Source organism: Puccinia triticina, chromosome 11A (genome assembly GCF_026914185.1).
Source record: "Puccinia triticina chromosome 11A, complete sequence".
NCBI classification, from domain to species: Eukaryota; Fungi; Basidiomycota; class Pucciniomycetes; order Pucciniales; family Pucciniaceae; genus Puccinia; species Puccinia triticina.
This window is the reverse complement of record NC_070568.1, coordinates 5,198,040-5,311,978: the sequence shown is the minus strand read 5'-3', so window position 1 is coordinate 5,311,978 and position 113,939 is coordinate 5,198,040. Positions and strand designations below refer to the sequence as shown.

Here is a 113,939-nt window from a genome sequence, read left to right as displayed (position 1 = left end):
GTGTTTTTTCAGTTGTTCTAACACATTGTTATTCACTGTGGACTTCTCTCTGGCACTTTCTCCTATGTTGTTCAGGATTTGATCAAGCAAAAAGGGGATGAATTCATTTTTAAATAGATCAAGAATGGAATGATTCAGGACATCTTTAAAATTGCTGACACAAGATTCAAGAAGGGTACCAGGAATGGTTTCAACTGTACCAGATAATTCAGAGAGAAATTTTGAGAACAAGACTTGTAATTTTTCTTCTAGAAACAAAGGACCATTTCTAGACATTTCAGAGTTAAGATTATTGAGAAAAAATTCTCTATTTGAAGGATCAGAGAGATTATCAATGTCTAAACTGAGGCCTAGTGGTGAATCACTACTTAAGGAACTTTTAGGTAAAGATTCATCTAATAAGGGCCTCTCCCTCTGGCTCTCCCTCGTCCATAGCCTCTCCTCACTCCTCGTGTGGCTCTCATCAGGTATTCTCCTATTTCTAGAACTCTCTGAGTGTCGTCCTGAGGGCGTCTCCAGTTCCTCCCTGATCCTCTCCAGTTGTTTTGAGGAGGAGGGGGGTTGTGGCCTGCGAATTCTTGCGGCATTTGCGGATAATGGGGTGGATTGTAGCCGCCAGTTTGAAGATGCGGGCTGGGGCGGAATAATTGAACTACCTCTCGCGGTATAGAAGCTGGTGGCGGCCTCACTTGGAGCGTCTGCGGCGGTGGCGGCGGCGGCAAGGGAGTTCCTTGATAGTGTTGGCTCTCTAGGCGCGGCTGGGATTGAGGCTGCTGTTGAAACTGAGCCTGGTTGGAGGGGATAGGACCCTGGAACTCCTGCGCTATAGCTCGTAGCTGAGAACCCGTGGGTTCCGGCGTTGGCGTCGCTAGAATGGGTTGCTGGCTGGCGTGTGGCACTAAAGCTAGCTGCGAATGAGGCCGGGATACTTGCGCCGTGGAGTTCTGCGGACCTAGGCCGTTGTTCTGGTTCATTAGAGAAACTTCCAGGTTGTGTAGCTCGTCTCTGGGTATCCATTCTTGACAGAGACGGATACCGTCTTTCCTCCCAACCAATTCTATTATCATTTCCTGCGTCATAGATGCTTGGGAGAGGAGGCGCCTCATGGTTAACGTGTTCTGCGCCTCCCTGGCGCGGACAAATAGGTCGAACTGTTCGTTGAACATGCTGATGAGGCTGGAGAGCTCTTCCTCTTCCGGGATAAGGTCCATGGGACCGGAGGACTCCTCCCGTTGAGGGCTCTGAGTGTACGGAAGGAGGGCTAGATTGGGCGGCGCCGTGGATCTCATGCCCTCTGGGTTGATAGGCTGGGAGGGCGGTTGACTCGTCGGAGGAAGGTTCACCGTCAAGTCTATCTGTTCCCTGTCGATAGGCCGCGGAACCGGCGTGGATCTGCTCGACGCTAGGGCTATGGAAGTTTCCCTCGGCTGGTATAGGGCCGGAGGGATCCCGGTATCTGGGGGGAGCGGCTCCTCTTCCGGGAGCTTGAGGAAATCCTCCTGTAGAGGCGGCAAGGCTGCTTCTAGCCCTTCGAAGCCGTTCTTCGGCGGCTGGGCTAAGGCGGTACTGGTGGCGGAGCTCTTCGGAGAGGTCTCGGCCATTTCTTGGGACTTAGGTTTAGAAGATAACCTTTTACTTTTACGCGTCGTAGTAGAGGTTTTTTTCTTAGTTTCCTTTGCGCTGGGTTTCGCGGCGGATTTTGAGGTCCAATCAGAGATATTAACAGCGGCGGTGACCTTGCGGCGACGGACTTTTGGGTATTTAGTCGTAGCAATAGGGGTCCAAGAGGAACTATTGATCCAGTTTCCTTCTTTCGGATCAGTTACGCGGTTGTCGTCGTAGTTCTCGTCTTCTGCGCTAGTCTGCGCCGTTACGAATTTTTTTACGGTCAATTGCGGCAATTATAGTTAAGAAGCAGGAGAATCTTTTGAGCGTACTCCGTTTTTCGCTATCTCTTCTTGATCCGAAGATATGGAGGGTTCTGGGGAGGATAAGTCCGACGAAGGGATAAATAGCGGCGCGGAGGAGTCGCAGTTCTGCACTTTCACGAGTACACAGGACGTAAAAAAAAATTTTCAAGGGTTCAGTTAGGAAATTTATCAATGTAAAAGCAATTTTGGATGATTTTAGAAGAATTTTAGCGTTAGTAGGATATGTAGAAAAATTTTTTAAGGTGATTTTTTCGAATTTTAAGAGTTTTTTGTTTGAGTTAGTCAGGAGGATCAGTCCTTTGGCTTTATAGCAGTCTAGAATTATGAAAAGGTGAGTATTTTTCCCGATGAGGCCCCCAATTGTGAGCCTGGGTCTCTATAGTGACCTCAGGACACAAGAAATGGGGGGGCAATGGTTGGATTTCTTGGGATAAAGAAACTACAACTATAAGAGAAAAAGAGAAAGAGAAAGGGAAACCAAGCAGGATAAGGAAGAAGAGAAGTACTAGGTTATTCTAGTGGGAATGCACATCCACTGGCAATGCTACTCTTCTGAAGAGTGCTGCTTATCTGTGCTAGAAGTGCTACAGCTTCCTCTCAGGAGGGTATCTGGATTAGATAAGTTTAAACCAGCCACAGTTTTTTAGACTTCTCTCTGGACAGTCAAGGTTCTTAATGGGAAACCTGAGGGACAGCCCTGAAACCTAGATTTGTGGCAAAGGCCAAGTGATAATAAGGGACAGCCCTGTGATCAAGATAGAGGCAAAGGCCTGTAGATTTGGAGGGACAGCCCTGTGATCAAGAAGGAGGCAAAACCAGAAGAAAGAGCAGATCAAGCAAGACACAGAGTTGTACCTCTGAGATAAACAAGGTTCAGTGAAAGAGGTTACTTACTGTCAATATCCTAGGCGCCTGTGACGGTAGGTATACTGGGAGTATAGTAGGCTCTTTGGTGGTGATCCTGGAGTTATCTGGGTGGTGGTTCTGGTGTGCTGAAGTCTGTAGATCCGCCTCAGGCAAGGGGGATCCTGACTACGAAAATTTTCACAGTTTGCTTATGTAATTTACATATGTACATGTGGTTTGGCGCGCCTGGTAGCGCTGACACGTCACAACTGCGCAAGGGCGCCATAACTCAGTAACTCAGGGAAGGAGTATAGTTACAAGGAATTTATAAGTTGTAACTAGGGTTAAAATTGCATGAGGAAACAGAATATGAAGTCAAAACAAGGTTATCTCTTAAGATGAAAAAGATATAAAGTAATTTATATGTAACAAAGGTAGAACAGGCAGCTTTTAGGTCAGCTGTGATGACTCTAAGGCTGACAATCTGGAACAGACCAGACCTATCACTTAAATAAAACTTTCCAAGCAGAGCTTGGTGGGTCTTGTTGACTGATAACAGACACCAGGGGAGATATGTTCCCACTCCCCAGGGAGTGCCAGAACTGAATTTGATGTGAGTTTTGGTCGGATGTGAGCCTGATGTGCATCAGTAACTCATCCCTAAATGATCTGAAGTGGATGCAGAAGTGAGTCAAAAGTCAGTCAGAATTGATTTGGGAGTCAACACAATGTTGTGTAGCATTCTTTTGTTTTCTAGATACAACTAGAGGAAAAAATATGATGAAATGATATTTCACCCAAGTCCAACTCATCAATTTCCCCTGTTTGATGATGTCAAAGGATAGGAAAGCAAAATTGCCATTCTTGAATGTAATTCCTGTAAAAAAAATTAGTTTCTTGTAATTCACATTATATGCCCTCATGTACAAAATTAAAGTAAAAGTCAACTTGGTATTATTGGTTTTAGAATTTCAGAATGTGGTAATGTTGCAGTAAAATTAGTGAAACCCATTTTCTTGGAAATGCTGTAATTAATTTGAATTTGGCTAAAAAAAATGGTGATAAACTATTGTATTGGGGTGAAAGTCTGAGGTAAGTCAACGTTGGATTGCAGTGCCACCCCAGTTTGGCCACATATCCTGGCCTCTTCACAAAAATGATTGTGTGATTTTTTGTCTTTTTTGCTTTTCAAAATCCACATGTGCACATGCAAGTGAACTTTTTTGCACTTTGCTGATAGTCACCCTAATGTATGCGCGTACATTGAGGTGGAAATATCACAGGATGGGCCTTTCACAGCCACATGAAAAGTAAAAACTTTGTGTTGAGACACCAATTGTCCCCCTGATGTACGCGAGTACATGAGGGGGACAATATGACATACTTCGCCTTTCACATCCCCACAAAAAGGACACACTGGTCATGGAGCCAAGAAAGGCCTATATTTTGGATGAGTTCTGGATGAATTCCAGATGAGTTCTGGATTATTCCTTGGCAAGTTATGGTTTATTTCAGGATGATTTCCAACTGATTTCAAGCTGACTTCCAGTCTTGTTCATACATATTCAATATTTTGTTACCAAAGGCCTCCAGCACAGTTATGGAAAAAAGTTACGGTAAGGCACTCCCTGGGGAGTGGGAACATATCTCCCCTGGTGAGAAGGGCAGAGCTTGCAACTCCATCATACCCTTCAAAATTTAGCAAAAGGTTTCATTACCTCTTTTGAGTCTTACACAGTCAGCCTACTGAGGCTTCCCCTCTGGACTTAAGAAGTGCTTGAGAATGTGCTTCTTCTGATACAATTTAGGTCTTGTAGCTGACAATATAAGGCCTGATCCTTGCGTTTGAAGTTTTCAAACACTGAGAAAAGCAACCCATATTTAGAGAGAAAGTTTTCATAAATACATATGGCTTTATATCAAAGACTGTTTCAATCTATTGAAAGGCAGTGTAATAATTCATTCTTCCTTACATCAGCTGACCTGCATATTAAAAAGCAACCTTTTTCTAACCACTCTTCAGGCCATGAACCAAGAGCTATCCAGATTTGACTGCCACCATTTTGAAGAGGTGAAGCGCACCTTTCAACTGTTGCGGGGGCGGGATACATTTACTGCAGGAAGTGAGTTATTTAGCAAATTGGGGGCACAAAGTTGGCCACCCACAAAAAATTCAAACTGTATGTGGGGCTCTCATGCCAAAAGACAGGTATTGCATGCAAGTCCCTCCCATCAGGGAGGTCACACTTTGCACCGGGTGCCCTGGAAGGTGAGGAATTTTTGCTAAGTTTGCCCACTAGGGGACTTGTGTTAAGGTAGATTCTCACCTGTGCTTGCGGCTGCTGTGGAGGGTGTAGACTCAAGGCAAACGGTGGCTTTCTTTGAGAGTTCAGCTTAACCTTTGGTGCCAGATGTGAGCCCCACCTTTGGGGTTCTCACAAGAGTTTCACATAGGCTTTCCCAAGATTACATAATCATATTGTACAGTCTCAGTTCATCTCTTCCCTAGTCCAGTAGAGATGGCACTTGGGTACCCAGCACCTGCCAGCAGGTACCTGGAACACCCGCCAGCGGGTGCTGGGTCCGGGTGCGGGTGCGGGTGTCAAGAATTTGCAAAATTTCAGGCGGGTACCTGCACCCATGTGCAAGAGGCCATCTCTATAGTCCAGTAGAGAACTTGGGTACCTTCTCTCTACTGGCTAAGCAAGCCTTTTCCATTCTTCTCTTTCATTGCTCTAGTTGTACTTACAGAGAACTTGGATCCCTTCTCTCTACTGGCTAGTCCCCTGCAATCCAGTATATGTTGGCACTAGAATTGCTCCAAGGCCCTTCAGCCTATCCCTTGTGCCACCCTTTGGCCATTCAGTGAAGACCCCTACTTCGGAGTCTTACACCAGAAGTCTCAAGGGACTTTGTGGAGTTGGCCTTGGGCCTTGTGACAAGAGGCTGTTAACTTGGTTGAGCCATTTGCCAGACGAGTTCCTGATGAAGGAGCTCCCTTTTTTTCAATCCACATTATGGAGCTCTTACAGTGTCAGACCGTAGGCAGTGAGATGAGGGGAATTGGTATGAAGCTGCCGTCCATGAGAAATCAAGCAGAACAGGATCAAAAACTATGATAGTTGGTTGGGGGTGGATTTGTTTGAGAGACAGAGGGAATGGATACCCTTGGTGGAGGTGTAGGTATGAGATTAGAGGAATAGGTCCAAAAAACAGTGTCGGGGAGGCAGAGGAGAGATACACAAAGTTCAAAACTATGAAGATTGCGGAGTTGGAGGTCAGGGATGCGGAAAAGAATCAGGGAACAGGCTCAAAGGCTCGGCAGAACCAACAAAAGGGTAGTTATGTTATGTTGTTTTACCCACACATTTTGGGTAACATAACTACCCTCATTAAACATAGCTCCCCATTATGTTATTTGTAACTGGGCCTTTTCAGGCCTTGCACGTAGCATAACAAACTATTCTTTTGAGGCCATTACTGCGCATTATCCACTGGATAACATGCTGACGGGCGAAAATAGGCTGGAAACAGCCTACAATGACGCGGTTATCTGGCGCTCTGCATGCACCAAAGACATAACAGAAGGCAACATCGGGCTCATCAATTGGTGTGTTACTGTAATGCGCAGCCGTTACAAGTAACAGTAACAATAATGGCTCAAAAACCGTTATGTTACTGTTATCCGTAATGTAACTAACCATCATTTGCAGAACTCAGAAAGATTCAGGATCAGTGATGATATCCTCCTTGGATCAGGATAGAAATTGGATGGGGGATTTGTCCAACCTCAGGCAGAGCTTGAACTATAGTCTAGGATGAGTGGTGTGCACCTGACCCTTGTGCCCAACACACATCCACCACTAAGACAACAACAACCGTTGGAAAACCACCAGAACAACCAACACAACAAGTGTGCAACAGTCCGCAACCAAAAATCAACCAGAGAACGGAACTCCCAAAGCGGAGGTAGTCCGCAAGACAGTGAAATGAAAAACAACAAGCAGAGTGAGAGCAAGGAAAAGGAAACATAACCGGAGAAGAAAACCAAAAAGGAAACATAGCCAAAAGGGTGTAATGAAACTGAACCTAAGTTGGCGGAGGCGGAGTCCAAACCTTGAATATCTTGGCGGAGGCAGAGGCAGAAATTGAGATCCCAATCCTAAAACATCTTGAGTGTGGGTCTGCTAGTCCTGCGCCAAATCTGGTGTTCTGCTGTATGCACCGGTCTGAACACCACAAAATACATATGTAATTAGTCTTGATATAGGCAAATACCAATCATTGTACAAAACCAGGGATTCTAGGAGTGATAGAAGGTTGGTAAAAGTTAGTTCTAATCAGAGGGAAATTTCATTGTTGAAGATACCCCTTATTATTATTTTAATATGCTTGCCATCTTATCACATCCGGAAGCAATGGATGTATGGAAGAGAGTGTATATACAGTGCCCCCCAAAACTTCTTGACTACCCACCAGGGGAGATTTTGACACACTCTCTAGAGAGTGCCATACTGTACCCTTTTTCCACAACTGTGCTGGATGCCTTTGATGAAAGTAGTGCAAGAATTAATGAAAAATTCTGGAACTAATCCACAAATGATTTGAAACTGATCCTGTATTCAGGCATAAACCATCCAGAATTCATGAAGAAGTCAACTGGAAAAAAACTGGAATACGGTTGAAACCAACAAGACACAATGGCCACAATCAAAGCATAATTCCATTTGAAGTGTTTGGTAATTAAGATGAATGATTGGTTTTCAATTCATATTATTTATATGTGCATGAAGGTGGTAATTGTTTTCACTTTTCTAATCTAACTGTAATGTGCGCGTGTGCAAGTTTGTTACAAATTGCAGGTTGGGCCTCCTGCAGATCAACAACATGTACATCCCTGTTAGAATGATGTGAAAGGCCCATCTGAATTGGCATATTTTGCTAAAGAAGGCCAGTATCATCTGGAATTCAGCCAAAAAATGATGAAAGTAGGGTGAAAATATGAGTCAAGTCAAGCTTGGAGGTGTGTGGTCACAGATTTCAGATAGACATCCTGCCTTCTTAACATATATAAGCTTGTGAGTTGTTTTTGTGTTTGTTTGTTTTCCAATGTCTCCATGCACATGCATGTGAGTTTTTTTCCACTTTGCCAATGTCACCTTCGTGTACACGCGTACATCAGGGTGACAGATCACTGGAGGCGCCTTTCACAGCTCCATTACAAGTAAAAACTGGTCAGAAAGCCATTAAAGCCCCCGCAGGTAACATTTACGTTGTTTGGAACCCCTTTGACATAGAGAAATTGATCAGCAGAAATTCACCATAAATGAGTAATAGTTGGGCATTGATTAACTATGATTTCATGACAGATTGTAATTAAGTTATACTTAGAAAATTAAGTGGTTCTATACAACATTGAATAAGGTCCTGTGATAATTTGGCATCACTTCCGACACACTTCCCATTGACTTCTGAAGAATTTATCAATCATTTCCTAATCCACATCAGACTCACATCAGACCCAGAACAACATAAAATTAGACTCTGGCACTCTCTGGAGAGTGCGTCAAATTCTCCCCTGGTGACCCCTCCCCCTCAAAAAACATGGAACTTTGAATGATGTGTTCAAAGTCACCAGACATGTATCATATGTAAACTACATATTTTTGAGCCCTACAGAATTAGGAGAGCTCAAAAATATATACTTGAGGTCTGTACAATGCCTCAAAACAAAGGAAGCTTTTTTGTAGCCCTCTTGTGGAATAACCATCTTTCCAACTTGTTCTCGGTGGCCAACTTTGTCTCATTGCAGCCTTTGATTCCTTAGATGTTTCCTCACTGCGCTTCAGTCTGGATTATGTGGAGTAAATGGTGTTCTCATCTGCTGGGACCGTCACTCAAGCTACAATTTGAAGATAGTTTTATCATGTGACTGACTTCAAAAATGTAAAGTTCAACTAAACCCTTGGTTGCAATCACCCAAATGATCAACAATTATGATGTTTTTCTGAATTTACGGAGAGTTGCAATGGAGAGATGTCTGAATTGCCTCAGATTGATCGGCGGCAGCGGCACGGTTCCATAAGATGGAGTATGTTGAAAACAGATGTAGACGGTTCACAATTATAAGTGGAATGATAGAAATGGATTTAGTCCATGAGTCTTGAGAGAAATAATGTGTGGTGGATACGATCAGATGAGTCACTCGTCTGTTGAAACTGGCTTTCCATCACACGTCCACGATGACTGGATTCCAGGACGTAGATCAATTCATCTTCTTTTCAACTGAGGAGGCAAAACTGTGGCTTACGTCTCTGGCAGAGGGTTTTCCAACCCATTGATAAAGATCTGCCATATTGGTTCCTGTTCCCAAGCATTCGGACACATGCACCAGCTTATATCCAGCTTTTTGCAACAGGGGTACTGCATATGGGGTCACTCTTTTGGCAGTAGTTTGGTAAGTCTCGTGGTTGAGAGTGATCTGAGAGGCCGGAAATATCTTGGCTAGCTGCTTGTAAGATTCCATCGATTGCTCGGGGGTCGCACCCACAGCATCTTCAGAGTCAAACGACCAGTTGGCCACGATATACCCCCGTTTTCTCAGTATTTCCAGGCTCTGATCGTTGTATGCACCTGATTGTGTTAGGACATAGCTTCAGCAAGAAATCCAAACATAGAGAACACAGAACTGCTATGAGGTTGTGAAACTTACCATAAGGAGGTCGGAAGAATTTGGGCTTGACTCCCAGAATCTCTGAATGGCGAAGCAGAATTAAAAGACACTAAGCATATTTTTCGATAGAAGGAAAAGTATGTCAAAATTCGAATATTACGGACTCATTAATGCTAACTCAGTGAAATCAAGCTGTTGATTCAATTGTTCGGCCGATAAGGTACTGATATCTGCATGTGACCATGCTAACGAAAACAATTGGACAACCGGGTAACATTAAAAGAGTGTCAAAAGGCAGAATTTGTTCGCAAGCCTTTCGCGAAAACCACAGTTGATTGGGACTAACTATGCGATCCAATCAAGTGGCCCTGAGAGAAAGCTTAAAACCCACAAAGTTCATGGTAAGTAGCTGATGATGAGAAAATTTGCTAACAGGAGATATTAATAAATATCTTACTCCGCTTCAAGTGCTTCACTATCGCATCATCGTAGATGCAGCCGTAGTTATTGCCGTTAACATAGAAGGTGCTTTTAATTTGACGGGCATGGAGGTAGTCGGAGATTTCATTTTCGTAATCAAAAGGCCCATCATCGTAAGTCATCGCGACAAGCCCGGCTCGCGAGCAGGTAGTTGCGGGAATATCATTTCTAACTTGAGTTGCCCTGGCAAACGAGCTGGATTGGACAAACGACTGTGAGAGGATTACCAGTAGAACACTGAGATGAAGAATGGGGTTCATGATAAAATTCAATTCGGGGATATCCTGCCTGTCAGATAGATGAGTGAATTAGGAGGATCTGGTCACGGAGGCTATTGAAAAACTCAAGCTAATATGTAGAGAGAGTATGGTAACATAGTTACAGAGAAGGAAGGTGTGACTCAGCGCTGGACGGAGGAAATGAGGAGCAGAGACCTGACTTTGCGTATAACCAATACAATGTTTACTGCCTCCTTGAGGTCAGCTTAAATAGTTAAGGTCCTGTTATGCGTGCAAACAAAGCATGTAAATCATGACTTGAATTTTAACCTCATTTGAAGTTAGTAATAGCAGCTGCAAGTGACTTTCTTGATAAAGAAAATGCGTCGGTGCGGAGGGTCCGAAGCTTTATGGATTGGCCGAGCATCCCTCGACCATTTGTTCTGAAGGGGGAACTGGTCTGAGTGGTACGACTACGACTGGGTGTCTTTGATTTACAGGGGGATCATACATTTTTAGGCATTTTGTCCTAATCTTTTCAACCTGGCGTGCCAGGCGTAAATTCTCGTAAATTTGATAAGCACACAGGCTCCGAGGACTCCAAGAAGCTCCAAGCTTCAGGTATGCAGACATGCATGGCTGATGGAGGACAGTTTATGTATGTATGAATTTCTTGAATGGAACTCTGAAGGCTTAATCTACATGTGTTGCCTGTTGGACTTGTCTCTGGACGGTTGGGTGTCACCGTTGGGTAGTGTGCTAACTTGACACAAGTCCCGCCAGCGCCTGGTGGGACTTGTGTCAAGTTAGCCAGCGCCTGGTGGGAGTCGCTGTGGCTTAGTTAAGCTAGGGTAGACTCTAATACATGCCATAGAAATTAGAATCGAAAAAGTTGAGCCCCAAACTTAAAAGAAAACTTCTTCCTCTTTATTGCTTAGTTGTTCTTGACCTAGACCATCTCAATCTAAGAGGAAGGAAGTTTGTACCGGTGCGCGTACAGGACTCAGGATAAATGCCTAGGAAATCGAGTTGATTTCTGGATGACTGAGGAAAAAGGGAAAAAAAAGGGGACAAAGTCACTACAAGAGGGGCTGCTTTATAAAGGAGCCACGAAAACAAACAAGCACGTCATAAGAGTGTACAACTATGCACTAAAGAAACGTGCTACATCTGCTACATGACTAAGAATGAAAGAAACCTCTTCGACTGAGAAGAGCAAGAACAACTGAATAGCTCGGCACGCTAAACCCGGGCCTAGTCCCGGCCGGGATGAATAGGCTATTGAGTACCCTGTATAGTACAGGGCTCAACAGCCGCTCCTCATCCTAGCGTGACATCTGAAATAGGGCTACTACGTAGCCCGTCACATGTAGCCCGGCTACAAGTTCCACTCGACGGGTATCGCTCGAGGCTAGTACTTTTGTCTTCTACATATTGTGTTTTGAATAATTCTTGGACATTTGGGTAATCCCCCCCTCCATCACAAAAACACCAACTTCACTTGATGTATGCCAAAAATGGGGTTCACTCACAGATTCTACTGGTATCCAGCCACCAGTGCCTCCCAGACCCCAAAAGTGTAGCTTTTAAACTTTCCAGTGCAGAACTAATTTTGGAAAAGTGTCCAAGCTTTTTTCAAAACACAATATGTGATGCGTTCCAGGAAGACATGGGATTACGTTACTCAATTTATCTTCAAATGCGCGGTTTGCGAAGCAATTGACTCTTACTTATGTATGCCACTTGCTATCGAAGAAAACGACGGCCGTAGACGCAGTGTCAGGAAGGCTGGAAGCACACCCGGGCAGTTAGCGAGATTGCCCAAATGGATTTTAGGTGCTCCAAGGCTTTTGAAGCTTCTTGGTCAAGCTTTGCGCAGTTTAGAACATTGCGGGTGCATCTACAACGAGCTTTTTGTGCATCACGAAGCCACCTCATGTCGTGTGGATTTTTGTGCTTCTTTCAATGCGGCTCCAAGGTAAAGCGGCTCCACGTTAAATCTATTTAGCGAAGGTGAGTGGAGGACTTCCCGTCAATCTGGGAACCCAGATTTTTCCAGATTTTGCGGGGAAATCTGGGCTCGATCTTCCCAAATCCTAGATCTGCCTAGTTTTCCCTGCGAAATCTGGGAAAATCTGGGTTTCCAGATCGGCGGGAAGTCCTCAGTGGAGGACTTCCCAGTGTTTGTGTTTACATATTTATGTGTATGAAGGGTACTGCCAAGTGAGCCGAGTAACTCGGCAATCCCCTGATTTACTGCAACTCCTTTTACGTATATGAATGAGTTTGTGGTGAGCACAAAATACAGATCTTATTTTCCGATGACAAATGTGAAGAAGATCTGGACAAAATCATTCTCGTGCGAGACGGCGTCCTCCCGCCTTTTCGCTGAGGAAAAAAGTTAAGCTTTACACGCATAGTGAATTTTGAGCTCAGGAAGTTAAACTTTTAACAAGCGTTGCAAAGGCTCGCGCAACATCGTCACAAATGACTCTCGACTATTGGTGGACTTCAGTTGATTTTGAAACATGTCAAAAATCTATCTCATTTTCACAAATGTGGTGACAAGATCTGGATTTGGATATTGGATACATATCAGGCTTTATATTCAATACCGGTATCAAAATCGCGGCCGAAGTGCTCCCACCTACATGGCAGAGCTATGCCCGTATTTCAACTGGCAAGGAGTGCCAAGGTTGAACAGTTCTTGAAGCTGCTTTTTACATGTGCATTGAAGGATGATACTCAAATCTTGGCGTGTGAACATATCTTTGTACAATCCAACGCGTGCTCAAATGAACACGAGGCACTTGCCCATATTGCTTTCAACCGTTTAAATCTCGGGGTGATTTTGCAAAATTTGGAGCAGCATAATGTTTTGTTGGAACCCACATTCCAGTGGCAGTGGCACTAGTTCGATACTGTACTCGGTGATCCAATCATTTAGGTTAACAAGGATGGACATGAGCAGAGAGATAACGTGATGGGTGATGTTTCATAAACCAACGGGGTAATCGACATGAAGGATTCCGGGACATCAATACGTGCTATTTAGTGCTTAGCCTAATCTTGCGGAGTTTTTCTAGCTTGCATGCTTGGTGCCAATCTTCCAAGTCGACTTCATTTTTGCCCAGTCGAAGACCCAGCAATCTAGCCAATTGTAGGCGCTGGCTCAGATCATCTTGACTCATGGCTTTGTCGGCATCTGTGAGGGTGGTGGCTGATTTCCGTATCGAAACAAACGCCTCTTGAATTTCCTGCATTTCCATAAAGGTGTGGCGTTAGTTGATGCTGTGGAGCTTTCTCATTGCGGTTTGTAAAAATAAAACTCACGGAAGATACCGATTCAGGGATAATAATCTGGCGCTTCCTCATATCCTGAATGAGTCCTCTCCACGCATTAAGTTCCTCTACCGTCGGCTCTGTACAGAGAGAGGCATCATGAGATTTCGAGTGATGAATAGGTAACGGCCAAAAGCCTTCTAAAAATGTTTTGCAGCCTTCGCTAAGAGTAATCATTCCGATCTCGACGTCGAAATCAAATGTGCTATAAGGGAAGCTATACATCAGTTTGCCGTCGTTCACCACTTTCTTGAGAGCTTCCAGATTTTTTATTCCCATGGAGTTAAGTTGGCCCTCGGACATAGTTCGTGAGTCAATCAATAGAGTTGTGTCAGGTGATAGTTGCAAGGGTCCAGAATGCAGAGAGCTTTCATTTGAGACCGGGAAAAGCGGCGCTTGGTTCAAAGAAGGGACAGTGAGAGGGATCGTGAGAAATTTGGGGAGAATTGCCGATAGGACAGTTGATAGACAAGAGGCGGAATGTGGGTCATCCTTGTAGATCAAGTTCAAGGGTAAAGCTCCAATAGTGAATCCATTTAGACGAGTGTGGCTATGAAATCATTGGCAGTTTAAAAACAGTTAGTATTACTTCTAGCTTAAAATATACAGGCGGCATGGCGAATCACCGAAAAAGAAATACAAACATTTTGGCTGCCAAAGAAGAAAGCAAGTACTGAGCTGCCAGGTCATCTGCTTTGAAAACCTTATTTGAGAGGTAATTTAAGAGTCGATCAACGACAATGCTGCGCTCAGCTTTCTGACTTGAAATTTCTAGCAGAGGGAGGGGCGGTGTACGGCAAAAGACCACGTGGACGCATGGGATAGACGATGTAACTGAAAGAGTATCATCATTCGCTTTGCCAGCGACTAGAGCTTCGTGATGGTTTTCGGAAAGAAACCTGTGATTAGCAAGGTAAATCGAAGTTTGAGCATCAAATTTCCGACACAGCTAGGAAGACTCGGCCTTCTATGCAGGCTTACTTACGGTGTCCAATCCAGAACGCCGATCACTTCAATTACATCGGATGTTTTGATCAGCTGGTTATCGGATGGGTCATAAAGCTTTAGGAGAGCTCCAACATGCTTCTGGCCACGGATAGGATACTTGTTGCGAGTTCCTTCTAGCTTAGACACGTCAGCCTTGTGAAAAGCACCACTTTCCATCTCGTTGTCCACCATATCTAATTTGTTGAGTGAATACTCTAAACCACGTTCTGGAGACCCATCTAAAGCAGATTGAACCCATGAAGCTTCCCCCGGAATCTCTACGCCATAGTATAATTCACGTTCAGACAGCACTCCATGATGATAGGTGTCTACTGGATTGACGTTAGTGCACGATTTCGATTCTCGATACATCATGCATCCGCCAGCCGAGTCTTGAGAGGAATAAAGCTCAGGTCCCAATCCGGTATCTTGAATCATACATCGAAAGCGAACAAGGGATTCCCTGGGAAGCGATTCCGGTGGGGTAAGAGGATGCGTTATCGAGGGAATCTGTTTCGAAAGGCGGAAAATATCAGAAAAATTGTTGATAAACGCAAAGGACCGAATAGGTAGGAACGGACCTGATAAATTGAGTCATCGTTGCTGAGCAAAGATCGGAAGGATCGGGAAATTGATTCTTCAAACTTGACCGATCCATCTTGAGACGATTCCGCTCGAGTTGCATCATGATGGAGGAGATCAATAAACCGCAACGGGTTGGAGATAGCCTGAGTGGTATCCATTTTCAATCGTAATGTCAGTGGGAGTGGTTGCAATCGCTTTTTGACCCGCGACGCGACCTGTAGATAATCTGTGCGAGAGGCTGATGACGTAATCAGTTAGAGTTCTAAAGTCCCTCCCGAGCGAGGCCGAGAGGGGCTTCGCGCCCATCCCTTCGGGACTTTTAGTTCAATGGCCTCGAGCTTTACGCAGTCCCTCCCATTCTATGGATGTTGGTGTTTTTTTCACATACGAATAAGCCTAGTTGGATTTTGGATTCCAGAAGACTCCTGACGGAGCGACTTGCACAGTTGACGAGCTTAACTAAGCCTCTCCGAGGAGGCGCGAAGCGCCTCCCGCAAGCGGGAGGGTGCTCGCGCCCCGCGAGCACAAGGAGGGACTTGTGTTAAGTTCGCACAGCTGAGAGAATCGGTGGACATGTGACTGCGAGAATGATTGCGAAAATGGGCCGGTTTCTTCGATGGCTACCCATACTGTTGTAATCATAAGCATGTGGATTGCAACAAAAACATCTTACAAGTTATACTGAATAATAAAATCATCTGATGTAACATATAGTAAATCTCCTCCCGTACTGAACAGAAAACTATTCCGGTATTCCGGTCCGGACCCAAGTGCAATTAAAATGTTCGTAAAGGATGCGAGACAAAGGAATTGAATAAGTAATGAAGCACGAAACGAGAAAGGGTTTTTTTATTTGTTTTTCAAACAAACTCATTATGGTGTAGAAGATTAACTATTCTTGATTCTATCGAGGATCGCCGTGATAATTTTCTGACATAGCCGAACAATATAAAAAGCACAGAAAGGATAGGATGACCGGATGGTCAATCTGGAGTCCAGACCAATGAAATTAGTATCCTCCATCTGGAGCCATGGGTGGTCATAGGGAGATTCCTGGGTGGATGGGTGTATGTTTGGTCCGAACGAGGGCCAAGGATTTTGTTATGAAGTCAACCGTTTCTTGTGGGCGACTGATAAAAGGTAAATGACCTGAGGCAATTCGTTCCACGAGCAAGAAATCTGCCTGCTTGTCTGCCAGCATTTCCTCTTGGGCCGCCAATGGAATCGCGTTGTCTTCGGTGCAGATGAGGTAAGAGGAGGGTATAAATCGATAGGCTTCGTGATCAAGAGGGCTAGTAAACGCTCTAAAACCAAAAAGACAGGATAAGTGTTTTTACGTCAGTCTCTTCCCAACCTCCGGCTTATCTATTTTAAGAAAGTTGACACAGACCCAGCTGAATGAGGCTGCAGCAAGCGAGACAGTTCGACGGCGAAACCGCTGGGCAAGTCGTTGTAGAATAAATCTTCAGGCCGAGCTGGCCAAATCAATCCCTCCTGTTAGAAAGTCGAATCAATTTGCGAAAGGGGTCAGAAATCTAGCAGATAAAGTGCACAAGAATGCTGTGGTCGCCTGAGGAAGGCAGTCAGATAATATAAACACCACCTTGTAATGAAATTCCCCTTGCTGGTGCTTGTCATTCAGTTCATTTACACTCGTCCCGCTCCAGAGAACAAACGCAGCCACAAAAATCAAGCTGCAAACTCCGCCCGCTTGTTGGTTCTGTTTGCGTTCGCCGATTCCTAAGCCCTTGACAGCATCACATGTCGGCACCCCCGCATACGAGTGGCATACGATCGCTACATCCCCACCACTGTCGATTTCTTTTAAAATCTGACACCGAATATACTCCGCATCATCCCTTTCACCTTGCGGTAACCCGTGCCGTGCACCCGTCGATGGTAATTCGATGATAGACGTCGTGTATCCGGCTTCTGTTAATGTGATATTAACGGAATCAAACATCCAGCGTCCATGCCACGCTCCAGCAATCAGAAACAACACTGGAAGCTTGGTATCCGACATTACTTGGGAAAGAACTGAACAACTGCTGCAATCCTATTTCGTCCTGCTAAATGCACGGCTTACCTCTTCTTATCGAATGCGAAGAGTATGTATGAAAAATGAACTTGATCGTGGTGTCTTTTGGGGAAGCTGTTTGAATTTTTGTTAGAGTTTCGGAGTTTGGTGAGGATTTTATCTACCAGGCTGCAAGCACATAAAAAAGGTAAAAAAAGGCTACAACTCTACCAACATACAGCCCAACGATAAGCCAACGTAGAACACTCGTGATATTACCACTTGGTTTGCCCAGACACCGCTTGATTAGCAGTCGGAGGGTTGTTGAGCGGCTCCAAAGTCAACAAATATGCAGAGGAAAAGTCAGGTCAGAGATGCCAAGATCTTTGATGTCCTCCCACATGCACCGGTGTCCATATGGTTTCGGAGCTAAACGATCCCCGCTGCAAGCATTCGCCCCGTGGCATCTTTCAATTCAGCATCTCTGTAGGCATGCAGGTGCAATGCATTCGATAGTGACGTTCCCAAACGCCGGTCTCAGCCGGTCTCGCCAAAACCGTTGGCTGGAACTTTTGCGATGCTTCCGCGGGATTCCAATCGAGCACATTGTTTCTTTCGTTCAATTTTGGCGCACACTGACACCAAAGTGACGTTTCCAGGTTGTAGTGCCGAGCAATGTCGACATTTGATCACATGGACCTTGGTCCTCAAGCCACGTTCAGAGTACAGCGTGCGTATTGCTGCGTATTGCAGCTGCAAAGTGAGGTGCCCAATCAACTGATCGTGAGCGGTGGGCTATTCCCATCCATGGATTGTGAAAAGGATGGCACCGAGCCAAATTTCCCATCGCGGTGGACAAGAAAAGATGAGGTGTTATGTAATAAGCAAGACGCGACTTGAGTCACAAGTCTTTTGTGTGTACTTTTTGCGCTTTGATTTGTACTCCGCTCGGAGTGACTGCCAACTGGTGTGGACCCGAGCAATAAGTACATCAGTTTCTTGAACTTATCAGACGTCCTGGTTTGAGATTTCAGAAGACCTGGGGGTATTGGAGGACTTTCCATTGAGATCCGCACATGGACCCTGCAGAATCAGATTTGCAGAAATATTTGCATGGACCCCCTAAACTTGGATTTCGTGGCACTGGCAGACTCTGGTCAACTAACTTAACAAAGTCCCTCCTCTGCGGGGCTGAGTGGGGAGCAGAGTGCCGCCGACCGCAGGGAGGGACTTGGACCCAAAGCGGGGGTGCTCGCCTGAGAACATCAGGCAAAATCCTGGTTCAACTTTGAGAGCCTGTAGCTCGCTCGTTATGCGAGCTACATATGAGGTCCCGAGCATCGACAGATGCACTTGCACCTCATCTTCCTTCCTGTCAGCTCAGATTTTCAAAGGAAAAAGTATAGCAGACAAGCAAAGCCGAAATAAGAGAAACAAAAACTTGACCCGCACAGGCCTGCGGGGCCAGGCACCGCCTGTGAAGACCGCTGTCTTGAGTCTGGGTGGGCTTTACAAAAATTTATCGAAAAAAACTTGGAAAATGTGATGTTGATGTGATGAGCTCAAAAAATCAACAAAGTATAAAGCAGCTTAAGTTCCGATAATGGGGGGGGCAGCGTTGAAGCTGCAGGCTACAAAATTCAAAGAGTGATTTTCCATCACTTTTTGGTGGGTGGTCTTCCACCCAAACAGTTGCTTTAGCCGCTAGCTTAACTAAGCCTCTCAAACGGAGGGTCCGGGGGACCCCGCCCGGAGGGCTCTCCGTAGGAGAGGCTTATGAATAATGTCTGCAGGCTGGCAGACAAAGAAAGGATTTTCAATCCTAAAAACACAAAAACACAATTTAAAATTCACCAATATGTGTACAAGAAAAACTGAACAGCCAGTTTTCTTGGCAGTACTGATGGGCATCCTCCCCCAAGTTTTTGAGGCATAAACTCCAAAACTGATTGAAGGAATCCGTTTTGGAGGTCAAAGGAATCCTGGAGGATATTCCATTGCACTGAAGATCCAATTTTGGATTTTCTGATAATATGCACAATTGAATATCCTATCTGCAACAATTGGGTGGCTACAGGTGTAGGATCTGCAGATATCTGCAGGCTTGTGAATCCAATATCCACAAGGCATGAGGGTTGTAATTCCTTGGTTTACATTTCTTTGTGTTTTTTTATTTTTAAAACATTAGTACAGAAAAAATGATAAGGATTGAGGAGATGAGACCAGCGCCATTTGAAAGCTGAGATTGAGAAGTGTAATTTGGCTCTGGGGCAGGTCCACAGGAGCTGAGGGGGAGGCTGGGTGATGCTAAGTATTTTTCCTCCAGCCATTGGTGATTTCTTTCTCAGCCAAGATTTTGACTTTGTGCACAAGTCCCTCCCTGCGGGAGGGGCCGCTTCGCGGCCAGCCACAGCGAGCCGGGGGGACTTGTGTCAAGTTAGCTTTAGCCGTAAGTCCCTCCCTGCGGGAGGGGTGGCTTCGCCACCAGCCAAACTTAAGCTCCACCCAAATGAGTCACCCCCCAGACCACCACCCAAACTCCAAACTCCAACCTTTCACATGGGGAGGGACTTTGATAAGTTAGTCTGGTCAAGGGGCTGCAAATATGGGTCTGAAGGGGCTGCAGCACTGCCGGGAATACCTTTCATTCAACATGAGGCCCCTGAAAATATTGAAATGGAAATTTTTGAGGAATCAGGATTCCTGAAAAATTAGGTTGCAATCTTCTTTAGAGGTTGGGGAGATTGATACGTTTAGCACTTGCTACATCTCATCAATTTCCCGGTGTACCAAGCCCATGCTGCCCATGTCATCACCTCTTTTTGAACACAAAATCAAAGCAAGAAATCATCCAGTGAAATAGTTGAAGGACTTCCAAGTCAGATGTGAGCCAACAGATTTCAGATTTTGGGGCAATCTAGGTCCCCGAAGATCCCCAAAGTAATCCAGAGTTCCAGATTTCAGATTTTGCAGGAGATTTATTCCAATTTAATGGGAAGTCCTCCACTTGCCAGGCTATGAAACATTCCTTGGGAGGATATGCAAGAGATTGCATCTGATTGCATACAAGGGAAGCTGATAGTAATATCTAAATTACATGACCAGTTTATGCAATCAGCTCTCTTCATGTCCCCTGCGCTAATATTGACTATGTACACCAGAACAGCTATATTACACACTTAATATTCCTAATTTCTTTCGAAAAGTAACAAAGAAAAACATCTCAAGTAATGAAGATACTATGGGTAAGATGTGTGAACAAAATGATATTCATTTTTTTATCAAATTGAAATCTGACAGCGGTACAGTACATTTTTTTTTTTTTTTTTTAAAAAAAAAGAGCCTTGATGATCTCAAGCGTCATCTGGAAAAATCAATTGGATGTCCTGTTGGTGGCCATAACTCAAAAAAGTGGGGCAAAAGTTTATCAAACATGGTTTCTCTAGAGACTGGATTCTCAATAACTCATCCAATCTTCACGACGAATGAATTCAGCTGAACTTGTCATCGTCGCAGCTTCTCTTGTGTGAGGAAACGCTTTAGGATAAACAAACTATTTTCAAGCCATCATAAAGAATCAACAGGACGTTTTTGTCAGTGATGACCGACCCGAGATAACAACGCGCGACGCAATCAGCGCAGCAAAAAAGAAAACGCACTTTGGTGTTGTACTCATGCATGACTTCGGCTTGAATGATCTCTTTGTCCTTCACGAGTTGAGAAAAATGATTGATCACGAAATAATTCTTTTGCAATATAAAATACGGTTAGCTCACTTGGTATTCAATCAATCCCAAGACGGTTACAAGAGATATGTGGAACCGAGGAAGGGTCTTACTTGGTAGATCAAGACCGTCATAAGCAATATCCAATGCAAGCAACTTTCGGAGAAATTGGCGAAATGTATCAGGAAAGCTTGAGGTGGAGGATAAACACTGAGCGGCATCCATAGACGAACGATAACACATGTTAGGATATGTAAGACATGGTTTTGTTCGGAATAACAGTCTACGTACATGAAGACCTTAAGTCTGACCGGATCGATCTGTGACATATTTAGTTGATACACTTGGGTAGGTTTAGGTAGTTGATTTATTTCCGAATTCGGCCATCCAATGCAAGACGATAAAAACCGTTTCAGTAGGCTGAACGTCACCTCTCGCCAGCTTGGTGGTTCCTCCTGTGGTGCAGTAGGTGATTGAACTAAGGTTACGTTTGGAGAGTTGACCATATCCTATTGTAAATTTATTGAGAGATCAGAATTTCTGTGGTAAAAAAACTTAATGAAAACATGAATCAAACGTTAGACTAACTTCGCGGTGATGTAATTGATATGCTCTACGAGCTGTGAAGAACGCGTAGCTATTATAGCATGAATATATACACATAAAAAACGAACACATCGTCATCTAAGAACAAGCAAAAGATCGATTAGAAACAATCTAGAGAGATAATATAGATTTAGGTGGACTGACCGCTTCAACAAAGCCAAATGAAAACCAGGATTTGTTTATTTGTTTATCGCCCATGTGGCTTCGTCTCATGCTTTCTAGGCCGGAGAAAAATCGAAGAAGGAGATGGGCACCATTTAGGCCGATCCCGAAGGTGAAGCCCAGCTCGTCCCAATCCATCAGCTCAAAATATTCCTGGATTTCCATCCATTTGTCGGCCGGCCAATCCAAATAACTCGAGAGATCCAACTTCTGATGGATCTTGGTTGTAATTCTCTCGATTCTTGTTTTAGGTTTCTCGGGAGTAGCTGCTGGAGGGACTAGTGAGCGTCCGCGTCCATAAAGGCCAGTGGTACGTGATGCGGGGAACCTTTGTTGTTGAGAGGGCGCTTTCGAGACGTATGAGGCTGAGATGGATCGTTTGGAGATTTGGTTGGCGGGATGAAATGAATTCCGGGTGATGTGGGCATGGGATCGGGAGGATGGAAGATGAGGCTGCCGAGTGATACCTCGATCGGTTTGTGTGGCATAGGATGAGACGGCTACGGAATGACGCGCCCTTCCTGGATCTCGGCGAGCCGGCTCATTTTGTTGGAAGTGCTGGTTGGAAGCTGACGTGCCATCTTCCTCGGCTGATGCTTTGAATCCGAAAAGTCGTTTCATGATTGCCTTTCGTTGTTGGAATACGGAGTTCGTAGTGAATGTATAGCCGCTCGGAGTGTTGTGGGGGGTATTACGTGTTACATAAGGCTTCCCACGCTTCACGGGGGGTCACTCGGGAAAACTGATCAACACCCGAGCAGGCCCGGGTACAACAGAATTGAAGTGCGTACCGATACAAAGGCTTTTTGCGGTGAAGTTGTTTGAAGACTCACACAAAGAAGCTGCTTGATCTTATAGATCCTCTTGTGGCTCTCGAGTGCCCAGAAGTTCATATGTGTACCTCATGTAGAAGACTTCTCATGTTAACTGTTGCTAAACTGCTTAAAGCCAACGAATTCTTTTAAAAAATGTACAGAGATGGATTGGTTTATATTGCGCTACTTGATAGGAGCAAACAATCATATATGCACAAAATTTACCAGCCTGTATTATTCTGAAATGACAAGTGAAGCACAAGGACAAGTTATTGAGCCGTAATAAATAAGGGGGCCAGCTCAAGGTTCAGGATTATCCTTTAGAGGAGCATCTTTATGCACATCGACTGTAGGTTGACCTTTCAGCGCCTTGTTGTTTCCTCCATTGGTACCCCCGTCCCCGCTGTTGACCATGTTCTTCAGGAACGACCTCACGCCTCCCTTCTTTGCCTCTTCCTTTTTTTGTTGGTCCAGTGATAGGTTCAGTGGGCTGGTTGTCCTTGCGCTTTGTCTGCTGGTGCTCCGTGGATGGCTTCTTGTCAACTTCGTTGGGGTGAGGACCGGAAGCCGGATGTTGTCGTTCCCAAACGACATTGTCAATTGAGCTTTCTCTTTGCTTGCGGATTGTTGGTGGCTTGGAATTGCCAGTAACTGCGCCGTTGGAAGAGATGATGTCTCCAGTGTTGGCAAGAACGCGAGTGATGGGCTTGCCTGTGATCTTCTTGGGTATCGCCTCGCTTTCTGCTTCACTTGAAGATCCTGATTGTTTGCGTAGCGGCAGCTTGAATCCGTCAATAGCGCTATCAAGTGCCTTGATTCTTGGCGGGGAATCACTCGTTGATGGCTTATTCCTTCGTAGTAACGAAATTCTGGAACTTCTCCGACCCAAAGTAACAGGTGGCTTGGGTTTCTTCAAAGAACCGAGAGATCCTCTGCCAATGCAAGTTGAAAACAAGGGATCAGCAAAACAGTAAACTTCCTGGTTGTTTGAGTTGCACCACCGCGATTTCCGCGTTGGGCTCGCCCACTCAGTCTTTGGGTTGTCCGGCGAGTATCTTATTTTCTTTCAATTCAACGTTACGGGGCTTGCCGGATGATGAACCGTCCAAGGGAGCTGTATTTGTACTGGTAAGACTAAGCACAAAGGAACAGAAGGAGAAATTTAGGTTCAGAGGAACATAATACCGTGATTATGGATTGGAATCACTCAAAAGTTAAAGGCACTTACTCGTTGGGCTTGTTCATTCCAATGGTTCCAGTTGTGATGGTCTCAGCATGGATGTTTATGCAGGTGGATGCAAATACAGCAATTGAGATAAGTTGGGCGAGTTTGACAGAAACCATGATGGGGATTTGATTTTTTTTGAAGTAGAGGAACTACTGGGTGTTTGGGTTGAAGTGAGGCTTAAAAATAGCTTATTGACAAAAGTAGATTGAAGAAGAAAGAGGTGTTTGGATTGTTATTTAAAGCTCAGCTTTATAAACAGAATGGGAAAATAACAGACAATGAAGAATTGGGTACTCGGATTTGTTACTGGTATATAAACAGTGGATAAACAGTAGATAAGCAGTGGAAGGAGTAATATATGTGCAATGTGGTGGGGGAGGAAAATGGTTGGTGGGTATGTCGACAGTGCCTTAAATAGAATAAGTTACCACCAGAGGTCTCCTAGTCCGCCGCAGAACCCAGACCAAATGAACTCCTTCATCAGTCTTCAACCCAATGCTGATGGCAAACATGGGTCTTGGAGTTAAGCCCAGTGGTCATGTTGCAAGTACCAAGGCAGCAATTTGGGGGCACAATTTGAACTGAGCATCCTTGTCACCAGTCGCTTGATTGTCAACCCTTGAGACATTTAGAATGTCCAAAAGGGTTAAAAAAGATAATAATTATTGTTAATAATCTACAAGAAGCGCAAGCGCTAAGATTAAACTGTTTTAATTAAATGATAGCGCGGAGCGCAGAGCTAAATAAAAGTGAAATGATACATTATGTGAGAAAGTAACGCCACAGAAATTATAAAGAGTGCAAGGACAGCGCGCAAGACAAAATGATAATGCATATATGCTTAAATGAGGAAAACCACAAGCAGTAGAGATAATTAAGGTGTTCAAAGTTGAAATCATAAAATTTTCATTACATAAAATCATAAAATCATAAGGCCCCGTTTGGAGCCAATATAATCCAGGCAATATATGATTTTTTTTGCATGACATCCTATGTGACATCTGATCAGGTCCGCCAAAACTTGATCAGATGTCACAAGTTTCCAGATTATATCGCGCAATTATATTGGCTCCAAACGGGGCCTAAAACTTTCAAATGATGATTTTATATGTACCATTTTAGAAATGGAGGACTTCCCGTCAAGTCTGGGAGCCTCCCAGCTCTCATTTTACACACCCATACTCTTAATTTTTGGTAGAAGGGAAAATGTTTTCCTAACCCTACAGCTCATGACTTTCATGTGCAGTGATTGTTGATTTAGTAGATGTCTTAATTTAGGAGCTATAGGGGCATCTAGAGCTCTCTAAATGCCAACAGGAAGTCCTCCAATATTGCTCTATTTTAGTGTTTGGGTGCACATATTTTTTTCAGCTCAGAATTTTATGATTTTATGGTGCTATGATTTTATGCAAGTCAACTTTGAACACCCTTAATAATCAAGAAAATAGTGAACAAAGAAACAAATAGTAAGAAAAACTTTAACATGCAGGATGATATGATCATAACCAAAGGCAAGGGAGAGAGAAGAGTTTTTCTATCAAAAGGAGGAAGAGGGATTCCCTTCTTCCACTCAGAGAACACTAGATTGAATTATTACTTGACTTCTTATTGGAAATTGTGAAAAGGTAAAATACTACTCAAGCGGACTCTTTTCTCTTAACTAAATATTAATATTTACTTAAGTAAATGACTCCCTTGACTAGCATAAGCTCCAAGTCACCATTCTCCTTAAGAAAAGAATAATTAACCTAGATCTCTCAAATCGTTATCACAGATATTCCTAGACTCACTACTCCTTGTACTTGTTAGAGAAATTGTAACTAGGCACTTATTCCGCCCAACCGCGCTAGAACAGCCGGAAAGAAACCAAAAAGATCTTACAAATATCTTTGATCTAACCTTTGGTAGACTTCTACCAGAAAGGCTAGCTTTAGCAGCTTATACAGTCTACTAAGACTAGATATAAAAGAAAGCGCTATATATGGTGTTTCACATTATGGTGTTCAAAGTTGGTTTGCATAATTTTATGCATGCATAAATCATAAAATCATAAAATCTTTTTTGCAGGGGATATGACTGTCTGATTATGTAATACAAAATTTCCTCACCAAAATATTTTTATGATTTTATGATTTATGCAGGCATAAAATTATGCAAACCAACTTTGAACACCATGACGCTAACCTATAAACAATTATATTTCCATTCTTATTTCCTTCTCTCTCCGTTACTTTTGTATCTAGACTATTTTAGTAATTATACATATATAATTACTAACCTCTTGTCCAGCTAGTTCTCCACGCGAGAACACCAGCTGACATTGATACTAGCTGGTTATCGTGTCACCCTCTGGCTGTTGGGCTTTGCTGGTTAAGAGTTGAGCAGTCTCCACCTGGTTAATCAACCATAGACAGACCCATTTTAGGGGGGTTCACAATTGGATTTCACCAGCAACATTTTATCACCTCACCAGTAAAGATGCGCACGCTGTGCAATTAAATTTTTAACCTCACACCAGGAGGATTTTATGCTGGCTGAGCAACGGAAACATACTGGTGCCCATCATCAAGACTGGCCATCATGTATGTATTTATCATACACCTCCGATGAAAGGCCAATCATCGGGTCAGCCAACACCCATATGTACATGCACTCCACTCGATGACCAACCCGGTCATCGGGTGGATACATACCCCGGTCATCGAGTGGATCACCACTACCGGTCATCGAGGATAACTACTCCACTCGATGGCCGGACCGGGTCAACGAGTGGCTACACCCTCCCCTCGATGACCCGATCGGGTCATCCGTACCGACTCGATGGCCGGACCAATTCATCGAGTGGACACATACACTCCACTCGATGATCTGATCCGGCCATCGAGTGGATTACTCCACCGATGACCGGATCGGCCATCGAGTGGATTACTCCACCGATGACCGGATCGGCCATCGAGTGGATTACTCCACCGATGACCGGATCGGCCATCGAGTGGATTACTCCACCGATGACTGGTAATCGAGTGGAGTAGTTATCCACTCGATGGCCGGATCGATGGCCGGATCGGGTCATCGAGTGGAGTAGTTATCCACTCGATGACCGGACCGGGTCATCGAGTGGAGTGTATGTGTCCACTTAATGACCGATCCGGCCATCGGTGGAGTAGTTATCCACTCGATGACCGGGTTGGTCATTGAGTGGAGGTGTATCCACTCGATGACCCGGTCCGGCCATCGAGTGGAGTGTATGTGTCCACTCGATGAGCCGGTCCGGCCATCGAGTCGGTACGGATGACCCGATTGGGTCATCGAGTGGAGTGTGTACACTGTACCCACTCGATGACCCGGTCCGGCCATCGAGTGGAGTGTGTGTGCACGTGATGACCGGGTAATTGGTCATCGAGTGGAGTGTGTATCCAGGACCCAGGAAAGCCCCTATGGAACACAGTAACCTGAATTCCCATATTTTTGAAAAATTCATACATTTTTGGAGCTCATTCATACACGTTTTGTGTGTAGGTTCAGAGCTTGGTCTAAAAATTCATACAAATTTTGTGCCTACGTTTTATTGGGCAGCATTGATGCTGCTGCCAAGGGGGGGGGGGGGGCAAGAAAAGAAAAAAACTGGGAACCAGACTGCTTTAACTGTTGAGGGGGGGGGAATGGGGTCACTTGGGCAGGGTTAATAACAACGGTGGGCCACTACGCTACATTTAGTCCATAGTTCAGCGCAGCGTAGCAGATCTAAACTACAAATGACAGGGTTTTCCGTTAGCGGGCAGTGATTGCCCGCTACCGCTAACAGGCACCCCTTGAAACTACAGGGCCTCTATCGCCGCTATCAGCGCTAGCAGTGCTATTCAACCGCTAAAAAAGCTGATAGCGCTGTTAGCGCCCGTTAGCGTAGCGTAGCGGCCCGTAGCGGGCGCTACAACTAACGGCAATGTGTCAGGAACTACGCAACGCTAAACTAGCAGATAGCGCACGCTACGGATAGTTTAGCGTAGCGGCCCACCGTTGTTAATAAGAAGGACAGAAAGTGGGATGCAACCTGTGGATTGATTGGGTGGCACAGGGGGAGGTGGATTGATATACTTTGTATATACTTGTGGTGGTGGTACTGGAGCCACAGCCGGAGGGTAGGTGAGTGTGGTACCGCTCCAGCCTAGAACTGTAGACTTGATTCAGACTGAAAAATCATTACAGACAAGGATTTCAACCTTAGCTTGAGCCCCTGATTCTCATACATTTTTGGTTACTACCCCCCTTGCCCTCAGAAAAAATTCATACAATTGAGGTGAGTACCTTTACCAGCCAAAATGACCATTCATACATCTGGGGTGCGTAGGTTTTTTGTTTTTTTGACAAAAAAATCATACATTTTGGTTACTGTGTTCCATAGGGGCTTTCCTGGGTCCTGTGTATCCACTCGATGACCGGGTTGGTCATCGAGTGGGGTGTGTGCCTGTGTCCAATCACCGGTGTTGGGGAAGAGTTGACACGGATGCGGATGCTCTGAGTGTGTACTTGACCCGATGACCCGTGTTGATCACCGGCCATCGGATGGAGGTATGCATTCCAGGTGATGACTGGTATTGAAGGGGTGCCGGTCTGTTCACTCGTGAGTCTAAAATTTTGCTGGTCCCTGTTGGATGACCAGCAAAGTTTTACCATTTCTGGTGGTAATTTTATGGCCCAACTTGGGCACCAGCAAGCAACATTTTATGGGGCCACCAGCAACCAAAAATCCAATCGTGAACCCCCCTATTGGCACATGGCCTTGGGGACGCCGCGTCAGCGCGCCAACTGAAAGTCATCCCTAACTACCAGTCCCCGCTTAATCTTCCTGAGGGCTTCAGATAAGCTAAGACATGACTAATTCTGGTTGCGGGCCAGCCAACAACTTGAGCGGACACAATCAGGGATACCAGTGGAGCTGAGGTGGAAACTTGGCGAATGCAGACTGAGACACTGGCAAGGCATGTGGTGTATTTGAGTATTGCGCTGCAAAAACACATCCATGCAGACCCTTTGTTCAGATTTGTTATGGCCTGGTGTATACCTCTCCGGGGGAGAGTTGATGCCCGCTACGATCGTGTAGTCGGGTGGTACCTTTTCTTCCTTCCCCGGGGTTTTTACAGGTTATGAGCCCAGCGTTATCTCTGTTGCGTGTTCAATTCCCATTGCCTGCATCTCGCACATGTCACATCTCCCCAGCTTGTAACCCTCACATAACATGACATAACTGTGTTAGCTACTCCTAGTCTTACATATAAGCATATTATTGATTATTGGTTTAGGAGTGTGGTTGCCTTAAAATAGTTCCACGGTTCATGGGTGCCAAAAGTCCCATTTTAAGATAAATCATAGTATAGTCTTTAAAAAATAGCATTAGTATAGTAGCCAGTATGCGTGAAAGTTGACAGTTAACAAGTCTGTCGGGGAGTAACACTTAGATTTGTATGTAGTTTCACACCAGTCCATTTGGTGTCCAATCCAATATCACCTCTGTTATCAGTGATATTGGCTTGCGGGGGAGTGTTATGGCCTGGTGTATACCTCTCCGGGGGAGAGTTGATGCCCGCTACGATCGTGTAGTCGGGTGGTACCTTTTCTTCCTTCCCCGGGGTTTTTACAAGATTCACGCAGTTTGTCAGCCCCCGTAAGTTCACTGCCAACATAAGCATCGGATGTGCACATCCCAGTTAATCTCGAGCTTAACTAAGCCTCTCTGAGGAGCCGCGAAGCGTCTCCGAATGGTTGTGAGCCGAATCAACCTCGGGCACCAGCCACCGATGAATCAATGCTCGGCTGCGAGTTCAAACGAGCATCCTGATGTTCGGATGCTGCCAACCGATGAAATCCAGCTCGGTTTGCTACCCACCGAGGCAAATGAACCTCGGGATGTCACAAATCGATGAAATCGAAATATCGATTATGTGCCTCACCGAGGTAATCAAAAATTCAGTTCTCCACGGAGAACTCATTGAAGGACTCACTGGAGAGCTCACTGGAGAACTCATCGGAGAACTTCTCCGGGGAGAACTCATGTGAGAACTTCTCCGTGTGAGAATTTCTCCGGGGAGAGCTCATCGGTGAACTTCTCCGGGGAGCACTCACCGGAGATAACAATACTCTTTTTGCGGAACTACTTGATGATGAGACGCGGTGGGAAGTAACTCATTGGATGTTGTGCAAAGGAATTGGATTGGATCTGTAGGGTAACTTTTCCGCACACCGAAAACTGCTGGTTTTAGAACTTGTTTTGAACTTTTCGAAACAAGAATCCGCCAGAAACTGGTCTCTCAACGTGTCTGTGGACCTGGTTTTACGATCCATCCGCCCGGTGTTCAGACAAATCTTCAGGTTTCGAAGCTGTTCAGTTTCAAAATAGGTAGTATCCACATGTTTGTGAGCATGATTGAGCTTCCTTTGGAGCTTGCCAGTGTCGCCGTGCCCGTGACCGGACACCGGCTCCAAGATTCACCCGACCCTCGCCCTCCCAATGGGCTTGGGCCTTCCCTCGTTTCAGGATTTTTCGCCCTTCCGGCGGGCTCCGACGCTTCCAGCCATACCCTTGCCCTCGCCCGGGCTTGGCTATCCTCGCGACTGCCTCAAGACGACGAGGGTGCCTTCCATGCTTCCTTTCCATGTTTCGATGCATCCCGTGTTTGGGCCTTAGGCCCGTTTCTATTCTTGTATCCCGGCTTGTTCCCTTAGATACCTCGCTGGTTACCCCTTCATCTCCTTGTTACGCCTCGAGCCCCTCAGGGCTCTCCCTGAGGGAACGCCCTCTTTTCGGTTCTTGCCGCAGGGTATAAATAGACCCTGCAGGCCAGTCGATCCTCTTGTCCTCACTCATCTACATAGTACGAATCACACCCGTACCCATTTGAGCTTTCACTGTCCTTTCGTGCCATTACCCTGCTATACCAGTTGACTAAAAATACGTGACTATTTCCCACCCATCCACACTCATCAGTAACCATCACTTGTCCCTCGTTACTCCACCATCTTTCTTTTAACCGACATTCATTTTTTGAATTAAATACATCTAACCAATCCTAAAATGGTATCCAAGCTCCTAGTAACCTTCGTGCTTTGCATTTGTAAGTTTCAAACATCTTTATTTCGCAACGAATTCAGTGATCATGAACTTCCTTGATCGAATCCTCACGTTATCTGGATTTCTACTGACGTCATTCGATCATACTCCTAGGTTTGCCTGCTGCGATCATCGGTTCCCCACAAGACGTTGCGAAAATTATAAGCACGGCCCAGGAACGTGTCCGTCTAACTAAACGCCCGATTTTGGTGGTCAGCGATTATAATGTAAGGTTTCATTCACACTCGACAAGAGAACAAAATTTCTCGAAACTTAATGAGGTCACAAGTTGACGGAAATCTTAACCTTCTAACCAAAAAAACTCTGACATCCGTCCAGGGAGTTCTGGTCAAAAAAGTCAAGAACGAAGAAACTCCTCAAAAAGACATGGAATTTCTCCGGAACGAAGTCTTATCACCCCTTACGGGGGCCGGACATACGGTTTACGTTGCATCTTCAAAGCCAGCACCTAAACTTCAAGAACTCTTGGGAGGGGTTCCTCAATTGGGACTATCCGCCGAGCATAATATGATGGTTAAATACCCAGGTTCAGGTCGATTTCACCCCACGACAATTGAATCAAGAACATGGGAAACAAAACTTTCACAAATAAAAATACCCGATGGGGATGGCTGGAAGAAAAAGGGGGAGCATCAGTTTTCAACAATTATAGAATTTCGTAAGTCTCTCACGACGGAAATGCTAATCCAACCATCCACTAATTGTTGGTTTTTCCACAGCCCCCAGCTATGGTGGTGACCGAGCTCAGGCCTATCTCAAAAATGAGCTCCGCAAAGTGGGCGCTACAGATTACGAAGCGGTTCTTGACAAAAGCAAACCCCAGGTCATGCTGGCCCACACGAAACGGGGAAAGGGCGATGTGGTTATACAAGAGCTCACGAATCATGAATTTGCGCATGGAGTCTCTTTTGGTGATAAAGTAGCCGACGAGGGCATGCACAAGGCCATGCGTGCCGCGGGCTTTCATGGAGTCGTTGTTGGCGGATCGCCGAAAGAGGCACAGGACAATGGATTTCTTCATCTTAGTGGTCCCGAAGAGGTACATGAGGTGCTGCGAGGATTGGCTCAGATCCGAGTTGAAAGTCAATGAAATATAACTGACTACATACCATTCCAAATCATTCCAAACACCGAAAAATGCAGCAACCAATGAGTCATACAGGAACTCAAAGTAAAAACATGATTAGAAGGAAAATTGGGCACCTAAGTAAAATGTGAGAGTGCGATACAAACTCTTTCGGGCCGTTGCGAGTTCCTGGGAGAGCCCCGACTCGAGGCCGTGTCCCCCTCCCGTAGATCAATCAATGCGCGTGAGTGAGACACATCTCGAGACGGCCCAGCACCCGTTACCCTCTCGCCTGCAGATGAGTTTGACTTGGAGGGACTGGGTTGAGCTTCATCGTCGGCCCGGGACTGGAACATCGATGCGCACGCTGTTCCCATTCTGGCAACACACCAGCTTCCAGATCGATCGCATTCGCGTATCCTGTGGGCAGACGCGCGGTTTCAAGGGAGTCCCGAGCCGCGAGCCGGGCGGCTTCCTTGGATGGTGTCTTAGCCAGTTTCGAGCTCGGAACAGAGACATGGATCGTGTGCGAACTTAACTAAGTCCCTCTCTTGCCTGAGGCTTTGCCGGCAAAGCCTCAGGCGAGAGAGGGACTTAGTTAAGTTCGGATCGTGTGAGGCGGCGAGATCGCAGCACGGAGGGGTTCTTCAGAGTCCCCCTGGGAGGAATCTCCGAGTAGCCCAGTTCCAGTGTATTCGCCACTGGGTCGGAACGGTCGGGATGGAATCTTGAGGGAGCCCGCGAAACCATCCAAGGGCACTTTGCGCAAGTCGGCAATCCTGTCACATCCAGGATCAGTCGCTTCAGGAGGCTGGCTAGCGGCCGTAGAGCCCCGACGAGATCGGGCCTATGCTGGGGTGCTGATTGTTTGGCGCTTGTGATTGCCACTCGTATCTCTGAGGAGCGCTTGATGCAAGTCAACTGAGCAGAAGTCCCTCCCCTAGCGGGGGGCGCGGCGAGACAGAGACCCTGCGGGGCTGCCCCTTCGGGACTCTCACAGTGAGGCTTTGTTAAGCTCGTGACTTGATGTAAGAGGATCTTAGAACCACGCCCGACTCGCCTGCGGTTGTGAGACTGGCTATAGTTTGCTTTGGAGGTTCCGTGTTCGTGCGACTCCTGCTCATTGCTTGCCTATGGAGATTTCAGAGTCGAGCGAGACGCCGGACTTGGACATTTGAGGATAATAAAGGGTGGTCGAGACCGGATTTGTATGAGGGCTGACGTACTGGCTATCGGCAAAACTTCCGTAGCCTCTGGCAAATAGCCTGTCCGAGACAGGCTGGACTGCAAGTGGCAGTGAGACCTCCTCAACACATGTGAATCAGCCCTGATGTATGGACACGAGATGCCAGAAAAGTGCAACGTTTGACGGGTGGGCATTCTCACGACCAATCATCTATCTAATCTCAACCCACAAATAAGTATGATAAGCATCACTGAAGAATCTACTTATCGCAAGGCCGACCAAAAAGAGAGAGAGAGAGAACAAAACGAAGACTCTAACACAAAAGACTGGACGAAATAGAGATGACGGAAGAATACAGGAGAGTTTTACTCGAGGAACTGGCGGGCCAAGCGGAGCCATTGGAGCTCGGGAAGACGATCATCAGGAACAGACTGGATCTCATCGAAGACCTCGTCGAGATAAGAGCGAAAGACACGAAGGGGCTCCCTGTGGCGATTATCTTGGCGATATTCCTGGACCCATCTGGCGTATTCGGGGGCCGTCCAAGCGTTGCGTTGGTGGATGAGCAGCACCTGAGGATGGGCTTTGTCGGAGGCGGAGGGGAAGTCGGACTGGTGTTTGACGAGCAAGATGTGGACGACCAGCAGAACGTCGAGCGTCGATTGACGGAGTAGAAGTGATAGTTCGGAGGCCGTGTCGGCGAAGAGGACTTGCCGGAAGATCTTCAGGTCGTCCAGCAGTCGGGCCACCTCCATCCTTCTCTCCTCCCGCGCCTCCCCATCATCATCATCATCCTCATTATCGTTGTTGTTTTTGCTGTCGTGTGGCTGCTTGTCGATGCCGGGAGGGCGGAGGGAGGGGCCCATGCGGGCCTGGTCGTGGACCAGGAACTGGGTGACCTCGAACTCCAGCTCGGCCACCTCGCCCGCCAGGCGCAGCTTCAGCGTCTCTGTCAACGGCGTCATCAGACTGGCATGGAACAGGAAGCTGCCCAGGACCTCCGCAGTCAGCTCGAGCAAGAGGGGCTCGAGATGGGCGGGCTCCAGTCGGGCCAGGAGTTCGTGCCGGACCAGCGCCAGCTTGGCACGCAGCTCCTGCATGTACATCCCATTGCTCGACGCGTTCGTCGGCCGGAATTGGACGTGCATCTTGGAGATAATCATGTTCAGCTCCCGCGTGATCGAGGCTACGATCGGCCGGATGATCCCTTCCCGCATCTTGCCCGCCAGCTCTATCGTACCCTCCATCAGCTTCTTGATCTCCTCCGGATAGTCGTGCAGCGCCCGGACCAGCTGCCGGGACAGCTCTGAAAGGTTGTTGAAGATATCGATGTTCGTGATTTGAGAAGGTGTGGCACTCGGTCCTGCCAATGAGGTTGCCTGATAATCCGTCACAATCTAATCAAGAAACATCTTCAGCGGAATGATTCTCTTTATGTTGGGTTCTTTGGGTGGAACTCAACTCTATTCTCGACTCGTTTGAGGTAATTGTCGACGACTTCTTTCGCTTTTCTACAGACCGAGCGGACCAACAAGGGGTCGAACCTAGCCGCATCGAGCTCGTTCGCGAGCACCGTGGTGAGCTTCTCCGCCCGTCCATTGCCCGCATCCGTCATCTTCGTCATCACCCGATTCAGGTATATGTTTTCCAGCGGCAAGACCGCCCGCAAGGTCAGGATCGTCTCCGGCGATTGGCTGCTCGAGTTGTATATCGTGTGCGTGTGCAAGGAGATCCGCGAGAAAAACTCCTGGAATAGTCGCAGGAGATGCGGATAATTGGCCGTCAGGGTTTGTGCAATGAAGTTCGATGCTAATGCACACACATTAGTCTAATATCTCTCTCTCAAAAAAAATCAAGCCGCACAACAATGGCTAACTTCTTAGCGTTTCGCGAGTCTCCTTGCTCAAAGCGCTACTGAGCGTGGTCCAGAACACGGTGCTAGGACGTTCTTCGAGCATTGATCCAGAGCTAGTGACGACCTCGAGGAACGGGACGCCAGAGACCGGATCCTTCTTCCATTCCAGGACTTTCTCGAGGGTGTAGACTTTGACACAGCTCGTGCTCAGGTCGTCGATCAAGCCTTCGAGCCGGGCCCATAATGTACTCGTCCATTGGGGCAGAGTTGCCGCTGTGGGCTCGGTTCTGGCGCGGGATTTGTAGCCGAAACTGGACGTTGGTTGGGGGTCTGTGAGAGGGAAAAGGGAGTGTTAGCGAGGGGTTGGATAAAAGGGAGGGAGGGAAGGGAGGGAGAGAGACCATTTGCGCCGGCTTCTCTGGCCAAGGAATTGAGATCGAAGGCGAGCTTGATCTTCTTGCCGATGAGCTCGGTGAGTTCGAAGATCATCGAGCCTACGGAGCGGTCGAGGATGGAGAGGTTGTAGGCGGTTTGGAAGGAGGAGGAGAGCATGGCCCGGTCGAGCTGGACGAGGCCCTGGTTGAGGATCCTGGACATCTGCTCCTCGACCTTCTTCCGGGCCGAGACGATCGTCTGGACGTGTGGCTGGATGGCCGTGAGGGAGCGGATGGAGGCCAGCGTTTGTGGACTCGGCTCTTCTCCTGCTGGAGCGCTCCCCTCGATCGATGCTGTCTCGAGCTCAGAATCCAGGAGCCTCTCTAGCTCGGATAGGGTCAGGGCGCTTTCGGCCAAGAAGAGTTCGTGCTGATCGCGGGAAATGGAAGGGTTCTTTGAGGTGTCTTTTTGGAGGAGGAGGTTGGGCGGGCTAAGATCCAGTTCGGCCATCTGGGCTTCGAGGCGCTTGGCCAGGGTGACAAACCGGCTGGTTTTCCGCGAGAGCTCGGCGGCCGCCTGGTAGCGGTCCAATCTAGCGAGAGCGTCTTCGAGAGTCGCATGGCGGTTCCCGATTTTCTTGTGCAGTCTTTCGACGTTGGCGTCGAGTTGATGGAGCGCATCTTTGACCGCTTGGAGGGGCCGTTCGAGCGATGCTACCGCGCTTGCCTTGGTGAGCAGCTTCAGATGGTGGGTGCTCACCTGGGATCGGATCTGCTTCGTGATATCCTCGATGCCCAGGTTCAGCTTCGAGAGCACCGCACTCACGTCGCCCGATGCGAATTGGGAAATGTCGGTGGCATGGTAGGGCTCGTTGTTGAGCACCGAATTGGCGAATTCCTGGGGATCGAAATCTGGATCGAGATAGACTTGGTATTCTGATGTGAAAGGGGATGTTTTGTTATCAGCGTGTTATATAGCTTAATCTAATGAATGTAAAAACATGAACCTGGTCAACATGTGGAGAACGAAGGACGGCGGATGATGGCTGGATGAAATGGGTGTACCTGGTGGGATCTGATATGGATCTGATCCATCGGTCGTCGGCTGTTTGCTGTCCATCGGGAGGAGGCTCGGTTGACGTTCGTCTTGATGTAGAAGTTGCGAACAGATATGTAGCTTGCCTCCTCACCTGCCGGCAGTGGGCACCCAACGGCCCCGGTAAGAGGCATATCCGATCCGGCGGGTGCACCGGAGCTCGCGTCGGGGAGACATGGCCATGACGCACTGCCCTGCACCAAACAGCTGAACCAGCTAACGACTTGCCCGGTCTCTTCGCATACGGATGATATGGACACCGCGTACCGAAAGATAGACATCGATGCTTATGACGATGACGCAGTGACTGAAGAAGGTCAGAGGATCTTTGCTTTTGTGGTGTTAATCCAGTTGCATCTTAGATTCACTTCCCCCTTTGTTTCGGAAGAGCAACGCACTGATCCAGATTTGATTCCACTTCTTCTCGTCACCCTCATCCAGAGTTATACACTCACGACCCTAGGTCAGCGGAAGAAGTCTTGGCTGAGGCACAATCTAAGACCACTCAAGCTCGATCATTTCTGACTCGGTTAGTCTTGGCTGGTCTTCTTCAAGAGCTTTGGTTGTCCTCCACTGTCCTCCAGGAAGTCGTGATCTTCCGTACGGCTTTGATCTGAAAACTGACACCCTACCCTCCAGCGGCGATGTGGCATCAGCTTTAAAGCTACTATTAACTTCGCCACCCTACGGCCCCTCCTCATCGGCCCTTGACACCGCAAAGTCCCTGACGCTTTCCTCAGTCATCGAGACATTGTCGTCAACTCGCACTTCTGAGATTGCATCGATCGTCCAATCTTTTGACCAATCCGAACAGGATTGGCTCATGAAATATCTGTACAAGGGCATGAGCTCGATCGGAGATAGCAATTCGGCCGTCTTACTCAATTGGCATGAAAAGGTTAGTTTTAACCTGCATGATTTCTTAAAAAAAAGTGCACTAAAGGCTGACTCTCCCCCACCTGCTGCCATTTTCCCATTCTTCCTGCCACCCGGTTCATCATCACTAGCTAACGGAAGTTGCCGGAACGGGCTGTATTGTTAGGGTTATGACTGATCGCAGAAGAGTGTAAGAATTCCGGTAATCTTATCCCAATCAGAGTAAAACTACGAGACAGATCAAAACTACAAGTACGAAGCCAACTCGAAAAGTGTTTATGAAAATTTGCATGAAAACATCTGTTCTGTCTCAACCAACTTCCGATCCTCATCTCCTAGAGTCCAGGGCATGAAGGACTCGAGGCTAATGAGAAGGCAGGCTGAGAAGGCAGGCGCCTTGGCTCAAGACGCGGTGCTAGAGTGTAGAGAGCAGGAGAACGCGGCTCACTCCATCTGGTTCAGCCATAAGTGTCGACTTGAGCGGATGATCCTGAAAAAGCGGATTCGCTGGCTAGAAAGCAGAATTAACCCGGACTATTTTACTTCAATTCTAGACGGCCCAAAGGCTCTAAACGAGGTATCCAGCTTCGCCTGGGCCACGACGAGCCTCCTGAATATCAGGCAGTACCTGCCTCCCTCCAAAGACAACGCATCATATAGATTGGACCATTAACCTTGTCATCCATAAACTAGTTTCTTTTCTATCTAGCTCATCCCGTACAACGACATGGTCCCTTTTTCCCTTGCTTCTAGATTCTTTTCATTTTTATCACTCCCTAGCATCCAAACAACGCCTTTCTTTGATTTCACCTGTCGTTCCCACCCTATTTCTGGCTTTTAATGTTGTTACAGGCTGAGGCTTAGGACTGCCAATACCGAATCCCGAAGACCCATCGGCATCAGGACCCAGGCCATGGGGAGATCATCATAGGACGGCCCGCGGGTTGGTAGGCCTACCGGCGCCCTTCTTACTTCCGACTCTAGCCGGTGACACCAATACAGCCCTCCAACGGCAGCTACCAGCCGGAGACTCATGTGGCACCAACCATGCCACTCAGCCAGGCAAACCCACACATTAGCGGTGGGATGGGGCTAGGAGCGGGTATTGGGGAATTCCAAAGCTTATCCTGCCATCGATTACTGCGGCTGTTCCTCGTTATAACAACTTTACATAGTTGTTTTATTTTCCTGTTTTCTTAATTTCCTTTTCCTTTTTCGTGGTTCCCCACCTCTCTAAATTCTTCCTACGTGTTTGGCTTCGTACTCGCTACTAGTCCGATGACGATGCGGGGTGGTTTTGGGACTTTGAAACAGCCTTCAATGTACATTAATTCTACAAGTCGATAGCTTGGCTGCTTGCGGCATGCCTGAATTAATAAGACCCGAGTATAGGTACCCAAGTCCCGGGTGAGCCAAGTTCATAATGCACAATTGAAAGTTCCACAGTCCACAAAAACGGAAGGGATTCCTGGCTATTCCTGGATAGCCCCGTCCAAAAGTGAGCGCATTGAAGGGTGAGTTTCATTATCAACAGGCCTAACGCTGCCTCACTCTGCCCTCGGCCGTAGCCCTATAGCCTAAGCCGTATTGAGGTGTTTGAGAGGTGAGCTGAGTTGTTTCCAAGTTTCCAAACTTCAAGTCGGATCAGGTCGGATCGTGGTAAGGGGGCGCGGAATCACCATTACGGCAGTGAGTAGCCGTAGCACGTGCAAGCTACGAGTAATGTTTACTCTATAAACCTAAATGAACATTCGTAGTGTGCAATGCCGTATGCCAACTCCACTCAAAAAAAGGGGGGGGGGGCGAAGTTTGCAGGGTTCGCAAACAAGTGTAAGATTTAAAGCACGCCCCTGATGTCCCCCTGTCAGGTGACTCCACTACAAAACAACGCGTGTGATCTTGGCTTAAGGTGCCACAACTTGTTTCACTCTGAATCCACGACTATGGCAAGTTCTATTACATACCAACATGGGGTACCCTTCGCCGGCCCTCGGAAACAATATTTTGTATGGATATTCCGGATTCCGTTTTCTCAGACAATTTCTCTTGCCAAAAATCGATATCCATCGGGTCCTGATTCCTTCTACTTGCAAAATGGTTGCTCTCAGTCTCCTGCTCCCCTTAGGATGGTGCACTTCATCAATACTTGCAACACAGACGCTCGTGGAAAACAACTGGTGGGATGCCTTCCCATCGGAGCGTTGGCCAACAGCTGCCGATACCATCGACGGCTTCTCGCAGCAATCTCCTATCAGAGAAACTCGACACGATATGCGTTCCCTGTTACAACCTATGATGGCAGGGTCTTCAGCCCTACCCGACCGTTTCGCCGCTGGCTCCTCGTCTTTCTTGCCACTGAATCCACTAGCAGAGACCAAACATACTGAAGAGCAGACCGAAATCTCCGCAGGCCCTTTTACAAATCTGCCGTACTTCTCAAACACTCCAGCTGATGACGTCTCTAATTTCAGTGAGTTAGGGCTACCCTATTTTGTCACTTGCAAATCAGCTTACTCGAAAAACCTTCAGATTTGATCGAATCACTTTTCCCACATCATGACGGGTTTATGACGCCAGTCCTATCCAATAGTCAAAGTCATCAAGGTTAGTCTTCTGGATGCTTCCTGTAGTCTGAGAAAGAGTTAACTAACACAGTTGATCTTGATGTGGTGGGGCGACTTCCCAGCGGAGCTTTGGCCAACAGACGCTGATATATTGGCCTGGTCGCCAAAACATCTTAGCGGAAAAACTCCACTCGAGCTACACTGGCAGCGGGCTGGGGAGGCCTCCCCAGATCGACTTCTTTCCCTGTTACAACCTATGGTGGAAGGGTCTTCAGCGTTATCCGATCGTTTCGCCGCTGGCTCCTCGCCCCCGCAAGAAGTTCCACTGAATCCACTCACAGGGACCAGATACAGTCAAGAGCAGACCGGAATTTCCGAAGGCTCTCATAAAAATTCACCGCACTTCTTTAATACTCCAGCTGATGAAGGCTCAAATTTCAGTGAGTTGGTGCCATCCTAATGTGTCACTTCTCAATCGGCTTACTCGAAAGACTTTCAGATTTGGTAGATTTGCTTCTCCAACACTATCATGGTTCGATGTCGCCAGCCCTGCCCAATAGTCAAAGCGATCAAGGTTCGTCTTCTCGTCGCTTGCTGTGGTCTGAGAAAGAGTTAGCTGAAGAGTCGATCGTACTCGTTTGAATTTGATCACTTTGCAGCAATCGTTCAACCTTCCCTGGGCAGTGACTCAAACCCGTCTAGTCCGTCGGGTAGCGCTACCAGTGGTTCATCTTCGGTCCCTTTGGAGCCGGTGCTAGTTGGATCACATCAACTGGATAATCAGCCACTGCATGACCCATCAAACCAGTTCCGTCGGTCCAAGTCTTTCGAGGCATCAACCCTTCTGAATAAGAATTACGAAAGTGTTTGTCGTGACGTCAATAAAAAGGAATTCCATTGCTCCCGAAAACCTCGACGTTACCCTCGCGGCACAAAGCTGTCACCTATACACCCAGATCTACCCCTTGGAATGATGGAACCTGCGATACGGTTACCCTATCCAAGTCCCGCCCGTAAGATAGTAAGGGTTTTAGCGGCTAAGACACTTCTTGTTCAGGAACATAGGAAGATTCAAAAGCTGTACAAGACGTTGCTCTTAGAAATACACCAGCGTCATCAGTTCGCGATGCAGTTATATGACAAAACAGAATTTATGAATGAGTCTCAAGCAATTTGGTTGGACTGGCTGAAGAATGAAATCTTTGATCCTAAAGATAGCTTACCGATTTTCGGGAGCATCGAAGTTACATCCCCATACCCAACTTGGAAATTAGGAGATAATCAAAAAGAATTGATAAGATACTTCTCCCAAAAGTTCATCGAAAATCCAACAGTGGAACACACGGCAACCTACCTACTAAGGAAGTACCTCAGAGCTCATGGTCAGCGTGAGTAGACACAACACTTCATCACTAAGAAAAGTGCGCATTTCTGACCCTCTGGTTCGGTTTTTGACAATGGCTAGATTGGGGCATTGAAATTTGACCAACTTTCTTCCGGTTCGTCATCGCAATCGATGTGCTTATATTTTTCAGCGTGACTCTTGCCGTCCGTTAGAAGACTCGAAATATTTTCATTTGGGGTTCTTCCACTCGTAGCATTTAATAGCCGGGAGCTTTAATCCAGCACCATGTGGGATAATATTTAAAAACATATACATTTACCAACATCAGTTGCATAACATCACCCAGAATTTATAACCGAATATGATTTCATTGCCCAGATTCTGAACAGCATGTGAGGCTAAGAACTGAGAAACCATGTTCGCATGTATCAATTCCTTGAACTGTGGTATTGGTAATTGTGGTATTGGTAGTTGTGGTATTGGTAATTGTGGTGTTGGTAATTGTGGTATTGGTGACGTTCATCGCACGTTATCACTGACCTGATATTGAACTTTTCCTAGCTGTCAGATGCTGTGACAAAGGCCAATGAGTGTTAAGGAGAGCAGTAGCCTGCCAGATACACGCTCAAGTCGGTTGAACCATAATTCTGCCGGAAACATTTTCTCGACATACCTTTACAAGCCTAAAATACTCTTAGGTGCAGGGATTCAATCCTTTAGGTGCTGAATATAACCCAGTCGGGATAGCAAATACAGGCATCGGTATAATTGGGGTAATACTATAAAAGAAAGCCCATCATGTAAAATCCGATCTCCAAATCAGCCGGACCGGTATTTAGGCCGATCGAGTTCGCACAAGTTAAGCTCATGGCAAAGTCGCCAACCTCCTCCTGTCTGAAATCAAAAGTAGCTTTGATCCTTCTTTCCGCTTCGAGAATATTCGGTAACGGAAAAGAACATGAGGAAAAAATCAATTGACTAAGAACAACTTGTGTGAATACTGCGCCTGAAGTTCAATACCTACCTTCACTGGCAGAGATTCGTGAGGTGTAGAACCCACGGATGTATGTTGGATGGTGTCGAGGCAACTGCATACGAATGACTGGATCTGAGAATAAGATGTACTCATCAGTCACTAAAGCAGGTTGGATTTATTTATGCTATCAACAGAAGAGGGAAATCATGCGAAAGACCTTTTGTAGCTGTGCCAATGACCGTAAGGGCCTGGGAGGGTTTGGAATGGCATCCATGAAATGCGGGTTGGCTACCAGAAATGTACTCGAGGCCGCTAGATGTATGTTCATCCTCATCTTGATCACCTTGGCTCTGATGTATTCCTGCTACAAGCTGCCATTCAACCAGTGCATCCTTAGGCAACTCCGATACCTCGAGGAACAAGACTGGAATGTCTTTGTCGTAGAGTGAGTTGGTATGTTGCCAGACCATCCTAGCCTGCTCAAGATGGGAAATGTCTACCATGTAACAGATAATGCTCTCGATCGATTGTGGGCCCTGGAAAGTGGCCAGAATACGTCGAGCGTGTTGAAGCGACAGAGTAGCTTCTTCCAAGAATGATGATGGCGAAGGGAAAGTTAAAGTTGCCGGTATTAGACCAATTTGGCCCGAGACAAAGATCTTGGATCCCACCTGTTTGTGAACGGCATGGTCCGCATTAGTGCTATTCCGCCGAAGTCAAATCGCAACAAGTCATTGTAAGCTAACCATTACTGCCTGTGAATACGGACCTATGTTTGCTGGAGCCCAATATGACCGACTCTGTACATGCAAGGCCACTCTGGCTTGGTGGTTAGGATTATTGGCTGGCCGCCGTGCAACAGCGTCGAGCATAACCCGGGCGTTCCCAGGAAGAATATTTGCAACACAAGCCCTTGTGGGGGGTGATGTCCCGAATTTTGTAGTATAAACACGATTGACCTCGGAGAAATACGTCATGGAACTTAAGTGAAGGTTGATGTGAGCAATGTCCACGAAGGTGAGAGACGATTTGGCAAGAAGTACTAGATAATGATGGTCAATTGTGCGAGGGGGTTAGCGGCACATCGAATTTGGTTATGAATGATGTGCTTTACCTTCGAGATGATTAAAAACCTCCTTGACTTCATTTTCTAAGGTCTGTTCAATTTGATTGAATGGCAGTGACGAAATCGCACCGAATATTGAAGCTATGACCACCCAGTCACCGCACATGGAGACACTCGATTGTCTGCTTGTAGTCTCGCGGAGGCTTGTATGGATGGACTCAAGCGACTGGACCTAAAGGTACCCGTAACAATGGGCTGGAGACCAGGAGCTTTCAGTAGAACACCAGAAAAGGTGTTACTTACTTGGTGTGATCCAACCTCATGCATTATCTCGAGTGACTCCGAGTCAAATAATGGAGGTACGGTCACCGCATCCAAATTGGGTGCGCTGTTTGTTTTCGGAGACAGTTTGGCCGATAGTAAGCGCAAATATGCCACCGGCGCGATATTTGAACTTTCATCATGATGAGCGAGGAACGTTTTCTCCCTTATAGCGCGTGCATAAGCTCCTCTGGAATGAGCCTCGTGAGTTGTGCGAAGGGGGAAAGGTATCGAGCTCACAGTGAGATCCTGCTGTAAAACAGCGGACAATCAAGCGTGTAGGTTTCGTACTCCCCTCCTTCCCCACACACGTGCACCCCGTACTTGCTATTCTGCCCGACCAACGAAAAGAGCGTCAACGGTTCGGAGGATGAGAAAACTCAAAGCCTTCAGATTGAGGAAAGATATACCTACCAAGCTGGTCAAGATGGGCTCCATTTCGGCAAGACTCTTGCCTAAATGGCTAGGCATCAGGCCAGCACCGGCAACCTTGATCAGCACCGATTCGACAGGTGCTCCAACCATCTCACGCAATAGCTCTGCCTGATCCCTCTGCCATAGGAAGGCAAGCACTGTCAAACCGAGACGTTGGCATCTGGATCGTGTGATGATGAGCTCAGATGGCGGTACTTGTGAGCCAAAAAGAAGAAGAAAAAGAAGAAAAAAAACCTTAACCACCCACACATACTCCACTCGAACGCGTTGATAGCTGGACAGTATTGCACCAACGGAGACAGCAGTGATCTCCGGGTAGATGGACTGTATAATAGCGATGTCACACAAAGGATGGGCAAGGTGTAGTGGTTGTTAGAACAATATGATAAAATTTCATCGGATTCGGAATAGCGAGACTACAACAACTAGGAATCCGCAATATGAGCCACACCTTGACCCGATTCAATAAATTGTACATGTCTTCGGTCTCATCACCCTCTACGCCCTTCATCAATCCCTTGTGGGACCGGGATCCATACTCAGATCCGAGTTCCAGCGCAGTGCCTTTGATTGTTTGGCGATGTAATGGGAGCCGGAGGGCTTCGGCCACAAGGTGGATTCCATCTTGCCCCACGGTTTGATAGAGATACGAATCAAGTTCATCTAGGACAAGATACGTGGTCGTCAATCTACAAGCACCATGGTATACGTAACAAGAGGGAAGGAAGGAACTGCACCTGTTCCTGCCTCCGGACCCAGAGTCGCTAGTGCGACAATGTCATGTCCATTCTTGACACAGTGACACAAGTTATAACAGCTATCTTTTCCGCCGCTGAGGAGTCCAACGACCTTCATTAAAGTGTTTTTTACCTAGAAAATCAACAGATGTATCTCGTCAACTATGGTATATGATCATCTTTCAAGGTTTTTCAACCCAATCACATAGACCTCAAACAGAGAGAAAAGTATATATAGCAACTGTCCTCTGGACTGGAGAGTATCCAACCCAAGAGGTTCGTGAATACGGAGTCTCATGTGGAGCCAAAGACCATCGCGAGCTGCTCTTTGGAATAGACCCGTACCGAAGAAGTTGCATAGAAATGGGGGAGGCAGAGACACTTACTGGAGAGAGTCCTCGAAAGCCTTTGGTTGACTGTTGACGCCAATGCTGGCCGGGGATGACAAAATTTTCGGACAGTAGCAGGAAGGAATGGGTGCGGCGGGGCTCACGGTGGGTGGGCAAGTGTGAAAGCTGTGAAAGGTATGCTGAAATGCGCGTGAAAGCTGATGTACATGGCTGTATGCATGAAAAGAGTGAAGAAAAAGGGAACACGACGAGCAAGGCAGGGTCTTTGGCTATAAAAGTACCCTGCCGCTACATCCAGACGATAAGGAAAAACTGGGGAAAACTCAACATCAACCACCAAAAACCGACCACCCTTCAAAACATCCAAACATCAAAAATCCTAAAAATAAAAATAAAGTATCACCAAAAGTATCATCATCTTATCTCCCTGTTCATCGTTATTGGTTCCTTCCTCTTAACTTTACCTCTTTCCCCATCCTCCCCTTCTTACATCCGAAACTTTAAAGATTGAGTTCTCCGACCCTCCCAAAAAAAGCACAAGGTTTTTACCTTATTCGGCTCGTGTAGCCAACAACATGCCTCCCAGGAACCTTAATGGTCCTCGGGCCGATCAGGATGGCTGGTCGAAAACTATAGAGATGGAGGATGTTATGTCCTCTGGTTCGTCTCTTGACCAGTCCGCTCTTGACCGTTCTCAAACCCCGACCCAGTCGGATTTCTCTAGTAACCCTCCCCTCACTGAGTCCCGTCATAATCCCCAGAACCCTGAGCCTGGTTTTTTGGCTGCGATCGCGGAGATCTTTGCCCATCCCAACACAGATGGTAGTATTTTCATAAATGCTGAGAAGGTTAAAACCTTATCCCCTCTCTTAGCGATTGAGAAGATCGCTTGCGTTCAAACTCTCTCCATGGTGGAGAAGATCACACAGAGATTAGACTCTATGGAGAAGTCGATTAGCTCTGTGGTCCGTTCAGAACCTAAAAATGGCCCGTCCTGGGCTTCAACCACGAAAAAGAACACTCCGATAGTCCCTCACTCGGTTGCTGTTCGTTCTCCCCCTTCGAATAGGGTTTTGAATGAATTTAAACCTGCTTTTTTTATCATTCGCAAGTCGATCCCGGACTCTCGTCCATTTTTCCAGATGTCTCCTTTGGAGATCACTAATAAAGTAAATGAAGTTCTTAAAGACATTGAAGCTGTTACAGCGGATGGTTCAACCATCAAAGTCAAAGGAGCAGCCCGATAATTACCGTCGGGTGACTTCAAATTTTTCACTCAGACACGGTTTGCAGCTAATTGGCTGCTAGAGCACAAGCATGAGTGGACACACTTGTGTGACCCTACTCTTGTTACTCCTGCCTCGACATTTCCGGTTATTCTTCATTCGGTCCCAATCTCTTTCACCCCATCCAACAAGGCTACTCTCGCTGAGTTATGCAGAGAGAACAACATTCACCCAGACCACATCCAGAGTGCTCGATGGCTTGGCAATCCACAAGCTAACAAAAAATCTCATGGATCTTTAATTGTCAATTTCTTTGACAAAGATCTTGCTCGTAAGATTGAAAAAGGTAGTCTTTTTTTTAATTACTTACCATTAACCGGTGCCCACTATAAGAAATCTCCACTTCAATGTTTCCAATGCTTAGAAATCGGACATACCGCTCAAATTTGTAAGAACACTCCTCTTTGTAAACATTGTGGTGACCCCCACAATTCGAAAGACTGTCAGTCTGATGTAGGTAGTGAGAAATGTGTGAAATGTATTCAGTATGAAAAGAAATTGTACCCCTCATCTGAATTTGACGATGATAATGTTCGGTTTTACCACTCCCCCTTGAGTCTTAAGTGTCCTCTTAAAACAAAGAATTTTCGTCGTAATATCATTAATCAATGATTAGTCACAACCCTTTGTATCCTCACCAACAACCCCCTCTCGGTAACAATTCGGCTCCTTCAGTATCTTCGTCTTCCGAGTCGTTTTCACCTATTTTCAAAATCCTCCAGTTAAACTGTCACAACTCTTTCGAAGTCACCTCGAATGCGCTCAACTCAGACTCAAACTTCTCAATCCTAGTTCTTCAAGAGCCGTGGATTAATCCACACACGTTGAAACTTCCACATTATAGCAACTGGACATGCGTGCTCGATGCCAATCATTCCCCGGCTGACTACAATAATAAACATCGTACATGTTTTTTCTTTGACAAATCCTTCTCTTCGGCCGAGATTCAGCTTCTTGGAGGCGGTTCTCGACTTTTATCAGCTATTGATCTATCAATTAACCATGAAAAAATTAAAAAAATCCGTCTTATCAATCTCTATAATCCCCCGAGAACTTTTGAAGGCATCAATCAACTTACCGAATGGTTGAATCTCCATAATAATCGACATATCCCTTCCTTCATCTTCATGGATTCTAATCTCCATCATTGATCGTGGAATCCTTCCAATTACAAACACACACATCAACAGTCGAAAGATTTGATCAAAACATGTGGTCGGAACGGTTTCAAGATCGTTTCTGAAAAAGGCGTTCCTACCTTCAAAAATAGAAGAACCAGCGCTACGGTGATCGATCTTACCTGGAGCAACTTTAACGCTATTAAATTCATCCAATCTTGCTGTACTTCTTCGGTTAATTTTGGTTCAGATCATCAATCAATTGTTCTTCAACTTAATTTTAATCCCCATCCTATCCCAGTTACTCGGTTATCTGTTGATCTCAAGCGCCTGAATATTGAAAAATTTTGTAATGATTTGTCGACAAATGTACATGAGCTGACTGATAGTCCGTTGTTAAATAATGCCGATGTTGATGTATTTGTTAAAAAGCTAACGTTTTCTATTCAAAATTCGGTCGACAAACAAAAAAAATTAGTCAAGATTAACAGTGTCAAGTTCAAAGCGTGGTGGAACAATGACATCCTCGCACCAATCGCTAATAAAAGGAATCAAGCTCGCAAATGGATGCTGATCGCCCATTCGGTTCAAGCAAGCGATTGCTACCAGTATTGGCAAGCAGTTTTCAAAAACAAGGTACTCGAGCTAAAAAGAAACCACTGGCGTAAATTCCTGGCGGAAAGTAAAGATCATCAGATTTTTCAGGCTTATAAATTCACTAAACCCAGTAGCAACGGTAACATCGCTCCGCTATTAAATGAAAATGATGAACTTACTTCTATTAAAGAGGAACAGGCTCACCTTTTGTTTAAAGGGACTTCGGAAGTCCCTATTGACTGTGACATCAGTGATATTCAGCCACCCGACTTCGCTAACTATTTTTTTCCCCCCGCTATCTCTATCCCTGAAGTCAATAATATCATATCTAAGCTTCCAAAAAAAAAAGCATGCGGTCATGACGATATCGCCAACGAAGTTCTAATCTGGAGTAATAAAATCATTACCCCTTTACTGATTAAACTCTTTTCGGCTTGTCTTCATCTGGGCTATTTCCCTAAATATTGGAGGCATGCCATTACGGTTATCATCCGAAAAGCTGACAAGGATTCATATGCTCTCCCTGGGTCCTACAGACCAATAGCACTACTATCGTGTTTGGGGAAAGTATTCGAAAGCTTACTTACTAGAAGAATTACCTTCTGGGCGGAAAACAGTAACATCTTAGCGTACGGCCATTTTGGTGGAAGATCCAATCGATGCACAGACGATACCAATATTTTCCTTTCATCCTGGATTCGACAGAAATGGAGAGAAAATAAGATCGTTTCAGCGCTGTTTCTGGATGTCAAATCTGCTTACCCTTCGGTCATTAAAGATCGTCTTATTGATACTCTTACCAAATATAATATCCCGACATACCTGGCAGCCATCATTCATTCTATCCTTTCTGATCGCACAACCTCGCTTCGGATGGATGATTATCTTTCCCCTTCCTTTGATCTAAAGTGTGGTCTTCCTCAGGGATCACCGCTTTCACCCATTCTTTATATAATCTATAACTCTGGCCTTCTTATTAGTAACTCACTTGATCTTTACCAGGATAAGATATCCCTGGGCTTTATTGACGATGTTACCCATTTTGTTGCCGAGAATCGACTCGAAAATGCGACTTCTGTTCTCGAAAGTGAAGGTCAACGGTCGTTAGACTGGGGCAAAAAACATAATGCAATATTCGATAAGAAGAAAGCAAATTTCATGATTTTCACTCACCGATCGATTCAATCTCGTCCATTTCGTCTTGGTGAGATTGAAATGAATCGTTTGGATACGGTCAAATACCTCGTTGTCATTCTTGACTCTCGCCTCTCTTTCAAACTCCACCTGGATAAAGTCAAAAAGTGCGGTGTCAACACAATCAGTCAACTCAACAGAATATCTCGTTGTTCTTTTGGATTAGGTTTGCAACAAACCCGTAATTTGATCATTAGTGTTCTTTGCTCTCGAGTTCTTTATGGAAGTCCGGTTTGGGCCTCTAAAAGGAACGAATCATCAGTCAAAAACATCATCGGTAAAATAAATAATCAGGCTAACAGAGTTATTTTGGGGGTTTTCAAAACCACTCCGTGCAAATTCCTCGATAGAGACTCACCGCTAATTCCTTTCTTTGAGATTTTAAAAAGAAAGAATCATTTATATCTTTGTAAAAAATTATCAGCCACAGTCGATCATCCCATTAAACGCCTTATTCAAAATGAAATCAATAACACACCACGAAGTCACCGATCGTCTATCCATAATGTTCTCGACAAACATTTCATCTCGGAATACGATTTTCAATCGCTCGAGACCATCCAACAACACATTATTCCACCATGGTCAAATTTCAAAATTGACATCGACAATCTAAATATTAATAAAGATAAAGCAAAAGGAGTTGTCACTAATCAAATTTCTGAGAAAAAGAATAAAAATGAGATCTTATTATTTACAGATGGGTCGAATATTCCAGATCAAGGAGCAGCTTCGGCGGCCCTTCTCAATAATCAATTTTCATTTTCCTGTCGGATAAACGATTCCGATAAAGTTTCTGCTTTTGAGGCGGAAGTTCAAGCGGTTAATATCGGTCTTGATATGATCAAAAATGAATTCATCAAAAATAATCTACCTTTTTCGAATCAAATCAGCATTTATTGCGACAATCAGGCCACCCTTCAAGTCATCGGTCTTCCACCTCAATCAAAATCTAATCAATCAGTTTTTATTCAGATATTTGAAAAACTCGAATTTCTAATTTCAATACTTCAATTCTCGATCTCGCTTTGTTGGTGTCCGGCGCATGTCGATATCCTGGAAAACGAGAAGGTGGATAGGCTTGCTAAAACCGCCACAGAAGGAAATTTACTATTTGATCTCGATCCACAACCTAGGACGCTTTCAAACATTCAGCAGTTAATCCGGTCGAAGTTCAAATTCAAAAAGAATAAACGGTCGATCATCCGTAATCAAATTTCACTCACGAATTCTCCAATCAAAATTTTTAATGCGTTAAATCATCTCGAGAGAGGTTTAAGCTCGACTATTTACCAACTTCGGTCGGGTCACTCTCCTCTTAACGACTTCTTATTTCATATCGACAAACTCGATTCACCTAATTGCGACTTTTGTCATTCACCGGAAACCGTCAAACACTATCTTATCGACTGCAGAAAGTATCGAATCCAAAGAAGAAGATTCAGATCAACATTAATAGCAAATAAAATCAAGATTAATCCAAATTCAATAAAAGACTTACTCGATAACACTTCGACCTTCGAATCACTCTCAAAATTTATTATCGATACCAAACGATTTAAAAACATCAAAACCTATATCGAGGAAGAAAATTAAATAATTATCAGCTTCTCTCAATTTCATTCTCTTTTTATTTTTTCTGTTTCGTTATCAATTTACTTACCGCTTTTTAGTTGTGTTTCGTTTAGCATGTACTCGGTGGGAGAGATCGGGCTGGTTCCTAGCGGGGGTCGGGTTCGGTCTACTTCCTGCCAGTTTACATCACCAGGGTATGTGGTTTGGGCAACCACATAACACGCTGTTTGGGACGCAGTTGTGACGGAAGTTGGCTGGATTCGGCTTTCGCGAAGTTTCAGACTCGATTAAAAGAGATGGATTTTCTAGTTATCATTTTCTTTGGCCGCGTCTTTTTCTTTCTTTCCTTTTTTTCCAAAAACCACTCGGATCGAAACCAGTCACATTCAACGCTACAAATAACCATTAGTTATTCAATCATGTACTTTTTCATAAACATCATCGCATGTATCTACATAATCCAGTATTCACCTAGTGCGCAATGTCAAAACAATAAGCACTAAGAAAAAAAAAAAAAAAAAAAAAAAAAAAAAAAAGGAAAAACTGGGCGGCTCCCTTACGGCCGGAGTGAGACACGGGCGGAAGAACGTTGAAGCGCCTGAGACGCGTGGAGAAAGATAAGCCAAGCCGGTGGATTCACGTCAAGACTGCCCGCCGGTACAAGGCAACCGGAAGGAGCTAAGCCTCAAACAAAAGAGACAACAAGAGTAAAGGGAAGAAGTACATGTGCAGAGCCCTCGGAGCACATGGGAGTATCGGGATGATTAGATACCGGCACCCAAACTCGATCAAAGTGATCGGGTGAACTTCAGCCGGTGTTGGCAGCCTTGCAGCGGCAGAACCATTCGCTACAAGCATATGTCTGATGTGTGAGTATGCTTCTACGCAGTCCAGTCCGGGGCCTCCGGGGGCTAGGTAGCCTCACCTCCAAAGAGGCTGCCCAACATCCAGTGTCCCGGTGAAAACCATGGAAAGCCAACAGCCCCGCTCAAAACGAACGCGAACCGAGTCAGCTTCCTCGGGATCAGGTCTGAAAGAGAACCACCCTGCCAAGGCCGCCAAGACCGAGACTCGGCCGGCCGACGCCGCTCAGTCTCTTGAACGAGCCGAGGATGCAGAGCTCTCCGGCCCATCCGGCGGGGAGGGCCCCCAGAACGAGGAAGAAACTGGATCACAAGAAAGCCCATCGGATGGTCCTCCCAGTTGCTCGAACGACACTCCGGGAGCAGCTGGATCGAAAGGCCTTGAAGAACACCCGGACGCTCCACAACCCACGGACCAGGAGCCAACTAAGGCGTCTGCTGACGAGCCCCAACCCAAGCCAGATGGCTCGAACGCAGTTGTGTACTCGAACGGCGACTGGGAAGCCGTATACCACCCTGAGTATGTGAAGTTTGCACACTGCGGGCATGATGATGGATGGATATGGCTGAGTGTTCCGTCGGGGGTGAATCGACTGGCTCGCAGAACGAATGCGTACTACTTTGTGAATGCGAAGACGGGGGAGACGACGTGGACGAATCCGCTGGTCGGACCGGAGCCTCTGGCGGGCACGAGCAAGCCGACGGCGGATCTTCTGGGCGGGATCGACCCGGAACTGGCCTACCTCGACCCCCAGATGGCCCGGCTCGTCTCGGGCCATGGGGCCCAGACCGAGCCGAGGATCGCGGCGCGCTTCAACGCCAGGACGGGCCGGTTCGAGGGCGACCCGACGCGCGATCCTTCGCGCGTCTCCGAATTCGCCCGGGCGCGCACCCAGGCGGAAGCCTTCTTCGACGTGTCCGGATGGGAGAAAACGTACATGCGCCCTTCTTCTTCTCTCTCTCTCTCTCTCTCCCTCCGCACCTCTCCCAATATCCGCAATCGACCGAGATGCTGACGCGCTTTTGGATGGGTCGCGTCAAGCCTCGAGAAACATAACGGAAGGGTGCCCGGAACGGCCAAGGAGAGCCGCGCGGCGGCCTTGGAGCAAGGCAAGAAGCTGTCCAAGGCCCAGTTGAACCAGTTCAAGCAGCAGAAGATGGAAAAGAAAGCTCGCAATCAGCGCGCTTGGCTCACATAGCCCCCCTAGTCCATCCCGCCTCCTCCCCGCTCCACGGAGCTTGTCTCCCCCCCTCAATTCTGGCAACCTCGTTTCCGAAATCTGTTCTGATTAGCTCTCCCCTTTGTATTGTTTACCGACTTTGTTGTTCCTTTTACTCGTTTCGCTCGAGCCCATGCTCAAGCTATATGCATCCAACAGCATCATGCGTCAGGACCCTGGCAACCCCCTATAAATGGGCGGCACCAAAAATCTGGAAATTTGCAAAAATTCATACATCTGCAGAGCCCATTCATACGCGTTTCGTGCGTACCCTCAGAGGATTCCCAAAATTTTCATACATTTTTCATGCCTACCATTACTTTTGCGGACGGGGGCGCAAAGCCTGTTTTTTTTTTTTGCAGCTAGCCATTTCTCATAGCTTCAGGAATCCTGGGTAAACTACCTAAACTGGTACAAAAATGTTAACCTGGGTGTTCACCGCTGCTGAGGGGGGGGGGGGGGGTGGAGAGAGAGCAGTTGTGTTCCCCTCATGAATTCATACATTTCTGGTTACTACCCTCCCTTCTCTGAGGAAAATTTTATACATTTGAGGTGCCTACCCTTAATGGCAAAAAAGGCCATTCATACATTTTCCGTGCGTACCATTTTGCAATTTGGCCAGGAAATTCATACATTTTGGTGCCGCCCATTTATAGGGGGTTGCCAGGGTCCTCATGCGTCTTCTGCGCTTGTCAAGTGTCTTGTATGAACATAAATACTTGAACAGTCGCTGTGTGTGTTGATATCAGGGCCTTTTGGTCTATACCCCGCACGGTGCCGCGAATAAACCCAAAGTAATTCCCAAATCGGAGCACCCCTATAGCTACCGGAACTAAGAAAAAAACAAGTTTTACATACTAAACCGCAAAGCTTAATTAAAGGGGATCTCCTGTTTGGAGGTGTTACGATGAGCATCACAACCACATCACCCAGCCGCGCATATCCGCCCGCGCTGCCAAGCTCGTAAAGTGTGAAGTCAAGTCTCCCCATGGAGGGCCACAAAAGTGAGAGCCCCATATAAGGGACGGCATCCTCAACGGATCCTTCCCCCACCAGATACTCACATTGCTCTTGGCCCGGTGCCATCCTAATTTTTTCCTAATTCTTGGTATTCATATTTGGCCTCACTTATAAACAACAAATTGCATTTCAAGCTCGAAGCCTCACATATTTAGTTTTGTTATCTTTGCATCAGGTCATCAACATTCACCAAATCTTGTTGAATTTGCACCAATCACAGTTTTCCCTTCAACCCTTGCAGGCCAAAACTTACCTTGAGATAAACACCTAGTGATTTGGTCACAGCATCGACTGCACCCACTTCCAACCTTCTACATATCTTCATTGAACCCCCCCTCTGCCGCCTGGCCTCTCTATTCTCAACTTACTCGAGACTGCGACTTAACAAGCCTGCTCATCTTAATCCATTCAACCTCATCCACAAGATCCCGGTCCGCCCACCCAATAAGACCAGTAAGCCCAACCCCCATCCCATCCCCAAATTTTACCAGTCCGCGTGCTTAGTAACACCACTAACTCTTTGCTTCTCTCTCAAATTCATCTGATCCCCAAACTTTTATCAGCCCGTGCATGAGTCAGATCACAAACTCATTGATGAGACAATCCAACATACAAAGCCAGACAATGGTCCCCAGGTCCGCAAAACCGTTGGACAATGCCTATCCCATGATCCCCGACATTGAAGATGTTGTCCCCGAGCCAACTACACAAGAAGTTATTGTCCCCCATGGCATCAAATTGCCACCCTGCACCCTTCGAATGGTCCGATGGCTCGGCGGTGCCCCCCCGGCATTTGATACACATCCGTACTGCTTTACAATACCCGGCCGCACCATGGTGGACGCTTTTGCCTTCGCTGTTGCCATGCAGGCCACTGTCCGATGGACATTGGAGAATTGCATACCCCCAAAAGTCCCAGGAGAAAAGAAGTCAAACGCAGGTCGACCCCCGACGTATAAGTGGAAACTTTTCTATATTTGCCCCCGAAAAGGTCACCACGTAGCTCCACTCAATTCTTGCAAAGCCGAATCCGGACGGAAATGCGGCTGCGAGGCAAAGTTCAACATCTCGCTGCACCTTGCCACTGATACGCTACGGGTTGAGTGGTTCTGGAGGCACTCTCATCAGCTCAACACCGCTGACGATATGAAGCACACTCGGATCTCAAAGGCTGTCTACGACTGGGCTTGCGACCGAGTCGACTCAGGACTTGGGTGGGATAAGATTCAAGACTTACTTTTGTCGCAAGACCTGGATGATGTAAGTGCCTATTGTCATCATTATGCAAGGTATATGCCCATCCTGATCAGTGGTACCTGACCCAAAAAACTAGCTCTGCGAGACCGGTGCGGCTGTCCCAGAGGCCAATGGTGTCACCGCTGACCTTGTCCGCCACCTGATCAAAACACGTAGGCCTAACGATGCTCGGAAGGATCATGATGTTTTCAAATCACTGTCCCTCTGGGAAGTTCACCTGAAAAGTCTCGGGTGGCATACCTTTGCTCCGGTTATCGCCGATTCGGAGGCATTCTTGTTTTGCATCCAATCACCCTGGCAACGGAAGATGATGCTGGCGCACGGTACAACAATGCTCTTGGTTGACGCAACACACAACACTGTCAACAATTGCTTCCTGTTGCAAGGCCGGAAGGCAAGCTTGTACACAGTAATGATCCAAAACGCGGTGACGGGCATGGGTCTTCCTGTATGCTGGGCCTTTACAGGCTCCCTTGCGATGTAAGCCACTTTCTCAGCCAATCACTTGTACGCTCTGAATATGTATCTGACTCGCCATTTGACCTGTCAGCGAGCCAATTGAACAGATTCTCACCTGGCTGCATCGGTCCTCTGGGCTGATCCCCCAATCTATCATGAGTGACTGCGCTCAGGCAATCAAGACTGCAGTCTCGTTATCGTTTGAGTACCTGATGGATCAAGCACCGCTACATTTCTGGTGCGTCTTCCACGTCATCAAGGCCGTCAAGGCCAAAGCGCTGGTCTACTTGGGAAGGCGATTGCTTGAGGCTGTGGAGGATTTCCAACAAGTACTGTATTCTAGCACATATCCAGATAGCCGAATGATGATCTTCCTCAGTAAGTGGAGGCAAGTACGGCCGGCATTCGCAGATTATGTCGACTCGCAATGGTACACGCACATCCAGCATTGGTCCAAGTTTTACCAAACAGTAAGTACCTCAAGTCTCTCCACCTGAAACAACTTTCCATACTCACATCTTTGTTTTGCCGGAAAGACCGCATACCAAGGTATCGACACCAATAATTATGTCAAAGCATGGCATAACGTCCTCAAGTCCCGATACCTCAAGCCATCTACACGACTTCGAATCGACAAAGTGATACAGATATTCTGTGAGGTTGTGGAGCCCAAATACAGTCGAAAAACATGCCAGGTGAACACCGGATTTGTCAAGCAAACTACTAACCGATTTCAACAGAAGGCGAAGCGCCGCGCAGACGCTATTGCCAAAGGCTACTTGGAGCTAATTGGAGCTAAGGTGTGCAGGTTCGCAAACCATGTGAGTATTTATTTTCTATGGCCTTATCTGCGTATCAACTAGTTAACATGATTTGGCAGTTCACAATTGGTAGTTTCTCGACCCCGTCTTTACATGTATACCGGGTCGGTTTTGAGCAGCCAACTGGTGTTGCCGAGGGGCGGCTGATTCGCTGCGACTGTCCCCACTTCACTCGCCACGGTAGTGCGTGTAAACACATGTACTACCTGGCGCGGGAGTACAAGTTACTGGTTGTGGAGAAGGCCCCGATTACCCAACAGCGCCACCCTCCTATCTCCGTCGACAGTGACTCAGAGGTAGAGGTCCTTAGCAGCTCGACCTTGTCCAAAGCCGCCGCCCCCAAACGATCCAACGACGAGGCGTTCTCGCCCCGCAACACTGGCTTTCCCAAGAGAGTCTGCGTAGACCGGATGCCTTGTGCTGAGTTTGCCACCGCCCACCCGGGACTACTCTCGGATGCTTCCAAAACCCCATACATCGAGCCTAGCAGAATCCCAGACAATCAACCCAGCTCATCTATTGCCACATCAGTATTGCTCATCGAACCGCTGACCCGCGATGGCAGAATCAAGAACTCACTCAAGTCCGCCACCGTTGCCTTCGACCGGGTGAAAGAAGTCCTCAAGAAAAAAATGGACCGCAAGGAGATGGCCAAACGATCCTCGACGTCACGGATGCATGAGTTTCAGCTCGTGTGCTACTCCCTTTTGCGAATGGTTGAAGAACGTGTCCCAGGAATCTGTCACACAATGGCATCCTCGTTCCCAGGCGTTGCGGACACTTCTGGACTCAATGGTGCGGAGATGGCTGTGTTGGTTTGTGAGCTCGCAGAGGTTGGCTGGGCGGCGCTGAAGCGGATCGATGGGCTGCTGAAAGCCAAGGCGCACTCAAAAGCGTTCATCGGTAATTCGGACGAGCTATCTATGATTCTATTTGAAGAACGTCTTTTCGAGCTCGTGGGGATGCTCGAGAATGCCAATATGCTGGCTCCGAGGAAGCAAATCAGGTAATGGATGATACATTACAGCGTGCAGGGAGAGAGTTGGTGGAATGGTTACACGGCAGCGATTGGAGGGCGAGGCGAAAGTAAGATGGAACCGATTGTAGGGCGAGTCGTAGGAAGGCAGGGCTGGTTATATGGTGGCGCGGTTCAAGGAGCGATTCGACAAGGACGATCCGACTGTCCTTCCATCTAGGACAAGATCTGCCCGTCCTTCGGCCTTCATACTTGTAATTGTTTGGGTTACTCCCTGTGTCATTCGTCTCTGTTGTCACTCCGTTTGATCATTGCATTTTACAATTGTGTCTTCACTGCTAATCACGTATCCTAGTTACATGCACTGCTAATCAGTTATCTTAATCAAGATGTGTGGGATTATTACATACTTTCTCTGCTTTTTTTTTGTCGTTCTTTTTTTCCATCTGGTTGTCAAAGTTACAATGAATTTAATTCCGAATTTCTTTGGCTACATTCGCGCAAGCCCCCGCACGCCCAGGATCGACCATGCTGAGTCCGGTGGCATCCCCAAGAGTAAGCGCGCGGTGTCCAAGTGTTATGTATCTTGGCCACAGAATGGATGTGATTCTTCGCCGGATGGAACGTACATAAAACGCAGCCAAGGCCGGAGAGGGAGAAGTGTTTGAAGGCTGTCGGTGGTTGGTTGGCAGGCTGCCGCTGACGTCACCTGCCGACCAGCAACTCAGCAACTCCGCCCCCATCCCCACTGGCCGCTCCATCCGCAACCGCCCCCTCACCCCGGCACACACACACACACAATGGCTCGTCAGTCTTCTCCAGCACCCTTCCAAGCGACGCCCATGCTGACACCCCTCTTCCCCGCTGCGTCTAGCTCCCAAACCCGCCCTGCGCATCGACGGCGAATCCACCCCGCTCATCCAGGACCTCGAGGCCACCCAGGTCGCCTCCGGCCAAGCCCTGTTCGCCCACCACGTCAGTAGCACTCCCACCACCTCATACCAACAAAGACTGTGTTGACTATACATCACGCTCGCTCCTGCCTCTCATCCTACCCCCGCTTTTTTCATACATACTTTTTCCATCGGTTTCATTTCCTTGGTTTTCTTCTATCTATGTACTGCGCCGCCCTAACAAGCTGATGCCCACTATCCTTGGTTCGAACGACTGGCAATTCCACCTGTACATTGGCTGCGCATCCGATCACCATATGGCCTCCAGATCCCTAACAACTTCCATCCCCCCTCACCCTCTGGTGCCTCCTCGCCGTTCTTTGGCGTGAGCCTCGCTATCATGCCCCCTCTCTCTTCACCATCAGCAGTCTCCTCTCAGGCTTTTCTCTCTCAATTTTTTTCTCGGCCATCAACCATCTGATCTCCATATTGATCCATCGGAGGAGGATCACAATGGCTGAGATCAAACATATCAATCAGCCCGCAGCATGCCCACACCCTCGGTTCCAATCCCTGCCATCGTTGCTATTTTTCACACAGATTTTGAAAAAAGAGAAAAACTAACCATCCATTCTTTCTTTCTCTCCATGTATTTTGCCTGGATGCGATAGCCCGACTCGCCGTCGGACGTGCAATCGCTGAAGAACTTCATCTGCAGCTCCTATGTGAACGTCCTTCTAGTCGCCGTCCCGCTCTCCTTTCTCTCCCACTTCCTCCACTGGGGCTCGATGGCCGACTTCATCATCTCCTTCGTCGCCATCATCCCGCTGGCCGGCCTCCTGGGCGACGCCACCGAACAGGTAGCTCTCAAGGTCGGATCCACGCTGGGCGGGCTGTTGAATGCCACCTTTGGGAACGCAGTCGAAGCCATCGTGAGTCTCTGAGGGACTGGACGACACTTTCCCGAGCAAGTGTACTTACACACCCTTTGCCCCCCTCTCTCTCTCTCTCTCTTTCTCTGCCTCACAACAAGGTTGGAATCGTAGCGCTCTCGCAGAACCAACTCCGGATCGTACAGACCTCGATGCTGGGCTCGATCCTGTCCAACATTCTTCTCGTCCTAGGCTGTTCGTTCATAGCAGCGGGCTTCAAGTTCAAAGAGTCGCGCTTCCAAGCCACTGCTGCACAAGCCTCGGCCTCGCTGATGCTGCTCGCCTGCATTGCCCTCGTCATCCCTGCGGCGTACTTCTCGAGCTTCCTCGACAAGATCAACTCTGGTCGCGCACAACACCCTGGTGCTATCCCTTCTGCCCAGGACCTTGCTAACGGCCTTGCTCTGGGACTCTCCTCGACCCACGATCTGCCTGGGAAGGAGGTCGCCCAACATGGCTTGCTGGTCATCTCTCGCGGAACCTCAGTTGTAAGATCAGCTGTTTACCGATCAACTGGAACAACTGTCGCCCAAACTGAAAGTTTATTTTGGTCCATATGCAGCTGATGTTGGCGATGTATATCCTATACCTGTACTTCCAACTGAGCACGCATTCATACCTATATGAGGACACCTCGTCAGAGACGGAGGAAGAGGAAGCGCGGATGAATTTCCGGACGGCGACGGGGGCCTTGGTCGGGGTGACGGTGGTGACGGCGTTCTGTGCGGAGTATCTGGTGGACTCGATCGACGAGTTTGCCCAGCAGGCCGGGATCCCGAAAGCGTTCATCGGCCTGATCCTCCTGCCGATCGTCGGTAACGCCGCCGAACACGTCACGGCTGTCTTTATGGCCATGAAGGGGAAGATGGAACTCGCTATCGGCGTCGCCGTCGGTAGCAGTATCGTGCGTCTCGCGTCTCCCTCATACACCATCGTTTCGTTCTTTGCTCAACCTTGCTCCCCTTCTTTTGCATCAGCAAATCGCCGTCGGCGTGATCCCCATTATGGTACGCTAGAACACTACACTTTCACAGGACATGCCCACAGTCTGCTGAACTCTAACTTGCAACTTCTTACAGGTCATTATTGGTTGGGCGACAGGGAAAGAGTTGACCGTAAGCGAGCTTCTTCTTCCCTCTGAAAAAGAAAAAGCCCACGAAGTTGACGCGAAGAACATGCCCGCCCAACAGTTATTTTTTGAGAACTTCGAGACGATCTGTCTTGTCTTTTCGGTGCTCTTGACGACCCTGCTGATCCAAGATGGGAAAAGTAACTACATGGAAGGGGCGATGTTAGTGTCGCTCTATGTGATCATCGGGCTCGCTTTTTGGGTCTCCTAAGCGCCATCCTCCGTCAGTCTTGCTTCCCCTCCTACAAAGCTTCTCGCGCCTTCGATCAGTTACTCACAACACTTGCATACTCGGTGCCCATGCTTGACAGGCAACACAAAATGGACCTTGTTTCTTGTCGGCATCAAACCTCGCATTCTTCGCTATTCCCCTCGTCTCTTTGGGTACCCTCTTCCTATCCTCTAGTCTCACTCTTTTTTTTCCCCATTTCGAACCCGTTTGTTTACTCTCCCCCTTTCTGTATCTCTCCTTTTCCATTGTATGCGTATACTCTTGTTTTGACATTGTCTTTTTCTTCCTCTTTTCCCTGTAAACGTTGTCGAGAACCACGCTGAATCAATCAAAAAGAAGACGTCCAGAAGAGGAAGAGGGCGCAGATAATCAGGCTTGTTGGCCAGGATGACTGGCAGTGACATCCGTCATGCAACCCAGTCAAGCTGCGAGCTTGTACAGCCTCTCCGTCGAACGCACGAAGTGCGGGAGAGGCTTGTGACTAAAACACGCATGCTTGCGTGTCACGGTTGGGCTTCTGAGGTCCTTTTTTTCTGCAAAAATCAGGTAAAATACACACAACCACCCAGTCAATAAAAATGTTGGGCAGGGTCTGCCCAAGATGGGAGGGAGTCTTCATCCCCATCCACAAGGATTTTGAATTCTTCAAAAATTGTATGTGTAGGTTTTTTTGCAGGCCAATTTTAGTCCAGCATGACTTTGATTTTTTTTCTTCAAACCAAACCATTCCTTATGTAATCAGTACAGGACAAAAAGGCCATCCCAGGATACAGCCATTCCCGCAAAGCTTGCGGTCGGGTAGGCCCGAATTTTGGACTGCTATTTTCAGCCTCAATGCCTGTATAGCCCCTGTATGACAGGCTGCATACAGTAATGTGATTAAAAGAAAATCACTACTTTCTTTGTTTTTAACTGTGGGGCCTCAAGGGTTGCACCATTGGAATCCTGGAGCAATTTTACACCAATCGGACCCTTTGCCACATGCCCCTCCCACCAGGGAGGAAAGTGTTGCACTGTCTAGAGAGTGCCAGGCCGTAATTTCTGTCTAGAAGTCTGCCAGATATGAACCATTTCCCCATGTGTAAATGAGTTGTGTGTTACTCAACTCATACTGATCTTATCTGTATCACATCTTGTTGGATTTGGTGAATTAAACTCAAATAATGGCTTTCTCCACTTGACAGGAAGTACACACACAGATCCTCCAATGACAGCTGACCTGGCCATGAATCCAAGACAACCTCCAATTGATTACTGGGTTACATGGCCATCAAGTGGAGAAACCCTCCATGTGATGACTGTTTTAGATGGCCATCAGGTGGGGGGTTTCTCCACTCCATGATCCTGTGTATTGGCCATGAAGTGCATACATCCTCCAATTGATGACCATTTATACCAGCATTTGAGTGGAGAAATCCTCAACTCAATGGCTGTTGTGTGTGGCCATTGAGTTAAGGGATTCTCATATCAATAACTGGTGTATACTGGCCATTGATTGGAGATGGTATCCACTTGATTAAGGGTTACTGGGCTGTGAGCCGCCAAGCTAAATGAAAATCACATGATGTTCATCAAGGAGGGCTTTTATGATCTTGAAAAACCAGTAATTACTATCAATTGTGCTGGGGAACTCCCAGATCAATACACAGTAGATTCTGGCCATCCTGCTGGGCTTTTGTGAGCTGGATGGCCAGTATATGCTGCCTTGAGAGCTTGGGAAGGCTGCCTCAATGACCAGTATGGGCTGGTCCTTGGGATAGGGCATTCATGCGATGACAAGTAGGTACTGGTCATCGGATTTGGCTTTGGGGAGGCAGTGGATTGATTTCCACACTTGTCCACCCTATCGTACGGCCAAACAATAGGGTGGACAAAATAAAGGGGTCCCCGAGTTGGGGGAGCCCTCTCGAGATGACCAGGACATACTGGTCATTGCTCTGGCCTCTCCAAGCTTGTGAGTCAGTATAAGCTGTCCAAAGAGCTCAGAAAAGCCCATATGGATGGCCCGCTTGTGGTGGCCAATGAGAAGCAGGGCATAGCACATCGAATCGAATCAATTCGAGTATTCGTATTCGATTTCGAATCGGGTCAAATAATGGCCCGGCAAATTTCACCTCGAATATTCGAATAAGTTCGAATATCTAGTGAAAGTGCGACTTGGGGCCTTTTGGGCCCCGGAGGAGTTTGTGTAGGCCCTGTAGGCCCTTTACCAGCCCCGGGTCAGCCCTATGCACCCCCGGGGCTGCTGATATCACAGCACCCCCGGGGCTGCTGATATCACATATCCTATACCACACTGACCAGTGACGAGTCGACGACCACCACCGACTAAGACCCAGACAATCAGCGACTCCTGAGTGGCCAGCGACTAGAGGACCAGGTAAGTTCTTCTTTTCCTTTAATCTCTACTAAAGCAAGATCGAATCGGATATTGGCTAATTGGAATCCCCACACTGACCAGTGACGACTCACGAGTCGACGGCCACCACCGACTAAGAGCCAGACAATCAGCGACTCCTGAGTGGCCAGCGACTAGAGGTAAGTTCTTATTTTCCTTTAATCTCTACCAAAGCAAGATCAAATCGGAACGGTAGTGGCTAATTGGAATCCTTATCACATTTCTGTTGTTGTTTTTTTTTCAGGTAGAGCCTAGAATCATGGCTGCCACCGATGGAGATGATCCCCCGCCAAAAAGCAAATCTACTTATCCGTCATCATCGCCAGGAGTTCTTCTCACTGCCCAGCGACGTAAATCGACCGGTGTTAACCAATCAGAGACAGCGATCTCTTTCTTCGGGGCTCCTGATTCAAAAGGAAAACGAATCTGCTTGATCGATCAATGCGGCAAAGCGCTCGTGGCAAATAAGACGACAAAGACGAACTTTGTGAACCACATTGCTCGTAAGCATCCTGGCGAATGGAAACTCGCCCTCGAAGTTGCCGAGAATACCAAAGAAGGCATTGAACCTCCTCAAAGCTCTGGTACCCCGTCCGCTGGGACCGCTGCCCAGCCCTCGTCGTTGATGCCTAAATCTAAAGCCACAGGTCCTCTTCAAAAGATCATGCTCCAGTCTCGCCAGTCCAATTTCAACACTCATCTGCTCGACTGGATCATTGAAGACCAGCTGTCTTACTCAAAAGTAAGAAGTCCGAAATTCCTCAAATTGATTCATGGACTTGACCCGGGGATCACAGTCTTTAGCGAACATACTGTTTCTCGGCGAATCAAGGCACTTTATGCCGATAGTAAGCCTACAGTATTGAGATTCCTGCGAAATGCATCCGATCGCTTCTCTTTCACGACCGACATCTGGTCCTCAGCTGGCGGAACCCCTTATATCTCACTCACATGCCATTTCATCTCCAAAGAATGGAATCCAATTTCAGCAACCATTGGATTCAAACCCTTCCGAGAAAAGCACACCGGTGCCAACATCCACGACAAAATCCTCCAGATCTTGGAGGAGTTTTTTTGCCATTCCGAACTCAGCTCAACTTCAAACAAAAGAAAATCAATCCACATTGCTGATACTTCTGACGACACGGACAAATCCGACTCATCCAATGCCTCTGATAACAATTCAAATAGCCAAACAGGATCTCCTGTGGATGATGATGCTCAATCAAGTGAAGACATCGATCTCTCATATCTCGGGAAGCGAATTATATCCATCACTTTGGACAATGCCTCAAACAACGACAAGTTTATTGAGACTGCCCTCACTACAAAACTCTTGGATTCTCCTGAAGCTCACATCCGATGTTTCGCGCACATCCTCAACCTCGCGGCAAATGAAGTTCTCAAAGTTGTTGAGACTTCCTTGACTAAACTCCGAACAGTTATTTTACATATCCGACAGTCTGATCAAGTCTTTGGCATCTTTCAAGGTCTCTGCAAGGATAACGAAGTCAAACAATCAAAACCAATCATCAACAACGCCACCCGCTGGAATTCAACGTTTGATATGCTCGATCTAGCTCTTGTTCAAAGACCAGCAATCGACGACCTTATTTCTTCATACAAGAAAAACCACCGAGCTAGTCAAAAGGATCCAAAAAAGAAGTCGAAATCTAAGAAGAAGAAGGCAAAAACGAGCTCCGGCAAACATCAAGTTATCGATGCGGTGCGGGAGACTAACAATAAGAAAGCTCGAGAGATGGTCAGTATTCATTTTAGCCTTTCAGTTAGACCTTGATTGCTAATGTCATGTATTATGTTCTATATAATAGGATCCAATAAATGACGATGATTGGAACCTGTTCGAGTGGATTCATGAATTTTTGGAGAAGTTTCAGCAGGCATTGGTCGACACCCAAGGCGAATCCTACGCAACTCTGACGATTGTCATCCCATGGTACAAGGCCCTGATGGACCACTGCAACGAAACATTGAAGAAATTCACTAAATCCCAACGTCCATCAAGATTGATCATGGTTGAAGCTGCAGATGTTGCTCTTGAGAAGCTTCAGGGATACTATTCCGTCCACTCCCACCACTCTATCCTTGCCGTCGTTTTGGATCCACGCTTCAAGTTTGCTCTTTTTGAACAACGAGGATTCAACACTGACAATGATGATGTTGATGCAAATGCCGAGACCCAGATTCAGTTTAAAGACGAGGCAATGAAGGTTTTACGAGAAGCTTTACAAGAATACTCTTCAAAAATTCCAGTCAAGAAGGCCAAAGGAAGCTCTTCGGCGACAGAATCCGAATCAGTTTCCAATCAGAAAAAAGGGAAGTATCAATTCCACCCGTTACAAAGCTATAAGAAGATTTCAAAGCCATCTGCAACCGACAAAATCTTGACCTATCTGCAAATGCCCGAACCGCCATTTGAGAAAGACATTATCACTTGGTGGAAGGAGAATCAGCATCTACTTCCAACTCTTTCAGCGATTGCAAAGGACTACCTTGCAATTCCGGCCAGTTCAGCAGCAAGCGAGCGTGTCTTCTCTCAGTCCGGTAATTTAGTTACAGTAAAACGTGTTTCTCTCTCAGGTGACTCTGTTGAATCAAACATGTGTATGAGGTCTTGGCTCCGTGGCAATCTGGTTGATATTGCTTCCAGTTCTCTCAAAATTTATGAGTAGTTTCCACTTCTACTATGCTTTTTTCTTTCATTTTTTTTTCTCATCAAATGAATATATGTGTCTGATTGGGCTGGAAATCATACATGAAGTATAAGAAACTTTAAATAGCTATGAACAAAAATGAAATGAAGTATGAGACACTTGAAATAGCATTATAGCTATGAATAAAAATGAAATACATGACCATGAAGTAGAGATGCAATGAGTAGACCCGGGTACCACCTGGTTTTTTTTCGCCCAAAAAAGACACCCATACCCAGACCAGGACACACCAATTCAAAAGTACCCAAAATAAGTCAAAAACACCAAAAATGTCATTTTTTGGTGGTTTTAGTGCATTTTGGAAGTTTGTCCGTCGAATATCTGCGAATACTCGAATATTTGACGAATCAGTATTCGAGGGGCCCAAAAAAGGCGTCGAATACCACCGCGCTATGCCCTGATGAGAAGGTACCTCCCAGCGCAATGAACAAAAACCACTGTTCATCAAGTCCGGGGAAAAGTGTGATATTTTAACCATGTCCACCCCAATGTTTGCCCAAATATAAGGGTGGACATTACATAAGAAAATCAACCCTCCCCGGGGAAACAGGGGGATGTTAGGCCAATCTGTGTTTCCCCACGCGTCCATAGTTCACTTGTGACAACCTTCAAACCCCCAGACACAATTTTTTTAACACTTTTCCTCACATATTTGTGTCACTGCTGCTGGCCCATGGCCAACGATTTCAAGTGGTCTGGATCCAGAAAGGACACCGTGCAGAAGTCTTTAGGCCCCGTTTGGCCGCGCGAGGTGATGTGATAAATCGGGCAATTTATAACGGGGGTTGCCCGGGGTATAACAGCCACTTATTTGGTGTTTGTGGCAGCCAGTAATATCATAAAAGACATGACCTCGCATGACTGAAAATTTATCATCCCCAACATTTTGGAAATAGAGGTCTGGACCTGTATTTTTGGGTGATAAATCCACTCGTTGGGTCTCCAAGCTACACCTCTCAATGACTAATCATTTGGTCATCAAGAAGGACACAACACCTCAATGACTGGTCTACCTGTCATCAAAGAGGACACAACCTTTGGATGACCGGTTTGACCGGCCATCCAGAGGACTTCACCTCTTGATGACCGCTTCAACCAGTCATTGAAGAGGACAAACCCTCTTGGTCATCCTCTTGATGACCGGTCAACCGGTCATTTAAGAGGACAGACCCACTCGATGACCGGCCAACCGGTCATCAAAGAGGACATAACCTCTGGAGTCTGGATGACCGGTCATCGAGAGGTTGTGTCCTCTTCGATGGCCAGTCAACCACTTCACCTCTCGATGGCCAGTCAACAGGTCATCAAGAGGTTGTGTCCTCCGATGACCGGTTGACCGGTCACCGAGAGGAGTTGATCAGCTCTTGATGACCGATCAACCGGTCATCAAGAGCTGAAGCCCTCTGGATAACCGGTTCAACCGGCTATCCAGAGGATCCCCTTGGATGACCAGTTCGACGAGGATCCTCTTTGATGACCGATCAACCGGTCATCAAGAGCTGAAGCCCTCTGGATGACCGGTTTGACTGGCCATCCAGAGGAGTTCAGCTCTTGATGACCGGTTGATCAGTCATCAAGAGGTGAAGAAGTCCTCTTCGATGACCGATCAACCGGTCATCGAGATCTGAACGGATGACCAGTTCAACCTGCCATCCGGAGGAGTTCAGCTCTTGATGACCGGTTGCAAGGTCAAGAAGTCCTCTTTGATGACCGGTTGATTGGACATCAAGAGGTGAAGAAGTCCTCTTCAATGACCGATCAACCGGTCATCGAGAGCAGAACGCTCTTCATGGACCTTTCATCGAAGAGGAGTTCAGCTCTCGATGACCGGGAGTTCAGCTCTCGATAACCAATCAATTGGTCATCACGAGCTGAACTCCATAATCATTTTCTTGCATCTGATTTTTCGTTGCTTGTGGGTTTGTTGTAGAGATTATTGATTGTTTGATGGAGCCATGTATGGTAGCTAGTTGGGAATGATGAGTGCAGTAATAACTGGACTTGCAAGAAAAATTTATGTGGCTGCACCAAACACACATGTTATGAGTGTTGTCTTGGTTTTATTGTTTCTATGACAACTTCAACCTGGCTACATGTGTCATGTAAAGTGATACACAATTTATCATATAACATCGCGCGGCCAAACGGGGCCTCAAATAACAGCCAGTGATAATTTAGCACCATTTTATGAGAGAAATACACACCATTTTGTTGCACCATACACATGGAAACAAAGGGACCTGTGATGAACAAATTCTACACATAAAAGAAAATTAATGGAAAATGGTGGGGGAAAAGATGTAAGATGATCAGTCTACAAGAAAAATGGTGCTACCCATACTGTGATTTGCGTTGGGATTTAAGAATTGTGTGCAATAAAGCTCACTTCTGCAATTGTAATCATGATGAAACAAACGCAAAACTTCAGCAGAGAGATGTTTGTGTGCTGGAATTGAGTTACACATCATTTCACAAAGACTTGAACTCCAGTTACAATTGTGTTGGGAAGAAATTGAACCTAGAGGTAAATTTAACATTGAACTCACATCAGACAACACAACATACAAAATTAAGGCCAGGCACTCTCTAGAGAGTGCAACACTTTCCCCCCTGGTGTCCCCTTCCCTGTGGTCAGCGCAGCACCCTTGTCAAGCCAAACAGCCACACAAAGGGGTTTTGACTGCCTGTACAGTGAAGCTGTGCAGGCCTGTGGCTGAAATAAAAAAAAAACCTTTTTTGGCCTTGAGCCCGCAAGCTTTTCAAGAATGGCTGTAAAATAGAAAAATCTTGGAGGAATTTTGTGAAGGAGGGATCCTGATTGAGAAGCCAAGAATCAACTTCAGTTCAATCTTGAAGAGTCAGATTTTCAGATGTTTGTGATCTTGCCAAAATTCCTGCTGGTCCAATTTTCAATATTTTCTTTTCAAAAATGGATCAGGAGGTCCGCACCATCCTCCTCTATCTCCAACCCAACTTTTCACCTCCGGTGAGATGGATGTACAGGAGGTGAAGCTGTCCAAAAGCTGGCTACACCAAAACTGGCCAACCGTGATGTGGTTGTAAGTTGGTTTTAGACTCAAGTCCCTCCTTTGGAGGGGGCGCTCCACAACCAGGGCTGCCCCCCCCCCCCCCCCCTGCAGAAGAGGGACTTCCACAAGTTTGGTCAAGCTGCTGGTTGCTTGTAAGGATATGCTCAGTAAACAAGCACCAGCCTTGGATATCACCCTTGTCCAACCGTGAATCCATTATGAGAACCCAGCACTAACTTAACTCAGTTCCTTGGGGCTATTGGCCAATGGCTTGGCGGAGGGGCTTGAATTCTCTGGCCTGAGGCTGAGCCTTGAGCACTTTCCTGGTGGTTTTGCTATTCTTTCTTGAGGCTTGGAAAAACGACTCCCACACATTGGCCAATGACTCCCAAAAGCTTGCAGAGGTATTGGCAACAACTCCCAAAATGGCTGCAGTGGTGGGACATCAGGGAGCCAGGTGACTGGTAGTTCCAGAGCCGCCAACTTGACACTCTATGCTACAACATTCAGTCTGGATAGTGGGCCTGCTGCCTTGCTTCTGACCACACAGTAAAAACAGCGAAATCATGGATTCTTGTTGCGTGGATAGATATCTGCAGGGTCAAAATCCTGTCACCGACATTGCGGACACAGTACAACGCTCAAACAAAACATGAGGGAGATGACAAGCATCTGAGGATGTTATTTACAGATAAATACAACTCTTGGTTACATACTTAGGTGAGAAAAGAGGATAGATGGGATTGAAGAACGACACGGCGGGTAGAGCTACAATCTGAAACAAAATTGGCACAAGCTTCTGTCGCGACGAAGAAAGGTGTCAAGGCCCGAAGTTAGTTTGAGGAGAAAATTTTCGTGACTGGCGTTTCCAGTTGGAAGAGGAGGAGGATTTGCTGGCCGAGGAGCTGTTTGCATCGACAGCCCCTTGGGCATTGGCCTTGGCATGGGCAGCCGCGGCTGCGCTTGCGGCCGACTTGCCGGCACCGCGTCCAGAGCTTCCGGCGGCGGCATCAGCTGTGCCTTTTGCGCCGGCTGAACCTGTTCCATGTGGACCGTTTGCCTTGGCGTGAGCAGCAGCGTCTGCATTGACATCGGTCGCGCTACCAGCTGCTCCTCCTCCGACGCTGCCGGCAGGGCCACCGGGGACCACGACTGCGCCAACCGGAGGCGGGCCATCGAACGGGGCGGCGGCAAAAGTATCAATGGGTCGGGGTCCGGGTCCTCCGAGAGCAGCCCCAACGAGACCAGTCGCCGCATTGAGACCCGCGCCAGGCCCGGGGACCATGCGTCTGACCATTCGATTACCGCTCGCTCGACGAGCGTTGCCGGGGGTGTAGGGAGCGCTAGTCGTCGGTTGAGTATCCTGGCTTAGTGGGGAAGTGAAAACTCCAACAGTAATGACTGTAAGACTGATGAACATCATCAAGCTGAAGTTCATCTTCAACATCTTTTGCTAAAAGTTCTAGAATCGCAATGGACACTGGTAAGCATGAAGTCGAAGAATGAGACGGGACGGGACGTGGATTGAAAAGAAAATGACTAACAGGAAGCTTGTTCGAGGAACGCGGGTCTTGTTGCGGCTGATTGCGAAGTATGCAAAGATTCACGGAGAAAGACTGTCAAAGTCAGTTGCCGGGTCCAGAGGTTCCGCTGGATGCTACAAGTTTGTTTCTAACAAGCGGTTTAACTTTCAAAGTTCCGAGGGTTGTTGATAACAGGAAATAAACCAGATGGATAAGAGTCGACGGCTAGCCGACAAAGCCGAAGATGATAGACAGGAGAGGGAAAATGCACTTGAAATGTGTACAGGAAACAGGCTTTGGATGAGGGGATGAGGATTGTTAAGAGGAAGAAAAAGGGGTCGGTTATAAGCCATTCTCCAAGTACTCTTGGCAGACAGGAGCACCGTGAGCGATGAAATAAAAGTCCAGCGTGAAGGTCGCCAAGTGATCCTCTTCATTTTCACGAACCAGCTCATCCTCCTCGTAAGCATAAGTGCTCATGATAAAAGCTGGCGAGACCCGCCCCTCTAACCAACACGAACCAGCCTTGCCTTCCCGGGGAATCGTCGTGACTTACACGCACTCGGGAGTGCTTAGTGCCGACTTTCCATCCGAACCCATCAACACGCGCTCTCGGACGGGCAGGCACGTCCGAGGCTCATCTCATGCCCTACGAACTCCTCCCGGCTCGTCCGCAACGTCTTCCGACGCACTATGGTCAGGAACCCGAACCAATGGAACTGGATCGGAAAGGCTAAGACACCCTGCCCACTCGCCGAGCCTGAGGACCTCGAATGGAGCCAGGCTAGTAGCAATACGGAGTGGAATAGGATGCTCAAGGAGAGGCTTAAAGAGCGCGACCGGCCCCACAGCGAGCGCGCAAAACTTCTGCAAGCCAAGGCCGCCGCCAGACAACAATAAGAAGAGGAGGCGAAGGAAGCTCGGGCTGCGAGGAGTGTCTCTGCGACCGCTAATCGCTTGAGCGGCGACTCGGTCGCCCGCAAACCTAATAAGGTCTTGTTCGCGTCCTTGGCTGGCTTGTCGGACGAATAGCGGGTCCGGCTGAAACGCGAGCGGTGAGCCAGAGCCTCGGGAGCGCGACTCAGATGATTGGCATCTTTCCTTATCTTCCGCTCGCAATTCTGGGGATCTCGTGGATCGTAGAATCGTGTCTGTGTGTGAGTATGGCTGTGGTGGCAGTGTCGGACACCTGGTTCGGCGTGGCGCGCAGGATTCTTGCTCGAAACTACTACTGCTTCCTTGGAGAAAAGAAACCAGCAATGCCATTTTATACATCATGATCTGGGTGCAATAAACTTGGCGTACTCCCAACCCTCACTTTCTCACATTCAAATTACAGCCATCAATAGACTTGTTCTTCCAAGTCTGTCGGATCCCAATGAACATGTGACATGGGGTCATGATGGGTGTGCATCATGTCCCTTCTATTGAACTTACAGTAGTCGTCCGGGGTCCTTTCCATTTTTACGCTTTGTTACTCTTACCAGTTGTGCCGCAGTTGTTCCGAAACCTAGTTGATCCTTTAAATGTCCGCTCCAATTATGTATCGGCTCTTTTCCTTAATCAACTCATAGTTCTCAACAGCTACAACACTAACACTCATCGCTACGATCAGGTCTGTTACTCATTAGGATATCTCACTTCATTGTATCCCTTTTCTTAACAACTCTTCTCATTGTTTAGGTTAGTGTGTCGTCGGTGCTCAAGTCGTATCAAGTGTAGATACTTATATCGATATCGCTACCTTCTAAAAGGTGTGTAAGAGTAATGCAAATCAACTCATAGTTCTCAACAGCTACAACACTAACACTCATCGCTACGATCAGGTTAGTGTGTCTTCGGTGCTCAAGTCGTATCAAGTGTAGATACTTATATTGCTACCTTCTAAAAGGTTAGTGTGTCGTTGGTGCTCAAGTCGTATCAAGTGTAGATACTTATATCGCTACCTTCTAAAAGTCTGAGTTCATTAGGTTATGAGCCCAGTGGGTGCTTAAATCTGCAACCTCATCAAACTCTTTCTTCGTATACGCAATGACCGATAAAGCGATTCATCGCCTTCCTCTTCTCACAAGAACTACGTTCGATGACTGGCGTAACGTCATGTTCTCGTTTTGCTTGGAGAAGGGTGTTGATGATCACTTATTATCTGACTTGGTCACCACCGAGAGGGATCCTATCGCCAAGGCTACTCTTAAACTTCAAAAGGGAGTCGCGGCTGGTATTCTAGGACGAAACTTAGGAGTAGAAAACTACGCTAAGTTTATCACCGAAGAAAACAAAAAGGAACCTCATCTGATTTGGAAAGCTTTGATTGCGCATTTTCAATCGGCATCTGCTCAGAATCAATTGGTGGTTTATCAAGATTTCCTTAAGATCAGGTATACCTCATCTTTGGAAAAATTCCTTACCGATATCGATTTGGGGCTTTCTCATATTCGTTCGGTTGGCATTCAAATTGTCAAATTGGAAAAACGTACTCTTGATGAACATCTTCTAGCGGAGTACCTTGTCAATCTTCTTCCTCCCAAGCTTGAGAGTACTAAAGATCTTCTCTTAAATAAGATTCCAATCGATATCGACACAGTTAAACAATATCTCAACTCTAAATCTTTAAGTTTGAGTAACGTCAACACTTCTACTGACTCGGATTCAGTTACCATTAAATCTGAAGCTGCTTTAAAAACCGTATCCATCAACTGTCAGGACGGGTGTCACAATGAGAATGCTCGACACTCAAAAGCGAATTGCTATAAGCTTTATCCCAACAAGGCGCCAGAAGCTTACAAAAAGCGTCAACTCTTGGCGAAAGCAAAGAAAGCTAACGCTGTAACCTCCGAAGACATTAGTGGTGTTTATGTTTGTGTATCGGATCCGCGAGCATTGGCAGTCGTTCAAAACAACGCGTTGATCTTTCTTGACAGCTGTTGCTCAGATCATATGTTTTCCGATCGTCGATATTTTTCCGAATATGAAAGCTTCAATTCAACGGTCAATGTAGCTAGTGGTCAATTCTTGCCGGTCAAAGGTCGCGGTTTAATCAAAATCAAAAGCGACAACGGCAAACTTTTTACGGTAAAAGCTTTACACGTACCCAGTTTGACTCATGCTCTTTTGAGTCTTGCTCGACTCTCCAGCAGCAACTGTGATTTGATTCGTCGTGACGGTTCAAAATACTTCGTCAAGGATTCTGTGAAGAACGTCATTCTCTTCAATGCGCAGATTCAAAGCAACATCTTTGTCTGTCAAGCGGCTGCTATTCAGCCATCAAGTTCCACGACTGTATCATCGCTCGTGGTGCAAGGTTCGTCTACATCTTCGAATTCTCTAGCCAAACAAAGCATTGATCCTCGATTGCTTCATAGGCGAGCGGGACACCCTAGCCGAGAAGCACTAGCTAAAATGTTTAACTGTAGCTACTCCACCATAGACTGTGAAGCGTGTAGTTTATAAAAATCACATCGACAACCATTTTCTGGTAGTCTCCCAAAACCAACCTGTATTCTAGACTATGTATACATGGATCTTAGCGGGAAAATTACTCCCTCGACTGTTGGCAAAGCATCTTATTACTTCAAAATTACGGACTCCTTCTCAGCGTACAAACATGTTTTTATCTTAACTCACAAAAATCAAGCACTCGAAAAATTTAAGGAATATGTAAATGAAGTAACTACTTTTCATTCACGAAAACTCATCAATCTGGTCACCGATGGTGGGGGCGAGTTTTTCTCAGGAGAATTTGACACCTACTTGAAGGATCAAGGCATCATTCACCACATCACGGCACCTTATACGCCGCAGCAGAATTCAATTGCTGAGCGTGGAAATCGGACGACAAGCGAGAAAGCGCGAGCACTTCTTAAGCAAGCAAATCTTCCGACAAATCTTTGGGGAGAGGCTGTTAGCACAGCAATTTTCTATGAGAATATCACTCCAACTAAGAAGATCGGCTGGAAATCTCCTCATGAAGTGTGGTTTGGACACGTTTTTAACCTAGGTCGGCTTTGTGTGTTTGGCTGCCAAGCATTCATTAACATTCCTAAAGAGCAAAGGAAGGGAAAATTCGGTGATACTTTGAGAGCAGGGGTTTTACTAGGGTATAGGCTGGGTATTCCTAACTGGAGAATACTTACGACAGACTCCCGGGTTGAGTACAGTCATGACGTCATCTTTGATGAGTCATGTTTTCCAGGAATCTCCCCGGAAGATCTTGCCTATCCTGAATTACAAGAAAGTTTGGACGAGCTTCAAGACTCATATGACGTCAATCATCTTGTTTCGCCTTATAATCACCAACTGACGTCATCAGATAACTCAATGACGTCATCTGAAGCGCCTCTTGTCTCGCAAGATCAAGATTCGGCAGTGATATCCCCTTCCACTCTTGTTCCTTCCGCTTCCACAACTATCCCTCATCCACCACCTTGTTCGTCTCCATCGACAAATCTTCCCCAACCCCCTTCAAATTCAAAAGTTTCAACGGGTGCAAAACCCAGTTGGCATTACGTTCCTGCGGATCAGCTATAGCGGAGGCTAACTTGGTACCTAAAACGTACAAAGCCGCGATAAACTCGACTGAAGCTCAGAACTGGCTGGACGCTATCTCCGTCGAACTTAGGGCAATGGATCGCTTGAACGTTTGGGAAATTGTTCCGATTCCGTCCGATCATGTTCTACTTGGCACAGTGTGGGTGTTTCGCATCAAAACCAACGCGGCAGGTCAATTCGTTAAATTCAAGGCGAGACTTTGTGCGCAAGGCAGTGCGCAACAAGACGGTATCAATTACAACGAAAATTTTGCTCCGACTGGTCGCCTTCCGGCTCTTCGGTTGGTTTTGGCGTATGGCATGAACAACGGCATGGACATCCATCAGATGGACGTCAAGAACGCATTCTTAAACGGCACATTGGACGAAACTGTATTTCTTCAAATTCCTCAAGGTTTAGAAGCACCTCCAGGGACCTGTCTTCGCCTTATAAAATCAATTTACGGTTTGAAGCAAGCCCCTCGGGTTTGGTATCGAGAACTTTTGGCATTTTTTGAATCAGTCAATTTTTTCCCTTCCCCAAACAATCCATGCTTGTTCAGATCGGCTGATCCAGACTGGGTCTGTATGGTGCATGTTTACGTGGACGATCTTGTTGTTGTCTCTGAGGATGTGGCGCGTTTCAAAAACTTCATTAACAGCAAATTCTTAATGGAAGACTTAGGCCCCATTAATTCTTTGCTTGGCATGAAGATTTCTTGGGCAGACGATCATCTGGAGCTATCTCAAGAAAATTACATTTCCGAAATTCTTTCCGAATTCGACATGACAAACTGTCGTCCGGTTCTAACCCCGATGGTGCCAAATACCACATTGGTTCGTGCGACTCCTGAAGAAATCGAAGTTTTCAAAAAGCTCAACATCAGCTATCGGCGAGCGGTCGGTTTAGTTAACTGGGCTGCAGTCGCTACCAGGCCCGATATCACCTTTGCTGTATCTCAGCTCTCTCAACACTTAGAAAACCCCGGCATTGTTCACTGGCATGCTTTCTTACACTTGCTTCAATATCTCTCCAAAACCATTGACTTCTCTCTTAACATCGGCGGTAATGAAAATCGAGTTGCGATTTATGTTGACTCCGATTATGCAAACTGTCCTGATACTCGTTGTTCTTATTCCGCCTACCTCGTCCGCTGGGGTAATTCAATTATTTCCTGGCGAGCTAAAAAGCAACCATCGGTGGCTTCTTCAACAACTGAAGCCGAGTACAAATCTTTGAACGACGGTGTCCAAGAAGCAATCTCAATGCGCACGCTTCTCACTTCCCTTGACCTACCAATTTATCCAATCCCTATATTTTGCGACAACCAAGGCGCCATTGCTTTGGCGAAAAATCCCTTGTTTCAACAGCGCTCTAAACACATTGACGTTAAATTCCACTTCATTCGCGAGGCTGTCGACAATAACTTAGTTGAAATCAATTACATCTCAACAAATGAAAATCAATCAGATGGGTTCACCAAATCCCTGTCTAATCGTTGTCATCAAATGTTCCTTCGCTACCTCGGATATCAACTTCGTGACTTCAAAGCTGAAAACTGAAAACGAGGGGGGGTATTGAACTTACAGTAGTCGTCCGGGGTCCTTTCCATTTTTACGCTTTGTTACTCTTACCAGTTGTGCCGCAGTTGTTCCAAAACCTAGTTGATCCTTTAAATGTCCGCTCCAATTATGTATCGGCTCTTTTCCTTAATCAACTCATAGTTCTCAACAGCTACAACACTAACACTCATTGCTACGATCAGGTCTGTTACTCATTAGGATATCTCACTTCATTGTATCCCTTTTCTTAACAACTCTTCTCATTGTTTAGGTTAGTGTGTTGTCGGTGCTCAAGTCGTATCAAGTGTAGATACTTATATCGCTACCTTCTAAAAGGTGTGTAAGAGTAATGCAAATCAACTCATAGTTCTCAACAGCTACAACACTAACACTCATCGCTACGATCAGGTTAGTGTGTCGTCGGTGCTCAAGTCGTATCAAGTGTAGATACTTATATCGCTACCTTCTAAAAGTCTGAGTTCATTACCTTCATGATGAGAGTAAGGTCTTGCACAGAATTGTTATGGCCTGGTGTTATACCTCTCCGGGGGAGAGTTGATGCCCGCTACAATCGTGTAGCCGGGTGGTACCTTTGCTTGTATTGGCACAGTTGACTATAGTGACACGATGGTATGGATTGACACAGTTCTCAGCCCGGACTCAAGTCCGGGACGAGGAAGATACCGCTGCTGCGGCGAGTCTCGGAGTGCGTAGCCACTCGGGCTACAACAGGGTGGTACCTCTTCTTCCTTCCCCGGGGTTTTCACAAGAATGACGAGCTACATGTGACTCTGAGTACACCAGCGGTCTGCTTTCGGGGGTTGGTGCCAATGAGATTGTGTAAGTATGTCTCATAGTTACACTCACTGGTAGGGTTTGAAATCTGAGAAGTCTAACTCCAGAGGCTGTATGGATCAGCAGTAAATGGAGCAAAGTTGCGACTTGAAAATCTTTGGTTTATAGCTTGGGCTGTGGATTGGTGTTTGCAGAGTCAACACACTAACACTGAGTTTGCGGATACATTTACACTGAAGATGAATTGAAAATATAAGGGAGATGACAAGCATCTGCGATTCTATTTACAGATAAATAAAATTCTTGTTAAGGAAGAGGACAAGGAATGATGTAAAAAAAATCAATGGGGTGGAAGAAGGCCGTAGAATTACAATCTCAGTGATGCAAGCTTGTGTGCTAACTCCTACCAAAGAAAGGTGTTTCAGGCTAAGGGAGTTTGGGGAGAGAATGCTCATGATTGTAGCTTTCAGTTAGATTCAGAAGAGGAGGAAGATTTGCTGGCCGAGGTGCTGTTTGCATCAACAGCCCCTTGAGCATTCGCCTTGGCGCGGGCAGCCGCGGCTGCGCTTGCGGCGGAATCGCCGGCGCTGCGTCCGGAGCCTCCGGCGGTTGCATCAGCTGAACTTTGGGCGTCGGCCGAACCTGTTGGACGTGGACCGTTTGCTTGAGTGCGAGCAGAGGCGTCTGCATTTGCGGCTGAGTTACCTGCGCTGAAGCCGGGCTGACCGGGGCGTCCAGCGGCAGCAGCGTCAGCGTTGGCATTATCCGCGTTGCCGACCGCTCCTCCTCCGACACTGCCGGCAACCATCGGACCCGGAGGACCACCCGGGACAACGACTGCGCCAACCGGAGGCGGACCAAGGACCGGGCCAGGAGGGCCAATGCCAAGACCAAAGGCGCCAACAGGACCGGGACCACCCAGTGCGGCTCCAACCAAACCAGCAGCCACATTGAGACCTGCGCCGACACCTGCACCAGGCCCGGGGACCATCCGTCTATTCACCCGATTTGCAGTGGTTCGACGGCCTAGGGAACTAGTACTGTGGGTATCCTTCTTGAGTGGCGAGGAGAAAACACCGACGGCCATGATTACGAAGCCGATTATCACCATTGAGCTATTAGCGTTCATCTTCAACATCGTGCTAAAATATCTGAATTATTGGTAGGCGGTGGTTAGCGGGAAGTCAAGAAATGATACGGGACGCGGATGAAAAATAGAGAACGGCTAACAGCCAGAGGGAATTCGGTCTTGTTGCGACTGATTGCAAATATTTTGAGCAATGACTGTTGAAGGCGGGTAACTTTCGAAGTTCCAAGGGATGATGACAATGAAAATGAACAAGATGGATAAGAGTTAGCCGCTAGCGGACAGAAGAAAATAGACGGGGGGGAAATGAGATAATGGAATGTGTACAGGAAACAGGCTTTGGGTGGGGGATGAGGATTGTAAAGAGAAAAGGGGCCGATTATAAGGTATTCTCCAAGAGCTCTTGAATGCTTGTTGCAGCCAGAGGATTGTAATGCTGGTGTGGGAAGATGTTTTTTGATTGGTGGCGGACAAGAGCACCGTGAGCGATGAAATAAAAGTCTAGTATGAAGGTTGCCAAATGAACCTCTTCATTTTCACGAACCAGCTCATCCTCTTCGTAAGCACAAGTGCTCATTAAAGCTATGAACGTTAACCCACTTGAGCCTGGACATACATACCATCAAAGCATAAGTGAACAAACTAAATAAAATATTGCCCAATCACTGCTCAAAGGCCTTAACAAATGTTCCCCAGTCCTCTGCTTATTTCGCTCTCCTTGACAGAATGTGAACATTGTTATCTCATTCATAAAGATGTACATATTCCCTCATGTTTCTTCAAAGAAAAAAAAATGTATGAAAGCTTCAAAAGGAGATGGCTGAGTGTTCTAAAGACACACTTAAAGCCTCGTCAAAACACTGGCATTTTAAGGCCCTGTTTGGCTGCCGCGTTATACTTCATAAATGGTTGAATTTATGACACCGCAACCCAAAGTTTGCCCCCCATTGCCACCAAAACTTTGAAACCCCCAGGGGTCGCGCGTCATAAATTCGACCATTTACAGCTAACGCAGAAAAGCTTGCCAAATTTTGTGGCTGAAATGACTTCTGCATTTCAGCCACAGGCCTGTACAGCTTCACTGTACAGGCATTCAAAACCCGTTTGGCCGGCTGGTTTTGCTTGACATGGGTGCCGGGCCAGGCAAGGGGCGAGGGAGGCAAGAGCGGCGAAGGGCCGGATTGAAGTAAAATCACTCCAGGAATCCAATGGTTGGGCCCTCAAGGCCCCAAAGTGGAAAACAAAGAAGATGAGTTTTTTCTTCTGATGGCATTCCTGACGTGCAGGATCCATACAGGCTTTGAGGCTGAAATCAGCAGTCCAAAAGCTGGCCGCAAGCTTTTCCGTCTTAGCTTTATGTCGTATAACGTGGCAGCCAAAGAAAGAAAGAAATCAGAAAATTAAGATACACCACAGCGCTTTTGACTCTGAGGAAATCATTTCGCGAGGAAATCCTTGTCCGGTTCCAGCTTCCAAAGGGTAACAGTGTCTTGTGACACAGATCCGGATGACTTGTACCTGCTCATCAGGGAAGATTTCTCGGCAAGTAGGTGCAAGGTGCTCGCGTAGGAGGAATCCTCACGGGCAAGTGGGGATCCGCTTGCCGGGGATAATTCCGAGGAAGATTCCTCCACAGCAAGCAGTCAAAAGACCCGCTTGCCAGAGAGGCCTCCTCCTTGGTGATATCATTGTACGTTCTTACAGAGAGCAGCTATGTACAAGGTGTGCCCACTTTCCTGATACATACCCGACTGTCTCAGGAAACTTTCTCCTTGGCGGGCAGCCAGCACCACCTGCATGCTGGTGAGAAATCACGCTTGGTTGCTCGGCTCTGAGGGCCGGTGTCTATGTCTGGGCTCATCCCGGCTCGTTGGCTAGGTAAATTCAAACATGTTTTTTTTCATACCCCTTTTGGCTGTATGGATTTGAATATTGTTTTTTTCCCTACCTAGCAACCAAATTGAGTTGGCATTGCTTAGGCCCCATTTGGCACCAACATAAATATAGGTGATATAATCACCGGTTAATTCAATAAAAAATACAAAATTCAACATAAAGCCTCCAATTTTTTTGTAGGCAGCCTAAAGTGCTGGTCTCTTCAACTGTGAACCCAGAAACAACTTATCCAGCCATCTTCAGCACCATAATACCATTATATTGCTTCATATTGGTCAAAAGTGATATAATGGTATTATGGTGCTGAATATGGCTGAATCAGTTGAATCTGATTTCAATATTGAAGAGACCAGCACTGTAGGTTGCTTACAAAAAAAATTGGGGGCTTTATGTTGAATTTTGTATTTTTTTATTGAATTAATCAGCAAATATATCACCTATAATTATATTGGTGCCAAACAGGGCCTTAAGGCTACATTCAGGTTTGCCTAACATTTTTTCCCTTGGAAGGCAGAAAGCCTAATTTTTTGTGAAGCTAGCCACTTTGTGCTTAACATTTTTTCCCTTGGAAGGCAGAAAGCCTAAGTTTTTGTGAAGCTGACTCTTTTGATGGATTCAGCGGCACTGGGGCACACCCAAAAGAAAAAGAAACCCCAAAAAAATGAAGAACTATGAAATTGTTGTGTGATAGACTTAAGTACAACTGAAACTTTGCTTTCTTCAAAAGAGATTTGATACACAAAAATCCCTCTTCCCACTGATGTAAGAATCACCAGGAAAAAAGAATGATCACTTGCCAACAAGTGACATAGCAAAGTAGAAAGGGGCCTTTGTACTTTTTTATGTCACTTGCAGACAAGTGATCATTGTTTTTTCCTGGTGAATGGTGCTTGGGACATTAGAGGGGTTCCCAATTGAATTTTACAAACCTTTTGAGTTAAATTCAAGGCCCTTATGAACAGATTTATATTAAAATTTGTTCTCAAGTTTTGTAAATTTCCACCATGAACCCTCCTACTGCAATGAGGAGAGGCTGCAATTTTTGGGGGATTGATACACAATTTTTCCCAAATTCAGTAAGATTATCTTCTCCGCTCACATGCTCCATCTCTTTTCCATCACTGTAAGGGCCCAATTATAAACCAGTTTTGGAATAATTTTGGGATTGTTTTCAAATAAGTTTGAAATCAAAAAAATAAATATCTTGGTGGTGCAGATACAGGGGCCAAAACTGTTTCCAACCTGTTTCAAACCAAGTGTAAATTATAAACCCACCACCATGCTGGATGAATTTCCGGCGCAACTGAACGTGAGCCTCACACTACCACAGGTTGCTCCGTCAGCAGTCGTCTGTCTCGCATGCGCCAAGACAATGGCAGCGACAACAGCAGCGTTCCCACGAGCTTGGGGGGACAACCTGGGTCGGGACAACTGGCCGCCAATGTCTGCCGGCTCTCCCAAGTCAATAGATACCCGTGAATCAGCCTTGAAGGCTGATTCTTGCGCGCAACATCCTGGTTCAACTGCAAGAGCCTGTAGCTTGCTCATTCTGCGAGCTACATATGAGGTCCCGGGAATTGATAGATGCGCTTGCATTCTGGCTATCCGTCCATGGTTTCCATTTTGCAATTACCCGCAAATCAGCCTTGATGGCTGTATCTTGCGCAAGTACATATGCTGTGGCCTTTGGGGGGGGGGGGGGGGGGGGAAATACTGGTCAGGTGTATGGAGGGCATCTGCATGCTGAGCTGTAATCACATTCAAAACAGTATTGGTAAACCAGTTTCCCCCAAACCACCTCCCCGAGGTGGTTTGGGTTGTTTTGAGATTTTCAATCCCAAAAAAGTTAGCAAAAAGATATTTCAAACTTATTTGATACCAATCCTAAAATTATTCCAAAACTAGTTTATAATTGGGCCCTAAGTGATGCTCAAAAACCTGTTTTAACTCATTATTTTTCATTACTGGTTTTAATGTCCTCTCTTTTCTATGGTCAAGTGGCAACACCCCCTTCCATGTGTTGAGCTTATAGTTAGCATATGTGTATTTTTTTCTTCCATCTCTTGTGAGATGTCTTGTTTGTTTTAATTGTCTCCTAGGCCTGCTTTTGGTATTGCAAGGGGGCTCTCTAGTTGTGACTACATGTTCCTGCTTGTCTGATTTGAAATACCGCATCAAGTCAGAGCCTTTTATCCCTTGAACCACATCTTCTGCTCCTTGGTCCAATCCAAGCCCCTCTGTGATTGCTCCCCCTCTCCATCGCATCTATGTCTCCTGGTGAAATCTCAACACAAGCCAGCAATGTTTTCCTGAGACTTGCCCATCAATCAATAGAATTTTTCCAATACACATTTTCTGAAACAAAAAATAAACCCCCAGACCCCTGATGAGTTCTTGCAAGATGAACAGAGGCCAAGTGTTGAGGAGTGGGGTGGTACCAAAAAAATCTGTGTTGGTATCCTCAAGACTTTCATACATATCTAGTTACTAACCCCCCTTCCACAGTATAATTTCTATACATCTGAGATTAGTATGTTTGCAGCCAAAAAGGCCATTCATACCATTTTGTGTTTTTGGTCAAAAATTCATACATTTATATTACCCACATCTATAGGGGGTTTCCAGGGTCCTAACCTGGGTCTGAATCTAAATTAACTAGGTCCCTCCCAAGGGAAGCTTTTGGCCTCCCTTTGGGAGGGACTTACGCCTTACAGGTGATTTGGGCCTGAGAGTTATGCCTCAAATCCTTTTCTTTTTGTGCTAAGGTCCCTGTACGGTGTTATATTTTTGTAATCAGCCCATGTATTTTCACTAAGACTCATCAGAAGCGTGGCTATCTCCAGCCACCTTCTGGTGTATTTTTCTCCTTCCCAAACTTGAGATACAGGGGATGTAAACACAAAAAAACTTGTCATGGCTACACTGCCAACAGAATTAGCTGGGATAAGGTTATCCCAGTTAAACTGGGATGAAATCAACCAATTTCAACTTGGTTGATCTCAACTGATGAAATATAAATCCAAGGTACCTTGGATTTATATTTCATTGGTCAAGATCTGTGAGAATTCCAGTCTAGGCAAGCAATGTTGAACTCATAAATTGAGTAAGGTGTTGGGAGCTACCTCAGCTGCGGAATCTGGTAAGCAAATGCAAACCTTTTCCGCAGTCCAAAGTCTGTGAAGTGGTGTTGGGAAACTGAATTCATCTTGTTGATCTAAGAAGATCCAACACTTGCCAGCAAGATCAGGCACGTGGAAAATCCTGGCCAAAAACCACTGCTCAAAAGAATCTCATTCAGTGTTAAAGGTAAGCGGCTGAGTTCTTAAGAGAAGTTGGTCAGATAGATGCTAACGCTCTATCTTGTATGTTCCTAGACAAAATAGTCAAAGACAATCAGACTGTCCGCACCAATACCTCTCTAAGAGTTGGAACACCTATTGGTAAGTGTGTCATGTCATAAGGCTCAGCGCAAATCAAAGGCAGCAGCTGATGCAACTGTGCTTTGAAGCAGACAATGTTGTGCAACTGCTTTGCCGTTTTGCTGACGCCAAGTGAGGATTATCTCAGGTCTAAAAGACCATAACAAATCCAAACCAGGATTTTCTCTTTCCTATACTTTATCTTAATCTAGTAGAGAGCAGCTCTATTCCTGCTCTTAGGTATATTTCCTCATTCTTAATACTGTTTTTCTTCTATAAAATTCATTGTAGATACTTTTAGTTACACAGTCTGATCAGAATAAAACACTCTTAGTTCTTTGAAGGTTTTCAAGATCAACCCATTTTAAATTGGGTGAGTGCATCCCAGTTAAACTGGAATGACTTCATCCCAGCCAAATATGCTGGCAGTGCTAGAACAGACAATTGATCACTGTTTTTCCAACTGGCTCCCTCAAGATTTGAAGTGAATAGCCATAAATGCATGTTCACACACGCATCCTGCGGCTTTCTTACATTCTCAGATCTGTCAGAGCAGTGAGTCCTGGATACCGGTCATTTTTTTTTTCCTTGAGGCAAGTGTATGGATATGCACTAAAAATGCTGTTTTAACAATCTCCGGGTTGGCTTTTGCCATCCACCATCTTGATGGATCATTGTGTGTGAGGCAGGAGGACTTATGATGATATAATGCATCAAAAATTAGACAAGATGTTGATATTTCATCTGATCCAAAAACATTGTTGGGATCCTCGGAGGTGAAGGAGCTATGGGAACATTTGTCAAAATCGGCGTTTTTGGCCTTTGCTCTCAGTCCTAAATCACCAATGCCATAAAGTCCCTCCGGTGGAGGCGCTTCGCGCCCCCACCTTCGGGCTTGGTTAAGTTTGGGTCTGAATGCAGACAGGGTCCGCACATGAACAGCCCATAAAATTTTGATCACCGGAAATGTTGAGAACTCTTCATTCATGGGATCAATTGAGGATGTCCGGGCGGGAGACATGTTGACAGGTAGGAACTGGACGTAGGAAAAGGGGAAATCGAATATTATAGGCACAAAGAGTTAAACTGGTGATACAGGAAGGAAATAAAGAAGTGGATAGTCCTACTAATAAAGAAGCCATGCATCTCATCACTCTGTGCTAACACCCTATAAAAGTGAATCCAAACACGCAAAAAAAGAAAAGAAGGATATTCAACACAAAGAGATGAAGTGAAGAAGAAAGGGTATAGATAATTGAAGACAGTGAAAGGTAAAGCGTAGCCTAAAAGTAGAGGTGAGCAAGAGAGAGTTTAGACATGGTCTGCGCCTTCCACTGAAGGCATCAGCGAGGAAGTTCGGATGAATCTCCAATTGATTCGAATCCGACTGTCAGGGATTTGAGAGAGGCGTTCCTAATCCTTTTTGGATGTTGAAGGATCTTTAGTGGCGGTCTTCGCAGAAGAAGAACCAACGACTCTGATCCTATGGAATTTCGGTAAAGTTTCGGCGAGGTAGAGGAGATGTTTAGCGTGGAGAGCCATAGCCTGTCCTTTGCCTTCACCAGACCAAGATGACAACTGAGAGCGCTCGCCAAAGATGACTGAAAAGTCAGGGAGTGTCCGGATCTCGAGCTTTTCTCGAGTCGTTTCCGGCGAGGGATCCTCGGGTGATGATAATTCAAGAGGAGGACGATCGAGGGCCTCGAAAGTTGAAAGACTCGGCTCGCTTACTACTACAGTTCCTGCCCCGATCACACTGTCGTTCCCAATCATCACTTCTCCACTCACTCGGCTCTTCCCCTCAAACACATTCCTGTTTCCTATCGAAACCGCCTCGACTCTGCTTCCCACTGAAAATATATTGTTCGCGCCAATTTTCATCGTCGTCTTTCTCCTACACATACAAACGTAACATTGGTCTCAGTTATCGCCTTTTGGTCTTATTTCGTCGGTCGGACTGCAGGTTTTCTTGCAAAGAAATATCATCGAAATGGAAATGGAAGACGGACCGATTACAGATCACCGACTGTTCTTCTACGATACATCCTGGTCCAAAGATGATCGGACCCAGAGCAACGATCGTACACGATGGATGGATTATACAATCTAAAAACACACACATGTGCGCACACGTTTTTTTCAGTTAAAAATAGGCAACGCTTTTCCGAGTGAGGAATAATCAAATCAAATTGATTGAAGAAAGCGAAGGTGGGTGCTGGAGCAGGGGTTGTGGGATCGGGTTTTGATCTTACGTGCTCCTATCGTTACTTCTCCCACTAGATCTACATCCTGGGCTACGATCGCCTACACAATCAATTGATCAATATTTTTTTACTTGTTTTACCATCAGCAATTGATCTAGGTTTTTGATTAAAATTATGTTGAATTGAAAGGTGCATTTGGCACTGAACTGTAGGATGAAAATTGAAGATATTCTCGATCTTCCTACCCATAGATGATACACAAGGTGAAAAAGAAAAAGAAAAAAACCGACACCGTCAGAAAAAATAATGTTCTTTGTTTTTGAGGACATGATAGAAGTAAGGAGAAAAGAAATTGAACTTGTATCTCACTTACGGCATTTCTCTTCTTTTCTTTATCACATATACAACCGTCCGTGGTGTACCGGTAGTGGTTCCGATTGTGCCTGTCCTGATAGGTGGAGGCTGAACGGCCGCCTGATACGTCGGGTCGGATCCAGCTCCCGGTCCACACCCGCGGGTGGCGGGGCCGCGGTCTCCGAAATGCATTTGGATGAATATGCAAAATACAATGTGCCCCCGAGATGTTTTTGTCTTCCATCCTGCCAACCGCCACAAGGAGAACCTCGTCAACTTCATCTTAACCCCGGAGACCGACTATCTGAATTCCATACTAAGCAGCATGGACAACACCCAAACCAAGCCCAACGGCAAACGTAAACGAGAACCGAAGAAGCAGAAGGCAGACGATGGGGCCCAGGAAGCTCAAGCAAGCGCACAACAGCTACCGAGCTCGCTATCTAATCCACTCATGCTACCTGTCGCTCCCTCAACTAGTAATCCCAAGGATTCCGCTTCGGCACCCAAACTGATCGTCGTCCTCAGCCAGGCTTGTCTCGAAAATTACGCCCAAACTGTCAAACAATCTTCGGGCTCGAACTCGGCCCATGGCAATAAGAAATCTGCTAAACAACTTAAATATACCCTCCTCAATTGCGATGACCATCAATCTATTCTTGCCAAAATGGGAAAAGATATCGCTGCTACTCGTCCCGATATCACCCACCAGGTCAGCTCCCATCTCTCCCTCTCTCTCTCGCTTGTACACTGTGAATTGACGCTTATCATCAATTTTAATCTAGTGTCTGCTTACGTTACTTGATTCACCCGTAAATAGAGCTGGAAGACTTCAAGTTTATATCCAGACTGCCGCTGGAGTACTGATCGAAATTCATCCTACGGTCAGAATTCCCAGAACTTTCAAACGGTTTAGCGGCCTGATGGGTAAAAATTATTTTAACCATCTATTCCTTACTGAACTAACGACTGACTAAAGTTTTTCTATTTTCTGGGTGGTTATCTACATCGCAGTTCAATTGCTTCACCAACTATCGATTAAATCTACCACCGGTAAAGAAAAGTTGCTGAAAGTTATCAAAGTAAAGTCTAATCGTCTGTTTTAACTGCTCAGATTAGACCAAAGATGACTGAAAAGCACATTTAACACTCTTAGAATCCAATCTCGGATCATCTGCCACTGAATTCGCACAAGATCACTTTATCGTTCGACGCGCCTCCAGTCAAATTGTCTGAATACATCACCACCATCCCATCAGAGAAACACTTGGTTGTTTTTGTTGGTGCAATGGCTCATGGCGCTGTTCGTCACTATTTCTCTTTTTCTATCACCAATACCGCACCCACGGCTGAGGTTGATGTTTATCTCTCGCTTCAAAAGGATGACTTTGCTGATCATCTAGTGGATGAGAAAATTGCGATCAGTCAATACAGTCTATCAGCTTCAGTGGCTTGCGGAAAAGTGAGAATTTTAACTTTCTATTTCAATTACATTTGGTCACAGAAAATTGTGCACTCAACATCAATTTTCTATTTGTTTGTGTGTCTTACTAGTTTTGTTGTGCAGTGGAAGATCATTGGGGAATCCTGTAAAAAATGATGGAAGCTTGTTCCTTTTTTCTGTGGATAAAATCAGCAATAATATAATTAACCTGTTTGAATTGTCAAAATACCGAAGTAAAAAGGACCGGAAGATCTGCGTGACATTTGTGCTTCAAGCACATGTCCACTTTGCTCAAAACGGTACATGCAAGGACAAAATTTTCAACAACAATGAAAGATGTATTTTGTAGCTTCCAAACCAAAGCATTCAGATATACACAATCCAGCTATTATGTATAAAACTTGGGGTCACTTGCCGACAATCCACTCCAATACTTGTGAAGTAAAAACCTGTGCACTCCAAAACCTTTGGTGCGGGTGGCATTTCACTCCGCAGTTTGGTAGGCACAGAATATTTTGGGAGTGTGTGATCATTTGGGAACTAAAGATGATGGCAGGAGTGCTGGGCTTCTCCCTAAAAAACGTGGAGTGGGGGTTAGACACTCCAGACTAAACTAGGTTTTGGGGTATCCAATGGTTCACCTCAATGTTGATTGGTTCGATGAACGCCAAGTCGAGCCTTTACAGTGATACTTATCAATCAGACATGTGGACAGACAACCACCCTTCGAATCGATCCTCCAGGAGCTATTCATGGAGTCTCCCGGTAGAGTCCAACAAGCAGGAAACGTTTTTTGAAAGCTTGCTAGAAAATCGGGGTAAATCCCGAAGAGAAACGCGTGTTTCTCCAAAGCTTCCGGGCGAATCTTAGCACCGACCATATGCTTAAGGTATGCTTTGAACTGGCACCATGGCAGTCGTGTTAAAGCGGCCCGCTGATACTCGCAACACCTGCCGAGACCTTGCTTCGGCGCATTATGTACTCCATCATACAGGGAGGGCATTGCATCAATTGAAGGCATGAACCTCACAATACCGGGCCAACAAATATCTCTGGTTAAGCGCAACTGCGGCATGCTTCATCTGCTGCGCGGAGGACAATTAGTAACTCACTGCTTCCGCTGGGGGAGATGAATCTAGCCTAAGCAATTCTGCTTTGGTAGAATCACCATGGTTATGTACACACAAAAAAAATGGTCAAGTACGTATCCTCCCACCCAGCCGCGGGCGGATCTCATCCAGTATGACCGATACCAATCGCCGGCGCGGGTATTGGTCATACTGGAACGGACCAGAATGGCCGGAAAAAAATGTCCATTGAGGGGAGTAGTTTGATCCCTTCTCAATGACCGGTCGGGGTCGGCCATCGACGGCTTGGTTGGTGAGTTGTTCTTGAAGGCCGGATGGCAGGTTGCGAAGGGAGTGTGTACCTGACAATGATCAAGACAAGGTTCACACTCCCCTCAATGACCGGAATAGACGGGCCATCGATGGGAGTGTGTACCCCCTCTTGATGGCCGGCTATCGAATAGTGTGTTGCTCTCGATGACCTGTACAAGCACCGGCCATTGAAAGGACATTTCGCACTCCTTTCGATGGCCGGATGTATGAGAAAGTAGATTATACACACCCGGCATCAAGAGTTCTTCAGCCTTGATGACCGGTACGGACCAGCTACCCGGCCATCAAGCGTGATCGCCGATACATGCTGACACATAAGTAGATGAGCGCCGAGCGGTACAACCGGCTACGGGGAGGGGTAACACACAAGTCCCCTCGATGGCCAAGTTGTTCCGGTGATTGAGCCTCGATGACTGGTCCGTTCCAGCAGTTAAAGCACCCGCTTCCCGGGGAGGCTACTCGGCATGTCGGTTGCTTTTTTTTCGTTGCACTTTTTTTTTGCTGTTGTTGCAAATCCACAACCAAATTAAATTGGTGATCTTTGTTTAGGCTACATTCAGGTTCGCCTTCCGCTGCCCGTTTGAATCATAGATACCGTTGCTATTTGCTGTAAACGGCTGGTCTTGTCTCCACAGTAAGCCCGAAAAAGAGAACTTGGTATGCATGGGACGAAACGTTTGAGGGATAAGACTCTGCCTCGGCAGGCAAGCAGTAAACATGTGCTTGTGCCATATTGGCAAATTTTGCGTGCGTATCTGCAAAGGTGATTATCCGCAGGTTCAGAATGCACTGTATGCCTGGCGCGAGATATGGTAAAGATTGCTTGATCTTTTCTCCATCCAGACTCATTCCGTTGAAAAAAAAAATGTGCCTCTATCTGTTCAAGCGCATATCAAGGTTTATATGCTTCTCGTGAATGCTGTCCCCTATGTTTAATTGATCTTAGTGTTTGTGTTTCATACTTGAAGACGGGATTGCATTAAGAACTGTTAGACCCAAGAACTCAGAAATTGGCAAGTATATTCTGCTTGCATGTTTCGCGACTTCCAGGAAACCATGATAACATGCTAGTTCAAAAAGTCGAGATGCCCCTCCAATGATTACGAGGGTTTCCATACAGGTAGGATACCTGCTTAACCGTCTGAGATAACCGGAGACATTGACCTTTGCCCCCAATGACCAAGCTCGCCCGCCGGGATTTTCTTATCCGAATGATGCAGGGGTGATTTGATCTACTCAGGAGCCGTCAAGTATCAGCCAGCACCGCCAGAACCCAGCGGTGCGGCTCCACAGCCTATTTGTGCGGAGGATATCCATATAATTACCACCTTATCGCTCCCGAAAAATTCTCCAACAGCCTGCTTTGTGCACACATTCTCTTCACGTTTACCAGTGCCACTAATCTTCTAGCTCGCTACTGATATTACGCAAAGCACTCTACAGATCCTATCACTTTTTCCAAAAATATGCGACTACTCTTGCTTATGGCTTGTCTCTCTGCGTGTATGCCACTTTTCAGCATGATTATTACTTCCGAAAACAGGGCCTTAATTCACTCAGCTGAGCGAGGAGGCATGGCCCCTCTAAGCTTCGAGCCCGCGGAGGTGATTCGACCAGAACCTCTCCCTCGCAGAGAATTTGAACAGAGTCCAAATGCCCGAATTCGCCAAGTTCAAGGGGAATCAAGCCAGCAAACCTCACAGAAGAATTGGTCTTCCAAAAGCAAAACTGGTGGCCTGACCCAATTATTAAGAAATGGAATACCGTCGCCTGGTGCAAGTTTTCAATCAAGTCTGTGCAGTTGCTTCCAAAAATGTTTATCTGTTTTCGATCATCTTGAGTGTTGCTCAATGCTCAAGGACCAAATCTTTGGCAGCTCCTGCTTTTACAGGGAATCAACGTAGAAGATCTCCTAGAGAGCGTGTTTATTTGAATCCTCATAGCCCCCGTGATACTCAGCACAATGAGGATGACGAGTTCACGGAACACCAGATCTATGAATGGTACTGTAGCAAACATATATAAGTGTGGCCTCTTGGATAATGTAAGTTTGAGCTAACATAATAGAGAACCCGCTAAAATGAAGGGTCCAAACCTGCATCATGGAAATCAGCCATTGACTGAATATCCTCAAAATTGTCTTTTCAAATCTGGATTTGCAGGGATTTTACCTTAGCTAGCCTCAATGTCTCTCAAATTTTGTAAATATGTTGTCTGGCATGACTGGAATATATTGCTACTGGATTGTACTTTGATGCTCTGCATGATTCCTTTAGTATGGCTATAATTTCTTCTCAATTTCTGCTTAAAGATTTAATCTTAGGGATCTAACACAACACTAAGCTTGAAATCAGTTCCTGTCAGAATAGTAAATATTCATTCCATCCTATCATAAAGCTTGTTAATTTTGCTAGGTCTATGAATATGACATTATCTTTTACTGTGCAGGATCCATTACAATATTGCATCTAATGATCATAATTACATATTTACCTACAAACATGCAATTGTAACCAGAGGTTCTACACGGCGGGGGTGCTTCCTGGCCCGCGCGTTTGTGGAGATGACGAGATCACCAACTCTGTGAAATCCACGTGGATTTCACTGCTCCCCCCGTTGTCTCCACCCTCCCGTGGAAAATGCGTGGAGACGACGGGCCGACGGGCTTTCCCGTCATCTCCACCCACCTGTGATTTTCCCGTCATTCCGAAGGGGAGAATCACGACAAATCCACGGCTCCCTCAGGGATCCCAGTGGAAACTGTCCCCGTGAGTTCCTCTTTGTTCTCAACAACAAGGAACCCACGGATGCCCTTGCATTGCCGGTGTTAGGGTTATTTCAGTGATATTGGTTGGCTTGTGTGCATTTTGAGGACACTCAACGGCTCCCAAGGGAAGTGACAACTTTATCCCCAGCCCCGCCACCCCGCCCTCTGACCCTTCAGTCCCACTTCCTCACGGCCCCTGGAGGCTCACCTTCACACCATCAACCCCACACCTTTCTTCCCACCCCAACCCACACCCACCCACCATGGCCGCCCCTTGCCCCTCCTCCTCCTGGGCCTCAGCTGGATCCAGAAAGCGTGCGGGCAGCAAATACCGATTGAGTCGCCGGCAAACGGCGCCGTCCTGCTTCCGGGGCAGTGGGCCAACATTGTCCTCAAGCTAACGTGTGAGTCCCCCTTCTTGTCAACAAGCAGCTTATCAATCAATATCTCATGAAGGATTCATGATCCTCATCTCCTCTCCCTCCTAACAAGCAGCTTTTGTTGCACTGACCAGAATCGTCTCTCATCCAATTGACACCGGTCATCCTAACATTCTCAACAATGTCCTTCATCCACCCAGGGTCCTCACCTCTCTTGCCGCCATTGGCAGCAGTCTTGGTGTGGGGGCAGTCAGTGTGACGGACGTAAACAGTGTAGGTGTCGCTCCCAGAGCGGTAGAGGCCATAGGCCATATAGGTGCCGGAGTTGGAAATTGCTGTGAAAGCAATGGCGGTGGTACTGTCAATGGAGAACAGGTTAGGATCAAGGAAGAGCTCGCCCACAGGCTGTTTGGGGTCAGTAACCCACTTAAAGGCTTTTTCCTCCTCCCCTTTCTTGACCCGATAGATGATTGATTGGGATTGTAGGCCTGGGTCCATGTATTTCCTGATCATTTGTGCTCTCACACTCTTAACTTGTTTCCTTGTTGTTTTTCCCAACTCCTTTTGTCTGGCATATTATTGTTTTTATTTTATTTTTACTTTGTTTATTTACATTTCACAGCTACTTGATATGCAATGCAGTTGTGGTACCCTGGTGGTACCACATTCTGCAATATCACCCGCGGTTTTGATCCGCTCCGCCCCCCCCCCCCCCCTCCCCCCCGGGTTACCTAACCAAACCACATCTTGTGGACCCGACCCGCGCTTGGGTATCACGGCGAATCCTTGGGGAGTCCACGGTTGAAGGACCCGTGATCCACCCGTGGGCCTGACCTTCACGTCGGGATCACAGGGAATCCACGGGGATTCCACGCAGAGCCGAAAGCTGCCGTGGAATCCACGGGTGATCCTCCCGGTGGTGACCCTGGATTCCCTGGACCTCCAGCCGCTGGTCTGACCTTGCACGCGGCTACCACGTGGAGTCCTCGTGGAATCCGCGTGATTTCCCCGTGGATGGACTCCCCGGGTGTACATAGTCTTCATGTGCATTGTGGCTTGGATGAGTGTTTAACTTTATGATTTAGAGTAACATTTCTAGACCTGTAGCAACAATTGGGGAGTTTTGTTGACTTCTGGATACCTGAAACTATCTCAACAAAGTAACAGCTCCTCACAGCCCTCATTACTAGATAGCAATGAGCATGGTTGTTACTGGTTGAACAATTTATCTTACCATGATGCCTCAAGTCAACTAACTTCAAATTTCCAGCAGCAAAGAGGGGGAAAAGTAGAAAGAAAAATAACCTTATCATTGTGACCACTGACAATACCCAGTTGTCAATAAGCAAAGTTGGCATCATGACTTGTCCAAGCTTAGTAACCCATGTATGGGATGCTCCAGAGCTAAGTAATACAGTCAACCCTGTCTAAGGGCATACCCTTTCAACTGCATAATCTGCCTAACAGCATAGAAAAATACTTCCCCGTATTCTTGATTGCCCTGCAAAATCATCATCTCTAAGGGCATAACCTGCCTAAAGTCATGTCAAAATTTTTCTCCCAAAGGGTATGCCCTTAGACAGGTTTGACTGTAGCTGAAGATGTTCCCAAAGGCTATGTGGCAAACGCACATCTTTCAGCCCAGCAGCAGGGGCATTCGAACCCCATCGCGCTGACCGAGAGTGTTCATTCGAAGCCAGATGGTAGATCTGATTAGAGATGTCTATTTCGTTGTACCAAATCCTAGCTACTTCATCGATCACTTGAATCTCGATCGGCTATCTAACGGGAAATACCGCAAGAAAACCTGGAAACATTGGCGCATCGATAAGATATGACACATGAATATATTTTTGATACATTTTAATTTTATTTTCATAAACTTGACATGAGTTTCTAAGAGGGTGGGGCCATGATGAGAGGCATGTCGTTTACAGCTTCGGTTTCCCACTAAGCACTGAAAAGAGACCGAGGTCAGCTACTACTAGGCCAAAAGCGTGTGGGACAACATCACAATTTGAAACTCACTCTCGCTTTGCCATTTCGCATACGAGATCGACGACTCGTCGAGAGTAACCCCACTCGTTGTCATACCAGCTGACAAGCTTGACGAAGTTGGGGTTCAGGCTGATACCAGCCTTGGCGTCAAAGATACTGGAGTGGCTGTCACCGACAAAGTCAGTAGACACGAGGTCCTCGTCAGTGTAGCCCAAGATGCCCTTGAGGGGACCCTCGGAAGCAGCCTTGATGGTGGCTTTGATTTCATCGTAAGAGGCGCCCTTCTCAATTCGAACGGTCAAGTCGACCACTGAGACATCGGCAGTTGGGACTCGGAAAGCCATACCAGTAAGCTAGAATGAATAAAACCGCAATTATGTGTGAGTGCAAATAAAGTTGGAATTGGCTACCGATATAGACGAACCTTGCCGTTGAGAGCAGGGATGACTTTGCCGACAGCCTTGGCAGCTCCGGTGCTCGAGGGAATGATGTTGGCAGATGCACCACGACCACCACGCCAGTCCTTACCCGAGGGACCATCAACAGTCTTTTGGGTAGCAGTACTGAAACAGAGACGCAAAATATGTCAAACTTAGAGCCTGCAACCGCTTGGTAGTGGGAAGAACTTACGTGGCGTGCACGGTGGTCATTAGCCCTTCAACAATACCATATTTGTCGTGAATGACTTTGGCAAGGGGAGCCAGGCACTTGAATGCAATCTAGGTTAGAAAGTGGTCAAGACATCCATCGATGCTGAAGCAAATGCTCACGTTGGTTGTGCAAGATGCGTTCGAAACAACAGTTTCCTTAGGGTCGTACGAATCGAGGTTGACACCTGCAAGATAAGGTCACCATTGCGTTAGCGAGGGTTGTCATCTCACGCAGGAGCCGTGAACAGTACTCACCGACAACATACATCGGGGCGTCGGCAGATGGTGCAGAAATGATAACTTTCTTGGCACCACCTTTCAAGTGAGCCGATGCCTTCTCCTTGGTGGTAAAGACACCGGTAGACTCGACGACGTAATCAGCGCCAGACTTGCCCCAGGCGATAGCGCTAGGGTCTTTCTCGCAGTAGACATCGATGGACTTGCCGTTGATGACAAGTTTGCCGTTCGCGGTACTGACGTCACCCTTGAATCGGCCGTGGGTCGAGTCGTACTTGAACATGTAAACCTAGGAGAAAGAAAGATCAGAGATAAGATTCCAGCGACCGGCGAGGGCTGACGGGACAGCCACTTACCATGTACTCAAGGTCGATGAATGGGTCGTTGATGCTGATTAGTGAACAGTAGGTGTGAGTGATCGAGAACGCAGTCCAATGGCGTCACAATCGGGCAAGGAGAACTCACGCAACAACCTCAACGTCACCGTGGAGGATAGCATTTCGTACAACGAGACGACCAATACGGCCTGATCGATAGCCGCTGAGAGTTAGCCGCAGAGCAGAAGTGAAAGACTAGGACGATGACTCACCAAAGCCGTTGACTCCAAGTTTGACAGGCATTTTTAGGTGGGTAAGGGGGGACTGTTGGGTTGAGATGAGGTATATTCTATGGGATGAAATGTAGGTTGATCTAGAGTGTTCAAGAGGTGGGCAGTGGGAGAAAGACTTCTGAGTTTCCAAGGAGGGCTGGGTTTATATCCGCGTCCCTTGGCAGCCGGCGGGGTCCGGTTGGGGCAAGTAAGTTCTGCTGCGGCGCGTCGATGACGCCAGCTCATACTGCGACAACCCGACCGGTGCTCGCCAAGAGTTGTTTCATGTTCGTTGTCACACTACTAATCATTTCCACCTGACCGACAGATTGACCATACAGCCTATGTAGCAGTGCGGAATGAAGCGGATTGCCTGGTTGCGATATCCACTCTCGCATATCAATATTCTGGAAGCGACCCAGCTTGTAAGGGCTTGGTACGACACGTAGCCTCGTTGAACTTTAGAGATGCACAGGCAACCGATACAGCCAACACCTCAAATAGTAGCATTGCTCAAAGGAGCGAGAGGGGGGTGCACAATTGAAATTTACAAAAATTTAGGACAAATTTTATGATGATTTTATTTTTAAAAAATTGTTCAATTGGATTGATTGATTGATTGGGGGAGGACTGGAGGACTTCCTGTTGAGATCTACAGACCCTGCAGAACCACATCTGCAGCCCCTGGGACAGCATTTACCCGCAAAAATTAAGGTTTTCTGGCTGCAGATCTGACTCTGCAGGGGGCTGCAGATTGACAGGAAGTCCTCCACTCCATTTCCAAGGCCTTGTAAAGTCAGATCTGGCACTTGTAAAGCCAGATTTTTACAATCCAGTTTTACAAGCACTATTTAGCTTCTAGATCAAACTACATCAAACCTAACCTGTACAAACATAAGCAACCAAACCATATCCAACATACCCTCCATAACCCCCACCAACCAAAACATTCCTTCAAGTTCAACCACTCAAAACTCAAAAAATACCCACCCTGAGCACTGCTCCATCCAGCTTGTTGCTGTCCTTACAATTTAGGGGTAGTTTCCCAAACTTGGCTGAAGCAAACATCAGACAAGAAAGGTTGCTGATGATGAATGACAAGAATATTGAACAGAGACAATCCATCTTGCCCAATTTCCCACCTTGGACACCCCAGAATAGGGCAACCTTGCAGATTGGAAAAGGATCTAAGTACAAAGAGAAATTGAACATCAACCAAATTCTGGAAAACACCCTGGGGAGCAATTTCTTCATATTCACGGATGTATCCACCCACCCAGAAAAAGGGTTAGGGGCAGCAGTTTCAAAATTGGCTTACCTGGGTAGTAGCGGGAAGGCATCTAACTTTGAATGTGAAGTGTTAGGTCTACTGCTTGGTCTTGAGCTGGGGCTAGATCAGATGGAGAGGGGAAAAAACAAGGTCAAGTACAATCCTTTCAGATAGTTAGGCTGTTATGGTCTGTTTGCGGAACTTAGAGATCAAGTCCTTTATTGAAGCTAATACCAAATACTAATAGTAGTAGATAACTAACAATAAAGAATAAATAAAAATAAAAATAAGCAAGACAAACAATGATATGAAAGAATGAGATCATTACGTACCTTTGATTATTCTAGTCCTAGCTTTGACTCAAAGATAGAAATGGGAATTTATATAGGAGATGAAAGAAAGTAACAACAAGCCTAAAAGAAAAGGAATAGATCAACAAAACACTGAAGCAAAGAAGGGAAATCTGGGATAGAGAGAAAACCACAATGAAGGTTCAGCTACCTCCACAGCCACTTGAGTTAAATTTGGGCTCCTCCTGAATTTCCTTGGTCTAAGCAAGCGGTTGAAGCGGTACTAGATTGATGCAGATAGGATGATTTTGGCAGTGAAATAAGGGTGGTGGTTTGATAGCGATTGGATTTGTTTGTTCTTCTGGAGTCTGAGTTTTTCACTTGGGGGACGTGCAACTCAGATCAAGTCACCTCAACACAATGCATACAATCATGCATAAATAGTTCAAATCCAAATGCTCCACAGCAATTCAGGATTACTTAGTCAACACTGTTCTGGGGACAGGAAGATGGAGTCTGGGGTCTGGGGTTCTGGGGGTTCTGTATCCAAGATGGTAGATTGCAGGATGAGGAAGAGGCTTGGATCTCCAGCCTCTCAAACCTTGAGTATGGTCCGTGAAATGTAAGTGTAGTCTATGTACATGTGAGTCTGTTCTGCGGAGCCCGCGCTACGGCTCATAACATTATCCACTCTTTTCTGGTTGATCAATGAGAATTTAAAAAAAAATCCTCCTCTTTTGGCTTTGCATTCTGTCCCTGGGCAGCATTAAAAAACCCAGTGGGAAAAAGCTTGCCCTCTCACTTTCTTCTCCGTGTCCTCCAATGCCTGGCCACCGCCTCCGTAAATTTTGAGTTGAATTCCACCAATAGGTCTCTGCTGTTCTTCAGGTGTGAGCCTGAGTCTCTATAGTGACAGCAGGACACAAGAAATGGGGGGCAATAGTTGGATTTCTTGGGATAAAGAAAATACAACTATAAGAGAGAGAGAGAAAGAGAAAAGAGAAAACAGAGCAGGATCAAGATGAAGAGAAGTACTAGGTTATTCTAGTGGGAATGCACATCCACTGGCAATGCTACTCTTCAGAAGAGTGCTGCTACTCTGTGCTAAGAAGTGCTACAGCTTCCTCTCAGGAGGGTATCTGGATTAGATAAGTTTAATCCAGCCAGAAATTTTTAGCTTCCTTCTGGATAGTCAAGGTTCTTAAAGGGAAACCTGAGGGACAGCCCTGAACCTAGATTTTGAGGCAAAGGCCAAATGACAATAAGGGACAGCCCTGTGATCAAGATAGAGGCAAAGGCCAGTAGATCTGGAGGGACAGCCCTGTGATCAAGAAGAAGACAAAACCAGCAGAAAAGAGAAGATCAAGCAAGACACAGAGTTGTACCTCTGAGATAAACAAGGTTCAGTGAAAGAGGTTACTTACTGTCAATATCCTAGGCGCCTGTGACGGTAGGTATACTGGGAGTGTAGTAATCTCTTTGGTGGTGATCCTGGGGTTCTCTGGGGTGTGGTTCTGGTGTGCTGAAGTCTGTGGATCCGCCTCAGGCAAGGGGGATCCTGACTACGAAAATTTTCACAGTTTGCTTATGTAGTTTACATATGTACATGTGGTTTGGCGCGCCTGGTAGCGCTGACACGTCACAACTGCGCATGCGCGCCACAACTCAATAACTCAGGGAAGGAGTATAGTTACAAAGAGTTGGTAAGTTGTAACTAGGGTTAAAATTACGTGAGGAAACAGAATATGAAGTCAAAACAAGGTTATCTCTTAAGATTAAAAGGATATAAAGTAATTTATATGTAACAAAGGTAGAACAGGCAGCTTTTAGGTCAGCTGTGATGACACTAAGGCTGACATCAGGTTTGTTTCCGGTTCCCACGAATTCTCCGCCGGTCCAAATCCGCGCCAGCTGACAAAGTATTGAGTTGTCCACCCTCTCTGCCGGCTGTCCAGTATGCCGTCAACCTCCCACTCATCTCAGCCGTTGACTGTTACCTGCTCCAGGGTCTGCCGCTGTTGGTGGGCAATTTTGTTGGGCTTGTGTTTGCGGAGTACTGACACGTGGAAAACTGGGTGGACTCCCTGCATGGTGAGCGGGAGGGTCAATTTGTAAGCAGAGTTTGAAATTCTGCTAGCTATTGGAAATGTTCCAACTTGGGGCTGGGGAGGGTTGTTGAGATATTGCGTCCATCTAACCAAACCTTGTCTCTGCTGTTCCATTCCGGTGTTTTCCGCACTCCGCTGTTGAAATAGCTTTTCATGGCCTCTTGCGCCGCTTCCAGACAGTGCTCAAGTCTGTCCTGTACCTCCGCAAGCTGGCGGAGTCGCTCCGCCACTGCTGCTACTGGTACACACTGCCCTGCCAACAGAATTACGCTGTACAATGGGTTGAATCCGTAATTTGCCTTGAATGAGGACACCCCTGTTGATGTGTGGTTGTTGTTGTTGTACTCAAACTCCGCCGTTGCCAGGAGCAGAGCTCAATTGTCCTGTTGGTAGCTCACAAATTGGCGTAGGTATTGCTCCACTGCTTTGTTTGCAATTTATGACTGTCCGTCTGTCCTTGGGTGGTATGCTGTTGATGGTTGGAGGCAGATGCCAATTTGGTTGTCCAATTCACGGGTGATTTGGGACACAAAAATGCTCCCTTGGTCGGAGACAATTGTCTTTGGAGTGCTGTGGAGCTTCCAAACGTGCTCCTCCATCAGGTCTGCTAACTGCTCCACATTCATGGACTTCCTGGAAGGGATAAAGTGCGCCATCTTTGTCAGGCGGTCAACCACAGTCAGTATGCTGTTGTAGGAGCGGGATTCAGGCAGGTATGTGATGAGATCATAGCTGATGTCTGTTCACGTCCCCGCCGCAATTGGCAGCGGCTCCAGTGTCCCAAATGCCTGTTGCGTTGAGGCGTTAACCCGTTGGCAAGAATCACATCTATCCACGTGTTGATTGACAAACTTCTGCTGGCCGTTCCACACAAAACTCCGCCGGACCAGGGCATGGGTGGCCCGCTGCTTTTCTGTTGTGTTGGCTCTTCAATATCTCTGTCCACAGTGCTGGGTCCACCGGTACGACTATCCGTCCTTTTTCCTACAAAATGCCATCTGCCTCCGCATATCTGTTCCGGTTTCCTGTGGAAGTTCTCAAGGATTCCATCCATCTGGTAAGTTGTGCGTCAAGTGGAGTCAATTCCCTGATTCTGGTGATGAGCTCCGCATACAACATGGCCAGTCAGTCCTCCGCCTTGTGCTCCGCATCCGCTCCTAGTACATCAACCTTGAACCAATGCTCTGCCTCCGCCAAGTCAATGGATTTGTCCTCAAACCAGGATTCAAACTCCGATATCTCCGCAAAGGTCCGCTGCGTGATGTTGTTGGGCTTCAACAGCTTCCCAAAGGTCAGTTTCTCGCCAGGATGTCTTGCATCAAGTATTGAAAGTATCCCGGCGCTCCCGTGGGTCCAAATGGCATAGTGAGCGGAGCAAATTGCCCCGCCTTGCAGAGGAAAGCTAGCTTATCCTCATCACCCTCTGCCACACGGAGATTCCCGTAGGCATTGCGGAGGTCTAGTTTTGTGAAGGTGTCAGCGTTTAGCAGGCTGTCAACCAGCTCCATGGTCAGCCAAAGGGGACAACGGTTCTTCACTGTTAGTGCATTGGGTTTTTGGTAGTCAAAACAGGGGCGGAGGTTTCCGTCCTTCTTCCCGGTGAATAGAACTGGGGCCGTCCATCGTGATGTGGTTCTCTGAATCATTCTGCTGGCCAGCCCTTCTGCAATCAGTGTGTCAGTGCTTGGTTCTCTGCCGGTGAAAGTGGAATAATCCGGCTTGCTTGTGGTATGGCTGCAGGGACTAGGTCAACACAAAAGTCATATTTTCTCCATGGCGGTAGGCTCTTGGCGCTGGAATTTTGGAACATGTCAATGAATCTATGGTAGCACTGCAGGAATAGTTCTTCGGCGGCCCGCACTGCAATAGCGTCCTTTCCTGCCGCCGCCAGCCGGGCAGGGGTCGACCACGATGTCTTGGTGGTGCTAATTTCTGCGGGGTAATGTTCTAGGAGAGAAAGGGGCTTGTCAGCTGCTTCAGAGAATGATTGCGGAAAACTTTATTGGAATCACATTGCGGGGGCAGTAAAACACACACCCCCTTGTCACCAATCCTGGCTTTCCCCATCATGGGCCCTTGGCCCTCTGTTGAGGATGTTTTTGGAGTGGACAAAACTGCGGAGGCAGTTGCAATGTCGGAGTGGTTGGAGCCAAGTGTGCGGGTGGTCCAGTCAATTTGGTGTCCGTGTTTGCGGATCCATGGCATCCCAAGGATGCCATCGTACGTGTCTTTCAGTCGGGTGATGATGAATTTTGATGGGCGGGGTTCTTCATTCAGGGTCAGGTCAATCTCATATGCCACTCGGGATGTGGATACATCAAAGCCCAAGACGGTCCGCTTTGAGGCGGTGGCGTTGCAGAGTAATCCTGCCGCCACAGCGTAGGATTCACTCAGCACATTGTGAGTCGCTCCGGAATCAATGAGGAAGGAGGCAGGGGGAAATGGGGTCTGGGGTGTGGCTCTGGGAGTTGTGATGGTGCAAGAGATGAAACATCAGGGGTCAATTTCATTTCTGTTTAAAGTTTGACTAGCACCAATACTACAAGACAACTCTGCCCCGCTCATGAAAGGCACAACCTCCATTTTTTGACAAGTCAGCCCGGCATTTTCCACCTTTATCCGCTGGTCCGCCTCCGCCCATTGCCGCCATCCCTTTCACTAGTTGGCGGATCTGATCCACCATTGCCGCAATCCTGGTGTTCCTGCGGCCTTTTCCCTTCTTGGTAGGACAGTTGCGGGAAATATGGCCCTGTACTCCGCATTGGAAACAGAGGCCTTCCCGCATCATCCAGACCTTCTTGGAGCCGGAGAGTTGGCCGTTTAATGCCGATAGGTCCATGGCGTCGGGGTTGATCTTCTGTTTGGTTGGCACTGTTCTGGTCTCCGCTCTGCTCATTGCCATGTCAAGCTCTAGTGCCAAGCTAGCTGCCTTGTTAACAGTTGCGAATGCGGTGCGGGAAGCAATGAGTCCCATCTGGATTTCCCGCTTCAGGCCCTGGTGGTATTGCCTGATCAGGGTGGGGATTTCCCATCCCGCTGCGGGAGCATGCTGGAAGAAGGAGTGGGTGTAGTCCGCCACAGACCCAGTCTGCTTCAGCCCTTGGAGGGCTTGTTCCGCCTTCTACTTCTTTTCCGGGTTGAAATACATGCCCCAGAAGGCCACCATGAACTCTGCTTAGGTCAGGGTGGGCAGGTCCGCTGCTGCCTGGTTGAGGAACAGGGCGGCCCATACGCCCAACGGTCCATTCATGAAGGAGGACACACAAAGTATTTGTGTCGTGTCGGTGGGGAAAAGAGCCTTGTTCAAGGTCATATAGATATTGAATTGGCGGGCAAACGTCTCCACCACTGCTCCAAGTTTGCCATTAAACTTGTCTGGCTGGGTGACTTTGGGGGCCTTGGTTGTGGTTACCCCTGCTCCGGCAGTTGGTACTTCCGTTGGGGGGGGTGGGTTCTGAGTTTGGAGTGTGTCCACTAAGTTGGCCTTGGCCTGGCAGCATTTTTTGGGACAGCCTAAAGGCACGCCAAAAAATTCCCCAGCGCACGCCAAAAAGGCGTGCATTCAAGGTACACGCCAGGTTTGGATGATGTGGCTGCCAGTCACGCCAAAATGCATGGCGTGTGAACTCCGCTTGTCCAATAATATTAGTGTGCTCATCACAGTAATCCAAAAGATGCTTTTTAGAAGGCGTGCTCAGGTTACTTACTCCCCAGAATTGGTGTGTAATATGTGTGCACGCTGTGGAACTCCTAAAAGATCAGGAAAGAGCTGTGAGGGGAAATAGTCAACTACACTACTAATAATGTAGGAGAGGCTACAGGTGCTGGTGAGGCTGCCCTCTAGACTAACGCTGATGGAGAGAGGGTTACACTAAGAAAAAGAAAAGGGTGTGGCTGATGATTCTCTTTGACTTAGATGGCTTTAACACTTTATGAGTCTGAGGTGTATCAATCCTACTGAGTGAGAGAGGAGAAGTGAGAAGGGGAAAAGCAGAAGCTCTTGGGAGTCACTCTGAGATGGGTAATGAGATATATGCTGGGGGATATATTTCTATGGTGATGAAAGTGTATCTAAGTGTGATGTGTAAAGGTGCTACAGAGGGGATGTAGTAGAAAGTGCATATAAGGGTGATGTTTAAAAGGTGCTACAGAGGGGATGTAGTAGAAAGTGCATGATGGGGATACAACATCTAGAGGGGTGTTTATATATGTGAGAAGTACTACAGGGGGGTGATACATGATGAGCACATAGTAACAATATCTGAAGATGAGCAGTAATGATGAAGGCGCAATGACCAAAGAGTGTACATGAAAGGTAACTATGTAGAAGATGAAATAATGATGAGCATTTGATAATAACTACAAGAGCTATGAAGGAATGTACTGCTGATATCATATGAAGAGAAAAATGAGTAATGAAGTTATGTAAGATCTGCAGTCCTATGTAGCTATGATACTAATGAATGATGTATGTAATAATGCTAAGGATATGTATGAAGAAAATACCTGCCAAAACTATACATGCCAATAACTGCTGATCCATTTGGAAATCCTAGGTGAAATGAGTGGGTGACTAGGGGTAAAATGGGGTGTAGAATCTGAATATGAAGTAATTATAATGAGGTATTTATGAAGGGTTTAGGTGATATGAGGGTGATAGTATGAACAGGAACAGGGTTACCACAAGCTCCCCCAACTTATTGTCTGTCCCCAGACACTGAGAGGAAAAGAAAAGAGATGAAGAAGAGAAATTTGGGGAAAAAAAAAAAAAAAAAAAAAAGAAGTAAGGAAAAGGAGTTAGTCCAATCCAAGGAGGGAAGTAGTTATCCAACCAAAGAGGCCAAGTCCAAGAGGTCCAAATCCAAGGAGGGAAGTAGTTATCCAACCAAAGAGGCCAATTCCTGAGAGAGGTCCAACCAAAGAGGGAAGTAGTTATCCAACCAAGGAAGTCCAAAATCCAGTGTCCAAAAAGAAGTCCTGAGAGTACAATCCAAGGGTCCAATGTCCACAAAGAAGTCCATAGAGTCCATAAAAGAAGTCCAAAAGTCCAAGTCCAGAAGAAGATAATTCTAAAACTAATCAACTATATAAAACTGAATATCTCAAACACTATGAAAAACTAGAAGATCCACTATATAAGATAATACTAGAACTAAACTACTGAAAATCTAAGCTTATGAAGAAGAGAATTGAGATAGGGGGAGTGGACAATATACTAACTATGTGTAGTACACCAATTATGAAGACTAAAATCTAATGGCATATCCATAGACTAGTAAAAAAAGAAGACTGAAATCTAATGGCATATCCATAGACTAGTAAGACTAAAATCCAGTGGGTATCACTGAACTAGTAAGGGGGGAGTGAGGGATGGAAGCTTAGACCAGAGGATAGGCAAGTATGAAGATATATGATGAAGCTAATGATAATTCAGAATGAAGAGTTGAGGTATTTATATATTTAACCTGAAAGAATATCTACTGTTGTCCAAAGAAGTCCAGAAATCCAATGTGGCCATGTGACTTGAAGAGGGTTGAATACTTGAGAAGAAAGTCCAGAATTCCTAGAAGAAGAGGATTTTATATGGGGTCCAGAGTCCAAAGGTCCAGAGTTCAAAAAGGAGAAAAGAAGGTTTTTAAAGCAAAGGAAGGGTGACCAGATTTTATATGTATGAAGTGGGTTTTATATGTAGGAATGGTTGGAGTTTCTGAAGTAAGAAGGAGTCCCAAAGTGGCAAAAAAAGGAAAAAAGTAGACCAAAGTGGCAAGTAGAAGTAGTCCAATGTGGCCAGAAAGGTGAAGTATATGTTTGAAAGATTTTTATGAATGAAGAATAATCCTAGTGGCATAAAGAGGAGTGAGGAATTTTTATCTGAGGTAGTGCTCATGAAGAGAAGGGAAAAAAATCTGAAGAAGGATTGGGGAAGGAGTGTAATTTCCAGATGATAATAACAGAAAAAATCTTGAAGGGATATGAAGGAGAGTAATTTTTAGATTAATAGAAATAAAGGGTCTGAAGGGAGTTGAAGGGGAGTAATATTCAGATTTAATAGGAATAAAGGGTCTGAAGGGAGTTGAAGGAGAGTAATATTCAGAAAAGAAAAGAGGGGAGTAAGTTCCATCCATGATTATTTTATTTTCCTTGATCCATAATCCCTTATCAGGTTCCCCCCCATTATGAGGTGACTAGAGGTCCTTATTTATACTAATTTTATTCCTGAGGATGTTGTTGATGCTCCATAACAACGCTGATCCAGTTTTACTTGATTGGGCGCGGCTGCGGCGAGTCTGTTCCTAGGCGCAACGAGTAGATATCGCCAATCTTTGTTTTAGTCGTCCAAAACTCATGGGGTAAGGGAATAAAGAAAAGAGAAAAAAAAAAAAAAAAAGAAAGGAAAAGGAAAAGAAAGGGAAAAGAACTCAAAAGGAAAGAAAAATTAAACCGGGTCGTGCACCGGCGTCGAAAAGAGAGTGAGAAAACAACCAATCCGGGTCGCGCACCGGCGTCGAAAATGAAAGTCGAGCTTTGACCGCTCATAAAATCGAAACCGTCCGATGGAATTCGATAAAAATTTGATAGAATGAAAGGCCAGAGGGCAAGGAAAATTTGGCGCTAGAAATCAGCCCGAGTTGTCGTGTGCAGGTAACGTTCGAAAAGGAGAAGTCCGTAGGTCCGCGGGGCTAAGAAAATTCGATCCACGCCTTTTGAACGCTTGTATCTTTCGAACCGCTCGATGGAAATCCAAAGGTCCACCGCCAAATGAAAGGCAAGACCCCAGGAAAAAGTTTGAGCCATACGGCGGCTTTGGGAAATGAGCGCCGATACCTTTTCTAAAAGGATTAATGAAAATCCGGCCCGAGCGCGGCCGGAAGTAGAAAACCAAAGGAGAACCCGCCTGGATCGTGCACCAGAGTCGAAAAGAGTGTTAATAATAAAGAGTGTAGGGTCTGGGTCGTACACCAGCGTCGTCCATAGTTTCTTGAGCCCGTAGTCCTTGCAGAAATCGCCGAACTGCCCATTATTTTTCCCTAACTCGAAAACCAAAGCGATGTCTTATCTTAATCCTATTATAATTGAGGATAGCACTATTGAAGAAGAGCTGTTTCGTCCCCAACTCCCAATTCCGAAGAAGACGCCGCCGGTATTCCAGTAGATAATTCTGATAACAGTGTTGATAATGCCGAAGACCCAGCCGAGTATTCCGACGACGAAGTTGATTATAATGGAGTACATACTCCTCGAATCCATCCCACCATGCCTGCTCAAGCCGCGTTTCCGGCCGAGAACATTCCTCTGCGTGGGGCACAGAACTTTTACCATGCCATGGAGCTTGAGTTCGTCGAATTCGCCACCGCTACTCATAGAGACGAGGACGCCGTTCAAGCCGCCAAGGAACGCTTCTTTGCTCAGTTCGAGGAGCACTACAACCAAGTAAGTTCTTTTATTTATTTTTAGAAGTAATTTTTAATAATAAAACGAGTTAATTTCTTTTTCTTTCTTTTTTTTATTATTTATTTCTTATGTGTAGATGATTGATTTATCCAACCTGCGTCCTGGTGACCGGGACGCCATTGCGAGATCCGACTTCGAGCGCCAAGTGCGCCGAGCTGATAATTTGCGCCTGCGCCGCCAAAGGAACCGCGCTAGCCGCCGCCTACGTCGTGAGAGGGAAAGAGAAGAGGCTGCTAGGAATAGGAGAGAGATGAATAGGGAAAGAGATGAAGAGGAAAGAAATAGGAGAGACAGAGAAAGAGCCAGAGAGAGGATTGATGATTGTGAATGATACTAATGAAATTTTATGTTGTGATTATATACTAATTTTTACTTATTTATCTTTTTTTTTTTTTTTTTTTTTTTTTTTGCAATTAGCCTGGGATCCTGTAGAGTGGGCCAGATTTAGAAGGGAGGAAGGGAGATTTATCTAGGGATTGATATATATATATATATATATTTTATGGTATGTTTTCAGAGAAAGAAGTCCTAGAATGATACTTTTTGACATGTGTTGATGCATATCTTCTGGCCAATTCAGTTCCATCCAGTTCTTCCAAGGTGTAAGAGCCTCCAGGATTTTGAGTTTTTATTCTGTAAGGTCCATTCCATTTATTTTCAAAGAGTTTCCCAAATTGGGAGTCCAGAGATTTATTGTATACTAATACCAGTTCTCCAGTTTGTAGTGGTTTTCTTGCTGTCTTTTTGTTGTTCCAGTAATCCACAGAGCTTTTCCTGGTGTCCATAAGGTGCAAATGTGCCTGCTGAAGAATAGTGTCCCTGTTTTCCAATTGTTGAGTCCTGGCCAAAAGAAGGTCATGAGTTGATTCCACTGTGGTCCAGTCTATTCCAAAGAAAGTTTCCAGTTCCAAGTCTATGGGTAAGATGGGTGATTGTCCAAGAACCAATTCATAGGGAGAGTAGCCAGTTGATCTTTTGGTGGATATTCTGTCTGCAAACAATACTAAAGGTAAATAAGACCTCCATTTCTTGCCTTCAGTTCCACACAGTTTGACCAAAGTGTCCTTGATTGCCTGATGTCCTCTTTCTACCATTCCATTAGCTTCAGGATAATAGGGTGTTGTGACTTTTACTTTGATACCTGCTTCTAGAAGTGAGTTTTGAAATTGTTGTCCAAATTCTGAGCCTCCATCCACCGTTACTGACCAAGGGGCTCCATATCTGTAGATCCAATTTTCCAAGAACCAGTGGGAGATTTTCTTTGCCTGTATTTTCTCCAGTCCAACAGCTTCTATCCATCCAGAAAGGTCATCTCTAGCAATTACCAAGTATTTCCATTTACCTGCCTTGATGTGTACTGTGTCCAAACTAACTCTTCCAAAGATTGTTGATGATCCAGTGGGCTTCTTTGGTTCCATGGGTAGTACTGAGTTCCTCTTTTGGCAAGCTTCACAAGATTGGACCCACTTGGTAACTCCTCTTTTAAGTCCTGGCCACCAAAATCTGAGTTTAGTTCTTCTGTAGGTTTCTGAAATTCCTCTGTGACCTAGGGTTTCATGGAGAGAGCTGAGGATGGATTTCTGTGCTGAAGGGGAAGTGACCACTATTTGGGAGAAAGGTTTGTTGATCCTGTGTAATACTCCATTTGAGAGAAAGTAGTTGGCTGATTTGTGCAAAATTTGTCTGAATTCCAGGGTGCTGCATCCAGGAGGTTTGTTCATGGTGGCCAGGTAGTATTCCAAATGTTTCCAAATTGCTTGTTGAAGAGACCTTACCTCCTCCCCCAACTCAGCTGATGTCCCCAGCAGCAAACCAGGACAAGAAAGAATTCCAAAAGAAGATTGCTTGAGTCCAAATCCAGGGTGAGGTTTGATCCATTCTTCATCCTCATCAAAGCTAGGGCAGTCCTCCTCATCTGGGTCTGGAGGCCTCCTGGAAAGTCCATCTGGTAAGGTGAAAGTTTTTCCTGGGGTGTGGACCAAGTCAAAAGAGAAGAGCTGAATAAAGGCAATCCATCTGTTCATAGGGGCATTAGGTAGAGAAGGGTTGTTGATCATTCCAATAAGGCACTTGGCATCCACCCTGAGTTGAAAGTGTTGGCCCCAGAGCTTGATTTGAAGTTTCTTGAGGATTTTAGAGACCCCACAGAGTTCCAGTTTTGATTGTGAGTATTCTGATTCCCTTTTTGAAAAGACCACTGACTCATATAAAACTGGCCTGTCCAAATTAGCAGAATCCTCCTGGGTAAGAACAGCTCCAGCAGCAATATAACTAGAATCCACAGAGAGTTTGATTTGTCCAGCTTCAGGTCCAAATTCCAGTTTCTTGAGGGTGATATCCTTTCCAATAATCCTTTTAAGGTCCTCAAAAGCTTCCTGGCAGTCCTCTGTCCAACCCCAAGTAGAGTCCTTCCTGGTGAGTTGTCTGAGAGGTGCAGTCATGGTGGAGTAATTTTGGATAAACATTCTGACATAGACACAGATACCTAGGAATCCTCTGACTTCAGTTGGGGTGATTGGGGTTGGCCAAGTTTCTATTTTGTTGAGTTTCTTAGCTGAGATTTTCCTTCCTTCCTTGCAGACAACATGGCCTACTAGATCCAGGGCAGGGACACAACAGGCAAACTTTTTACCAGAGATAGTGAGTCCAGCTTCTTCAATCCTAAAGAGTATCCTTTCCAGAGTGATGGCATATTCAAAGATAAATTTTCTGATTTGGGGGTTGGCATCCAGGGTTTGTCCATTGTAGTCTGAGGTTGGTCCTTTGATTCCTCCATCATCAATAAAGATTCCCATGTGGTGAGGTAATTCATCCTGGAGGATCCACATCATCTGGGCCTGATAAACTGCAACTGAATTGGTGGCTCCTTGGGGTAATCTGGTGAGTTGGAATCTTCCTAGAGGAGTTTCAAAGGTGGTGAGGGGCCTAGATTCTGGTGCTAACTCCCTTTCATCATATCCTCCCATAATGTCTCCAAGTCCATAGCAAGCCCTTCCAGTGAATGAGTCAATGAGTTCCTCTGGTGATGGTGGTAAGCCTGCATCCTTAATAGTGACTTTGTTGAGTTTCTGGAGATCATGGACTATCCTTAATTTGCCATCTTGCTTTTTGACACAGAAAATGGGGCTGGAGTAGCTGGAAAAAGATTGTTCATAGAGGCCAGTCCTGAGTCTTTCCCTTACTAATTCTATGACTTGGTCCTTGATGGGTCCAGGGATTGGGATAGGTTTCTGTTGCCAAGGTTCATGGGGAATAACTGGGATGGTGTAAGGTTGTCCATAGGTATGTTTGAGTAGTCCTCTTTCATCTTCCTTGAAGGCCAGGGCTCCTTGTCTGATGGTGATGACCCAAACTAATAATAAATATTCTTGTTCTGAAAGCCATCCAGGGGGTCCAAAGTTGATAAGGTCCAGCCTGTCTTGAGTAATTTTGGAGGTAGGAGTAAAAGGAGGTGGAAATGGAGTTAAAGGAGTTGCATAGGGATCCCTGGAGAGTGGTGGTCTGGCCAGAGGAGGATTAAGAGAAAGGGGCATAGGTTGGTTGACTGGTTTTATCTTTTTTAAGGTTGATTTATCTTTTGAGGCATAGGTGGCATAGGTTGGTGATGTTGCTTTAGACAGGGTTCCAGATCCTATTGGGAGAAGCTGAAATCCTGTCCTTGGCCTAAAAAATCCCTGGTGACTAGATTGATTGGAAGGCTGGTTTCCCATTTGTGATGATTAGGCAGGAGGATTGGTACCAAGTAAGTTTGTCCTTTGTCCACCACAGACAGTGATTCCTCCCTGTTTCCATTGTATTTGATAGTGGCTGATGCATCCATTAAGAAGGGTTTTCCTACAATTAGCTGAACTCCTCCTTTAGCTACCCAGAAATGAACAGTCTTGGTGATTTTTCCTAGAAGAACCTCCACTCCTTCAGCAATTCCAGTGATTCCAGTATGGTGGCCTCCAACTCCTTTGAGCTTCATGGGTTTTTCAGTGATAACCAGTCCTATAGATTGGGCCATCTCCTCAGGGATAATGTTGACCATAGATCCAGTGTCCAAGAGTGCTTCAAAAGATTTTCCTCCCATGGTGAGTCTGACATAGGCAAGGGGGCAGGAGTAGTGAGTTTGTCCAGGAGTTTCCTCTTCTTCTTCCATAGCTGCAGAGTTGGCTGATTTGGTTGAATCCACAGAGACCCTCCTGTTGGAAATTTTCTTTTTGAAGGCTTCAGAGGCAGAAGGAGAAGAGGCTAGAAGTTCCCCAATGGTAAGTTCCACAGTAGTTTTGTTGAGCACCCTGTTGACTATAGAATCTTCAATCCCTGGGTATTCCTTGGCTAGTGGCTTTTCCAAGTGGGTTTTCCTAGATGGCTTGTCTGTACTGGGCTGGCCTTGGTCCTGGTTGTCCTGGAATTTAACTTTTGGGCCTGGTTTGGAAGGTTGGGCTGGACTGGGTTTAGGAGGAGTTTTGGAAGGTGAGGTTGCAAATTTGATTAAGTCATCCTGGTCCATATCCATTAGAGATTCCTTTTCATTCCTGGTCCTTTTTCCACTAGTAGTAGGTTCATCCTCTGGGTCCTGGCTAGATCTGGTCCTTTTTCCAATATCCACATCATATACAGTTGGAGAGTCCTGGGCTAGTTCCTCAAGTTGGCCAAAGGAAGAGATGGTGGTTGGCCTGGCAGAATCCTTGGAGAATTGGTCCACTATAGTTTTGATAGGTCTACTGGTATCCCAAGGAATAGGTGTGTTGTCTGGAAATTTGTATCTGTTTCCATCCCTGATGACTAATCCAGAATCCACATCATAGTTTAGAAGAGAGCAAGACCTGGTTCCATGGTTGTTCTGAAAGCAGTAGAAGCATTTGAAATCTGGTTTATTCCTAGGAGAAGGGGTGTACTGTTGGCCAGGGGCAGCTCCAATAAGGTGAGGCGGGGCTGATTTTCCTGCAGTAAGAGCTGCTAATTGCTGTGTGATCTCCTCTAGTTTCTGCTCTGTGGTTTTAGGTGCCTGGGAAGTGGTAATCTGAGGTGGAGGCCTGGAAGGAGGAGCCATGGGTTGAGAGGTGGAAGGAGGGGCCTTGGTTACTGGAAGAGTTGAGTCCTTTTGATCCTGGGGAAGAGCCATTTTGAAGAGTTTTCTCCTTTCCATGACTGATGCTGAATGGACTTCTCTGATTATGAAGGAGCAGATGGTTGAAGTTGGGGGTAGAATCATTCCTCCATCCTCTGAGGCCAGCATTTCATTGCACTTGATGAGTTCCTTGGTGACAGCTGATTCCAGTTCTGGGCTAAGGGCATCCAATAGAAATTCTCTGAATTCCTCCAGGTGGGAGCACTGTTTCATTCTTAAAAGATAATTAGTAATGACTGAATATTTATTGTTGAACAACCTGAATTCTTCTGAAGTTTTGATTCCTCCAGCCTGGATTGAGTTGTTGATCAATTGAGTGAGGTCCCTCCTAGTATATCTGACCAAAGGGAGTGGGGATCCATATCTGTCCAGTAGCTGCTTCTTGAGGTCCTCCCAGTTCTGGTTCCTGTAAGCCTCCATTTGTTCCACTTCTTCCTTGATGGCCTCCCCTTTGAGAAAAGAAACAACCTGCCTGACCAAATCTATAGAAGAAGCTCCATCAGTTGATCCTACATTTTCATACCTGTTAATAAAGTTTTCAATGGTGAGGTTGGTTCCATCAAAGCAGAGTTCCTTGTCCAAGGGCTTGATTTTGACTCCTTTGATTGGTCCTTTGTAGGCTGGCATCCTGGTTTCCTTCTCCAAAAAGTAGACCACAGAGTGTTTGGAAGATACAGATGGGGCTGGAGGTGTGATTCTTTGTCTGAGTCCTAGGTGAGAGCTTTCTGAAGGATCAGGTATGTTGTCCCTGTACTGGTTGAAGACATTGGGGTGTTGAAACTGAGGATTGTTGGGGCCAGTGCTGCCTCTGTACTGATTGAAGGTGTTGGTAGGTTGAGGTAAAGGGTTGGTAGGAGCTGGCTCTTCAGGATGGGGGTTGGCTGGTCCAGCAGGGTGAGTGTTGGTATCTTCTGAAGCAGTTGGGATGGGGTTGTTGTTGCTGAAAGTCTCTCCTAGGTTGTTGTTGATAGGATGAGCAGTATCTTGGGAGTGTTCAGACATGTTGAAGGGTAACTATAGAGGAATGAAGTAGTCCAGCTGGATGGTTGGGATAAATGAGAGTCTTTCCAGAAGGGTGAAGTTGAGGTTTTTTTTTTTTGTGAAGGAATAAAAGGGGTTGAAGGAGTGACTGGTTAAGGTGTTAAGGAGGGAAGAATTCAAATGAATGACTATGGTGGGAAAATATGTTTTTTTTTGTAGTTTTTATGTTTTCTGCACTTGAAGAGGAATGGAATGGAAGGGATTTGTGTAGGTGATAGGACTATAAACTGGTAGTGAAAAAGGTTACTAGGACTAAAATCTAAAGGTAATCAGGCCACTGTTGGGACACCACTTGTGGAACTCCTAAAAGATCAGGAAAGAGCTGTGAGGGGAAATAGTCAACTACACTACTAATAATGTAGGAGAGGCTACAGGTGCTGGTGAGGCTGCCCTCTAGACTAACGCTGATGGAGAGAGGGTTACACTAAGAAAAAGAAAAGGGTGTGGCTGATGATTCTCTTTGACTGAGATGGCTTTAACACTTTATGAGTCTGAGGTGTATCAATCCTACTGAGTGAGAGAGGAGAAGTGAGAAGGGGAAAAGCAGAAGCTCTTGGGAGTCACTCTGAGATGGGTAATGAGATATATGCTGGGGGATATATTTCTATGGTGATGAAAGTGTATCTAAGTGTGATGTGTAAAGGTGCTACAGAGGGGATGTAGTAGAAAGTGCATATAAGGGTGATGTTTAAAAGGTGCTACAGAGGGGATGTAGTAGAAAGTGCATGATGGGGATACAACATCTAGAGGGGTGTTTATATATGTGAGAAGTACTACAGGGGGGTGATACATGATGAGCACATAGTAACAATATCTGAAGATGAGCAGTAATGATGAAGGCGCAATGACCAAAGAGTGTACATGAAAGGTAACTATGTAGAAGATGAAATAATGATGAGCATTTGATAATAACTACAAGAGCTATGAAGGAATGTACTGCTGATATCATATGAAGAGAAAAATGAGTAATGAAGTTATGTAAGATCTGCAGTCCTATGTAGCTATGATAATAATGAATGATGTATGTAATAATGCTAAGGATATGTATGAAGAAAATACCTGCCAAAACTATACATGCCAATAACTGCTGATCCATTTGGAAATCCTA

The 113,939-nt window shown here is 46.3% G+C and overlaps 18 protein-coding genes across 18 annotated transcripts; 7 read left to right on the top strand and 11 right to left on the bottom strand.

Annotated features, from left to right (window-relative positions):
• Positions 1-8,978: 8,978 nt before the first annotated feature.
• Positions 8,979-10,190, bottom strand: PtA15_11A516 (uncharacterized protein; the record flags this gene model as incomplete). Its single annotated transcript, XM_053161433.1, has 6 exons — positions 8,979-9,023; positions 9,088-9,410; positions 9,490-9,531; positions 9,615-9,695; positions 9,797-9,829; positions 9,908-10,190. 6 exons carry the CDS (start codon positions 10,188-10,190, stop codon positions 8,979-8,981), a joined length of 807 nt encoding a protein of 268 aa, XP_053025380.1.
• Positions 10,191-13,195: 3,005 nt separating this feature from the next.
• On the bottom strand, positions 13,196-15,220 carry PtA15_11A515 (uncharacterized protein; the record flags this gene model as incomplete). Its single annotated transcript, XM_053161432.1, has 5 exons — positions 13,196-13,405; positions 13,482-14,040; positions 14,135-14,389; positions 14,476-14,987; positions 15,059-15,220. 5 exons carry the CDS (start codon positions 15,218-15,220, stop codon positions 13,196-13,198), a joined length of 1,698 nt encoding a protein of 565 aa, XP_053025379.1.
• An 881-nt stretch (positions 15,221-16,101) lies between these two features.
• PtA15_11A514 (uncharacterized protein) lies at positions 16,102-17,085 on the bottom strand (the record flags this gene model as incomplete). Its single annotated transcript, XM_053161431.1, has 3 exons — positions 16,102-16,366; positions 16,453-16,556; positions 16,666-17,085. The coding sequence occupies 3 exons, from the start codon at positions 17,083-17,085 to the stop codon at positions 16,102-16,104; spliced, it is 789 nt and encodes a 262-aa protein (XP_053025378.1).
• Positions 17,086-20,536: 3,451 nt separating this feature from the next.
• Positions 20,537-22,193, bottom strand: PtA15_11A513 (uncharacterized protein; the record flags this gene model as incomplete). The annotated part of the gene is made up of 6 exons (XM_053161430.1): positions 20,537-20,632; positions 20,739-20,825; positions 20,918-21,014; positions 21,096-21,313; positions 21,393-21,488; positions 21,555-22,193. The coding sequence occupies 6 exons, from the start codon at positions 22,191-22,193 to the stop codon at positions 20,537-20,539; spliced, it is 1,233 nt and encodes a 410-aa protein (XP_053025377.1).
• Positions 22,194-22,721: 528 nt separating this feature from the next.
• PtA15_11A512 (uncharacterized protein) lies at positions 22,722-23,731 on the bottom strand (the record flags this gene model as incomplete). The annotated part of the gene is made up of 2 exons (XM_053161429.1): positions 22,722-23,319; positions 23,616-23,731. 2 exons carry the CDS (start codon positions 23,729-23,731, stop codon positions 22,722-22,724), a joined length of 714 nt encoding a protein of 237 aa, XP_053025376.1.
• A 6,953-nt stretch (positions 23,732-30,684) lies between these two features.
• Positions 30,685-31,831, top strand: PtA15_11A511 (uncharacterized protein; the record flags this gene model as incomplete). The annotated part of the gene is made up of 4 exons (XM_053161428.1): positions 30,685-30,724; positions 30,835-30,947; positions 31,060-31,399; positions 31,461-31,831. 4 exons carry the CDS (start codon positions 30,685-30,687, stop codon positions 31,829-31,831), a joined length of 864 nt encoding a protein of 287 aa, XP_053025375.1.
• A 1,527-nt stretch (positions 31,832-33,358) lies between these two features.
• Positions 33,359-36,342, bottom strand: PtA15_11A510 (uncharacterized protein; the record flags this gene model as incomplete). Its single annotated transcript, XM_053161427.1, has 5 exons — positions 33,359-34,390; positions 34,456-34,802; positions 34,870-35,178; positions 35,250-36,158; positions 36,288-36,342. The coding sequence occupies 5 exons, from the start codon at positions 36,340-36,342 to the stop codon at positions 33,359-33,361; spliced, it is 2,652 nt and encodes an 883-aa protein (XP_053025374.1).
• Positions 36,343-36,570: 228 nt separating this feature from the next.
• On the top strand, positions 36,571-37,388 carry PtA15_11A509 (uncharacterized protein; the record flags this gene model as incomplete). Its single annotated transcript, XM_053161425.1, has 4 exons — positions 36,571-36,634; positions 36,760-36,847; positions 36,958-37,216; positions 37,326-37,388. The coding sequence occupies 4 exons, from the start codon at positions 36,571-36,573 to the stop codon at positions 37,386-37,388; spliced, it is 474 nt and encodes a 157-aa protein (XP_053025373.1).
• Positions 37,389-39,288: 1,900 nt separating this feature from the next.
• On the top strand, positions 39,289-41,243 carry PtA15_11A508 (uncharacterized protein; the record flags this gene model as incomplete). The annotated part of the gene is made up of 6 exons (XM_053161424.1): positions 39,289-39,623; positions 39,704-39,798; positions 39,881-40,198; positions 40,258-40,332; positions 40,418-41,146; positions 41,224-41,243. 6 exons carry the CDS (start codon positions 39,289-39,291, stop codon positions 41,241-41,243), a joined length of 1,572 nt encoding a protein of 523 aa, XP_053025372.1.
• A 639-nt stretch (positions 41,244-41,882) lies between these two features.
• Positions 41,883-44,756, bottom strand: PtA15_11A507 (uncharacterized protein; the record flags this gene model as incomplete). Its single annotated transcript, XM_053161423.1, has 11 exons — positions 41,883-42,031; positions 42,128-42,211; positions 42,297-42,750; positions 42,826-43,121; positions 43,194-43,377; positions 43,449-43,632; positions 43,707-43,798; positions 43,881-44,061; positions 44,149-44,225; positions 44,353-44,564; positions 44,639-44,756. The coding sequence occupies 11 exons, from the start codon at positions 44,754-44,756 to the stop codon at positions 41,883-41,885; spliced, it is 2,031 nt and encodes a 676-aa protein (XP_053025371.1).
• A 9,729-nt stretch (positions 44,757-54,485) lies between these two features.
• PtA15_11A506 (uncharacterized protein) lies at positions 54,486-57,408 on the top strand (the record flags this gene model as incomplete). Its single annotated transcript, XM_053161422.1, has 2 exons — positions 54,486-54,496; positions 56,685-57,408. 2 exons carry the CDS (start codon positions 54,486-54,488, stop codon positions 57,406-57,408), a joined length of 735 nt encoding a protein of 244 aa, XP_053025370.1.
• Positions 57,409-58,174: 766 nt separating this feature from the next.
• PtA15_11A505 (uncharacterized protein) lies at positions 58,175-60,539 on the top strand (the record flags this gene model as incomplete). The annotated part of the gene is made up of 8 exons (XM_053161421.1): positions 58,175-58,181; positions 58,249-58,349; positions 58,939-59,199; positions 59,301-59,687; positions 59,762-60,103; positions 60,177-60,206; positions 60,279-60,314; positions 60,390-60,539. 8 exons carry the CDS (start codon positions 58,175-58,177, stop codon positions 60,537-60,539), a joined length of 1,314 nt encoding a protein of 437 aa, XP_053025369.1.
• A 9,003-nt stretch (positions 60,540-69,542) lies between these two features.
• Positions 69,543-70,169, bottom strand: PtA15_11A504 (uncharacterized protein; the record flags this gene model as incomplete). The annotated part of the gene is made up of 1 exon (XM_053161420.1): positions 69,543-70,169. One exon carries the CDS (start codon positions 70,167-70,169, stop codon positions 69,543-69,545), a length of 627 nt encoding a protein of 208 aa, XP_053025368.1.
• A 769-nt stretch (positions 70,170-70,938) lies between these two features.
• PtA15_11A503 (uncharacterized protein) lies at positions 70,939-71,145 on the top strand (the record flags this gene model as incomplete). The annotated part of the gene is made up of 1 exon (XM_053161419.1): positions 70,939-71,145. The coding sequence occupies one exon, from the start codon at positions 70,939-70,941 to the stop codon at positions 71,143-71,145; it is 207 nt and encodes a 68-aa protein (XP_053025367.1).
• Positions 71,146-77,595: 6,450 nt separating this feature from the next.
• On the bottom strand, positions 77,596-78,267 carry PtA15_11A502 (uncharacterized protein; the record flags this gene model as incomplete). The annotated part of the gene is made up of 1 exon (XM_053161418.1): positions 77,596-78,267. The coding sequence occupies one exon, from the start codon at positions 78,265-78,267 to the stop codon at positions 77,596-77,598; it is 672 nt and encodes a 223-aa protein (XP_053025366.1).
• Positions 78,268-84,944: 6,677 nt separating this feature from the next.
• PtA15_11A501 (uncharacterized protein) lies at positions 84,945-85,984 on the bottom strand (the record flags this gene model as incomplete). Its single annotated transcript, XM_053161417.1, has 4 exons — positions 84,945-85,425; positions 85,541-85,637; positions 85,784-85,835; positions 85,943-85,984. The coding sequence occupies 4 exons, from the start codon at positions 85,982-85,984 to the stop codon at positions 84,945-84,947; spliced, it is 672 nt and encodes a 223-aa protein (XP_053025365.1).
• Positions 85,985-86,303: 319 nt separating this feature from the next.
• On the top strand, positions 86,304-87,682 carry PtA15_11A500 (uncharacterized protein; the record flags this gene model as incomplete). The annotated part of the gene is made up of 6 exons (XM_053161416.1): positions 86,304-86,801; positions 86,875-87,016; positions 87,104-87,171; positions 87,246-87,392; positions 87,471-87,551; positions 87,644-87,682. The coding sequence occupies 6 exons, from the start codon at positions 86,304-86,306 to the stop codon at positions 87,680-87,682; spliced, it is 975 nt and encodes a 324-aa protein (XP_053025364.1).
• Positions 87,683-94,030: 6,348 nt separating this feature from the next.
• Positions 94,031-95,585, bottom strand: PtA15_11A499 (uncharacterized protein; the record flags this gene model as incomplete). Its single annotated transcript, XM_053161413.1, has 9 exons — positions 94,031-94,037; positions 94,109-94,431; positions 94,503-94,641; positions 94,709-94,785; positions 94,849-94,913; positions 94,984-95,254; positions 95,322-95,355; positions 95,431-95,491; positions 95,555-95,585. The coding sequence occupies 9 exons, from the start codon at positions 95,583-95,585 to the stop codon at positions 94,031-94,033; spliced, it is 1,008 nt and encodes a 335-aa protein (XP_053025363.1).
• Between the last annotated feature and the right edge of the window lie 18,354 nt (positions 95,586-113,939).